A 137,505-nucleotide genomic window follows, 5' to 3' on the forward strand; every position below is an offset into this window, starting at 1 on the left:
AATAAGACTACCTAGAAGCTACTATAAAACCTAATAAACGCTATAGGAAAGGTATAGAAGTATTAAAAGAGAACGGGTTAGGCAATATTAAGGAGGAGCTAAAGATAAAAGAATTAGTTAAAGGTAATAGACGAGCTGGGTTATCTAAGGGATCTACTACTAACGTATAAACTGTTTCCGCCTCTTTATAAGTAGAATCCTTTTTATCCTCCTTAGCCTTAAGCTTAAAAAGACCTTACTCTATTAAACGTAGCTCCTTAAAGCGCACCTTTTTATAAACCTTTACTAAACGGGACAACTAAGTATAAGTATTAAGTTAAGCCTTTAGGGTATAACACGCCTTATTAGAATAACGTTAAACTTTAATAAGGGCCTTAGCTAGCTTACTTTTTAGTCTTTTAGCCGCTACTAATATATAAGACCCTAAGGTAAATTAGATAGGGAACTAAACAGTTATAAAGATTAATAAGACGTGTATATTTAGCGTTAGAGACGGATTTAATATTATAAGATAATTACATATTCGCTTACGTACACTCTATATATAAAGAAGGTTGTAACGGGACTGTCCCGTTACAGTAAGGACGTCTCGGTGAAACACTCGACGATAGTGGAATTCTGTCGAAGCCTCTCGAAGCACGTGCACGTACCACGGCTACCCCTATATCTTGACCACGTCGACCCGAACCTGTTCTGTTCCTTATCCGAACGTCTTATTACTTACAAGGTCTATATAACTTAGCTCTTAATAGAATCTTATTTCCTTTAAAGCTGCCTTAAAGCACCTTGCCCCTTTATAAAGGTTAGCAACTAAATAGAGCCGCGATTATAATATATACTAGCTTTTTCTCTATATAATAGAAATAGAATAGTATAACTTTACTAAATAAGAGAATAAATATTACTAGTTAATTATAATAATTAGATATAGAGGATCTAATAAGAGGTATTAGAAATAATAAAGGTTATTAAATTAAAGAAGGGAATGCTATACCTCTAATAAACAACTTAGAGATAGGAGATATCTTTAAGGATAAAGATAAAAAAGAGGGGGATAGTGTTATGGACCTTATATTAGCAGTAGTAGAACTACTAAAAAGAGATATAAATAGACTAGTAGTAAAAGTATAGGAGGTACTAGAATTAGTTAAACTATAGAATAAGGGGTAACTAAGTTACGTAGCTAGTTACGTTATAAGTTTAGAATATAGAAATATAATATACCGACATACTAATATACTAACGTACTTAGTATATTTCTTAGGCGTAGTATTATATATTTAAAGGACCACAGTCCCTACCTAGATAGTTCTCTTCTTTATAGTAAATCTTAGAATATAATTAGGGTTAATCTATTAGGCAACTACTCTACTAGTTATTATTAAATTATTAACTTCTTATTTACCTATATACCTAGCCTATTAGTAAGTCTACGGTAGTATTTCCTACAAGGCTTTGTTATAAAAGAGGTATATTAAATTATTAATAGAAAAGAAGAAAATCTTAATAATATATTAAAGATACGTCTAAAATTAAATAAAGGTTAGTAATAGGAAGTGAAGTATTAAGGAAAAGAATTAAGCTTAATAAGTAAAGTGTCTTTATACTTTACCTTCTAATACTCTTTTAGTAAATAGCTGTAATCTTACTAATATAACTTTGTTATAATAGCGCTATTTAAAAGGAAGGAAACACGCATATAAGCTATTTAGCTATTACTTCCTTATAAAAACTAAGTACGCAGCTAGGGAAAGGCAATTAAAACGTTAATTAAAGATATATATAGGTTAAAACTATACCTAAATAATATTATAGTATTAAAGATTAACGTTATAGGCGTTTTTAATAATTATATAATAGCTACAGTTATTATTATAAAGTGTCCCTATTTACTAGGTAGTAAAGCTACACTAAATATACGGTACAGGACTACTAAATTTAAAAGTATATACACTAAATCTTAAGAGATAAGTCTCTTTAACTAACTAACTAATACCTTAACCATATTTAATAAGCCTAAGGGTAAATATAGAAGTAATATATTAGTAATACAGGGGATTATAAAAAAAGGATTATAAGAAAAGATTATAGATTATATCTTAATAGTTAAAGATAACGGTAAGCTAAGGCTCTATATATTAAATCCTATACTAAAAGGTTCTATAGAACTATACTATAACACTAAATTACTTATAATACTTATAATTAATTATAGACTAGTATAAAGGCTTAGAAGTAAAGTTGTATAAAAATCTCTATATTAGCCTAGGTAGTTACTAGTATACTTTTAGTAGGCTTCTAATAGGTCTTCTAGTAATCCTTACATTTTTTCTTTAGTTATATTTTTTCCTTATTAAGGTTTTTTAAGAGTTTAAAGTAGGGGTTAGATAGATAGATAATATATAGCGGTATACTAATATTTCTCTAATATCTCTCTAAACCCATTTTGGGATAAGCCCTTATAATCTCCCTACTATAAAGTAATAACAATTAGGGGCTAACTATAAGAAGGGGGGGTAATATAAGGGATATTATTGCGGACACCTTAGGTTGCCCTTAAAATAACCCCTAAACGCCCCTTAAATAGTTACCAGTTACGTGCTAAAGGCATATGCCTGTAGTATATAGTCTCTATAATCTTAAAGGCCTTACCTCCTTAAGGATTCGTCTCTCTTACCAATTTATCCTATTCCTACAATCGTGCCTTATAGCCCCCTATCTATAAAGTCCTCTTATAGTATATTAGCAGCTATAATTTCTTTATATTATAGTTAAAATTTTATATATACCATACTTAAAGCTACTTATAATAACTACTACTTATAAATCTGCCGATTTATAAATTAAAAATTATATATAGTTAGAGCTGTTAATAGGGGTTATTAATTACGCTCTCTATAATAAAGTTTTAGATTTTAGTAATCTAAAGTCTAAATTATTAAATATTTAAGGCGTCTCTACTATTATAGTAGCTACTATAGTAATAGAGATACCCTGTATTTTAGTAAGTAATTAAGCCTATCTTATATAAGAATCTTATGCTATTAGTATTTATAAGGCCTTACCTTATCTATAAATACTCCCTCCTTTATACCTTCCTTTTTTTTAATAAGAGCTAGAGGTACTTTAATAATCCACGATTAGCTGTGAGGAGAAAGGAGCTCTTGCTGCACCTGGCCTAAAAAGACTAAAACCAATTAAAAGAACCCTAAAAAACACCTAGAGAATCCCCCTAAGATGCATGCATCGTAGGGGAGGCATATGTTAAACGACGGTGGCTTATACTTGCGCGCGACCGCTAGAACTACGCCTAGTAATGGCCCTTTATAATAAAGACGGGCGAATACTATACTATAAAGCGGAAATACCTTTATTAAGAAGGCATCTGATAAAATATAAAGCCTATTAGACGTGTCTAGTATCTAAAATTGTGGGGGAGTAACCGTTAGCTATAACGAACTAATGCAGCTAGTAGAATGGCTCCGCCAGTTTAGTAAACCTTAGGCGCCCCTCTAGTAAACCCTTAATTAAATCCTCTAATGGCTAAGCAAAATTAAAAATAAGTATAACCCCCCCTTACCGGCGAACCGCACCTAGGCCGCCGTAGCTGCGCTTTTATAGCATAGGGAACCTACCCCCCTTAAGTTAATAACTGGGTATATAATTATAATATAACTAAATATAGAATAAGTAGAGGGGCTTAGGGGATAATTAGAAATAGAAGTNCTTATANAGATNNGNAAAGAGGTNNANNACGNNGTTATAGTCNNANACCTTANGAGCGGAGANATTAGAGTTACCCTAAAGGACTAATAGGCAAAGGAACGAGCCGTAAGGGTAGGGGATAGGCTAGGAGAACGTATTGGCATAAAAGTACTTCGCGAGGATTACCTAGTTAAAGTCCCAGCGGTTTTTATAAGCCTTAGGGTAGAAAAGGGACGCTAGGCGGATAATACAGCAATTATATAGGAGATAGTAAGACAAACGGAACGCCTTATACTAGGACTCGAAATCACCCGAATCTAATGGCTTTAATAGGAAAATGCAAACTAAGTATATAACGAAAACAATAAGAGGACATGAGGGTCGCTAAAGACTCGCTAGGGAGGCGCCGGACGAACGCATGGCTCCCTTATCATTAGTATATATACACCAGGAATGCAAAAACTCCTTATCTAAAAAGGAATAATTATAAATGGCCTTATATACAATATAAGGCTCTATAACTACAGACTACGCCTAGAATAATGCTATCGCTATATATAATAGGGACACACCTAATCTATATGCGCAGTATAGGTATGCTGCGGCCACTGTGCAGGCCCCCATAATACAAGACATTGCTTAAATTAAAACTAAATAAAATGCGTAAACTGCCACCGAAGCACACATAAGGCGTAGGAGAGAGAAGACTGCATTAAATATAGGAGATAGAAGGTAAGGGCTTAACAGCTGCGGGAATAACTGTACGCTAGGTTATATAAATAGAAACAATAGGCAATAAGCTAGGGGGACGTAGGCGCCTTCTTAGCGTTTCCTACCTTTAATACTAGAGGGCTAGGCTAGCTATCCTAAGCCTTAACGGGCCAGAAGCGACGCTATACGATATTATTAGACCGATTAGGGATATAAGGGTCATAGGGGACATAAGAGAGAAGACGCCCCGTAGGAAGACCCCTATAGATAGCAATAGTAGGCTTAAAACTAGGACAATTAAGAATTAGACTTAATGCGGCAAATATAATATTTATAGCCGACCTATAAAGGGTATATAGCCGACTAGTAAAAATAGGGGAAGAACTGGTAATAATAATAGATTTAGATATAGAAGCGCTAATAGGAACATAAGATACGGGAATGGAAAGCTTTATATAAAATAAGTAGTAACTAGGGTGTAGATATAAGAGATAGAAGCTCTAAATATTCTAGAGAAAGTAGAAATAGAAGAAGTGAGGAACAAAGAAGAGTTAAAGGACCCTCGCTGGGGGTCCGCTACCTATCTATTATATAGTATAACTGCGGTAATACAAACCACCGCCTTATAAGGCCCCTACTAGACAGTCTAAACCTAGAGAAACATTATATCCTTGCTATACAAGAACCGTATTATAATACCTTTATATAATTAATATACTGCCCTTAAGGATTCTAGCTCCTATATAAACCAAAAGCAGCTATATGCGTATACTTTATAATTAGTAAGGCTATTAGCCTGTCCTTATAGTTATAGCAGGTAGTTAACCCAAATACTATAGTTATAACAATCCAAACATATAGGGGACCGGTATAAATTATTAATGTATATAACCCTAGGGTTAAAGGGGTCCCATAAACAGAGAATATTATATCGGTAATAAGCTTACTAGAAACCAAAGGTATAGAGTTTATTTTACTAGGAGATATAAACCTCTACTACCCGCGGTAGGGGGGTATCTATATTGCTGTAGATTAACAGTTAGAGTGCCTACTAAGAGCTATAGATATCTGGGGCCTTAAGCTAGCTACCCCCCTAGGAGCAATTATATGGCAATAAGGTACCGCTAGAAGTATAATTAACCTTACATTTATAGACGAAGGCCTATACTAGAGACTTAAAAGGTATAACCCTAAAGAAGAATAGGCACTTACCCTAGACTATATCCCTATTTAGATATAGCTAGACCTAGATACTAAAGCGTAACTAAATAGAAAAAGATACGCAATAAGGAAGCTTAAGATAGACAGTTTCCTTAATATAGTTAAATAATAACTTTAAGACCTAGAAGAAATCCACCTAATACTAAATAAGCGAGGCTTATTAGCTACCCCTAAGGAAATTAACTAAAGACTAGAAAGGATTTAGGTAGTAATTAAAAATAGGCTAGAAAAGTACTACCCGATTTTAAAACCGGGCCCTTATATATAACACGCATAGTCTATATAATGCGCAGTTCTAGTTACTAGCTAATAATAAGCAAGAAGGAAATATATAAGTAGCTATAACCCTAAAGATGAGAGATAATATAAAGATATAAGAAACTAGCTAAAGAATACCCTAAAAAAAGAAGTAAGGAATAACTAGAGATGGTTTATAAATAAGCATACTTCTAACCCAAGCCTCCCCTATAATAAAGGCCTTTAGGCTATAGCAAAATGGGTAAAAAAAAAAAGGTAGGGCGCCTAGTAGAAGACCTATACCTACTACCCCTATAAAGAGTAGGAGAATTATAGGCTATAAATAACAATGATAAGAAGGTAAAGATTCTTATAGAAAGGTTCTTCCCCTAACCGGCTTTAGTAGACCTTAGTAATATTATAGGCGAAATACTAGTAACTTGCCTGCGGGTTAATAGCGATATAATAATAGAGGAAATGGCTAGGACTATTAGCCGCCTTTTAAATAATATAGTACTAGGACTAGATGGGATTCCAAATAAGGCCCTAAAAACCTGTGGGCCATTTATAGCACTTTGGCTTGTAGATGTAGCTAGAGTATGCTTTGCTATAGGCTACTACCTATAACTTGGAAGATCTATAATAACGGTTGTTTTATAAAAAGAAGGTAAAGTAGATTACTTAATCCTAGGAAGCTACCGCCCTATTGCCTTAGAAAACACCCTTAGTAAGATCTTAAAAAGGGTAATAGCGGAACACATAACAGATATAGTAGAGGAATATACCCTACTACTATAAAGCTAAATAGGGGCAAGAAAGAACCGCTTAACACTATTAGCACTTACGCTACTCGCTACTACTATTAAATCTGTATAGGCGATGCGAAAGGACTTTATAGTATTAATGCTTAGCCTAGATATTAGTAGTGCCTATAATAATATACCCTATAAGCGTCTCCTGTATATCCTTAGGGCAAAGGGCTTCCTAAAATAAATTATATAATTTATCTAAGGGTTTATAGGCTAGAAAAAAACATCACTGGTCTTTAGCGGATACTAGAGCCCCCCTATTACAGTTGCAATAGAAATACTATAAGAATTACCCCTCTTGCTTATACTCTTCCTTTTCTTTATAAGCAACCTACTTGACTTCTTTAAGGAAGGGGCGACTTAGGGGATAGGCTTTATTAATAATATAAACCTAATTATATACGGGCTAATAGCCACAAAGAATTACAGAATACTAGAGAAAGCCTATAATACTTATATAAAATGGGTAAAACGTTATAGAGTTTAATTCTTACTAGAGAAATACTAGCTAATTTATTTTATAAGAAAACGTAACTAATCTATAGATCTCTAGTATATAATTCGCATCTAAGGCTTTAGGGGTTAACTAGTTTAGGGCCTAAGGGTATTAGGAGTATGGGTAGATAGTAAGCTCTGGTGGAGCATATATACAGTGTAAGCGGCCTGTAAAGGCTAAGTATAGTTTATTACTTTATCTAGAATTATTAATTCTATATAGGGTCTATACTTTTAGAGGTCACGCCTATTATATATAGTAGTCGTCCGGCCAACCATGATATATAGATCTAGTATTTGGGCCATTGGAGAAACTAAGAAGGGCCCCCCTAAATTACTCCTTAAACCACTTTAAAAGGTCTAGCCTACCTTTAGAGTATTATAGGCGGGTATAAACAAACGGCTATAGTACTGCTTAAGAAGGAATCTAATATTCCCCCCCTATAGTTATATATTAAAGCCGCTATAATATAAAGGACGCAAAATAAACGTAACTCTAATGTTATAAAGTATATTAAGACACGCCTAAGTAAACTATAGAGGGACCCTAGGGTGCCCNNTAGGAGAANAAACNAANAACCCNAAAGTAGGGAAGAGATATTAGAGAAANAGNTAAANAAAGNANAAGAANAATGGTGCCGCTTTAGGGCCTAGGCCTATATAGAGGAGGAAGGGAGACGTGTAAGAGGTTAGTAAAGATAATAGTAAAATAGAGAAAGGAGTTAAAGTAGAATATATAAGAACGCCGGGAAACCATCTACCGTAATGTAATACTGGTTGGACTAATGCTAGAGAGGTAAATAGGAGTTAAAGGTATAGAGGCTAACTTAGGTAAGATGAACCTAAGCTATAGTATAGTTAACGCCATAGGGGGTAAATACCTAAGGGCTCTAAGACGGCCTAATAAAGGCAGAAAATATAATAGTAACACTCTTAAGAACAGGAATAATAGGACTAAAAGATTAGCTTTACTGGGTAGGTATCCTAGTAGGTAGCCTAAAATATAAATGTAGCTGGCCAAAACAGACACTAAAATACGTAATACTGCTATGCCCCCTACGCACTAATTAAGAAATAATGCTCTTAGTAGCTAGTATAGAGAACTATAATATACTACTCTTAATATAAAAAGGCCTTAAGGCGGTTACCTAGTGGCTTATTAGTTAAAATGTGCTAAATTAGTTCTAGGTTGTAAGGGAAATAGTAATAGAAGGCAAGGGGGTAAGTAATAGGTGCCCCCTAGTAACTCTATAGTAGTAGAGTAATAGTTTATAATACTAGCGCGTCTATAGGCTTATTATGGCAGCAGTGGTTCCTAAGGAGGTTAAATAGTAAGGTAGTAGAGCACTATAGGCGACTTATAGGCGCTAAGTAGGCGAGTCCTAAAAGGCGGGGAGATGGATCACGGGGTTTTCTTATTTTTCTTAAATAGAGTTTTCTCCCTATATGTAAATAAGGAGTAGTCCGCGTAGGCCCAATAGGGATCTGAATCGGACGTTAAGTAATGAATTATTATTACTTTAATAATCCTTAATCCCTATTAAGGGATCTATTAGTTAATATAGTAATATAGATAGTATTAGATAAGGAGATAGGTAAGAAAGAAGATAAAAAGGACGGAGGAACCTCTGGTAGGTGTTAGTGTTGGTATATATGCTTTAATCAACGTGCACAAATATCACTGTATTGCGATACGTATGCGGTATTGGTTGTTAGATAATTTTCTTGTTTTCTAATGCAGTGTTGATAGTACATATACGCGTCTTGCGTAGATCACGTGCTCTATATACGTGATATAAATATATATACTAATACTAGAGCAACTCTAAAAAGAAACCAAATCGTGCTATTCCCGTTGTTTGTAGCATATACGCAATAACTAGCTCTTCCGTCTATAACACGCAATAGCTGTGACGGCGCTAGGGCCCATTATATACTATATTCCGCCGACTTCTGCCATGCTACTAAATTCTGCCATATTGCCGGATTCTGCTAAATTCTGCCGTGTTGCCGGATTCTGCCAAATTCTGCTGTGTTGTTGAATTCTGCTAAATTCTGCCGTGTTATTAAATTCTGCCAAATTCTGCCGAGTTGCCGAATTCTGCTAAATTCTGCCGTGTTGTTGAATTCTGCCAAATTCTGCCGTGTTGTCGAATTCTGCCAAATTCTGCCGTGTTGTTGAATTCTGCCAAATTCTGCTATATTGCTGGATTCTGCCAAATTCTGCCATGTTGCTGGCCCTGACTTCACTAGCGCCTTAGCAGCCCCTGCGTCTACCTTTAGTGATACTAAACTAAAGTTAAATCCGTTTGCTTAACCTACTTTATAGCCCATAATTTAACTTAATTCGTGTTAATAAGTTGTGACAGTGCCGTATAAGGCTTACCCTTTATTATAGCGTCCGTAGGGTTGGTGTCTCCATTAATCTACTTAACTTTAGTAATCTATCTCCGCTTATAAGCTTGGCGGAGGCACATTATATTAATTATTAAGCGTTTTTCTTGCGTAGTTTCTAGTTGGACAAGACAGTTGTATAAAGATTTTGAATCGGTGTAGAGAATAAGTGGTAGGTTGACCTGTAAGATCTTGTCTAGCGTAGATTTAATTACAGCGCCTATATCGAAACCATGCGCTATACCGTATAATTCTAAGGCTAATACGCTCCTAGTGACTCTTTTGTACTTAGTTGAGGACCAATAAATAATATTTGCCTTATTTAAGGCGTCTGCTAGTATAAGTACGTAGCTAATTTACGAAGATAGGTCCTTATTGTTGGTAAAGAAAGCGTCTATAAATACTAGGAGTTATAAGGTGTTAATATCTAGCTTAACAAACTTTAAGCCTCTATTTGCGTTCTTAATCTGCCAACTTAATTGCTTATTAAGACTCTTTATATTATCTTTAACTGGGTTAATTACCTAGGTAGTAAAGGATAGATTGAATAAGGCCTCTAGTTAACAAACAGACGCAATATATACACCTCTGGCACGTTGGGCGATATACTGGTCTTTTAGTGTTAAAGTACGAGTAGCTCCTTTTAAGCTAGTACTCGTGGCCAGTTTGGTGCTAATTGGGCTAAGGTTTTTGTATTACTACTTTTAAGTAAGGGTAATTCTATCCGGAATAAGTTAAATAAGGCCACCATTAAATTTAAGGGGTGTATTAACCGTAAGTTGCTTACGCTCCTTAGCTATAAACTTTGCCTTATATAGCTTATTCTGCTCCGCCTTTATAAAGGTCTTATCTGCCAAGAATAGGGTGTTATTGGTTTATAGGCCCATAATACCAAAGGGTTTATTACTTTAGAGAAGGCAAGGGTTATACGTAGATTGGTCTATATATAGCTGCTATATATAATGCGAATAGTAGGTCTTAAACTAGTGGTTACTAGCTTCTAGTACTCCGTATAGAGGCTTTAGCACCTTTAAGACCGTATCCTTACTAATTCTAAGTTCGTTCTATAGTTTATAAGGTAGGCGTATATAGAATTCACGATTTAGGTTTATAGTGGACTGTATATAGGCTTATAATATATCCCGCAGGTAGAGGCTATATAGCCCTATAGCGGCTATATATAGGATAAGTCACTAGCTGACTCGCTAAATGGTTGGTGATTAAGTTAACACAAGCTCTTTCTCCTGGTTGTTATACGCCTATATAACTAGTTAAGACTTCTTAAAGGCCTTATTAGTACTTAGGTTCTTAATTTCGTCTATAAAGTGTGAGTTAAAGAGTTATATACCTTGGGGTATATTTACAAGCTTTATAATCTTAAATACTCTTTTTTTAAGTAGACCGGTGAGTTCCTTTTACTAGGAGGCGCTAAATTAAGTAATATTATCTTATAAGTAAGTTATGATATCTGCTATAGCTATAAGTAGGGGGTACTTGCGTAGGCGACCTCGGCCTCGTTTTGGTGCTAGTTAAGGGGCAGCTTCCTAAAATAGAGGCGTAGGTTTGTTAATTCGCGTGGGTTCTATATACTCTACAGCGTTATAAATAGGAGGCTCCTCGGTCGGTTCTGGTTATAGGTATAGTTTAATAACCGTAGATCGGAAAGATGTAGGTTTATTTAGTAACTTAACCGTATATATTTCTCCTTTAACTGTAAGTAGGTTATATGGTCCGTCCCAGTGTCCAGCTTAGCCTATATTTCCTTCTCTCTATACTAGAACAGGTAAGTTTAGTAGTAGGTTATGTACCGCGTTAGTTTTAGGTCCGTTGCGTATATTTAGGGCGTCTGCGATTTAATGTCTAGCTTATAGTTTCTGAATTTCTACTATGGCCTTCTTAATTGCGTTTACTCGCTGTATTACTAACGGTAATGGTGCATCTAATTTAACTATTTAAGGGTATGCGCCGAATACTAATAGTATAGGGACTAATCTATCCGGGCCAGCGGTGTTATTAATAGCCTTAAACGCTATTTGTAGTGCCATGTCTTTATTAATATTAGGGATTTTAACGGTAATTATTTAATATGCGCGTCGTAGCGGTCTATAGTATTGTTCTACTATACTAATAGAGTTATAGGCTTTAACTGGAATTCCTTTTGTATTAATACCTATAGTACTTACGTACTGTTTAAATTCCTTGCTAATAAAGTTCTTGCCCGTGTTATATGTGACTAAATCTAGTAGTCCTAGATATATATTAATTTAGTATATCCGTAATATATCCTATATATATTTGGCGTTTATATTCTGTAACTACCTACTAGCTTAAAAGCGTGTTCCCTTATTAACTATATATAATAATGGGCTTCCGCTAATATATATAATGTTGATAATAATATAGTAGTTAAAATTAATGTTATCCTATAAGGTGAAGCGGAACCGTCCTGGTAACTTTCTATGCTTTTAGTAATAGTGATAGTACTTAGTAAGATATTTAAGAGTCTTCTTGTTAGTATTATGGCTAGCTTAGTTTAGTACTTTCTACAGCCTTTTAACTAATGGGTGGCTAAACTAATAGTGTAGTCGTTGTAGTTCCGTGTCTGTTAGGTAGCAAGGGTTTAAATTAAAGGATTCCAAAAGATAAGTTTGTAGAGAAGTATTCTATATAAGGAAGGGGTAGCCGAACCATTGTACTACTAGCACTTCCTTAGTGCGGGTGACGAGGACATTCTTAAGGTTATTATAGTATACCTGTAGCTTATCTATATCTACTAGGTAGAGTAGGAATAGTGTATCGGCTTAAACGATATGAAACTATATCTCGCCTATTAGACTATTAATATGTATGGTTCTGATTAAGGAAGCAGTACCTATTCCGAACTATATATTAACTTAGCCCTTTATTAAGGTATCTAATTTTATAGATAAGTCCGCAGTTTATAATGCCTGAAATTATTTATAACCAGCCGTAGACTTTCTTAAAGCTCCTATGTCTATTATAATGCCTATAAATATAGTTGAGGTATATTATAATTTAGCGTTAGCACTGTATACGAAAGGATTAGTGCTTAGAGCGGTTATGGCGGTTTCTGTTATATCTACCGCTATTAGTGAGTGGGTAAAGGCTTTATTGGCCAGCTCTATGCTTATAAGGGTTGCTTTATTAGGTATAAGGTCTCTAAAGGTTATAAAGTAGGTAGTAGGAGGTTGCTTTAGCTCTTCTAAACTAAGTTTAAATCTAATGTCTGTAATAAGCGTTTTGAAGATCTTGTTAAAGTCCTCTAAATCCTTACTATTATCTCCTTTGCAGTTAATAATATACTGCTTAAAGCGTTCTTTAAAGCGGTTGTTAAACCGTCCTTTGGTTTAATTGCTAAAGCAGCTTTTATATTCCTCCTTAGCCTTATTGCGTTCCTCCTCTATATATCTCTATAAACGGCAATCCTCTTTTTAGTAGATGTAGCAACGTCCCTTAGATCTGCTGTTACTATTAGATTGTCCGTATATTCGGTTATGGCTAAAATTTTAGTCGTTTCGGTTGCGATTTTGGTTGTAGTAGCGGCGATCTGTAAAGAAGGTAGTATACACTTCTTGGCTAGGGTGTTCCTTCTCCTATATAATAATTAAAGACTGTAATTTATTAATTAACTGAGATAAGTCTTCTCTAGGGTTTGAGACGGTAATTCTATAGGTAGGAACTCCCTAGCAAGCTATAACTAGTTTATTAGTAAGAAATAGTGGTGTTTAAAATTCAGAGTTAATTCTATGCTGCTGCTTGCATAGCTTGTTAATTAGTAGCTAAAGACACTAGTATATAGGCTTGTCGGTATTNNCGTNNATAATNCCTTNTAGTGTAATTGCGTTCNATTCCGCGAGGTTCTTTCTATAAAACTTAGGTCCTTTAAAGAAGTTCCGCATATAGGTGCATGCTTCTAGGTATGTTCTGGCTGAAAGGGTACGGTTATAGTAATGATCTTATGCGAGTCCCTTTAGTATAGTAGGGAATGCAATTATATAATCGTCTGGTTGTAGGCCAGCTCTTCTACAGATGTCTTTAAAGATAGTTAATTTGAAATTAAAGCTTTCGCTAACTCTATTGTATTTCTGGCTATCTATGTATATCTTTGCCACTATAGTAGCCTCTTTACTATATAAGGCTGTTCCTCCTACTCCCGGGTCTAGTTGCTGCTGTAGGGTAGATTGTAATAGGGTATGCTGCTATTAGCCAGGTTGCTAAGGGTTATACTAAAGGTGATACTGCTATTAGGTAGCAGTTGGCGTAGTTTGCCGGGGTATAGGTATTATAGGGGTAGGTGTTATAGGGGTAGGTGTCTGTGTTCCAGGCAGTGTTAAAGCTATAGCTATAGGCTGAGCTGATTCTAGGCTAGTAGCTAAACCTATAGCTAGACCGTCGCGGGTGGGATTAAGTTAATCTTGTAAGCTTCCAGTGTTTAGCGGTCCCTTTATCTTATTAATAGCTGCTATAAGGTTCTCGTTCGTCTATTCGCGTTATTCTTCTTCTTAAATAATATTAAATAATATATTAGAGAGGGTAATTTTGGCATTATGCTTGGCAACACACACTCCTCTTTTAAGTAGGTGTTTTTATAGCTTAGCTCTGGTATCCGAACGTATTTTTTAAAAGTCTTCTAGGGTGAATTCCTTAAATTCTTCTTAAAATATAGTCCACAGGGTATTATCTAAGAAGTCCTCCTTCTTGTGTATATAAATCTTTGTTTCTATAAACTCCGCTAGTTCGTCCTTTGTAGTCTCGCCTAAATTAATTCCGCTGCCGTGTTTCCTAACCTTTACAGCCTATTCTTGTTCCTCCACTAATGCTATAGTTATAGGTGTAAGGGTAGGTGTAAGAGTTAAGGTTAAAGTTGAGGTCGGGGTTAAGGGTTGTGTGTACGTTCTCTACAGCCGTTGGGCCTGTAAAGTGTTCTTAGTAAGACTACTATTCTCTTAGCGATCTGTTGTATTGGCTATAAGGCCAGTACAAATTCTCTTAAGCTTAAGGGAGGTTATAATCTTCTCTAAGTAAAGATATAATTCTTTAGGCGATCTAACGCGTTAGCAGTTAAGCTAATACGTGGTCTTGAGCTTTGAGGGTAATATAGCTTTCTCCTTTAACTGAAATAGGGTAATAACTCTGCGATCTAACGCGTTAGCAGTTAAGCTAATGCGTGGTTTTGAGCTTTGCTATTGCGTATTTCCTAATCTATACGTCTACTAATCAGTGTTAGTATACATGCTTTAATTAACGTGCATAAATATCACTGTATTGCGATACGTATGCGGTGTTGGTTATTGGATGATTTTCTTGTTTTCTAATGCAGTGTTGATAGTACATATACGCGTCTCGCGTAGATTACGTGCTCTATACACGTGATATAAATATACATACCAACAGTTAGTTAAGTAATATTAATAGCTAGTTTTTGTTACCTAAAAATTGCGTAATATAATAATATTTAGGAATATAAATATATACCCCCGTCCTATACTTATACCACTACTAACTATTTTAAATTTTATACTTAGAGCTATTTATAATAGGTATTCCTAAAAAGTCTACTAGTTTAAGGCTCTATAATTAAATGTTATTAATATTTTATATATATGTTATTAATTAAGCTCCTAGAATATAATTTTTAAAGTTTAATACTATACCACTATTATAACCTTCTTGCAGTGGCTAAGCCACCCCTAATCTCCTTCCCCTTTTTCCCTTCCTCCTATTACTTAGTGCTAAGCTATTACGTTATCGCCAAGCTATTGCGTTATTATACGTCCGAACTAGGTAAGCAATAGTATAGTTAATTAATTATATTAGATGTCGCTACTTAGTATATAAAGCTTTAAATTAGAATTATAATCTACTATATTAAATCCTACGTAGAGGGCTCTATATTAAAGCTCTATAATCTAAATATATACTAGATCCGTGACTAATATAATCTTTAAGCCCAGTTTAAGTAGGGCGCTTTGGTTACTGCAGTAGATCCTTACCTAGTAGTAACTAAGGCGCCTTAGTTACTGTAGTAGATCCTTACTTAGCGGTGACCAAGGCGCCTTAATTTTATTACTACTTCTAAATTAAGCAAAAGCTCTATATAGGGGGGTCCCAGGACGTCTCCCCCCGGCAAACCTTATCTCTATATATATTAATTAAAGTCTATATAATAAAGCTCTAAATTAAAGCTTTGAGTTAATTAATTGGCTTATTACTTATAAACTCGGGTCAAATTTTTCGTTGGGGGGTACTAACGATCCGCATGTTAAAGTTAATTTAGGAAGATTTAATTAAGTCGCGATTTAAGGGGGTGTAAATCTATTAGTAGTAAAAGCTAATAACTACTCCTCTTTTAAAAGCCTCCAATTCCTTATAATAAGGAATATTCCCGCCAATTGGAGCTAACGGACGACGTGGCATGGGTGAAAGGTAGAGTCAAAAAATTTATTGAATTGGGCACGGACACTTTTTGGCATTCCTTACATACTCCTATCGTCATTCCCCTCGCGTTTTAAAATTGAAGTCCAGATCATCTTGACAATAACGGTACGTAATTCAGCCTTGTCGGTTTTATCTTCTCAAAAACACTATCATGCAGTAATATGAAAATGTCACTCTCCGCCTTCGTTTGGCTGACCCGTTTCCGGATGAGATGTGGGCACAGGCACTTTGAGGCAATTTCATTTCTTTGGAAACGCACAGAGCTTACTTCCATAAGCCATTGTCGAGCCCTCTCTTATATTTTATGTGGATGTCCTTGAGCAATCACGCCAGAAATGAAAAATGTCTTTTTTCTCTTTTTCTTGAGTTACTACCTAGGTTCTATTGACAAACAGCTGCGTTAAGAATCCCTGTTCTGCAAGCCATCCAGCCTTGGGCAAGTGATTCAATTTTTTGGTTCTGTCTTCAATCACACCGCCAAATCCTAATTAATCTATACCCTAGGAAAAAAATTCCTTGGTTGGGATAGCTACGCACGATTTTCGTGGGGGTGCATTAATGGTCTGCTGACAGCACGTCCACACGACATCTTATAACACAAACGAAAGCTCTGTAACCGTTGAAACCTTCCCTGATCTAAAACATGGAACCTCCGCATTGTTATCTACCACATTGCCTATGATCTGTTGTGAATCCACAGCATTGTCCATTTTGAGTATATGTAGAGCGTCTCGACTAATTCTCTACTCTATGAATGCTCTAGATGCTTAATTCCCCAATACACAGCATTCTCATAATGCAAGCACAACCATATAGTAAGAGCATTGAGATTTTTCTGTCGCTCCATTAAAACGTTAGGAGGATGAAGTCTCAAAGATTCCTGAAACACCGGAACGAGTCAAATGTAAACCCACAATCAGAGCTGCACGGTCAGCGCGATTGAACTCTATCCTGTGTCCGAATCTTCCAACAATGGATGTCCCTTGCGACCGAACCAATATTAACTCAACACCCCTCCAAATCTTTTGATTACACGAAACACTCTCCCTGCCTCAGCTACACAAGTTCCTTAGCTTCTCCGCCAACTTTCCAAAGAACATCCCTTGCGTACTCCCCTGCCACAAACACGACTCAAGCACATCAAACCCACCCAATGGGTTATGTAGGATATGATCCTAATCTGGCCCAGGGGTCTTAAATACCCGCGTTCGAACGTCCCAGCCCCGAAAAGTGACCACAGCGTCGCAGTAAACTGCGAGGCCTGCTCAGCGCTAACGAACAAGTTCGGCTGTTGCAGACGTTGTTGATCCACAGTTGGCCGCGTTTCAGTGTGGAATGTCGTATTCGCAAGCCGAGGAGGCGGAAGACTGTCACCATTTTCGAAAGGCGTAGCTGCGGTTTGTTGAGTAGCACCTTTTTCCCCAGCGCTTAGCAGGCTTGCACTTCAATGCCTAATTCAGTGCGATTAAACAAGCTCGGTGTGCGCAGGGCTTAATCTAGGTATAGGTGTATGCAGCTAGGAAAGAGGTTCGGTGAAGGGTATCCGGCGGGTCCGAAGAAGAGGCTTAGGAGGGTAAGTTCGATTGTTGTGAGGGCGGGAAAGAGGCAAAAGGTGCGGAGGGTGGATAAGATGTTGTATGTGCCGATTGTAAGGTTTATCAGGAGGTGATTAGGGCTTAGAGAAGAGTGTCCCAAGCTGTAAATATGGGTATAGTTGGAGAACGTGGATTCGTATGTCGTAGTATAGTCGCGGTGGCTGGCGGGTCTTTGTGGAGGTTCTCGCAGTGAAGGTTGGATGAACTATTTCTGACGTTGTTCTCATATACTTGGTTGTACTGGTGTACGTCGTGATAATGTTTTTGTGGGAGCCAGACAGGACTGTCCACGTGTGGTTAAGATAGGTGTTTGTGAGCAAAGCACCCTTGAGATAGATATAGGTATAAGGCGCTGCTGATCCAATTAGGGTGGTATTAAATTCCTGTGATACCGATGGAGGAGTTGATGCGACAATTGTAATTGAAGTTGAGAGATGAAGGAAGTCTTCAATCTGCTGCCAGAGCGATTGAATTTTTCCCAGTCAAGCGTTTTTAGCATTGCTCCAAGTCTTGCGAAAGATACTACACATAATCTATTACCTGCATCTCAAATGGCGTCGATGAAGGGACAACAAGAGTAAAGGAAGACGTGGAAGCAGCTTCATGGCGGTCATGATATTGATGGTGGTGCTAACAGAAGCAGGACTACTACCAAACAGCAATACTATGAGAGTATGTAAGGTGTTCTTGCTTGTTACAGGAACCATCATTGGATCTTAAGATTGTTTAGGTTTCGATAGATGACTGTCGAAGCTATTGCAAACGAACGGATTGATATACATGATGCGACGAAGGTCCGGGGGCAATAGAATGGAGGCATAACGATGTTAAAATTCTAGGTTGCGTCGGGCTACAGTAATTCAAGTGCATGAGAGGAAAATGGGAGAGATTTAACGAGTGGCTGAGCCTGATCATCGGAGGCGCCCGCCCTGCTCAGCGATTGTTACCAGAAACACTTTTATATCCAGTTTTTGCTCTAATGCTCTAATGAATGCACAAAAGAATGGCAAAAAATGTAAAATTTGTGAGCGGTTGATCGGTTGAGTCAGCCACGTGTGTTGGTGTACAAAGGACGGAGCAAAAATAGATTTCCCCTTCCTTTTTGGGACTAGCGGTTTTTCCCCTATAAGTTGCTGAGGTTTGGGGCCTTTTGGGGGCCTTTCGGGGGTCTTCGGGATATAGACCGCAGGAGATAGAGCCCCCATAACTTTGGCGACCTTATGGGGGTATCTACTAGTCCCAAAAAGGAAAGGGAAATCCACTTCTGCGCCGTCCTCCGTAGGTCTCGGCCCATGCTTCCGGGGAATTCGGCACATATTAGGCTAGCGGTCTTGTTTACAGAACTGCCGCTCACTGCGCACACACGCACTGCCCTGTCCTTTCACATAAAATCACTTCCAACAAAAGCCTTCCGGCTACCCCAGCTGGTCGTCGCTATTTTTGCTAATAGACTATTTCAGGGGTAAGTTCTTTGGTCATGTTTCCTCTCACAGCCATATTCATCACAGGCGGTAAAAGCAATCATTTTCAAAGTCCATATATGCAAATTTTTCTGCATGTTCGGCGACCTCTAGTCTTTTAGAGGTCAGCCCTACGCGTATTTGGACTACATCTCTGTTACGATTTTTGGAACTTGACCTAATGCGCCAAAACAAGTTCATCCTTCTTCATCTCTTTCATTTATATTCCACCCTTCCGTACTGATATTTCTTATGGCCCTCTGTCTCCTTCAGCCTTTCGATTTCCTATTGATTTGCTAATCTAACGAGTCGGTAAAAAATCACTAACACAAGAGCAGACTTGTGAATTGTAGATAAGAAGATGGTATAAAATACGTCGAGAGATAGTCAACCTACGTAGTTGTATCCAAGGACATCTGCCACTTTTGTGTAGAAAAAATTTCATGTTAGCAATGCATATTGCGCCTCATCTTGTTTCTCTACAGCTTACATGAACATGGCTAACGCAGAGTGGAGAACCAAAATTACACCAGGTAGCATCCTAAACAGTATCAGATGGCTAATGATACGTATGAATAGATTCTGTCTACTCAAGTTTTCATGCTTATCTGGTACTTGTCCCCTGTTTCTATACTGAGAGCTGATGGAGAACTGGGTAGTACAAGGCAAACATTTTAAGGCTTAGCTTGCATGAGTATCACGGCGAATGCATGCGTCGTATGATAAATATGCGATGAAAGGACTGGCTCCAACTGCTTAATGCTAGAGCTTCAGTCTACGTGGAATGCTACGAGAGCAGAACGAGACGAGGCAGTTTTTTCGAGTGCTGTTAAACAGGGCGATCGTCAGCCTTCTTGTCGACGTTCCCGATTGCAACGCCTTGCTGCCCGACGGATGGTGTAGAAATCCATCGTTTGCTCCGTGATTGGGTACCGAAAACGCCTGTGTAACCAACTCTCCCCCATGCGGAGGACCATCGAGGTGATCAGATCTCCATCGTGACTATTTGGTCATTGGTGTGCTGTCGCGCGGCTGTGCTTGCGCAGATGGATCGTTTATTTAGATGCCTCGTTTTTAATATTAAATACGCGACCAGGTACTTCAACTATTTGTTCACGAACTACTTGCTTTAATTGCCCTTTAGGACTCTCCTGGTTTCGTGCGCACCTTTGGTTCAGAAGCCTATGATATATATACTTTCTTGTAAACTTTCTACTGTATACAATTCTGTAAAATGTCTGGCTATGCTCAAGCTCCAGTTGGGTCCGCTTCGCCGGTACATTCCAATCAATTCGTCTAGATTCAATCTTAGACTCATCTTGCTGACTTGATCAGCTTCACTTCACGACTGTCCCGCCAAAGGATCCAAAGGGGGAAGTACGACCTAGAGAAAACTGACGTCTTCGCAAAGACTATTGCTAACGATGAGATGTAGTGGCCAAAACCGAAGCCAAAGCCGCCACAAAACCCTCCTCAGAACCCTCCAGCGAATCCTCCCTCGCAAACGCGATCGCAAGTTCAATCGTACAATGCGCCCCAATATCCAACTTACTCCCCTCATGCTGCTGGATTACAACCGACGCAGTATCCTAACTATGACGCCCCTAAAAGCGCCTCTCATCCTACGGGATTGGAAAAAAAAGGGCAAAACTCAGATCGCTCACAGACAACGTAAGTCTTGTTGGTCGTGGTGAAGATCAAAATACGCCAGTTCTCAGGTTATTTCTACTAAGATCCTTTCGCAGATCCTCCTACGCTGATCACAAGGACTCGCAACAGTGGAACTGATATCTGCAACAAAGTTGGCCAGGGAATAGCTCTGATTAAATTTGGAAATTTGTCCTGAGCACATCTAAACATTGGCTCTATTTAGCTCTTACATTGCTCACATGTACATCGCGGTATGGAGGGAATAGTTGGATTATTTATTGCTCTGCGATCGTCGGTTTTGCTTCAAGTTCCTTTCCCGGGTCTCTAGCCTTGTTACATCGAGATTGAATTTTCAGAAAAGTACACTCATTTGGTCATACAACAAGTGCACGAATTGAAACATATATAGATTACGCTCACCGATCAGCCCGCAGACGTTGCATTGCACAGATAGGAAGCTCGCCAAGATCCCGTGCGAACCACTGGGTCGCGTCAGCACCCCCGCTTCACTTTCACCCGCAGCTGGTATTCGGCTTTCAAAATAGCCACCCCAGCTCACTACGCCCCGACGCACACTGTAGCCCGAGGTGCTAAAATTCTCATTCACTCACAATGACGGGGCGATCAGTAAGGTTGTCAAGGCAAATTCTCTTAGGAGGCTCTTCGTCCTATCTCAAACAGAGCTTCCCATGATTTGTTACACCCACACTCTTCTCAAACATTAAGTGCAACCTTAAAACTGCATCGGGTCTCCACGACGAAGGCGCCTGACAAACCCGTACGTCTTTTGATCTGTCTTTTGATAGGTTGAAGAAGTTATCTAACCATGACCTCCGACACTAAAGGGACCGCATGCCACGGAGAAACACCTTGCTCTTGTATTTCAACTCTGCAAACTGGAGACATAGTTATTGAAATGACAACCTCTATCGCTGACGCGTCAAGCGAGAAATCTCATTCAGGCGAAACATCGGACCCTATACAACCTTCCCAAGCTTCTCTCGAACGCAGTAGGGCAAACTTTCCATTTTCTAACATGTCACCACTTGAACAAGGACTGAGGTTATACAAGAAGGTTCCTTTGTTCGGCTACGAGAACGTCTCCATAGCATCACGGCTCGCTTTCGGCTATGGGCTAGTGAAGAATCCGGGCAGAATCGCAATAACCGGCTCGCTGATATACGGATAGAGAAAAGTAGGCCCTGCCATATTCCACGGTAACGAAGCACTGAATTGATTTCCATAATAGTTGAGGATAAAAGAGAGGGTTATCCTAGACTGTCGGCTGTAATGAACAGCGATATTAACTTTGCTCTATACCGAGAAATCGGATACCTTCGAAACAGGCTCTTACTGCACAAACAAGCTAAGCTGGCTAAATTGATGAGCCGTTTGGACGAACTCGACGATAAAGATGCTGAAGATGATCCATTCATTTTACAGACAATTGAGGACTCTAGCGAGAGAGGTCCAGAAAAGCAAGAATTGTTAAAAGAGATTGATAAAGAACTCAAAGATTATGGTAAAAATGACCTCATCGTGACCAAAATAACAGTATGTTGATATTCTGAAAGACGAACTTCTGCTACGTGCGCAAGAGATGAAGGCCATTAAACGCCCGACAACCCGAAATTATCAAAGTTTGTTTAATTACGTCTGGCAGGAGAGGGCGCTCGCCCACGACGAAGCACAAACATTTTTCTATAAAGATGATTTCGTGTCTCTCGCAGGTGGCCAAGAGAGCACCTTGTTAGACGCAATGATAGAGGATGTGCTGAATTTGATTCCTGGGACAACTGCACAGGTGCGAAGCCCGATTTTACCATGCTTGTAACCGTGCTGATCCAATTTCTCCCAGAAACTTTTTACCAACCCCGAGAAGAGAATGAAGTCTTCGACAGGCGATATTCGATACTATTCCCAAGAGCGTATCAGCATTCTATCAAAGTCTATTACTGTCCTTGTCACCATTGCTCTTTTGATGATTCCAGTTTGTCTACTATTTGCGGTAAATTGCACTCAAACCATGAAGATAGTTATTGTACTTCTGTTTGTCCTCGTATTCCCTGGTGCGATAACCACGTGCACTAGGGCAAAGCATCAGGAGATATTTGCGGCTACTGCAGCGTACGTATTACTCTCATTCTCGTTGTGCTACCTTTCCGGTCCCACCCAAGCCCGGTAACTAGCTGATAAGTTTCATTTGACTGGTAAACCTTGATATATTCCAATATCCTGACTCAAGCTGGACACAGGTACTGCGCTGTTCTTGTTGTCTTCCTGGGAAATTTCAACGTGGTTAACTCAAACGGCCCAAATCCTGGTGGCGGACAGCTAAATCGAGCAAATTGAGAGGAAGAGGTTCGGTCTCAGCTCGATTTTTGCCAGAACTTCTAGGCATATGGGATACAGACTAAAATATGGTAGACCCAAAGAGTCTGCGCTCTGGCCCTATTATGGATAGTAGTGTTTTAGTTTTAGAATCTCGGTTCTTTTTCCTGGTCGTATCCTATGTTTTCACACATGATTAAGTATTTTCACATCTGCGGGCTTTCCAATTCCCTCATATTAACAAAGATATTGAGCAAGCAAACGATGTTGGGCGCTTCTAAGTTAAATCAAAGTGGATTGGATGTAGGTTTATAAGAATAGCGAGTGGTGGAGAGATTGCCTCATTTCTTTTATTACAGTTCGGTGTAGACAGTGCTTTATCAATATTCAATACTTATCGATAAGGATTCAGTATTTTTCAACAACACCATAATAAATTAAAAAGGGTTTAAATATCTCTATTATTATTCAATAATATGTTATTATGGTGTTATTAAAAAAATACTGAATCCTTATGGATAATAATTGAATATTGATAAAAGCACTAAGTGTAGAATATCACAAACACCAATATTCCAAATACCGAAAGTTCTCACTAATATCAATTTCAGTCGTCTCGGTGTGGAGATGAGGAAGAGCGATGCACTCGTTAACACGTCTCCTGCATCATCCTAAATGCAACGTTACCAATCATAACCCCTGTAGGACCCGCGACTAATTTCAGTAAGCAAGACGAGACAACGAGCACTTGACAAATAACTCAGACCCACATGCCGCCGAAACCTCTCAATGCTGAAATTTCGCTTCACAGCAACATGCAGCGCGGCTCCACCACTAAACTTCGAAAACAGGCCGGGCGACACGTTCATTCAATTAAAGTCTCCAGCATAATGGGGGCTGCAAGATGGGTGGCCCTCGATGCTCCAGTACTTTTTTAATAAGAATATACCCCTTGGTTGCGCTTTGGCCTTGGCATTGGACGACCTTAATAATAAGGGTCGAAGGGAACGAATGATCAGATTACACGCTATGATAGCTCAAAGCGTTGTTAGTCTAGAGCGGCGGCGCATGCAGCTTTCTCAGTCCCCAAGCTAAAGCATCGGTAATTACAAGCTCCATATTCCAGCATTTTGCCCACAGTCTACGCCGCCTGCCACTGCATCGACAACTTGAGCTCCCTTTGCAACCATGGGCTATGTATAAGCAAAGGTTTCCAAAAATCAGGCAGCAATCTCCTAAACCTCTTCCCCACGGGACGATTTAGTCTTAACACCACTTTCAGTGGCCAGAAGAAGAACCGCCCAGAGAAGAATCGACCATAAAAGGACCGCCTAGAGAAGAACGGCCCCAGAAGATCCACCCAAGGAAGACCCGCCTGGAGAAAACCGGTCTAAGGAGGATGTGCCCAAAGAAGATCCGTCCATAGAAGATCCGTCCATAGAAGATCTACCTAGAGAAGATCCACCTAGAGAAGATCCACCTAGAGAAGATCCGCCTAAAGAAAACTGGCGTGAAGACCCGCTGAAAGAAAATCTATCTAGGGATCTCGATAATCTCAAGTCAGCTTCCAGTGTATCACCATACGGAAAGAGCAAGCTCAAAAAAGCGAAGCGGGAGCCAACGAATCTCCGCGGCGTCTTCGAGCTTATCTGCCCGCTGAAGGGGGGAGAAGTAGAGAGATACTAGGCTGGGGGACTGGAAGGGAGCCAAAGGGCGGGGATAGCATTGCATGTGCGCACAAGATGGGTTGGGCAGACATGCGTGCTCGGATCTCTACAGTTGTATACTGTCTAGTTTGATAGTCATTGGGTTCTTCACATGCTAATAAATACACATTTCCATGAATCGCTTAATTTCAGACTTTCACTATACAAATTTGTGACTCCCTTCGAGACCGAAGAAGTAAACGCAGTCGCTGGTGAAAATCGACGGAAAATGTAGTAGCTGGGGTCTCCAGTGAGCAGTGTCGCAAAACGAGGGTAGCCAGGGCGGAAATCATCCACTGATCGGGGTTCGAACTTGTCAGCAGTGGCTTTATTACGACTACTGAAATAGGTCGTGCTTACGCTGCAATGATTCTACATCGCCGATTCCATTTTTAGGGGCCATATTCCCGTCCTTGACAGCACACGAGGCTGAGATTTTTCCTCCGCGACAACGCCAATCCAAGGTGCGTGAGACTATTTGACCTAGACATAGTCATGCGCCCGGTCCCCGTACGCAGAATCAGCCTATTGGCACGTTATCCTGCTGAATGAGCCTCATTACTCACCCATGCGCCCGGTCCCCGTACGCAGAATCAGCCTATTGGCACGTTATCCTGCTGAATGAGCCTCATTACTCACCGGTTTCGAGGGACTGTACATATATGCACAATAGCGATATAGCGGTGTAAGTGATTTGATGAAGAACTCACAGAACGGGCTATATCTGGATGACAATGCAATGCTCCTTTAAGAACTCGCTTCTGATTGGCCGACCGAAAAACAAGGCGGACTTCTATTTGGACTAGGCGAACAGCCAGGCTGGGTGAGTTGTGGGTATCGCTTATAGGGTGGTCACTGTGGTGCGCATATGCAAGCCAACCATTCTTTGTTGTCTCGCAGCCTTCCAAGCCTTCCAATCAGCTTGTCTCGGGTGATGCGGCTGTGACTCGAAATGTGCGTGGTGTTCGAGATTGAAGCCACAGAGATTGGACTCTTCAGGAGATTAGTAATATACATAAATTCTGATAGATATGATCATCTGGCCTTATCATCCCACGCGGGTTCTGTTATTGGCAGTTAGTACAAATCCGTGAGAGAAAGAGACGATCACGATATACTTGCTTTTTTAAGTTTCAAGAATATGGGTTCTCCGTCATTCTCTATTGAAGTTCGTAGCGCCACTGTTTCGAAACGTAATCCAGATTGACCTGAAACTTCACGCACAGTCAGACTATCAGAATGGCATTAAATGGTTTCCTAGGAGGGCAAAGGATTACGATATTCAAGCAAAAGATTTTTTTTTGGAACCGCTAAGACAGCGTCGGGGGCAAATTTTTGGGTCATTGAGAAAGTCTACCTCACAGAGAATGTCATCCTAAAGTGACCTTTTCTGATCGAAAGTTTCAATGAAAATCATCGTACCTATACTCTCACTAAGGATGAAATAACACAATGGGGAGGTGGCAAGAGAGTAACAGAAGAGAATCTTCGACATGNAAAGAAATGATTGGAGGGGTTCGCAGACTTCGAAAGACTGAGGTCGCGCTTTCGAATCTTAGTGTAAACCAACAGTGGAGAGTCATCTGTCTGTTGAGAATGTTTTTGCTTTCACCAGTTTCGCAGGCTATGCCTCTCGCGTGATCGGGGTGTCCTCAATCATTTGAATGTTCAGGTTAAATCGCAGTCCGCGTAAACTTCGGCAAGAGCACTCAGCTGAACGGAATACGGTCAAAGAAGCCTCCTGGCTTAAAAAGACTTTAAGAAACATTTGTGGATGGACTGTTAACATATACCTTTTGATAGATTATGTAAGAAAGTTAGCTATGGATGAGACGACCTCCCCAGTCAGCCCGTTTTTCTGACGAACTTAGTCCTATAAGGAACTTCCAGCACACCCATCCAAAGTCCAATTAGGTATGATGTTCCCCTTTCTTTGATTGATCAGTTTTGAGCCCACTCAGGAAAGAAGACAGAAACGGCTCAAATCTGCTCGGAAAGCATAAAGACTGAGAGCACTATTCACAGTGGCATCTTCCTCAAGGTCGACTATGATTCCTAGTAACGATAATCAGCTAGCCCCTGCGTTCTCTACAGCTAGAAGATGCAGTTACAATTTCGGTCATCCGGCTAAGAACAAACATAACCTAAGGTTGCGAAGAGTGATGTATTAAATTGTTACCAAAAGAAACTTAATTGGTAACAGTAAGTCTATAAAGAGTTGGCAAACTCGTGAACCTTGATCGACTTAAGGAGAATCCATTTTCGTGGAGATGATAGAAATGATTTCAGGGTCTCGCTGCGGCGGGCATCCGGGAAACGGGACTTATGAAAAATAATTGTGTTACTCGGACATCACAATTCCTCAAGCACTCGCTGTTCCCGATCGATACGGCTTTTGGAAAATTTGCCCAGTTTCCCTCCTTTCACCTTGAAACGCTGGTACGTGCGGTTCTGCAGGCCTTGGGATATTTTCTTTCGTGGACTCCTCTGCATCGGATGCCATGGATCCTTTCAGACCATTAGCCTTTAATCTTCCGATAGATAATGAGGTATATTAGAATTAACCAGCGTGGCCACTGCTCGAGTAGAGGGCGCCGAGGGGCAGGTGCGGACAGCTTAGGCCAAGCAATGGCGAGGAGTTTCCCCGGGGTAATGACGGAGATATTTGCAACCCAAGGCCGGAGAAAACAAGTGGGGGTTCGACTGAGCACTGGAGATTTCAGTAGAGAAGCGGCGAACTGCTGGCGAACCGTTCCGACGGAATAGAAGGCGAGATAAAGTGCTAGAGGCGTAGAGAAACCAGGGAGGGGTTTCCTGCTAAGAGAAAGTATTTGCTGCCCCAAGAAGCGTTCTGAAATGGATGCACCCAAATGAATACAATGATAACAGTCTGGATGCTCCAGCAAATCTCTAATAGCAGCAACAGTATCCTAACACAGATCGACCCCAGTAAAGCCGAGACAGAAATATTCGCAGGCAGAGTGAGGTCAAATTTGACGTGGTCAAACTGACGTCTTGGCATGGTTTAGCGCGATCCTCGTGCCTTGTCAAAGCTATTTCTTTATTCTTGATCCAGCTCAAGTGAAACTAGTTCTTCCAGTCTCTAAACAACGTTCAGTCTTAGTGTCAAGAGTATTCAGCAGGGCTCGAAAGATAATTGAGGCAATCAGCTCGCTTGTATAGCTAGAGAACAGGATATTGGTGTCGAGAACGTTCAGAGAGATTTGCGCTGCGACTTTCGCGAAAATGAAATTCAAGTAATCCATAGAGATACTCAAATCGAAAGTTTTAGACGAGCAGATTGACTACGACGTATAACACTGAAGCAAGTGTTAGCCTTTCCATTACCATACTAAGTCTCTTGTTTTGCTTGAAATGAAAATATCTACCAACCGATACAAAGAGACCAAGAATGATTTCGAAGTTGATGAGGGAAGTTGTGAGGCAACCCAACCTGTTTACCGCTTATGGTATCATACACCAATGTCGATGTCCAGCCTTATACAAGCTTTCAAGAATCCAGCTCACACAAGGCGGCAAGCACAATAAGTGAGTAAAGAGGAATTGCTCGAACTACACCGTCACGTTTTACGGGTCTCATATCCGGTGGCCTGTACGGAAAGACCAGTTAGCGACGGTTCGGATCTTTTTAGAGTGAACATACAGAATCCTCACACTCATTTTCCTCCTCGATTTGCATATCCATTTGCATGAGATATGGCTGCTTTCTTGTAGTCATCATTCATGGCAGGGAGAGATCTTTCTAACCAAGAAAATTTCTTATGTTAGGGAGAACTTGAATTCTCTGAGCTTTGAAGAGAGCTACGGTAAGCCAATTGATGTAGGGGCCGTGAAGTCTGATCTGGTCAACGGTCATCGCATTGAGCAGTTAGCGAAGCATAGGGTCGTTCGGATCAGTAATAGTTGGTTTCGCAGCAAACATATAAGTGTGAAATGTTATTAAAGCAGTTGGTTTCAGTTTGTTTGTCTCTAGAAAGGAATGTCGTAAAGAATGAATGAGGGGAAAGATGAAGTTGGATGTCGACAAACGGAGACGAAGATCGCAACAGCAAGGTCCATGGTTTAGCGCGACCAGCCCTTACTTTAGTCTTTTCATTTGCGTTCAGCTAGGTCCCTACAAGCACAAAATGGGACCACTTCGACGCATTGCTGCCCTTAGTCAAATAATACTAAGCCTCCACAGGGAAGTAGAACTTCATACGTGTCCATAAACAAGAATATCCTAATGCCGGCTGTAACGACTGTGAGAGAGTATGCCGTTTGTCGCTTCCGACAAATAGTATGAACACACAGCTTGGACATCCAGGACTACGCATTCGGCGCTTATGCATTCACAAGCACGTTTGATTTTGCTGACTAAAATTCGGACCAGCAGACCACCTTCGGGCTATCAACCCGTAAAATAATCCCACATCATCAAATACACTTACCCAATCAGAATGTCAAGGCTAAGTGCGGACGCCTGGAGACTGAAACTCAAATGGGAACATGACATGACCAAGAAACTGTATGCAACTGCTTATTGGAATATGCATAATACGAACAAATATTTGGCAAAACGAGAGCGTCTAACATCAGTCAATTCCCCCCCGATATCGTACCACGATGGAAAGAGGGATTCACAAGCAAAATGCGCCACGTTGCAGTAAGAAAACAAAATATCAATACACGCATCATGCACCTTGCACAGCACAGGGTTTATGACTTAGAGTTAAAACGCTCATTCGGTGCTAGATGAAATATTAAACCTTACTTGCAGTCAATGTTTTAACCTTGGTTAACCGAAGATCACTGGATTGATTGGAATAGGATTATAGTTCTAAAACTTTTGTGTTTCTATCCCAATAATTGAATGCCTCAATCATTTCAAATCTTTTTTTTTTTTGAAATCATACACTGTTTTAGGTGCCCAAAAAGCGCAATGCCGGGTCTTCTATTATATAGAGAGCTTGCCTACAAACAACAGCTCAACCAAATAAACAAAAGAGACCCAAGCCGTTCCCCCTGTTATATTCCACCTCCTAAGGGGACTTCTACCGTATCCCTTAACCCGTTGATTTAGGTTCTACAGTTATCGATAAGGGGCCAGCCAATCGGAGAACCCTGTTCAATGCAAGTGCCCAGTCAAATCCAGTAGCGAATTCTCTAAGGACCCCAACGGGTTGAGGGATAGCGTATCCAAAGCCACATGCACTATATACACCGTCTCGGCGCATCCGGTTGAAAGCGTGTATTGATCACGCTAACTAAAATGCGTACATTCCTACCCAAAAGCAGGTAAAATAACGTTAAAATGGCCGTGCTTATTACTTCAAAAGGTATAAATTCTATCGTTTAATCACCAAGATCGACACGCGCTTTCAACCGGATGCGCCAAGACGGTGAAATCAGGAGGCCATACGCTAATCTATGCACGGCTCCTAATGAAATCCTATCCTCCCGCTAACCAACCGATCCGTCGGGTACCTTGGTAGGATTCCCCGCCTTGGCTAGGCGTTTTAGTTTTTTACTCAGTGAACTGCATAACTTTTTGGATGAGGGAATCTTCTCTTGTAAGCAGACTAGACAAGAATCAGAAGACTACCACTGTAATTGATTTATTTTCTTATCTGGTAGCACGGCTTCATTTTTCTCATCCCTCACAATGGCTGAGTGGCGTACATCTTCAGTGGATTGATCAAGACGCTTGAGAACACTCTTTCCCAGCCCTTGATTTTGTGGAGATTAGAAAAACTAACCTCAGCTGAAAAGTTTATTGACATACCTACTGATCGCTGTACGGGCACCAACCTTTGGACTGTTGAATGCTCTAGAGATTCTAATTGGGGTTTGTGGCATCGAGGGGTTGACTTTCTGCGGTGGGATACTTTTGTTGAGCATTTTGGATAGAATATTTTCTTGGTTTATAGAGATCCGTATTAAGTATTTAGGCGCTGCCCTATAGAAAATGCGGTAAGTATAGTTGTATTTACATACGAAATCGACTGCCTGCCTAGGCTGCTCAATGTTCATACATGTACAGTATGTCTGCTCCTGCAGTCCTGTGGTGTTATCTAAAAACACTACCAGGGACGCAGCTTCCCCTGGCAGTTTGTCTTCGAAGTGACTAAGTATTGAATTGTATCATTATGTTTTATAGCAAAATCAAGTCATCCCTTTTTGTTGCTCTGTTTATGCCTTCTGTTTTGAGTAGTACTGTCCGTTGTGCACAGTCCTCATACTATTTGTTCTGTGGAGGACTTCTTCACCCCTGGCATTCTCTCACAGAGTTTCTTCACATATGTTATGGCAGTAGCTTTTGGCCAGCTAAACACTCCTTTAGTAGCCATTAAACTTTTTATTTCAATAGCCTGCAGCTCTGCACAGGTTGCTTGCCCTATTCTCTGCATACTGGAGGCGCCAATCATTAGAACGCCTCTGTAACATTAGGAACATATGGAACCCATACAACCCCTTCGTGAATTCTATAGCCGGCAGCAGCCATTGTACCTCAAGAATGGGGTGAAATACGGTGGCAGAGTCGGCCGATTAAAGTAAAATGTGCTAGTCGTAGAAAGTGGACTTGTTAGAAGGAAAGCCTCCTGCACGCTAACCATATGATGCATAAAGGGGCTATGGGCATGTGAAGAACAAAAATACACGCTATTTACTCAACAGAGACGTTGAGGTTTCGGAACGTTTCTTTCGTTGTCCTTATCATTGTTGATTGAATAAAGCGAGATTTAATGTCTGGCGGTGAAATACCGACCTCAACCAGTGGAACGCGAACCCTTGTTTCATTAGTGATTACGGGACATCGGCTTTACGACAAGGTTGTCATTGTTTTCAGACGAAATTGTATTGGTCTATCTGTTTACGACTACTGTTGCTCACGCCACGTCTGCTAGCAACGCCCTTCACGACTTTCTCGTAACAGGTGTATTTGACGATTCCGACCAGTCATACAACTAAATCTTCGAACCCCATAGTTCTCACCCAGTCAGCTTCCACACTTACGAATCCGATGACGCCAACTCTCAGCAGCACTCAAGCGCTCACCTTATCCTTCTCCAAATCTGCAATCTGCAAAACCGCCTTCCCGAAATTCTCGCCCTTCAGCATACCCAAGAACCCGTCGATAGCATTGTCAATGCCGACAGTGACGCTCTGTTGGACCTTAAAACTACCATCCGCGATCCACTTCTGCAGATTCTCCTGATGCTCGGCATGGTACTTCGGGCCCATGTTTGCATCGCTAACAATGAAACCTTGCATCTTGATACGCTTGCCCACAATTTGGATAAGGTTGCGGATCGGATACTGCTCTTCGGGTCGGAGGTTATACTGGGAGACCATGCCACAGGCGACTGTTTTAAATCGTCAGCACTTCTCTTGCATATTCTCGAGACTCTGCACCCCTAAGACTCTGCAACCCCAGGGTACCCCTTTCTCCCCTAATTGCGATGTCGAAATGATCGAAAGCTAACGTACTTATCTTGCCAAACTGATTCATATGGTTCAGCGCCGCCTCCAGCTGCTCACCACCGACGTTCTCATAATAGATATCGAGCCCCTGCGGCGCAATCCTCTTCAACGCATCCGCAGGATTCTCCTTCTTATAGTTAAACCCGCCATCAAAGCCCAGCTCTTTGATGATGAAGTCAAGCTTCTTATCATCTCCAACGCTGCCGTACACCTTCAATCCCTCGTGCTTCGCCAACTGCCCAACAATCTGTCCTACCGCACCGCTCGCCGCAGATATGAATATCGTCTCGCCCTTCTTTGGTTGCCCGATCTCGTAGAATGATGAGTAGGCCGTTAGGCCCGGCATGCCCAGCGCGCCAGTGAACACTTTCGGGTCAAGATTATACGGGTTATCGAGCTTGCGCGCCTTCTCGACGAATGACGCGTCGAGCACCGAGTATTCCTCCGTGGGCGTGACATCTTGCGAAATGATGACATCACCGGGTGAAAATTTGGGTGTAGAGGATTTAAGGACTTTGGAAACGGTGCGGTTCGTGATGGGCTTGCCGAGCTCGAAGGGTGCAGAGTAGGACTTTATCTCAGAAGAGCGCATTCGGCCGCGCTGGTAGGGATCGAAGGAGACATAATAGTTTTTGGTGGTTATGCCGCCTTCCGGTGGATTGGTCTCGAGGTCGAAGGGACGGTCTTCAATGATGAGATCTTGTCCCGGTACGGGCCAGCCGCTTGGGACTTTCTTGAAGATAACACCTTTGTTTTGAACCATTGCGATAGAGGAGTCAGTGGACCTGTGAAGTGTCCAATGGCGAAATATTGGGGCTCTCGAATGGATTTAAGCTAAATACACGGATGAGGCGGAAAACTGCTAGTACTATAGCAAACAGAATTTTCTTAGTAGCACGGAGCTGGGAGCTGGCGCCGGTGAGCTCTTCCAAGATATGGAGACTGCTTAGAAATATCAAGGACGATGCCTAGGTATACCGCTCATTGCATCATTAAAATATGGCAGGCCAGACCTGCCACTTACAGGGTTTGCACCGTGGAGGGAAATCTTTGGAATGGCTGTTCTAGCTTTCCAGCATCTTAGATACATGGTTGGCTTCCTGTTAAGTCTCGAGACTCGGTGTATGTTTCCTGTTTAGCTCGTACTCCGTTCTCAAAGCATGGTTGTTGAAGGTGTAACAAGTGGGTGTAAGCTTGAAGAGTGGACAGCCCCGCGATGGCAACTGACATTATGCCTCGGTGAATCTCATCTGTTGTCCTACCAGCTACCAAAATTTTAGTAATCTAATCCCCGTAGCAAATCCACCAGGCCACACCAGAAAACCTTTTAGTAATCGGGAGAGCCACTGATTCTCCGCATTCATGCAGTTGATCGTAGAACGGCTTCAGCACGCGGCTTGCGGAGCATGAAAAGCGCCGACGCCACGGACGAAAACGTTATGAAACTCGGAACGGGATCGGAGCATCTGCTTTCGCGTCACGGTAATTGGAGCTTGAGGATGATAGTAGCAGTTATATGGTTATTATCTGATTACACAATGGTTATGATGCGTTGTGCTGTACTTCTAAACCAGGGGATGCAATGTTGCCGATAAAGTAGCCCACGCGCTGGAATACGTCGCCATCCTTTCGTGAAGAGGCCAGGCCCCATACGGTTTCTGCAAGCTCAGCATCAGCATCTAAAGAAGCATGGGGCAAGCATCTCGCAAACATGAGACACCAAAAAATGCCATGTTTGGCGGACGCCGCAGGACTACTGTCACTATTATCCGGTGACCTTTCAGCATCTAGCAGGATTTACCTAGAATAAGAAATAATTTGGGCGGGCGAAAACTAATCTGCGGTCTATCCTAGGTACATCTGATTTTAGATATCCGAGCATATATAACGAGCCGCTCACAACGCGTTAGAAAGGTGCAGAGGGAATGGCAGGAATGACTTCACAGCTTAATATCTTCATGGCTGGTTCAAACCATCCACACTGGCCTGCTTGAAAAGAAACGGCTCTATTAAGGCACACCTAGGACCACGAGGGAGAGTGCCACATTTCGGGTCGGCTCGTAGTTTCTGGCGCCATCCAAGACAGCTCATGCAGCAATTGCTTCTTCCATAGGCCAGTAAGATAGCTGCCCTGCATTGCATCCCAGAAGTATGACACAATTCCCGAAAGTGCAGGCAGTTCATCCATAGGATTCGTAAGTCGTCTACTCGAATAGTCCTTCGCGACCAACTCCCAAGTCCGGAAGTGCTACGGGAGTCACTCCGCTCGTTGAGAGTCGTAAGTCGAAAGCATATCGGCGGATTGCACGCTAAGGATAGAACGAATAATCCTTCCGTCAGGAGTAAGACGGATCGTTCATAGGGCTTAAATCGACGTCTTCGCCGCTGACGCATTTCCAAATACACACTTTCGGCCGTAGACAAGAAGGCGAGGAGCTAGGACGGTTTCCGGGAGCGTCCAGGCCCTCTCATGGGGTGGTTCCCGGTCGAGTTCTGTTCCTTTCTGAGAAAGTAGAATATTCCCAATGCGACCGTCCTCAAGGCGCAAAGGAAGGCTGATAACCGTTGATTGGTTGTCGTAGACTTCCAGAAAGCCTTGTTCTGAACTACTAGCGCTTGCGGTAACGATCGTGAGATATGAGTTTTGAAAGACTTGGTGCATATGTGCCATTTCTCTCTCTTTGCCTTCAACAGAATCTTAAACTATGCAAAGCGCATCAATCCAGAGATATAGTAGGCCCAAGTTCCTGGTTGTTTTTACAGCATCCCGTAAAGTTCGAGGTAAATCAAAGAACAGAATATTACGGATGTGTTTCACAACTGTTCTCGAAGTTGTAACAACTGGCTGTGATTTGCCCTAGCAATAACTCAACACTGCGTAAGGAGCAGTGGCCATTAGAAATGAAAAGATGCAGTGATTTTGGTGCAGCTGAGACATCCAAACTCTTGTAGGAAGCCTTGAATTGGAGACTGCATAAGTTTTGTGCGCTTCGTTACAATGATTTATCCACCCTCGAGCCAGAGAGAAAGAATTAGAGGTGCCCCCCTATCAAGTACGAGTCTCCGGCTTTAGATGAACTCTGCTAAAGGATCACCTAAAATTCTTGTAAGCCATTAACTTCATAGTACCTATGTTACTCTCACCAATGCAAATTCACCTTTGTCAGCCGCAACATAAAATTCCAACGTCCCTGCGAACAGATTGCTTGATCTAGTCACACTTAAGGTCCTATAAGAGTCTCTGAGCTGGAAAGAAACAGTACTTCGGTCTCCGGCCTCAGCTTTAGATGTTCTAGATATGTTATTTTGTCCATTCGTCCCTCCTAAAGTGATTTCGCCTGCTAAGCTTTGATATTAAACTCCAACAGCATCTGACATAGCGGACATCCATCATTAGATGTCTGCGCAAGGGAGCTGCGATGGCGCCTGTGCTTTACCCCAGAGGCATCAGACAGCGGAGGGAATGGAGGGTGAAGAAGGCATTAATTGCGGTGAATAACCTGACGCATGCTGTCTGGAGGAAGTCATTGCCGATACCAACAGAGCAGGTTGCACCAAATAAAGAAGGTAATAGGAAGAAAAGCATTGTATATTGGAATTTCAGAAAACCAAGCACGTCCCAGGCTGTTCAAGGTGGAATGAGGATTAAGCGAAAAGATGGAAGTAAAGAAATCAGGAAGGCTGGGGCAAGGCGTGCAAGGCTCCAAGGCGCGCAAGGCTCTAAGGCGTGCAAGGCTCTAAGGCGTGCAAGGCTCTAAGGCGTCTAAGGCGTGAAAGGCTGTAAGGCGTGTAAGGCAAGGTTGGACTTCCGAATTCGTCTTGTTTCTTGGCATTAACCAAACACTTCCCAGTTGAGTCGCAGCTGCGTACTGATGTTTGAAGGCCGTACGCACCTCGCTGAACGCCACACATTCTACTACGAATCTTGCACACTTTGCTGATACCTTTTTATTCATTTTGCCCAAGCCTTTTCAGCAATTGGAACATCGCAATGTCAAATGCCCAATACCAATCAACTCCGACGGACCCTCCACCCTCATATGAGGACGTCTCGCAGCCAGGGTCCAGTCCTGCGGGTGCATTAGGCCCACCTCCATCCCCACGGGGACCAGTGCCACGGCGGACATTTGCTCTGGATCTTCCTGCCCTGAATATGGTCAGAGGAAAAAGAGTTATACTAGCATCTAAGTCACCGCGTCGGAAAGCCCTCTTAGCACAGGTAGCTATACGAGACATTTTCCGGATACCAAGTTATAAATCGGTTGCTGATATATGCACCTCAGATTGGCCTAAGAGATGCTGAGGTCATTCCTTCAACGTTCCCTGAAGACCTTCCAAAATCCCTCTCTCCCTTCGAATATGTATTGCAGACAGCAACGAACAAATCTTTAGAGGTGTACCGTCGTGAAATCAACTCTGACAAGGGTGAACCAGCCCTCATAATAGCTGCGGATACGATTGTTGTTAACCACAGCGGAGAAATCTTGGAGAAGCCAAAATCAGAGGTCGACCACATCAACATGTTGACTACACTAAGGGATACGGGAATTCATAAAGTCTATACGGCTGTAGCAGTAATGACACCACTAGAAAGCGCCAAGGATCCAGGATATGCACTGGAAACGCACGTGGAAGAGACTGCTGTCAAGTTTGATTCAGCTGGTGTGTTCATCGATTTTCAATCCATTACTCTAGACCCATGCTAACGTTCACAGTTACCGACGCCTTGATACTTGCCTACGTTAAGACTCGCGAAGGTGCGGATAAAGCAGGAGGATACGGTATTCAGGGCACCGGGTCCATTCTGGTCGAGCGAATAGAGGGTACATTTGATAACGTCGTCGGTCTACCGCTACGAGCGACGCTGCAGCTCATCGAGAAGGTTATGCAGCCAGATGAGGGAGAGGAAGATCAGTTTGAGCATAGCGATGAAGAATGAGCATGTGGAAGGATTATAGACTCGAACACAATGGCTGATTCATTGCACTGCATATCCTCGCTCCCAAATTAAGCCATATTTCGGTCTCGTATTGACACCAATCGGAGAGATACGAGTAGTCCTTCAAAGGAGCCCAAAGATATATAACACGATTGAAGAGACTCGACTGGCATGGACGCTACAAAATTAAGATTTTTCCCCCGTCTTCAGCGTTCGTTTCCCTAACATCATCTCGAAATTGCAATGGCATCGGTCCAGTGCTGTTGATAGCCGGCGCCTCTTTTAACGAGGATTCGCTCACTGCAGGTTTTTCCTGTGCCTCCAGTGCCGCGCTCATCAGTGCTAACTTCCTCTGCCACAAGCGTTTTGATCACTTTCCTGGCGTTTTCAACTCTTCTGGAGACTCGCCACCACAAATGAGCTCAATTACTAGACTGAATGTTAGACTACTATCGACCTTGCTTATGGCCGCGGGATCTGTCTGGAAAGTATGCAAGGACCTAGAAGCTGGCGCTGAGGTTAGTTTACGTTGCTAGTGGGAAAACCGGGGTTAGAAGTACTGCTTGGGGAAGGAGAAATAGGATTTGGGCGTGTATTGTACATGTTTCCGAGGCGATTGAAGAAGCATTCGCATAAGCCACTTTGCTCTACTATTTCTCGAGAAGCTGCGATAACAGTCATGGTGTAATTTTCGATGGTCCTAAATAATGTTCGCGGATTGTCAAATCTTACGGTTGGTAAAATGCTTCTCTCTTCTGCTGAGTCACTATTAGAGCCCTTTTTGGTTGAGTACTTGCGTGGAAGGATGTCCTTTTTCGTAGTTCTGTCCTTTAGTACTGGGTAAGGTGTTGAGTCCACAGAATTGCATGCAGCTAAAATCCTTGAGTTCAATTCCTTCATTTACCTCTGCCCGAAGCTACTTTCTTGGGGCTTTCTTCTCTTTGCTATCGTCTCCTACAAGAGCTCAATCGATTTCCCTCCAGAAGCCAGATTCTTTGGAATCTTCAGTCTTTTATCACTCCCCCCGATAGCCCTTCTCGAAGCATACTTTCGGCGGGGTTCAGCTCTCTAAAAGTTGCGAAAGGTGAAGCGCACGTAATCACGTTCATTTTCGCCACCTCATATATCATCCGAGAAACCGTCGTTGAATGGTGCTGTTTTCAAAGTGAATTGTCTTCTTTCTACATCTCTTGCACCTCATTACTACAATTTGGCTTTCCTTTAGCCGTACTGCATCACAAACTGAAAGACGCAGTACCTAGGGTTACCAAGTTTCCGGACGGCACTGGCTTCATCTCGGCCTGAGGCAAGTGAGTAGACAGCTTGATCAAGCCTTGTGTCGGAAGCTTCGGCCTCACCAAAATCTCCTCAGTCAAGAGAACTTCCTATTCAAACTGAAGATACGGCATCACCGGCTGTTGCTACAACTCCCTCCCTCTATTCTCAGGCTATTTTGCCACCATATTCCCTCAGCGCAATGTCGACAGCGACCACATCACCACCCCAGTTAGCTACGACTCTTACCGGCATGAGCACTCTTGCCCTCTCGAGTCCTAAAGTGAGTTCCGCTAAACCTGTCGAGCGTGACTTGAGGGCGTTCCGGAAGCTACCCTCCAAGACTGTCGTCCAGACGGCAAATCAAATAGACCGGAGAGAAGCATTTCAGCCGATCATTAAACGCAATCTTCGGATTGAGGTTGCTTCGGAACGCACAGAGGATGTCCACACTCTCAGGCTGGATTTCGCACAAGCGCAGAATGGCTACTATGTCTTTGCAAATTACTTCAAAGTGAATCTTCCGGAGACCGATCTATTCTAGTATTCCATTAGAGGCATGGACATGAGCTATTCACACAGCAAGCGAGAGCTCTTCTCTAGGTTTATCGAGATGTGTCCGATGAGAGTAACAAGCTTGAACAATAAACGCTCTACCACGACTGGCAGCCTGCGTGGTAGTAAAGGTGTGTCGACCTATAGTCGCCACTCTCTGGGCAGCAATTTTATTTTGAAAGGCACTATAAGAATCCAGTCACCCACTGCTCACCCAGGGAACCCTCCATACCCCTCTCCCCCTAAGAGGGTGTACCGGAAAACCCACGCTTCAATTTAATATGCTTTGATTTTAAGCACGCTTCAACACATCTTAAAGCGAATGACAATGATGATAACGAAAATCATGCACGCCGAGCTTAGGTATTAAGTGAAACCTCGTCTAGTATCCAACCACGCCGTGTTCACCGCCTGCTTGCATATCCTATCTTTCTCCTTCTCGGAAGCCATGCTGTTGACTAGGAAGGAATAGAGGCTGTTTATTGATCTTAGGAATTTACAATTATGAAATTAGTATCCGTTGAATAACGGAGGCCTGCACATGTGACTTACCATCTTCCTATGTCGGGGGTTAGGCGTGGTTCCAACATAACCTTACGTTTCCGCATGTCTTGCAGTATTTCTTTGAGGCACACCCTGTCCGTATGCAACCCAAGCAATAATCAGGATAGGTAGCACCAGCACGGTGTGTACGCTGACGACGACCGCAGCACATGTAGTACATTGCCGATCTTAAAGCGTGCTTTTTTTCTTGCAAAAGGCTCTTGAGATAAAACCTGGCCTGGCAAATAGACGCTGGGTCGTGAGGTTGTGAGTGCGGATGGAAAAGACAAGTTGGACAGGTAGGCTGATAAGCAGCGAATGAGTATGCATTTGTATTCTATCTTTTCGCTACGTCAAGAAAGTAATAGATGTATGCCTCGAGTTACACAGCATAATGCTGTAGCCTGTTCATTGAGCCACGTCGTTATGCTACGTCGCTGCCATGTCATCAGATCAGAGTGGCATCGCGCAGATAGGGTCGGAGGCTGGCGACCTTGCCCGACGAGACTCGAGAAATGTCTCTCCTTACTTTTCAACGCTTTGCTGCCCCTCGTTAATATCTCCAGCGGATGCGAAATTCGCGCAGTTTCAAAGCACGGTATCCTTACGGTTGCAGTACTAGAAAGCTTACGAAAGTCAGCTGAGGCTTGTACGGCGAAATTGGATTAATAGGGGCGTACGCGGTGCTATATTTGCTTGGAGCGTAACGCTCGCTGGGCAAGCTGGTTCTGGGCAGACTTGCTTGTTAATTGCTTGCCAAGACAGTCTAGAATTTAAAGTTCTATAGAAAGTCCGCTATAGCCTCGCCTAGTGGCAGTATATTACCCACTAAGCTCCTCTACTATTAATTAATTATAGTATAAGGTATAAGCTCGTTCGCGCGGCTCGGAGGCAGTTTATAAGGCAAACGCGGTAACAGTGTGTCCAACAGTCAGTCTCCAGCGAGCTTTGAGGCCCTATAGCTGACTGACTGCGGCCAACCAGATCGCTCGCTGTCCGCTGCATCAAAATAAGGTACGCCGACTACTCCGCTGTCAGCTCGCTACTTGCCAGCTCACAAGATGATTTTGCGACGGGTGGTCATTCCCTTATCATTGCTAGGAAATACCTTGATAGTCGCGAGCTAGGCCATGGAAAATAGAGCTCAGTCTAGTCTACGACGGCAAGATTCCTCTTAAAACCTACAAGCAATATCCAGGGTGGCCCGGCCTCTGATTCCATATTCTGCAACACCACACAGGTTGACCGGGCGTTGAACATAACCGTGGCGAAAGCAGCACAGAAAGACGCTCCGAAGGATTTCGGGACGTTTCAGCGTGGTGACAACAGGTATTATCTCAAGGCCGGTGCCGATAACCTTGGGCGTGGCCTAGTCGCAAACCGTGGGTACTTTTTGACAATTAAACCTGCTGTGGGCAGCGCTGTCATCAACGTTAACACCACGATGAGCACTTTCTTTAAGCCAATGCTACTAAGTAATTTCATGGAACCTTTCGGCGCAGAGAATCGCACCAAGTTGGAGTGTATATTGAAAGGCCTCAAGGTTCGTATTGAGTATACTCGAGGTAAGGACAGTGAAGTCGATGTTGACAGCGAAGAACGGCGAATCAAGACGATCTGGGACCTTGGTTGGCCAGTTCAACTACAAACTTTTAAGAAAGAGGAGAACGGAGGAATGAAAGATATCTCAGTAAAATCTTATCTGGAGAAAGTGAGCCGAATAGCTAAAATTTGCTAGGTAATTGCTAACATAGTGGAGCATACAACGTAGTTGTCACAAAACCATATCTTCCATGCGCCAATTTTGGAGGCCCTCAAGGAAAAGAGTCCTAGTTCGCCCCGGAACACCTTTGGGTAATGCCAAATCAGCTCTACTAGGCATTCAAGTTTGGACTTCTGGATGATTTGAGCGCAAAGATGATTGAGAAAACTCGCCACACACCAGGACAAACCCGTGCGGTAATCCTTGAGGAAGGTTTACACTCGCTTAGGGTCTTGTTGCAATCACCTGCAGGTGTTTTATGTCCTTGCGTTTAATGCCAACCGCATATCCGCTAACAAGGGCAATTGTTTAGGCAATATTCGGCCTCAGCATTGATCCACGCATGGCGAGGACGCTTGGCAATCCTACCCTGGAATATCGCCAGGGTCAAAAGGCAATCCCGGGTCGGATGAACGGGCAATGGAATCCGAGTCAGAAAGTTCCTCGAAACGCCGAAAACTGTATTTAAGACCGCCGCAATCTTTTCGGATAGTCTCAGTGATTGCAAGATTTCATACATGGTGGAATTTATGAGGCAAATACCCAAGTATGCTAAAGATCTAAAAATCGAAAGAGGTCCAGCGTATACCATGCCCGACGGATGGCACAAGGGCTACGTTTTAGGGACGCCAGACGGTTACCACAAAACTGAAATCCGGAAGGCCTTCAAGTTTGTGGAGGGGAAAGCTGACTTAGCAGTGCTCATATTAAATGACTAAGGCAAAGATAGATACGCTCTCTTCAAGCAGATCGGGGTTCTTGAATTTGGCATACATTCTAATTGCCTTTCAGCTGCTGCAATGGAAAAGTACTGGAGACCAAATGATCAAGGGGGTCCTATACATGGCCAATGTGGCCATGAAGGTCAATATTAAAACTGGCGGAGTTGATCATTCCGTCAGCAAACCTCACCCGATTCTCAAAGGCACGCTTCTGCTGGTAGTGGATGCTACTCATTCCGGAGGCACAAGTAATCCAGGCACACCGTCGGTAGCGGTGGTGGTGGGCAGTCTAGATGCGAAGTGTGAGATTTCACGGCTCCATGCGCTTGCAAAACAGAGAAAGTTTGGAGGTAACCAAACTTCTAAATTAGTCAATACATCATAAGCTTACCAGACTCCTCAGATGATTGCGGGCTTTCAGTCAATGGTTGAAGAACGCATATTAGCATACCATAAGACTCAAAAATCCTGACCGAAGCGGGTTCTTTACTACTTTCGTCGGCCGAAGTGGCAAAGATTCGCACAGCTTTCGAACATGTCGTTCCGGCGAACCAGCGCAAGGAGCCTCTGCAAACCACAGCCATTGTGGTGAGAAAGCGACACCATACAAGGTTGATGCCTTGCCTGGTTCTGTACACCAGACGAGGAATGGGAATTGCCTCCCAGGCACGGTTGCGGAATCTGGCATCACATCTCCGTATTATCTCGATTGGTTCCAGCAATCGCACAATGCCCTGCAAGGTACAGCAAGGCCGGCGCGTTACTATGTCCTGGGAAGTGGCATCCTAGATACGAATGGGAAGTCACTTCCAAGGACCTTCAGGAAGTTGCAAGCAACGACTCAATGCCTCTTTCATTATTTCTCTACTAATCACTTCGCAGCAGATGCATGCTCTCTACTATACCTATGTAGGAGCTACCATGGGCGCTTCTCACATGCCGCCAGCATATTACGCAGACTTGTTGGCCGAGCGTAGACGCTGCTACATTAAGCGTTTTCTCGATGGCGCGCCAGAATTGCGTGGTCAGTCAAAAGAGGTGGTTAAGGCGGCCATCGAGAGGGAATGGAACTAGCGAGTCGGAACTGGCCATACTAATCCATAGCATCCAAATTTGGATTCAACTATGTTCTGGGTGTGAGGCTACTGCCGAGAGAAGATATGAGGGTGAGGGTGAGATTGGCGGAGATACTTTCTATAGTCTCTTTTTCTTTATAGATCAATTGACACACGAGTTCTGACAAGTAGAGGACACCATCTGAGGCGGTTCTATTTTCCTCTTCCTTGCTTCACATCTAGGGTGGATTATAGAAGTCCCTATTTTCGAAGCTGGATCTTTCACGGATCGAGCCGTTGCTTTTCGATTTCCCAATTTTCCAATTTTGCTTCTACCCTGGCCGTCTCGTATCCTCACGAGATGGTCGCACAGTGCGAGTTTTGGCTATTACTTTCACTTTCTTACTCTTAGCTTGGCTATCCAATCGCTCTTTGCACGGCCTCAGTCTCTTGATGATCCTTCCAGCACTAGATTTTTCTCACGACGTGTTACCCTCAGCTCCGGGCGGCTCATCCCCGAGTAGCCAGCTTGATATCCAAATAATACCATGTGCTAGTAAAAAGAGCACTTATCATCCCGTTGTGATGTCTCAGCCGTTATGGGGTACGCGTACGGTAACGATGCCCTGGCTTTCGAAGACGCGCCCTCACGCTCCCTTTCCGCCCCCCTAATTCCCTCGAACTCCAACACAACCTGCGGCACCCTATCTCGTCCGCTAGTCCCTGACAAACTCCACCGTCATTTCCGCCCTGAACTTTGCCTCCCTTTGTGAAGCTAAGGCGGTAGGCTCCACAACCACTAGACTCGTCTAGATCGCAGAGGAGAGACAGCCTCACCCCTCAACTAGCTGGAAGCCACATCCAACAAGCTAAAACCCGCCTCAACCCCCCACCTCAAAGATGCGGCAACAAATCCGTCCACTCAGGCGTCACATACACCGCCACCGGCACTTCCCTCAAACTCGCAAACGCCTCAACAACCAAATACACGCGCGCCAGCACAAACAGCGCCAACACCACCCTCCCAGCCCCGCGCACCCCGCTCCGCGCCCTCCACCCCACCACCCACGCCTCCAATCGCCCGACCGCCTCCTTCGCCAGAAAGAACAGCCACACCCCAACGCCGGAGGCCGCGATCACCAGCGCGCTGGCAATCCACAGCACGCGCTCGACGCGGGAGGGGAAGAACTCGCGCCAGGCGGCCACGTGCAGGGCGCCGTACGCCGCAGCGGCGAACGCGAGGACGGCTTTGAGTCTGTCCCGCGCGATGTTGACGTGGCCGAGATATGACAGGCCGGCGAAGTTGGGGGTGTGCGAGCCCAGATACCGCGTCTCGCCGACGAAGCGGCCGAGGCTGGAGGAGGTGAAGTAGAAGGGCTCGTAGGAGGGGCGATGCTGGCAGTGGAGCCAGAGGGCGTCGGTGAGAGTGTTTGCGAGGTGCCACCGCGCGAGGGCGGCGGGCGGGAGCGGAGTGTGCGTTGGGCAGTCCGGGTAGCTGCGGCGGCAGTATTGGAGGCTGTGGCGGAGAGGTGTGTCGGGGGTTTGGTGCTCCAGGAAGTAGAGGTGCTCCGGGGCGGTCTGGAGCGGCTTTTCGGAAATCATGTAGCTGACGTGGTGGTCGAGTTGCGAGTGGGTGCGGTCGAGGGCGCTGTGACGGATGTCGTCGACGGGGCCGATGACTGGGGATGGGCGGTTAGGAAGTGGTCTGAGGGGTTTGAATGGAAAGGGCGGAGTGGCTTGGGGAGAGTGAAGAGAATCGCGTACAGCTTGTGGGATCCCTTATAGCCAGTGACCCGATGGAAAAGTGGGTATGATGCGGTCTTGCAGCACGTGAGGCGTCTTCTTCACTATCAGGTGCAGATGGAGCCGGAACAGAGTTTCGTCTTTCTTCGGGAGAGACATAGGTCATACATCTCATTTCTGTAACCCCGTCACTCTCACTGATTGGGCTGCACATCCACATGATTGATAGGAATGGCTGCATCCATTCTTCGTATGAGAGCACAGTAGGATCACTGACCTCCAGAGGCTTGTTCCACCAGAGCAGATAGAGAACTAACGCGCATAGAACGTGGCCGATGGTGTTTATCTCAAGTAACGTGACTGGCAGCTGCTCGATCAGGCGGCCAAGAATCTGGAGAATCATCCAACCAGCTTGGATACAGACGATGGATTTGGCCAGACCATCAGCCTTGCTCTTGTCCCGGATTTGGCCTTCGTGAACGGACGGCCGCCGGCCTAGGAAAGAGAGAAGCCGTACGCCTTCCGCTGTGAGGGTGAGTCGAGGCCGGCCTTCGAAGGCCGGACCGGTGTGCACGACGATGCCGCCCATCACGGCGAAAAAGCATTGGGTAATGCTCCATCCCTCCAATTGGCCTTCGGTTGCTGCAGCCGTAGATGCGAGCTAATAGGGACTAATTAGCAATCTGTCTCCACATTTCTGTATTTTAACTTCATTAAATGACCAAAGACGAACCCCCGATCTATGGAATTCGATGTCTTTTTGTATTTCCCGATACAGCCAGCGCGCAGTCAGGTACTGAGCAAATGCAGTGGACACGACGAGCTCTGGGGCAAAGATGCCCAATAGAATCCATTTGGCCCGCCTTATATTTCGCTGGCGCAGCGTCGAGTCCTGGATTGGCACGTTGAGGTGAAGCGCAGACCACACGCAGATAGTCAAGGTGAGAACACAGCTTGTAAGGAGCTGAAAAGTGCCCCGACCATCAGGCCCAGGTGTCCAAGATGTTGTTTCCACCGGTGCTGCAGAGGCCGTCTTGAAAAAGAAGGCACAAGCGAGCGGGCGAAAGTATAATTGCGCAAACGCCATATTGAGCTTTGTGAGGAACTCGAGTTGCGAAAGGCGGCAGCAGCGGCAGCAGCAGCAGCCTCCTTCGTCGGGGAGGCGTTTTTGAAGCTGGGGCTGAGCTCATCAGCTGAGGTATCTTTCCGCACGAGAGACAGCATGAAATGCTTTGGAGAGAAGCGATCCTGCGCCTGGCCAAAAAGGGTTGTGGCACCTACAACGCTCATTGTGCTGTTCCTGCTCCTCCTAGCCTTTGGGTACGTACTCTGCTGGAGGCTGAGTGAAGCATCGTTGAAGGCGCGTCGGAGTGCTCCGCCAGATATTTCGCAATCTGCGCTAGCTCTTCCCAGGTTGGCTTTCCCCCGGATTTTCTTTTTAATTCCGCTTTCGTATTGCCGCGAGACAAGCAGCCTGTATTGTAATAATACAGCCATAATGACAGTGTTGCGACTGCAGGAGACGTTGGAAACATGCCCAGTGCTCAGCAGCGCTACAGCCCTCACAGCTCTGTGGCATGGCCCAAGCTCCCTGCCCCGGAATTCGCCCACCATTCGGGTCCCGCCTTGCCCCATCACCTGCATACGGGGACACTGCAGGTCCACCGCAGCGCGTCTGGACTTCAATTCTTCGAACACACCACCCGTGGAACATACTTTGAGGGTTTCAGGCACACCCGTTACCGTCGTCGCACCGGCTCACCTCGTTTCCCGTTCGGGGCAGCCCCACAGTCCGAAGCACGGAACTCCCCCTCGCACAGAGGTTGGGGATCCGACGATGCTCCGCACAGCTGGCTATGATGGAAATAAAATATAAGAAGCTTCTTGAGGTGGTTTGTGCATGTTGTCGATCATACTGGAAAGAACTGCATCTTTAAACACACTATCTTATTCACAACTCAAACCGATCTACTGTCAAAATGTCCAAGAACCCCTCCTTTGAAGGTGAGTCCTCCAAGATGCTCAAACACTTGACATATCAGAGTCGCTAACCATCATGTAGATGTTCTCGGCTGCCAAGCTGCCGTCTTCGAGTGGGCTGATAGCTACGACTCCAAGGCATGCATTTCAATGTTTAAGAATTGTCGATTTTGACCTCGACTGACCTGCTTGCTAGGACTGGGACCGTCTACGCAAATGCATTGCTCCTACCTTGAGGGTTAGTGTTTCCTTAGACCCCAACAAACCACCTTCGCCAGCCTGACAGTTGTGCTCCGTACAGATCGACTACCGTTCCTTCCTCGACAAGATCTGGGAGGCGATGCCGGCCGAGGAATTCATAACCATGATTTCCGACCCGAACGTGCTCGGCAACCCTCTCCTCAAGACCCAGCACTTCATCGGCGGCACTAAGTGGGAGAAGGTCTCGGATGACGAGATCATTGGCCACCACCAGCTTCGCGTGCCTCACCAAAAGTACACTGACGCAACCCGCAAGGAGGTCGCTGTTAAGGGACACGCTCACAGCACCAACACCCACTGGTACAAGAAGATCGACGGCGAGTGGAAGTTTGCCGGCCTGAACCCAGAAATCAGATGGTCCGAGTATGACTTCGACAAGGTTTTCGAATCGGGTAGAGATTCCTTTGGCGATGCCAAGTAGGCGGGAGGAATCCCACGGAGGATGATTCTTCGGTGTAGAGGGAAGGGGGAGGGAGGGTTGAAGATTAGGTTTGGTGCTGAGACGGTTATGGCCAGGTTGATGATGATGATGCATCCAGAGGATCTACGGGATTGAAGCTATCATTTGCATAGAGTACGCGGAGTCAATAACCAATATATCACCATCTCATGACACCTATGCAGGCAAGGCACGTGAAGATGACCGGAGGTGATGGACTTTTGTACAAGCAGAGCTGCCTCGCTTCACTAAAGGACGATGAGCATATGATGAGTTAAAATGCCCAGGTCATAGGTAGGTAGCTCAATTGCACCAAGTTGAGAGGAAAGCAGAAGCTCCAGCGTGTAACCCCACTCCTGTGTTTGTTGTTTGTGACTGAAGCGCGGTGAGGTGCTTCATGCAGGCCATAGCTGCTTGCAGAAGCGGAACACGATGCAGAGCTATTGACGTGCTATTAATAAAACCCCGATCGTGCGAGCAGAGAATTCGTCACCGGCGGGCGTCCAGTTCCGTCAGGGGACCACCACAGCAGGCTGGTGCGCGAGAGGGGCAAGCTATGCGGTCGCCAGTGCTCCGGGCAGCCCTGGCATAGTAAGAGTAGCAAGATGGCTATCGTAGCTGGCTGCTGGGTCTTCTTTTCTGGGTGGCGAACGGCTGGCATGCGCCGAATAAATGACTTGATCGAAGATCCCCAAAGCTTGATTCAGCCCCCGCCTCCCCCCAGGCGCATTGCGACCAGCTCCCAGCTCGCAAAAAGCTCCTCATGATGAATTGTTGCGTGTGTGTGCGAGATTTGCACATGACCGGATGCGAGGATTGGAGGATGCTGGGCCCCGGCCTTTCTTCGCTTCTTCCTGGGCCTGCTCGCCGGTCTTGAAGATCGCATCCCCCCGCCTTCTTTCTTACCACCTCTCCACTATTGCCCATCTTCATCAACCAGCATCGTTTTGTGTTGATACCTTCCTCTTGTGTCTTCCTTTGCGTTGCGGGTGTTCGTCATTTCCTGCTCTTCTGGGGTTGCACGTCGATTTACTCTGCATTGCGGCTCTGCTTCGTCATCTTGGTGAGTTCCCATTCCCCTCAGGTTTTTCTTTGCTTCGCTTCAACCCAATGCGACTCCACGCCTCAAGACCTTTCACCCGCCCGGCGCGCTCGGAGATGCTCCGGTCGCAGCTGCGCCGCACCCAAACACCTTCCGCCCGAAGCCCGGCACCTGTTGGGATCGGTTTTGCGACGACCGTGATGCTGCAGTGTCGGCGCAACTGTCGCGTTGCAGTGCAATCCATCAATCCATCAGCCTGCACTACAAGCTGTCTCCAGACAAAGGCCTCGACTATTTTGCGATTCTTGTGGCATAGCTCATGCTAATGCGTGTGATCCATTGGGTGTCACCTACTGACTGCCGTGCAGATTCGCCAGTGACCTGTTCTGCTGCATCAAACGTCCCTTCACAAACCACCTCTCATTCACTAGGATAACGCGCGCACTGGAGTTCGTCTCTACAGCCTTAACTCGGATATTCTCCTTCAAATCATCCATCCAGCTCTGTTTACGATACCCACACGACTGCGGTTCTCCAGTTCTGTTCAAGCGCGCTATATCCGAACATCTACTTTGGCATCCATCAGCAGACTTGTCATCCTTCACCGTAGTGAAGAGAGTTTCTAGTGTTGACAGCGGTACGTATTGCACCATACATCCCAATTCCATTGTGGGGAGCGATGGCTTATCTAGGAATGAGACTAACATCTACTTGTCTTACCTTCGCAGGACCGTCAAAGAATCATTTCGACTGCAATCTTCCATTCCCCAAATCACTGTATCTTTTCCACGGCGATCTTTTCCTTTCGGCGCCTTATCTCAGCCTCATACTTCTACCTCGGTTAAAACAAACAACAAACCGCATTCATCATGAGTTTCCAGAACTACGATTCCTTCCAGGGCCAGCAACCCACCGAAGAAGGCAATGCGCCTGGTGCCGGCGGCGCGCAACAGCAGCAGCCTCAGATGGGCCAGCCTATCGAGAGCGCTGCTGGCCAGTTTCAGGGTCAAAATATGGGCGTGCCAGGTTCCGCTGGAGCAGATCAGCAGGGCGGCGACTCCAAGACCACACTTTGGTATGCTTTTTTTTCGGCAATCCTAGCAGGAACCAGTGATTAGATCGGGGGTACACAGTGGGGGAGGCAGTTATATTTGGATGAGAAGTTTTTATCAATTTGAGAGCTAGGCTAATTGGCGCGTGTTAGGATGGGCGAGCTCGAGCCATGGATCGATGAGAACTTTGTTCGCAGCATTTGGTTCGGCATGGGCGAGCAAGTAAACGTCAAAATGATTCGCGACAAGTTCTCCGGGTAAGCGGACGAATAAAACGCGACCTCAAAAGAGGTAACGAGGTAACTGATTTTGCAACAGGAGTAACGCCGGATATTGCTTCGTCGACTTCCCTACCCCTGCGGCTGCGGCAAAGGCATTGACGCTTAATGGCCAGCTGATCCCCAATTCCAACCGCCCCTTCAAGCTGAATTGGGCTTCTGGTGGTGGTCTTGCCGACCGAAGGTAAGCCTTCCATTTGGTTTGTTGATATTGTCTGTATGGCGTATGTCTGACCCCTCTCGTCCTTAGCCGTGATGACCGTGGCCCTGAGTACTCCATCTTCGTTGGTGATCTTGGCCCAGAGGTAAATGAATATGTTTTGGTCTCGCTGTTCCAAAACAAATTCCCGTCCTGCAAGTCGGCGAAGATCATGTCCGATCCAATCAGCGGCCTGTCCCGTGGGTACGGGTTCGTTCGCTTTGCCGATGAAAGCGACCAACAGCGTGCCTTATCCGAAATGCAAGGTGTCTACTGCGGCAATCGCCCAATGCGCATCTCGACCGCGACGCCAAAAAACAAGAGCGGTGGTCCCGGAGGCCCCCCCGGCATGAACATACAAGCCGGTGGCCCTGTCGGAATGTACTCCATGGGCGCTCCGCCAATGGGTTACTACGGCGCACCTCAACCCATGAACCAGTTTACTGACCCAAACAACACCACCGTCTTCGTCGGTGGCCTCTCTGGATATGTCACTGAAGATGAACTGCGTTCCTTCTTCCAGGGTTTCGGCGAGATTACCTACGTTAAGATTCCTCCAGGCAAGGGGTGCGGTTTCGTTCAGTTTGTGCAGCGACATGCCGCCGAAATGGCTATCAACCAGATGCAGGGCTACCCTATTGGCAACTCACGCGTTCGACTAAGCTGGGGACGGAGCCAGAACAACTCCGGCCCAGCTGGCACTCCTTACCGACCTGCTCCACCACCACCCGTCTACCCCTCGATGGGCATGCCCCCGACGCATCCGTATGGTAACTTCGCTCCTATGAAGGTCAGTGCTCCCAGCCTCCAAATAACATGGTGATCGTACTCTGACTTGACCAAAGTAAGCAATCTCTTTCTCTCACTTTCACGGCGGAACTTCGTACGTCGAGCATTCAAGGTTTCCCTCTGGTTGGCTTTGTTCAATGATTTACTACTTATGAATGCCTACATCACGACCTTTCCCCAAATTTGGTCCCCTATTTTCACCGGGTGGTAATTGCTCTCTAAAAGTTGCCATGTCATGATGCTTTTTCTGCTTTCCGTGTTGGGTGGCCTAGAGAAAATGTGTACAACAGCGGCTCAGCCGGGACGACTGCTGGCTTCTTCGGGGGATTCATTGGTTGTAGCTAGCTAGTTTCTCAGTCATGCGGATGGATCATTTGCTTTCTCTCGATCTTCTGATATGATTGCGGGCAGGCGAAGAGATCAATTTCAGAAACTTTCCATATTTCGTGCTTGACATGTCGAGTCCTTTGGCAATGCATGCCTTCTTACAGCAGCCTTTTTTCCATTTGGTTCGCCTACTGCTTCTAAAATACGCGGTTCGATTTCAGCAACACACCTCCAGTTGTTGAGGCCGGTGTGCTCCTGCGCAAGTTCAAGTTCAATGATTGCTAACTTCAATGGTCTTTCTACAGTCCCTACGCCGCTCACGTACACCCTCCACCGATGCCTCCGATAGTTCCCACCGGGCCGCCTGGAGCTATGCCTCCTGATGCTGGCGGACCAACCGAAGGTATGCTCGTCTCTCGCATGAACGAGTTGAGCATGGCTCAGAAGCAGGCCCGTCATGACCGCTTGGAAGCCGAATCGCGCGGTCATGATAGTGTCTTCTCTCAGTAGCCTTGTTCCTACTACCCAATCCTCCCCCCTCCCCCACCCCCAATAAAAAAAAGGACAAGAAAAAGACGACCGCTGCGAGTTTTTTCTAGGCCCGCGAAATAATCTTACGGCGAAATATCTATGTCCAAAGCTCTGCGCGATAATTTCGGGCTTGCCATTTACTGACTGGTTGCTTTTGTGTGTTAGTAGGTTTCCCGCGGTTTGGATAAGGAGGGTCGTCTTCTGTTAGCATGGCGTCTGGCGCTCCCTGCTTGCCCAGCCTAAAAAGCTTTTGTATTCGCATCTGAGCGCTTATAGAGAGGTTTGTACGGATGATTGGCGTCGTTGGACGCCTTGATTAATCTTCTCGGTCATGTATTATTTTTCTCCTTATGACGGCTTGTCAATATTAGGTGTGGCGTGGAGTGTATGCCGCGCATCGGTATGGGCACCTTCGAAGCCATTGAAGACTGGTCTAGAAAGTCAATGTATATGGCGCTTCATGGGAATGGAAATTTTCTTCCATCGCAACTCATATTTTCTATCCTGCTGGGTTTTCAATGCTGATGTATTGATCTTGATGTCTTTTATGTTGAGGTGAGTCTGGGGCTTGCTTCCTGAAAGACGTCCTTCCAAAATGCGATGTGTGCGACTTCCGTTTTTTCACTTGAGAAGGGACTCGGACTCTATACTTTCGTCTTCCACGGCAAGACTCATGATCCTCAATCAACAACGGAAGGCATACTTGTACTATTCCTTGCCATCATGAGATACGAATACTGGGATGTCATACTCTTCCCGGCCGAGTCTCACATCCCCATCCAAGAGTTCAGGACAGCATGCTATGTTAGTCAAGCCCAAGGTCAGTCCATTCATATTCTTCAAGTCATCTAACTCAACTTCACGGCCCTGGCTATGCTGACTCTTGAGTCGATATCACAGATGGCCGTAGGTTACCCATCTTGACATGCTTCGTTCGGTCCCTCTCTCCTTTATCTCCCTTTCGAATCTCGGTCCACTCTTGGACAAAACCTACCCCATCATCATACGTCGAATCGAAGCGGAAGCCGGAACAGCGCGTCGTGTACACAATAAGAGTGATAATCGATGGGTTTCGAATACTGTAAGCACCCCTGATGTATGGAGTCATATTTGACTTTTAATGTCAGCGCAGGCACAACTACTTCGAGAAGAACACATCCTGGCCGCAGCAAATCCGTGAGAACCGCATGCTCCAGTACAGCTATGCCCTCCACCCCACTAACACAACTGAGGCAACGAAAACCGGCGTGACTGCGAAGGCACAAAGCCGACATTCGGCTTCCTAGACTCCGCCATCCGCGGCTCGTCCCTCCTATTCCCCGCCTTCAACCCTAGCGTACTCTCGCAAAGTTCCTGGGACGCACAAGAGAGCAACGGCCGCATCAAAGTAATCGTAGCCGAAGAGCTGATCAGCGAATCCACATCCGGCATCGCAAAGAGCGGCGCCACCAACGATCTGATCTGCTTCTCCTTCCAGCACGCGCCCAAAGGCATGGCTCCTCCTTCCCCTCCCTCTCCCTTCCCGCATCAGCCCTCCACCAACACCCCAACCCACTAATACCCCCCGCAGACATCCTCTCGCAAGTCGGCCTCTCCTGGCCACTCCCCCCGCCGCTCCACCGCGCCTCCAGCATCCGCACTTCCACGCCCTCCGCCCTCTCCTCCCGCCGAAGCCGCGCCCCGCCACTCGGCCATGCGCACTCCCCGACTCAGAAGCCCCGGCTGCCCGACACTCGGGCCTACGACTCGCCGCTGTTCCCACACCCGCCTCTCGCCGCCGCAGTTGACCCCTTGGCTGACCCCGTCCCCGACATCGCCATGGCGCTGAGGGATGATCTGTTCGAGCAGCTTATCGAGGCGCTGGGTCCGGAGAAGGGAGGGGGGGGGCAGTTGGGGTTGGGGCTGGGGGTAACGAATGGGAATAGGACTGGGAATAGGACTGGGATTGGGGATGGAACTGGGAATGGGAATAGGACTGGAGTTGGGGGTGGGAGAACTGGGAATGGAGCTGGGAAGAGGATTGGGATTGCAACACGCCCCTCAGCAGCAGCCCTCGCCCGCACCGCATCCTACACCACCCATCTGTTCCCAGGCACCAAGCCCGCGCTGAGCGCCCACCGCTCCGTCGTTCCCTTCCTAGCCGCCGCGGACGACACCAGCATGCGCGGCCCCTCCCCTTCGTCTGCGTTCTCGAGCCTCTCGCGGCGCGAGTGCGGCGTCCGCGCGAGGAGCGGTCCTGCGGTGGGGGTCCGGTCGCGGAAGGAGGGGCGGAACATGGAGGTCGCGAGGGCAAAGGCGGAGTTTGGGGGAGGAGGAGGGATTGGAGGGGGTGGAGGGCAAGCGGGGGCTGGGGGNGGGGTTGGGGTGAGGCAGGAGCTCGTGCGCCTGTTTTCGGATGAGGTGTTGGCGGCTTTTGCGGCTATGGGCGCGGAAGGGGAGGCGGAGAGGGAGCGGGGCGAGAAGAGGAGGCGGGTGGTGGAGTCCGATGGGGATGGGGGTGGGGAGGTGTCGCCGTTGAAGAAGGTGCTGAGGGGAGGGAGGGACGAGGGGTTGAAGGTTGTGCATGAGTTGTCGGATTGATTGTGGGTGGGCTGCGGTTGTGCAGTTCTGGGTTCTGGGAGTAGGGTTTACTTTCGGGGAATTGGTGTGGGATGGGTGCGTTGCTTTTGAGACGCTGAGAAGGGGGGTAGGTGTTTTGATGCACTTCAACTTATCTGATATCACTATACACTGGAGAAAAGATCTGTATCTGGCTGCCTTTGACACGCCTTGAGAAGTGAGAAGTCGGGCGCGATGTATATCATTAGAGACTATGTAAAGCCACTCCGAGCAATTAACGCATTACCACTACCCACCGCCAGAAAAGTAGAAGCAGAAGGAATGGCGTGTCTGTACACGTCCCCAAAAACCAAACTGGTATCTCGTATGCCCCTCACTCTGCGCACCCCGCAAAACGCCGTGCCGCACAATGCAGCAAGAAGAGACTACTCCTTCCCAATGCATTTTTATCCACTGCCAACGCCCTTCTGGCACTATTCATATCCGTATGCTCCTGCGCTTTCTCGGCCTGGAATACCACTACGTTTAAGGAAGAGCCTTGAGGCTAGAGGCCTGTCGGAGGTTTTTCGGTTTTTCGGTTTGAGGCGTCATGCGCTGGCTGACCGTTTGGGTTTTCCCTGCGCTAGTTCCGACGCTCGAGTCGAGTTCTACTTGTACGTGTGCCCGGGCGGCGGGCCTTCTCCACCGCCGCCACCACCGCCGCCGTTGTAGTCCTGCATCGGCACGGCGCCCTGCTGGTGCTGCGGGTCGCCGATCTGGGCTTGGACGTCCGGCCGGTACTTGATGTCCTGGTAGAAGTTGCAGATGTGGCAGCCGACTTCCTGCGCTGGGTGTTAGCGACCTTCACTCGTTGGTTTCATGGATTCGTTCGTTCGTTCGTTCGTTCGTTCGTCCGTTTTAACTGCTGGCTAGGGGCTGGAGGGGAATCGCTGGGCTAGCGGACGCGGGATTGTGGGAGAGGAGAGGGGAGGAGAGGACAGCTACTCACGTGCCAGGGCTTCACGGAGAACGGAATGACGGGCACGAAGCAGAAGGTGAACCATTGCCAGCGCTTGTAGACGTGGCCGCTGAGGTTGCCACAGTTCTGGCATTGCACGGTTAGATGCTCGGCGCCTTTGAGGCGGGATTGGAAGGCTGTGAGAGGGGAAAGAAAGACACATATTAGCTTTGTTCCCGGTTCCTGGTTTCTGGCCTCGCGGGGAGGGGGAGAGGGGACGTACTGTGCGAGCCGCAGGTGAAGAGGAAGAACATAATGAATGGGCTGCTGGAGATTGATACTGTGCAGTGAGATAGGTGGTGTAGGTGGTGTAAGTGGTGCAGCTGTGGTAGCGTAATGTGGTGGTGGTTTTAATGGTGCATGGCAATGCGCGGCTTTTGGCTTGGGAGCTTGGGTGCTCAGCGATGACGAATGCGCACCCAGCCACAATTCTGTTCCCTAATTTTGCCGGTTACGGGAGGCGAGATGGACCAAACCGGCAGTGGTCATGCAGCAGGGGCAAGGGCACCCCGCAAAATGAAGGCAACCACGCTGCGGCCACACCGATCGGAACGCTGGTGGGGTTATGATGAGTGAGCTTCGTCGCATCTTAGCAATTCATATGTGAGTTCCTTGAGAGTATTCCTTTTTGGTCTCTTTTTCGGGCAGGTTTTTCTTTGACCTCCGGGATTTCTTTTGCTTGTATGGGCTTAGAATTCTTGAGAGCATGATTCATGTACGCACTGATTGGCGCCGTGTCGCTTGCTGATGTGAATGGGCAACTTCTTCGAGAGATGATATTCAGGAGCGCCTGCGATCATTGCTAATTATGCCCAAGCTCAATTGAAAGGGTTAAGTCACGAGTAGATTTTGTTCGTCTCTAGATTCGAATGGGCAAAAGGTATATTGTCAAGGCTGTACCTACTAATTCTCCCAATTCCGTGGCCGGTCTTTCTGAAAAGCAGTGGCGTGAATGAAGAAATCTGTCCAGAGCATGTCTTCGTTTATACCAATTAGTAGCCCAGAAAACACGTATCCCCTGAGTATATGGTAATGAAAGATCGTTATCGCTATCCTTTCCTCATGATGGTGGCATGTCGTCGTGGAAGTGAGGTCATATACATTAACATGAATCCCGAAAGCCCCAAAAGCCAGAGAATTCCGAACGCTGCATTTCCACTTTTGAACGCCGTGCGCCGTTTACTGCGTTTTGAAGAGCAAAATAGCACAGTGACCTAGGTAAAAGTAGATGAAGTGCTTCGTTTCTGACAACTTTGTTCAGCCCGTGACGGTGATGTTAGAGTGATGGAATACGATGCTCTCTCACCATGGGTCACGAAACTGCCAAAGTTCCTCCCTACAATACAGTGCCAGGTAGCGCCCTTCCTACTGTCAAACTATGACATATTAGCTGGATAGTTTTGTGAAACCATCTGTTACATTCGTGAACTCACCTCCTTCTTGATATACTGTGCAATATCCTACAAAGACGAATTAGGGCTGAAGTCGATGCAATTAGAAACGAAAGATGCCTACTTTCTCAATGTTGTATTTGCTCATGGCCTCCGTAGCTGTCAAGAGCAATAAGCTTCCGTGAAAGGTTTTATCATGCTTTTGTTGGAGCCACTTACCAACTTCGATAGCCTCTTGCTGCATTTCTTCGCTCTATTGGTTCTGTTAGCAAAAGGCAGTAGATCGAGAGGAGGATAATCACACCATGTCCGCAGACTTAATCTGGGCTACGCATGGACGTATTAGCTTGTATGACTTGAAGAGGTTTCAAGGATATTGCAGGTCGTACCCTCGAGCTTCTCTGGCTTTTCGCCCGGCATGGCGAATTGCTTTTCGCTCGACATGGCGAATTGGGGGCTTGGGAAATTGGCTTTAGGTTTTGCTAGTAGATAAAGAGTGAGGATGCTGACTTGGGTGTGTCTGGTCTCTGCAGTCCTTACTCTTTCCTCTCTTGTGGTTGTTGCGAGCTTCCGAATGCTCGAGGGTTCAGGCCGATAATTGACCCTGACGTTGCCGCCTGGTCTGGGCTGAACCCTCGCTTCCTTTGCCGAGAAGTTCACCCAAATTTTTCTGGCGGCCTTTCGAACTTACTCTTACCTTCGCTCTCTTCTTCCCAGGCCACAACTGAGGATTCATTCGCCATGGCATCCTCACGCATATTCGTCAAAGGCCTACCTCCTACTTTCACGGAGGAGGAGTTCAGAAATCACTTTGCGAAGCAGCAATCCATCACAGACGCCAAACTTCTTCCTCACCGTCGAATTGGATATGTGGGGTACAAGACGCCAGAAGGTGCAGTGAAAGCTGTCAAGTACTTCAATAAGTCTTTCATTCGGACGTCAAGAATATTGGTTGAGATTGCCCGTCCTGTAAGTGCACCGCTTGTCTTCAAATCTTTCGAGGAGCTGACTTTTTATCCTTAGGTTTCAGATCAAACTCTTCCCAGGCCACGGCGTCCTACCAAATATGAGCATCAGCCCCAAGATGTAAACTATACCAAGGCCAGCATTACTCTAAGCGAAAATCCGCTAAAGCGCAAGAGGGCTGGCCCGGAAAATGTTGAGTCGGACCCGAAACTTAAGGAATTCTTAGAAGTCATGCAGCCTCCATCGAAAGCGAAGACCTGGAAAAATGAGCAGACACAAGATGTTGATGAGGCTATGCCTTTAGTGGAAGACGTTACACATGGAGCAGAACCACCCGAAGGTGGCAGTGATGACGAATACCAAGTCGTCTCTAAGAAATCAAAGCGCGCTTTGGAACCCTCCAAAAAGCCTGCTAGAGATTCGAGACAACCTGCAGCCAATTCTGGACATGCGCAGCCCCCAGAAGATCAGCAAAAGCCAGAAGAAGACGTCAGGAATGCTGCAGAGGCTACGGAAGAATCTATACCATGTGGAGGGCCCGTTTCGGACGCAGACTGGCTCCGCTCGCGCACGAGCAGGCTCTTGGGGTTGGAAGATGACAAGGATGAATCCGCAAAGCCTCCTGTTGAAGATGAAGACGGACTGTCAAGCGATGATGTACAGCGGAAGGACACACCGAAATCACCTGAGCCACGCGGAGATGAGCACCACGGTCAAGACGTGGATGAAGAAGGGCAAGGCGATACCGATGAAAACGCCGCGCGGGCTACCGGCAGACTATTTTTAAGAAATCTGCCCTATGATGTATCAGAGGATGATCTCCGTAGCCGTTTCCAGTCATTCGGAAGTCTTCAAGAGGTAAGGAAATGCCATTCGTCCCCTTTTTCTTTTTCTTTCCGCTTCCTGTGATGAATAACCTGATAGGGACATCTTATGCTTTTGCAATTGATGTTACCAGGGAGAGTATTTTAGTAGATGCATCTCTTTTCTGAAAGGCTATACGCATCAATGACAGATTGCCATACTTCAATCTGCAAGGCAGCTCGCTGATAACTGTCGACAGGTACATGTCCCAATTATCGCCTCGTCTGGATCTGGAAAAGGTTTTGCCTATTTACAATTTGACGATCCTGAAAGCGCCGTGCAAGCGTTGAAGGAGGTTGATGGCAATATATTCCAAGGCCGCCTCGTCCACATTCTCCCAGCAGCCGCGAAACGGGAAACAAAGCTGGATGAATATGCTCTCTCTAAGCTGCCATTAAAGAAGCAGAAGCAGATCCAAAGAAAGGCGGAGGCGTCATCCTCCACCTTCAATTGGAATGCTCTGTATATGAATGTATGTTTCGAGTATGTCTCTGTCTTTGGAAGGTTACTGACGAATCCAAATTTAGGCCGACGCGGTGATGTCCTCAGTTGCAGATCGGCTGGGTGTTAGCAAAGCAGATCTGCTTGACCCAACATTAGCAGATGCAAGTGTCAAGCAAGCGCACGCCGAAACTCATATCATCTCAGAAACAAAATCGTACTTCGCGCAAAACGGTGTGGACATCGACGCCTTCAAGAAACGCGAAAGGGGAGATACGACTATCCTGGTGAAAAACTTCCCGTACGGCACAAAAGCAGACGAACTCCGGAAGCTTTTTGAGGAGCATGGCCAGATCTCGAAGTTATTGATGCCTCCAAGCGGCACTATTGCAATCGTGGAGTTTACTCAAGCACCTCAGGCACGTTCTGCATTCAAGGCTCTTGCTTATCGGAAGATAAAGGATTCCATCCTCTTCCTTGAAAAGGCTCCGAAGGACTTGTTTAAAGATGGAATCAGTCCTATCGTTATATTACCTCCCTCAACGACCGAGAAGCCAACCAAGCTTTCTGCTTCAGACTTGCTCCAGAAAGACACACCCATAGAGAGTGTCGACACAACAACCCTGTTCGTACGGAATCTCAACTTCTCTACGACGTCTGCCCGTCTCACTGAAGTCTTCAAACCATTGGAAGGCTTCATGTCAGCCAGGGTCAAGACGAGAATTGATTCAAAAAGACCATCCGAACTACTTAGTATGGGCTTTGGTTTCCTTGAGTTCCGTACAAAGGCCCAGGCACAGGCAGCGCTGGCCGCAATGGACGGGTATAGCCTAGACGGTCACAAACTTCTCATCAAAGCATCACACAACGGTCTGGATGCTGCCGAGGAACGTCGCAAGGAGGACAAGGCTAAGAAGGCTGCTGGCAAGAGGACAAAGCTTATCATCAAGAACTTGCCTTTCGAAGCCTCCAAGAAAGATGTTCGTACCCTTTTCGGACCTTACGGCCAACTTCGTTCCGTCCGAGTACCGAAGAAATTTGATAATTCTTCGCGAGGATTCGCCTTTGCGGAATTCACTACTCCTCGAGAGGCAGAGAATGCCCTGGATGCGCTACGCAGTACCCATCTTCTGGGGCGGAAACTGGTTCTGGATTACGCCGCGGAAGATCCCGAAGACGCGGAGGAGGAGCTTGAGAAGATGCAAAAGAAGGTTGGTTCACAGGTCAACAAAGTTGCTCTCCAACGCCTTACTGGCGGTGGAAGAAAGAAATTTAATGTCGCAGGCAATGACGATCTGGACGAGGCTTAACGTAGCAAGGGTGTCTGGTATAATTTACAGCGCGACACAATCGGTTGTTTCCTGGATTCCTCCTTGCTTCCCCCACCGAAGATTTGGACTTCAGACTCGCCTCCCTTTTGGTCCTTTTAAGTTTCCGTCACGCGCTGGGCACGATCCCGCAGATGACCGCCTTAAAGACTGGAGATTCCGTTTCAGTGTGCTAGTAGTTTGAATCACACCCCACCACCACCGCGCGTGTGACGCCTTGCTGCGGATGTCTGAGAAAGACGTTAGTCAGTCATACACATCGACTTATCAAGGAGATTTTGGCGCTTGTAACCTCTGAGGTGTTTGCATTCGCTGGCATTCTTTACTGCTGTAAGAACATTCCCGGGCCTCTCTCATCCCTGGCACACCAACTTAAGATGGCTTGTGGATCATCAATGGAAGAAGACTTGATTAGTCGGCAACTGTTCCGACCCTTGCTCCTTTGGCTAACCAGCGCAGATAGAGGTAGTTTGGCATTCCGTGAATATCATAACTGTGAGAAGTAATTAGAGCGCCGCTCAAGCCAATAAGGCGCTGATGTAATCAGCTCTCTTGTAGACTCTTAGACTAATTTCATGGAGAATTATGCCACGATTTGTGCTTTCTGTATTGACCGTCTTGATGGTAACCCTGCAGTATCTTTTGGGGGCAACTAGTCCCCTCTTGGCTCGGCTTCTAGGCTCGCTATAAACAAGAGCTGATACTCTTGCATTCCCTTCCTCTCATCTCCACATTCTCTATTCTTCAAGTCGTTCTTTAGTTCAGCTCTCTACGTTCCTTTGGCTTTTGATTCGCATCGGCTTCCGAATAGCACATACCTCGGTCCTAGACATTCTTGCTCGTATCAAGGTCTCATTCTTACCTAACATCCCCATACTCAATGGAGTTGCGTCGCCACTCATGCGTACTCCCATCAAATGCACCAGCACTATCGGACAGCACTACTCAAGACCTAAACAGACCACCCGGAGTTTTGCAGGAACGGTCTAGCAATAGTCAACACGATTTCCTGGACACTGGCTTTTCTGCTCGCAGGAAACATGTCCCATCTTCACCCACGGAGAACTTTTATTCCAACGGCCTGGAAGCTTACCTCAATTCACATGGAAACCTGGGCTCACCATTTAAACAGGAAAAAAGCGAAGCTGAGATTGATAGAGAAACAGCAATCCTATGGAGATCTTTGCAACAGTCCGAGGCGTATCGAAAGTATCGAGCCAAGCAGCCCAAGGATTCTAGGAAACAAGAGCAGAAATGGCCGGAGTATATGGAATACGCTTTCTTTAGAGGTTTGTTCCAGACCGAACATGTCGATCGTACATTGTTTGATGTCTCAACTTAGGACTAGTCAGATATGAGCCAATGGGCCGTGGGAAGATTGTACATGATGGAAAGCCACGTGGGAGAAACGAGTTAGTGGCAGACGCTATTCAGAGAGATACTGGTAAAGCTCGGACAAGGAAGCAGATATCTAGCCACATTCAGGTGCTCAAGGCGCTCTTTAAAGATCATCCGAACGGTAAAGATCATCGTTCCCCCTGTCTTCAAGGCTAATTGTCAATATGCAGTTCTAAAATACATGTCAAAAAAGGACGTCAGTTGCCGATCAAGTCGTCATTCTCTATCCGAAGCAAAACATATGGATCAATCGACTGCACTGTCCCCGAAATATGATAACTACACTCAACCAACTCAACTCTCTTGGGAAGACTGTGGCCCTCTCTACATCCCACATATGCTGATGGACTCTGCCTCGAGTCGATGCCCCAACACTTTCAAGCCGTTTGATTTTGAAATGTTTGTTCGGGATCCTCATCAGAAGCCACCTAGGCATCTCCACACTTTTACAAGGCTACCCAAGGATCCTAAGCCGCAGGTCATACAGATTGACAATGTGCGGAAGTGGCATAAGCTTTATCCTGAATTAGCATTCATGTCTATCGAGAGTTATCATGACTGCGAGGTTATTGTCTGCGATGCGCCACTACAACTCATGACAGAACGGATACCTGCCGGCGCTGAACTCGCCATACAACTTGAGTTCACGAGCGAGCAAAACCTCAGCTCATACGACTCGTTCGAATGCCGTACGCGCTTTTACGATAGCGGCAGCCTCGTCCCTCAATCAGACGACAAAGGCAATCCTGTCAACCAAAGCTCCGCCCCCCTTAGCTACGACCCAACTTCCAGGCGTCTGGATACTGTCCCGTTCGGTAGCAACTTCTGGGCATACAGACTCGCCGGACTGGCAAAGATGCTGAGAGAAGCCCGCAACGGCGCATCCTCGACGCCGGATCACGACGCCTCCGTGCCATCCGATAGAGAAAGGACCGAGTACCGCGTACGGCAGAGCCTCCGGCGCCTAACCGCCACGCAAGAGATCTACGCCCGCGCAAAGAGCAGCGCCAACCCGCACCGCATCCTCACCATCCTGTGGCGGTTCCGCCAAACCACGCCCAAAGACGGCGGCGGCGGCGGCCAGACAACCTGGCGCAGCATCCTCCACGCCCCGATCCCGCCCCCACTCCCCAGCCCCCCCGACGACCTCGAAGACCCGACACCCTACCACGAGCACGAGCACGAGCACGACCCGTCCCACGCTCAGAGCAGCTACACCCCGAACCACCTCCCTTTCGACCTGCCCCTGCACCCCTACCCTTCCTTCCCCCCCTTGGACCTCGACGCCCTCTCCACCATCGCCCTCGACTCCGCTTTCCCGACCTACGCCCCCGCGCCCGACTTCCCCGGCCTCGACTCGCCGCTCCACCATGGCCTAGAGCAGGGCCACGACAGCGACAACGATGTCGACTTCACTGGCGGCCACATCAGCATTTGTCTTGAGCCGGCTATCGAGCTCGGCACGTTTGAGGGGTTTGATCCGCATCCGCATCTGCGTACAGCTCACGGCGGCTATGATGGTCAGCACGGTGGCGAGCATGGCGGCGAGCACGGCGCGGGGCTTGCGGATGCAGTGGAGTTCGTGGATGCGCTGGGTGTGGGTGTGGGTGTGGGTGTGGGCATAGGCGTGCATCCGTATGCGCGCGGTGGGTGGGACTACGGGGAGCTGATTGAGGGGATGGAGGGCGTGGGCGGCGGGGCGGCGCATGAGGGATTGGTGGAGGAGGGGAGTGGAGCGGAGTTGTGGCGATTTGGGGATGACGCGGGGGTCGGGGCGGATGGGGAGGTTGGGTTGGTCAAGGGAGAGAGGCAGGGGGAGTTCTTGATGGAGGAAGGGAGGGAGTTTTAGGGGAGGTCTGGGGGAGGTGGTGTTGTGTGGTGTTAATGTTTGTGAGGTGAGGGAGATGGGCGTTGATGCGGAATACTAGTTTTCTTTTGTTTGGAAAGAATAGGAGACTGGAGGAATCACTCGTTTATGCCTCCGGTCCAGCTTGAGCTAAAAGAGGTAATTCAAACTATGAAATTTAGCCTAGGCTGTGACATCATGATGGATAGTAGAGAAAGAATGTGTGATAACGCTGCGATATGATGCGGACACACCTGCTCGAAGCGCGCCGCAAAATATCAAGAAATCGTCAGTCATAATGGCCATATGATTATCATGGATATCCGTCAGTAAGACCGTCTCCAAGATATTATCCGTATGGCGTGCAGGAAAAATCACCCCGTTCCGGTATAGAGAGCATTATTCTCGCTCCCTGCCACCTGGGCGTAGATATCAAGATCGTCCCTAACGCTGTGCTTTCCAGCCCAAGAGACGTATCGCTGACATACCGGTGGCTCACTGCTTGAGACTATTAATGAAGCCCTGGGCATTCTGGCTACGCTTCTGCTCTTCCCCCTTCAGGTAGGCCAGCACGCGCTTAGCGCACTCTTCTTTAGCGGCTTTTTTCCCATGGACTTGTTTCACTTCACCAACTGGGCCCTCGTGGGAGAGACTTTGCGAGAAGTAAGCGGCAACATCCCAGAAGGCAGGGGCGCGAGGATCGGTAGGGGTAAGACGGTATTCTGGGGCCGCCAAACCCAGAGTCCGTGCTATAGCTGTAGTAAAGGGGGTGTGGTGTTAATATGTTTCAGCGGCGTAGTAGAGCATGAGAGGAAGCAGGAGAGAAGATTGGAATATATTGATATGGGAAAGGGAGAGAAGAGGCCGGACTAAGGACGTACCTATAACTTTGTGCACATAACTCTCTGTCTCAGCCGTATCTTCGCCCTTACCCGCAGCACCTTTGGGGCTGCTATTTGGACCACCACTGGGACTATTCGCCTTTGCTTTCTTCTTTCTGACCGGCCCGTCCTCCGAGAGCAAGCCTTCTGCTCGAAGCCATTCGACAGCCTTGCGTGCGGCGCTACTCCGCGCAGCCTTCTTATTCGAATACGGCTCGTTTCGCCCACCGAAAGGCTCTCCAGGACGTTGAGTAAGCTCAACTTCGCACGAGAATAGAGGCCCCGCACTGTACTCGTTGTAGGTCGGCTCCGGCGTTGAGGTTGACCTTGCATATTCTGTTTCAGATGTATCAGCTAGCCGTTAGCTCTCTAATTCCTCCGTAATACATCGTAGTGGTCTCTCCAGACTGTGCCCGGAGTGTCCAGCCCAATATTCACACCTACTCTGTAATACCTTCCTTTCGCAGTCTCCAAATCAGCACACTTTGGGATTAGAGACTCACCAAGCAACAAACCAATACAATTCTCCACTGCTTCCTCCGTGCCGCCCGTCTTTGCATCTCCTGCTCCTCCGGCCTTTCTCTTTACTAGTGAAATCTCGCCCTTCTCCTCCAGCTCTTTCAGGAGCTTCAGACCTGCTCCGCAAATATTATCCTTCGCCTGTTTTTTGTTGGTGTGGGGCCCAGCATCCTCGAGCACCGAACCCGCAAGGTCTAGCCTTACACTCCACCCAACCGAGCCACTACCAGTGTATTCGATATTAGGAGCAACACCTAGAGCTTGACAGCGGGTGTTGAAGGCAGCTGTATTACCGCCAGTGTGGGTGCTCACCATAGTAGGTGTGAAAGCGGGGGGGGAATTGGCATTGGATGTCTTTTTAGGCGTCTTCGGTGAGCCCGTATTAGGGGATCTCTGCCGCTTGTCATTTGCCTGATTGCCTCCGTGCATTCGTTCGTATTCCTCAATGGAAAAGGCGTTTCCAAGCGCTGAGGCAGCATCAGGCTGAGGATAGGCATTTTCAGTGGTTTGCATTACAGCCTGAGAAGCCATGCTGTCTGGCAGAGGTCTAGTGATGAGGCTGGAAAGGAAGGTTGGGGGTGCTGGAGGGGAGGGCGGGCGGTTGTGGTAGTCCCCGCGCTGCGGCACGATGAGATGCTCCAGTAAATCCATGTTGTTTGCCTCCCCAAAGCGGCGGTCGCACAGAACCTGCAGAGAGCGGAAACAGAAAGAATTGTTAGTTGCTGAGATGATTAGTAGGTGTTAAGCAGTATGAGTGATGAAAGCAATGATCCAAGGCTAGCACGACTAATGAGTGGGTCGTCATTATGAGCGGTGTTGTGCTTTGAAGGTGAAGAAGTTGGTGAAATAGTGGAGCTTGGGGAGCATGGACATCAACCCAGACGCAATCCTTGTAGCACTATAACTGCTCTTACCGAAACGAAATCTAGTTAGCTTTTTCTGTGATGAATTTAGTAGAGTTGCTGGCGTAGTTTTGATTCAGAGCCAGATAGGCTTCAAGACAAGGTTCGTCGCATGAACACACCAAGGCAGCAAGGTCCGGATCACATAAAGAAGTGAGAGTTCTACCGTTGGTATAAGATTGATGAAATCTCATGAAGGTAATGAGGCATTTGAAGCTCTCACAAACCACTGCTGATCCGTACACACACTCTCCAGAGTTCTGGGGAGAGGGATAACCATGGTAAAGTCAGATCTCCTAATTATAACAATGTCGTCTCTATCACTATTCACTCTCATGGTAGACTGCAGGCTTGCCAGATTACGTCACGATAGATTCGGTGAAATGGCGGCGAGGACTGAGAACCAAACTGGCAAATTCGTCGCTATCAAACTGCCTATGAGCCAGCATAGCCGATTTCTACAACCGAACTCGAGCAGAACCTACGTGCGGAGCTTAAGAACCAGTAAAGCTTGAAACTTTTCACTATAGTGAAACAAGGGGCCATTAATGATACAATCTGAAGGTTCTGCTGAAGCAATCGGAGCAAGATCAAAACACAAATAATGGAAACCCTCCTCATTCAAAAAATACGCCAATGGTTCCCATTTGCCCTTCATACCCCATATGCTGCTGAGAAAGATCGCCTTTCAAATGGGATATCCGTTATAATGAGGGATGCTGCCCTGATGCCTGCATGGGGCCTCATCAACCTTAAATGTGCTGCAGCGATGGTCGCGTTGCCTCACTTTCGTGTTCGCGGATATCCAATCTGGCTGATCCCCGCACCTCAAGCATCCAGCAGTAAGTAAATTGTAACTTAGAAGATTTTTAAAAGCATCTACCGGGCATAATCTTAGGCATAGTTTTAGAACCTTTCTATTATATATCTCACTAAGCACCCCCAAATCATATATGAAATTAACAATTTTTTCTGGAATATTATGGTGCCTCAGTCGTTTCCAAACTCACATCAGCGCTCTTGCCTAGGGATACTTTCTCTATATCAGTCAGGATATCTCCGTGCTTCAGCTATTTCCTGGCAATGCGTGTTTAAGAATTCGGCCTTCCTGCTGAGTTGGGAATTACATGCTTTAGCATCCCAAGCTGCCCAAATCCCCAAATCAAACATAGACAAGAGCTAGATTTCAAAATGCTTACAGAAAATTTTCAGCATCACAGGAAATAAACAGAGCCAATAAGGAACGCAAGCTGCGGCTACTACTGCATACTAGGATTTAATTTAATTTCTAGAGTTTCTTGATGCGTTAGCGCGTACTTGTGGTGAAGGATGCTAATTATCTTGGGAAGAGGCACTTTTTTTATACCACAGTCCTTTTAATTCTCGTCCTGTTATTGGTTCCATTCAAAGGCTATTCGTTAAGCCTCGCGATGCCATGTGAATTGTGAATAAGCATTTGAAGTACCCCCCAACTTGATGTACAGAAGACTTTGGTATTTCTCTATATTAGCTAAAGCCATTCGTAATGCCACAACTATGCCATCAAAAATCAAGTAGACACCTCAGTAGCGTATGTAATAGAATCATTTTTCCATGCGCGCTGGCTGAGAAGCATCAAAGGAGATACAGATGAGCTTAAACCTAACAAACTGGCAGGTAGAAGTAGTCGATTGCAAAATGGAAAAGCTTTGATTCGAAACGGTGTATTAGAGTATCTAGTTGGTGTATGAAGAGAACATGAGTATCTGCAATGTTAGTACTGCGCTGATAAAAAATGAAAAGTGGGCATAATTCCAGAGATGCACCTAGTATAAAGAAAGAAACAAAGAAACAGTGTTACGAGATGCAAACGAAAACTACCTGCAAGGAGCAAGGAGCCGGCTTCTGTTCATGCTCTCGTAAAGGGCTCTAAGCCGCTCAGCAAAGGCTACTTACTCTACATACTTAGTTATGGATTACTTCACAGCTTATCCTAAGCGTCTATGGTATGGCAACAATCAGAATGATCAGCGTGATACTCAGGCAGGTATGCGGCGAGGCAGCCCATAAGAAAGGGCGTGGTAGACTGATACTTCTGGCGGGGCTCTGGCCCAACTTTGGGCGACCCGCCTGTCTCTGCAGTGTTGCAAGGCGTCACGTCCAAAAATAAAAACTGGACATCTCGCCCAGATAAACAGCGTCCAAGGTCCATGTGGCTAAATTTTAGGCTTTACTGAAAGTCCTGAAGGATTATGAGCGTATAGAAATAAAAGATGAACGGAATCTAAATTGTACGCTGCCAGACACGGCGGGACGGCCAGGACACCCTTTTGGTTGTTTTCCCTGTAGTGCGGTGGGCGGCGTGCGGCTAAACCGGAGCGGAAGCCTGTTAGAGGCCTCTTCAGAGCCCCGACCCCCCAACCTCCTCAACCTCCAGCGCATCGTCGTGGGCCTCACCCGCCCAACTCCCATCGCCACTCGCGGTCCCTCATCTGATTTCATCTCAACAACACAAAAGGTTTCAACTTATAAGCCAACATGGTCAAACAAAAGAAGGAAGAGACAGCTGAGCTTATGATCTCGATTGAGCAATTCACGCGCACGAGAGACTCGGTGAGTGACTGTTTATATTTTGTTGCGACGCGCTTCTCTTCATCGTTATCCGGTGCGCTTTGCGCTCGAGTGTGTCTATATCTACGCAAAGCCATTCATGATACACATCCACCTCCACTCTACGCCTTTGCCTTGCTGTTACCAGTCGCGCCGCTCCCAGCACGTTATCGCTCATCAAAGTTTTTCAATTGGCGCATACTTCCCAGCTCTCAGCATACACACCTGATGCTTACAAGCAATTCCAGGTCGTCGTTAGCTTAACCAACCTCCAAAATGGCCTTCAGCATGTGCAAGCGGGCATCAATGACCTCCTGCGCACCTACATGAACCACACTACCTCCATACTTGCCGGCGGCTCAGGCGCGCTCGACAGTCTTGCTCTAACAAACCCCATGACTACAGTCAGCGGCACCACCACCGAAGGCGGCCCTGTGACACAACCGACTGTAGAGGGCAGCGCGAAACGTAAGAGGAAGCGCGAAAAGAAGGAGCGTGATCCCAATGCGCCCAAACGCCCGCTCACCGCCGCGTTCCTCTACAGTCAGCATGCGCGCCCGATTGTGCGAAGTGATCTTGAGGCTGCGCTTCAACCCGGCGAGAAGCTGGAACCCAATGCTGTTAATCTAGAAGTAAACAAGCGCTGGAACGAGATGCCCGAAGATGCGAAGGAGGTACGTTGCTCCAATCTCTAATCCCCCCCCCTTTGCCTTGTGCATCGCTAAGTAACTTACAGCTTTGGAGACAATCCTACCGCAAGAGCATGGAGGAGTACAAGGAGGCAATGAAGGAGTATGCCGCCGCGCGTGGTGTTGTCACATCACCGCTCGCCGACATCCATGACGATGAGATATCCGACGAAGCGGAAGCTGGCGCAGTTGATACAGATGCCGAAGCTACATTTGGTGAAGAGAGCGAGGAAGACGCGCCTGCAAAAGCGCCGTCCCCACCTCCAAAGGTCCCAAGTCCACCTGCGGCCAAGACACCCAGGGCCAACAAGCGCCAGAAGGTTGGCAAGACCAACGGTATAATAGCACCTACTCCAGCCCCAGCTGCAGCTCCTAGTCCTATCCCTGTGCCAATTCCCTCTATAGCTAAGTCGACATCGATTCTGCCGCCCGGTAGCGGCCCCGCTGTCGAGAATCCGGCGCAACCAAAGGAGAAGGGGAAGAAGGTGAAAGGTTCCAAGGAGCCGAGCCCTGAAGAGTCGAAGAAGAAGCGTACGGCGAGGAAGGTTAAGGGTGATGAGGAGACTGAAGCAGCTCCAGTTGAATCAGCCCCGCCAGTCGAGAAGAAGAAGAGGGATAGAAAGCGAAAGAGCGAGGGTACCGCGGCGTAAGCTGTTTGCTCAAGCGCAATATCCTCCCTTCTAACGGAGCCTATTCGACTTATTGCTTCCTGGGCGGACTATGTGGATTGCATTGTATGGACTGAACCTGGTATACAGGTATTGGGGCGTTGGTAAATGGAGATACCAGACGATTTTAATGTCGGCTTTTGCTATCTGCAAGCTAACACGATTGATTGCTGTACCATTTGGGTGTTTGATGCAAAGTGGACCGAATATTCTTCTCCTTTCGGGCTTTTCTCCTTGGTGCGATTCTGTTTTGTGTAGGTATAGTGGAGCGATTCTACCGACCTGCCTGCATTAGATTGGGCTTCTTTCATGACTGCTTTTTATCAAAATGTCTTGTCACCGAGTATCCCTTAGCCTATCGCACCTAGTTCACGTCTGAGTCCCATCTGCGTACAGAACAACCATGTTATCGTCTCCTGCAAGTACAACCGGGTTACAGGAATTAGAATTAACGGTAGGAATTAGCTTCATCTTTCACTTTCGCATAGCAGGAATTGCTCGAACTAACTTTCGACAGGTACTTCCATCCCACCTTGAGGTCACTTACCCCGCATAGCCAAGATGGCCAGGATCACGAGTCATGCTTCTCACATTCTAACCCAACCACCTGTCTTAGATTCAACGCCCTTACTCTCCAAGTTTGGAGTTTTAAAATATAAAACCGCCTTCCGGATATGAGAGCTGTAGAAAGCCAGAGCATTTCCGATTCACTTAATCCTACAAGCTGTCTCACATCATGACATCCTCAAACATGCACATCTCTTATCCGTTCGATCCGCTTACACCTCTCGAAATTCCGCTGGTAGGCTCTTCAAGTAAGTATTCAGTACTCCTAAACACTGATACGTCTGTCACCAGGCAGCAAGAATAATCCGCGATGCTTTTCCTAAACACAATTGCATCTTCAGAGTCATTACGCTTGCTAAACCATCCAAGGCTCAAATGCTGGACTTCTTGGCCGCAGAGAAACCGGCAAAAGTACTCCTTATCCGGCTCGCATTGCTATGGTACAATTATACCTAGATACTGTAAAGGACCATTGGTAACTCAAAGTAGATTTGAGCGCGAGACATCGTTGACAAGCAAAGTCTGGTAGGAAAGCATTCATATATCGCTGCAGTGGACATGCAAGGCAGTGAAGCTGCCTGCTTAGCGGATCCTCGAGTACAGAAAGAGATTCGTGCACTGCATTTACCTGAGGAGGCCGTTGTGTGCGTTGAGCCGTGGGCATATGGAACGGATGGAATGCATGATATGACGAAACGGATTGTCATGGTTAGTACGATATGCCACGGGATTTCATCGCTAATGGCCACAACCAGTGCTACTTTTACCTCCGTCTAAGCAGCCACAAAGACGCAAATCACTATGCATAATCACCGGACCTATGCGCGGAGATGTGTGATAATAAAGTAATCGATGTATACCGGTTACCGTCCAGTGAAACCGAGCGTATAAGTCGAGACAGCGTCAATGGCAAGAAGTTTGATCGCCGAAAGATCCACAGTACCAGCGAATACTATCCCGAGTTAGTTGGAGGGTCCCGGAGTACGACTAGCCGTATCAAATCACTCAGCCAGAAGGGCCATCCTTCAAGACCCAAGGAAACATCCTTACCTGGGGAAAGTGGCGTATGCATGTGGGTTTCAATTACCGGGAAGTAATAGTCCTCCATGACATCAGTTATGATAGCCGTAGTTTGTTCCATTGCCTATCTCTGTCTGAGCTATTCGTTCCCTATGGTGGCCCTCGGGCGCCTTACAACAGAAAAGCCACATTCAACCTAGAAAATAATGGCAGGCGTGTGTACCAATAACCAGAAGCTAGGTTGCGACTGCTTGGGACATATAAGATATTTCGACGATTGGCATAACACCAGCTCTGGAGACCCACTCAAGCTCCCAAACGTAATCTGCTGCCACGAAATCGACGACGGAATCCTCTAGAAACATACCAACCACCGCGCCGGCAACGCTGCTGTATCAAGATCCCGCGTTCTTATCCTCCAGACCATCATCACCGTTGGAAACTACGAATACATCTTCGCCTCCCAATTCCACCAAGACGCATCCATCAACTGAGGTCCACGCAACCAGCATCCTCTCAACCCACCACATCGAACTCGGTGACTCCGTCCCTTACAGCACCACAGCCGCCCCTGGCGTCCTCGCACCCTACCACCAACACTTCTTCTGTCTACGCGTCGACCCCATGCTCGACGGCCCCACCAACTCCCTCAGAATCACACCCGCTCCCCCTCTCCTCCCCCACCATCCACAACCCGCTCGGCGTCGGCTACACTACCACCTCGCAGATCATCGCCCACGAGACCAGGCTCGACACCAGCGCCGCCACCGCACGCACCTTCAAGCTTATCAACGGTGCGGGGCGGGGGTATCGTGGTGTGGTGCGCGCTTGGCACAACGCATAATCCGCGCGCGGAGGACTAGCTGGTCATGCCATGTGAGAAGATGGTGATGGGGCTGAGGCCGGCGAACTTTTTTGAGCGGAATCCGGGGTTGGATGTGCGGGTTGTGAGGCAGGATGCTGGCAGGAGTGTATCGGTTGTTGGGGATGGGATGAGAAGGGAAGGGGTGGGTTTGTGAAGTCGGTTCTCTGACGTTTTGGATATGGTCAGGGGCTCGAGCGGCGTCAACTTTCTAGAATGGCTTGCAGCGCGGTAGGTTAGAATGAAGCATTAGAGCTTTCTCTACGTCCCATTCTCCCTTCACAATCCTCCATTGGCTTCCCTACTCTATTTTCAACATGATCTACATCAAGTATTGCTTAAAACACCTCGTACGAACTGCACAAAACAACCCTCCATCCATGTCGAAGTAACTCATGATTACTCACTTGCCCGAGTCTACACAGCACCTATTGACGTAGATTAACAGTCTCCTCGCATTTGATGCGAGCAAACAGGACTGGAGTTGTGGAGTCATCAGGCAGACAATGTGTATACGAGGTGGCGCATGCAGAGATCCTGGCCGGAAACCTTAGGCGCGTGACAGCGCGTGTAATTGGCGTGTGCCCCTCCATCACGACTGGCGATATGCGGTCACACAAATAGAGAACAAACTGTAATTAGGCAAGAGCATGGAAATGTTATCGGTGAGTGCAGCAATCGGTGGCCAGATTGTGCCGTCTGAAGGATAGGATGCCGGTTGTCGTTATGGAATCGGAGAGGTATAAAGAGGGCTCTCTCTTCTCTCTTTTCTATCCATTCTCTATCTTTCAATTATCTTCATAGTAGCAGCTTACATTGAGCCATCTTCTTCATTAAATCATAGCACTTTGTCCTCTTCCAAAGCCGAAGCTATTATACAAGGCCGTCATCATGGCAACTGCAGTAAGCAATACACAAGCATCACCTCCTCGACCCCCTTTACCCCAAAGTTAACCCAGCATCCCTAGGTCGTATCACGCCCCGAATGGCTTACCGCACGGCTCTCCCTCCTCGCACAAGAGAAATCCCTCTCCAAAGCCCGCGACGCCGTCGCCGCCGCCCGGCGCTCCCTCCCCATGGTCGAGATCACGAAACCCTACACCCTGCGCACCCTCTCCGGCGCCCCCGTCTCTCTGCCCGACCTCTTCGCCGGCCGCCGCCAGCTGATCGTCTACCACTACATGTTCAACCCGGCGCGCGACGCCGGCTGCTCCAGCTGCTCCGTCGTCGCCGACAACATCGGGCATCTCGCGCACCTCCACTCGCGCGACACGACGCTGGTGCTCGTGTCGCGGGCGCCGGCGGAGAAGATCGCGGCGTTCAAGCAGCGGATGGGCTGGGAGGTGCCGTGGTTCTCGTCGTTCGAGACGGAGTTTAACTACGACTTTGACGTCTTGTTGGACGAGGATGTGAAGCCGTTGTCGTATAATTATATGAGTGAGGAGGCGACGAGGGAGAGGTTGGGGACGGGGCAGGAGTTGCCGGGCGTCAGTGTGTTTTTGATGCGGGATGGGAAGGTCTTTCATACGTATTCGGGGTATGGGAGGCAGGTGGAGATGTTGGTTGGGACGTATCTGGATCTGGATCTGACGCCGTTGGGGAGGCAGGAGGAGGGGATGGAGATGGGGATTAATGGATTCACGTGGCATGACAAGTATGAGGATGCCTGATTGTGTTCAGTTGGTAGTGGTGGGTGGTTTGCGATTGTGGAGGTTTCTGTCCTTTTTGATGTAGTTGCCAATGATTCCCTGATTTTAGTCTCCCCGAGCTGAATTTCTATTTCCTACTGTTTAATTACCGTCGACGTTGTATAGGTCCTCCAAGGCCGCCAAAGACGCGAACCAGTCGGTGAATTGATATATACAATACATGTAGGTCCACACCGTTCTCTTCAAAATTGCGTGCGGTAATGTACACACCTTTATTCGTCTCCATAGGTATCGAGATAATCATAAGATGCTAAAATCTGCTGTGCCGCACAGGTCCTAGCAGATTCCTCAATTAGCTTGCCCACACACATTTTGGCAATGGGATGGCGCTGCAAATATTCCTGCACCCTGCCGTTGTCCAGGGGCTCATCATCACCAAACATGCGCAGAATTTGGTACGCCATTTGTCGGACACGGGCCCGGGACGGAGAAAATCATAGAAGATCTTGCTCGAGGATCCATTCACGGAGAAAGTCTTCTTGCGCGGCTGTCATTCGCTGCTCTGTTCAGGAGCGAGGTGCCTTGCCCTGCACGTTGGTTCACTGGGGCTGAGCGCGGGGTGTTTTGCGCTTTTGCAGCTTGTCCGATCGAGATGTATCTGCGGATTTTGAATTAGCAAGGGCTTGTTGAGAAAGAGATTCGCGTTGATCCATGTTGGGTATTCAATGATGGGGTGATTATGGGCTTGGTATCAACGACCTAGTTGGAATGGAGTTTTAAACTTCTAGATATGGCTGAATTTTCTCAGTAAGCTGTTATACTTGCAGTGTACGGGAAGGAACCTACCTCCTGAAGTCCTAGATTTCTTTTAATGGAGAGGTTTTCTTTGAGAATCGGGCTGATTTCAGCCTTACGGGCATGTATCCCTTCCGCTGGTAGTGTCCGACCGTACGCGAACACCGTATGATCACGGAGCCTTGATCCTATTGATTCTATTGGCCAGCCCTTACCGATAACAGTGGGACGAAATATACCAGCGGAAGGGATATCCATACCAGGCATCGTGCCAGGTTTCGCAATAAGAAATAGCACGGATTTAAAGAACGAGTGTCTAGCAGTATCGCATATTTGCATAGATTTCTAGAGCTGGATCTGCGCAAGTGTAGTGATCCATCCGACTTGAAACATCGGTTTATGACATGCACTCTGCTCCAAGCCCACGGGCCCTGGCACTCAAGCCACCCAAGCGCCCCAGCCTCAGCGCTGAGCGCTTTGCAGACTGTGTGACATGGAAGTCCGACGTACAACTCATCCTAACCCCAGCATTACCACTTTAAGTTCCGAAGTATTATATGACTTAGACTAGGTAAATGGGCACGCAGGCCGAAGCGTGAGCCCGTTCTTGGTATCTCCAAAGTAATGGCGTGTAAGAATCCCAGGCGATAGCCCAAAGGCGATAGCTCAGTGTTCACAGGGGACCCGGTTGACGCTATCAAACAAGCATGACGTTTTCTCTGAAGAAGCTAAATCCCTTCAAAAGGGTTAAACCCCCCAAACCTAAACTAAACTCTTCCAATCCTCCGCCCTCAGCCGAGAACCAACAAGCTAATTCACCGGCTGAGTCCGTGCAACGACGATCAATCCCAGCTTCAACTCCTCCGTCCTCGACAAGCAACTGCCTTGCTGTCACGACGCATACTCTACAACGTAGCAGCGAAGGTTCGGAGCAGCCCGAGGAAGCTGATGCCTCTATTCTGGCTTTAGCAAGCAACAGCAGCTGGAGCACTAATCTAACCTTGAGAGGACAGTCGCCTCAGCATCCTACTGAACCTGTCGTGCCTCAGCCGGGCAACAGTAGCGCTGAGAGGTTTGAGGGGAATGACAGTTATGGGATAAAGCTGCATTATAATCCGCCCTCTGCGGTTGTCGATATCGTTTTTGTACATGGATTGACGGGCAATGCATACACAACATGGTTTCATACTAGGAGTGGCGTACATTGGCCGAGAGATCTCGTTAAAAGAGATCTTGTGGACTCGCGGGTAATGACCTTCGGCTACGATGCCGATGTCGTTAACTTCTGGACACATGCCGCGCAGGACGGAGTATCTGGCTTCGCCAATGACCTCCTAGGAAGTCTGGCAGGTTACAGGACGGGAATGGAGGTACGAGCTTTAACCAACCAACGTCTCTTCTAAGAGTGTATAATAATTCAAGTATATGCTGACATCAAGCAAGGCAAATAGGAAGATTATTTTCGTCGTTCATAGCCTTGGTGGCCTCGTGACACAGCGCGCGCTATCCACTTCTAGAGAATCCCGCTTTCCCCATCTTAGAATGATTGAGACTTGCACCATAGGGATCTGTTTTCTAGGGACCCCACACCACGGCACCGATCTTGCAAAATGGGGCGCTGTTCTTACAGACATTGTTAATATCGTTAAGCCCGCCAACCGCAGCATTGTCAAGCTACTTCGGCGCGGGTCTGAGGCATTGTCTAATGTACAGGACTCTTTTCACAACGTTCTCGAGAAAAGAAAGCAAGAAGGATCAAAAATTGAGATTGTCTGTTTCTACGAGCAACTTGCAGTTGGCAAATCATTCATAGTTCCTAAAGAATCCGCTATCATAACTGGAGAGCTTCACTACCCAATTTACGCAAATCATATGGTGAGCAAGGATGCTTCGAGACGTAAGGCACTCGCTAATATATGTAAAGGACATGACAAAGTTCTCCAATTCACAACAGAAGGCATACAAGGATATAATTCGGGAAATTCGAAGGCTGCAGGGATCGCATCTGGCGATGGATATATCAAGATCGGAGATGCAAGCGAGTCATATCGAGCAAGGTTAGGCTCTACTCACTGTATACTTCAAAATAGCACAGTATGATTCCAGCCATCACAAGCTGACTACGGGCCTTTGTCGAATAGATAGTGACCTCCCGCAAACAATTAAAACTCGGTTTGTACACGATGTGAAAGCACCTCATAAACCCTTTTCATACCTCCCATTGTCAAGAAACGCAAAATTTGTCGGCCGCCTCGAGCAGCTTAATACGCTTAAAGAGAAACTTTTCATCGATAGTTATTGTCAAAAGGTTGCCATTGTCGGCCTTGGAGGCGTTGGGAAGACTCAAATCGCCCTCGAGTTTGCTTATCAAGTGAGAGAGACTCATCCAAATTATTCAGTTCTATGGGTGCCGGCGATCAGTCAAGAGAGTTTCGAGCACGCTTTCCTAGAAATAGCACAGCTACTTCGTATCCGTGAACTGGCAGACGAGAAGGCAGACGTCAAACAAGCCGTCAAAAGATATCTGGGCCAGGAAGAGGCGGGCCAATGGCTGTTCATCCTTGACAACGCTGACAGCCATGATATCTTGTTCGGCTCAAACGCCAACGAAGCCGCCGCGCTAACTGATTATATTCCACAGAGCAGCAAGGGATCGATTGTTTATACAACCAGAAGCCTTGAAGCTGCAATTTCTCTCGCTAGCAACGAGGTAGTTGAGGTTGTTGAGATGGAAGAGGAGGCCGCAACCAAGTTCTTAAGCATCTCGTTGATCAGAGAGGATCTATCGAGTAATACCATGGCAGTTTCGGAGCTTCTCAATGAGCTTACATTCCTCCCATTGGCCATCACCCAAGCAGCTGCGTACATCAACAGAAACAAAATCTCAATTTCGACGTACCTAGAACTACTGAGAGACACTGAAGACAGCATGGTCGCAGTGCTAAGTAGAGACTTTCAAGACAATTATAGGTACAAGGAGTCTAAGAATCCAGTTGCGGCCACTTGGCTTATATCTTTCGCTCAAATCCGGAGTCAGGATCCGTTGGCAGCCGACCTCCTCTCCTTCATGTCATGCATTGAGCCGAAAGCAATTCCTCGGTCGATTCTACCAGACCAAGGCCTAGAGGAAAGCGCAATTCACGCGATCGGAACCTTATCCGGTTATTCTTTCATTACCGAACGGGAAGATGGGAAATCATATGACCTCCACCGGCTTGTACACCTCGCTACGAGAAATTGGGTTCGAGAAGAGGGCCTCACGGCTATATGGACAAAGAAGGTGACACAGCATTTTACGAGCCTGTTACGGCACACGGAGTTTATTAACCCACCGATCTGGAAGGGAATTTTGCCACACGTCCAGAAGATACTTGACAGCAATGCGGCAGCGAAACTCGAGGAGAGATATCAACTTTGTAGAAATGCCGGATGGTGTTTATATGTAGACGGAAGGCCCAGCGACGCCGTCAAACGGCTTTCGGAAGTATGCGAGTGGAACAAGATGATGCTTTCGGAGGGTAACCCAGCTCGACTGGCATCGGAGCACAGGCTTGCTATAGCTTATCAAGCAAATGGGCAGGTTAAAGAGGCCGTTGAGCTACTTCAACATGTTGTTAAGATTGAGGAGACTCTATTAGCGGAGGACCACCCAGATCGACTAGCATCACAACATGAGCTTGCCGGAGCTTATCAAGCAAATGGGCAGGTTAAAGAGGCTGTTGAATTAATTGAACATGTTGTTAAGATTCAGGAGGCTCTATTATCGGAGGACCACCCANNTCGACTAGNATCACAGCATGAGCTTGCCGGAGCTTATCAAGCAAATGGGCAGGTTAAAGAGGCCGTTGAANTANTTGAACATGTTGTTAAGATTGAGGAGGCTCTATTATCAGAGGACCACCCAAGTCGACTAGTATCACAGCATGAGCTTGCCGGAGCTTATCAAGCAAATGGGCAGGTTAAAGAGGCCGTTGAATTAATTGAACATGTTGTTAGGATTCGGGAGGCTCTATTAGCAGAAGACCACCCAAGTCGACTAGCATCACAGCATGGGCTTGCTAGAGCTTATCAAGCAAATGGGCAGGTTAAAGAGGCCGTTGAACTACTTGAACATGTTGTTAAGATTCAGGAGGCTCTATTATCGGAGGACCACCCATATCGACTAGCATCACAGCACCAACTTGCTATAGCTTATCAAGCAAATGGGCAGGTTAAAGAGGCTATAGAGATACTTGAATGCGTCGTTGAAATTCAGAAGGTGCTTGCAGAGGATCATCCAAGTCGATTAGCATCACGACGCTCGCTTGCTATAGCTTACGAAGCAAACGGGCAAGCTAAGGAGGCTATAGAGATACTTGAACGCGTCGTTGAAATTCAGAAGGTGCTTGCAAAGGATCATCCAAGCCTCTTAGCATCACAACACGCGCTTCGAAGGCTCATACAGTGGTTGATAAGTTGCTCCCCCCTGTCGATGCTATTTCTTCTGTATTTAATATGCTTAATTCATGGAATTTATGGAGCTGTTGAAGAGGATTTGAGAAAGCTAGAGGTCTGACCATCAGACCTACCTAAACGACTACTCTAGAAATGGAAACTTTATAGTGGCCCAAGAGTTCTTACATGCTGCCGAAAGGTTCAACTTTTGCGGGGGTTATTTCCGTAGACCGTTATCACAGCCGGGACGCTAATTCCGTAAATGGTTGGACATCATAGAGCTCGTAGAGATGTTGATGAAGGTTCGAGAAAATCCAGGGGAATATTAAAATATCCCTTGATTCGTCTGCGTTAATCCAATATACACGCCTTATACTTCAATTATAAAGATATGTGATAGAGTTCATCTGACCGAAGGCTAGACTTTTCTTTTCGCTCTAGTAACCTCCGTAGTCGGACATTTTATTATACTCTGTTCCTGGTTACTGCTTCATGGATGGGCAAGATGATGCTTTGATCTGAGCAGAGGCTTAGCACGCTTGAGCATTCTTTAAGCGCGATCGACGTTTCGGCCGAGGTTGCTGCCCTGAGCTCAACCACTCCTTTGAGAGCGGACCGATTTTCTAGGATAATAGCGTTGTTTTCATATATGACAACCATCTCGTCGATATTTCAGCTTTTTTATGGACTGTCGTTGGCAGTTTCTGAATCATTCATGTTTACAAATAAGAAATGTTAAGCAACTTCGAGGATGCAAATCTTACTGAAGCAGCCTAGAAGTAATTTTCTGTCAACTCTCATTAGAAATTCTTGAGAATATTAACACAGAAAGGCACTAAGTAAACGCCGTCCATGATGTTAAATACACAAAATATTTTGAATATCCTAATACAATTGACATAAATATTTTACACGCGAGTTCATTTTCATAACAACAATGGCTTGAACCAGCTTTAAAATATCTCTTAAAATTAGGCCAGCGGTAAATTGACACCCCCTAATTGGCATACGGACGCCCCAATTGATACGCGGAGCACCCCCCACTGATTGAGTTTAGTTCCTTCCTGATCAAGTTAGAATATCACGTTTGTTTGACTTGTTTACATCTGCATCGCGAAAATCAAATTATTAAAATGCAACTTTTATAACTGCAACACCACGATCAAGTCTCGATTCTAGTTGTAGTACAAGTAGTAGAGTCCAAATTAGATTTGGAATGCGCCAAAGGAGCCCTCAGCAAAATTCTCCTAAAAGGGCAAGTCACCTAGGCCTCTGTAAACCTGTTGAATATTGCCGCCGACATCTTGTAAGTTATTCGTAGTAGTATTTTAACTTCCACCACTACCCCTATTACCCAAAATATTACCCATCTGCTCCTGAGTCAATTAATCGGATTATGTAGTGCTTTGTAAGACATCACGCGAACTAATTTAGGTGCTGCTACCTCCGCGGGCACGCCTGCGCCCACGCATAGTATATCTAGTATTTCGCTCGAATGCTGATGGCTCGCGGCGAGTCAATATATTAACCCAATTAGGAGTTACAGAGCCAGCTGGGCGGCCGCGGCGACGCTCAACAATTAGAGGCTCTTGAATAAGTAGTAGAGGATCAATAGGTGGGCAGGTAGGAGGGTCTGGCTGAGGGCGATCAAACCACCAGTGTTCGTTAATTTTGGTAAGCTCAATTTTAAGTACGGAGGTAGCGCTTCGGTGTAGCTGTTGGTGGAGTACGTGGGAGTAGGGGAGGCCGTATACAGCAGTCCAAGAGCCACTACAATTTGGCTGATAATTAGTAGACTTTGCAAGCTTTAGTTGGACCTTGAGGTGGCGGAGGCCCTGGGGCGTTACTTTGTATAAGATATCTTCGAACTCAGGCTCGCGAACGTCATGCGGTGGACGCGCGACGATTGTTCGCGATGTAAACAAGTCAAACGCACGTGATATTCTAACTTGACCGGGAAGGAACTAAACTCAATTAGTGGGGGGTGTCCGTATACCAATTAGGGGGTGTCAATTTACCGCTGGCCTAAAATTATCGAAGGTATCAGCGATGAGGCCGTAAAACTCTTTAGCTGCGTTGACTTTAGCTGGCGATGCAAAACCCCCACCTGCTCGCCTTCCCCTTTTCTTATCGGGAGAGCTAGCCCCGCAATCACCATAAACCACCACCATGGGAGTCGAAACACGCGGCGGGGCCCAACCTGAACAAAGACATGCCAATGAATTGGCACTGAAACCCCATTCCTAACCATTATCTCCATCCTATATTTTTATAACCCGACGACCATGCAGCTGTGCCCTAAGGAGGTAAACGGCTTCCAGGTACTCGGAGTGCCCCGCTAACGAGCTACAGCTGGACAAGCTCGTCATCTCGCAGCTCGGGCTGCTGGCCCAACGACGGCTGGCGAGAGGTGTCAAGCTGAACCACGCCGAGGCAACTGTAAGAGCCCCCCTCTACACCTCCTATAGTTGGCCTCGCCATGCTAACTAGCTCTCTCGTAGGCCCTAATCGCGAATAACCTCCAAGAAGTACCCCCCCTCCTTACTTGCCCCGTCCTAGAACGAATTGCAAAGGCGTAATGCTGAATACGCAACACAGCTCGTCCGTGATGGCAACCACACAGTCGCGGACCTCATGTCGATCGGCAAAACGATGCTGGGCCGCCGCCACGTGCAGCCGTCCGTTGTGTCCTCCCTCTCGGAGCTCATGATCGAGGGGACCTTCCCGACTGGCACATACCTTGTCACCGTACATCACCCGATCAGCAGCGACGACGGGGATCTCGAGAAAGCGCTGTACGGGTCCTTCCTGCCCGTGCCGTCCAACGACAAGTTCCCGCTGCCGGAAGCGAGCGTGTATGAGAGCTCGAAGCAGCCCGGCGCGGTGGTCGCCGTGAAGGGGGAGAGCGGGAGGATCAAGCTCAACGATGGGCGCAAGAGAATTAAGTTGAAGGTGGTTAGTAAGGGGGACAGGCCGATACAGGTGCGTTGACCCATCCTCCCACCCAAGAGACCCTCTGGCGGCACTCCCACACAGCCCCTCTCAGCCCTGCTGTCTCTATCTCTCTGCAAAGAACCTGGAGCACAAGCGGCGAGCCAATGCTAACACTCCATCCGCAGGTCGGCTCGCACTACCACTTCATCGAAACCAACCCGCAGCTCCTCTTCGACCGCACCCGCGCGCACGGCTACCGCCTCGACATCCCCGCCGGCACCAGCGTGCGCTTCGAGCCCGGCGACACCAAGACCGTCACCCTCGTCCAGATCGCCGGCAACCAGCACATCCGCGGCGGCAACGCGCTGGCCACCGGCGCCATCGGGGACGTCTCCGTCGCCGCCTCCATCGTCGAGAAGCTGCAGGCCGGCGGCTTCCTGCACGAGCCCGAGCCCCTTGGCGACGCGGCGCATATCGACATCTGCACTATGGAGCGCAGCGCCTATATCGGCATGTTTGGCCCGACGACGGGGGATTTGGTGCGGTTGGGCGCGACGGCACTGTGGGTGAAGGTTGAGAGGGATTGTACGCGGTATGGGGATGAGTGCTCGTTTGGTGGGGGGAAGACGCTGCGGGAGGGGATGGGGCAGGCGGGCGGGAGGTCGGATGCGGAGACGTTGGATACGGTCATCACGAATGCGTTGGTGGTGGATTGGAGTGGGATCTACAAGGCGGATATTGGGATTAAGAATGGCATTATTGTGGGCATAGGCAAGGCGGGTAACCCGGACGTTATGGAGGGTGTGGATCCGAAGTTGGTGGTGGGGTCTTGCACTGATGTGATTGCGGGGGAGAAGAGCATTGTGACGGCGGGTGGGTTCGATACGCATATTCATTTTATCTGTCCACAGCAGGCTTATGAGGCAATCGCATCTGGGATCACGACAATGCTTGGAGGTGGGACGGGGCCCAGGTATGTCTTCCCAAAGCTCAATTTTCTAAATGATGGGACGAGATAGTAATGCGTGATATAGTACTGGAACCAACGCCACAACCTGCACGCCCGGTGTAACCCACGTCCGCCAGATGCTGCAAGCCGTCGACGCGCTCCCGCTCAACTTCGGCATCACAGGCAAAGGTAACGATAGCGAGCCAGGCCCGCTCCGCGAGCAGGCTGAAGCCGGCGTGTGCGGTCTCAAGCTCCACGAAGATTGGGGCACTACTCCAGCTGCCATCGATACGTGCTTGAGCGTCTGCGATGAGCACGACATCCAGACGTTGATCCATACCGACACGCTTAACGAGTCTGGCTTCGTCGAGCAGACGATAAAAGCATTTAAGGGTCGCGCGATCCATACGTACCATACTGAGGGTGCGGGCGGTGGACACGCGCCTGATATCATTAGCGTGGTGGAGCACGAGAACGTCTTACCCTCTAGTACGAATCCTACTCGTCCGTATACGAAGAATACGCTGGACGAGCACCTCGACATGCTGATGGTGTGCCATCACCTTTCGAGGAATATCCCTGAGGATGTTGCCTTCGCGGAGAGCCGCATTCGTGCTGAAACAATTGCTGCGGAGGATGTGCTACATGATCTTGGCGCTATTAGCATGATGTCTTCCGACTCACAAGCAATGGGTAGATGTGGTGAGGTTATTCTGAGGACCTGGAATACCGCGCACAAGAATAAGGTCCAGCGGGGTACTTTGAAGGAAGATGAGGGTTCTGATGCGGATAATTTCAGAGTGAAGAGGTATATCAGCAAGTATACGGTCAATCCGGCAATTGCGCAGGGTATGGGGCATATTATTGGTAGTGTGGAAGTAGGCAAGCTGGCCGACTTGGTTGTGTGGGACCCGGCGAGCTTTGGGGTCAAGCCGAAGCTGGTGGTGAAGAGCGGCATGATTTCTTACGCACAGATGGTGAGTTCTGCTGACTCAAAGAAATGAGGTGCTGGCAGCTGACTGGCGTTAGGGTGATCCAAACGCGTCAATCCCAACGGTTGAGCCGGTGGTTATGAGGCCGATGTTCGCGGTATGTTCGCGTCTCTTCTCACTAAGTCTCTAATGATGTTTACTAATGGCTGGGTGTAGCCTTTTGTGCCGCCGACAAGCATCACTTTCGTATCGAAGGCCTCGATTGAGTCTGGGGTCGTCGGGTCTTACAATCTCCGCAAGCGTGTTGAGGCTGTCAAGAACTGCAGGAGTATTGGAAAGAAAGATATGAAGTATAATGATAGCATGCCCAAGATGAAGGTTGATCCTGAGAGATATGTAAGCGAACTGCAAGGATCTGCTAGCGTGCTTATGGTAAAGAAACAGTCGCTAATTTGAAATTATCTAGACCGTTGAAGCGGATGGAATGGTATGTAAGGCGGAGCCGGCGACAGAGCTGCCACTCACGCAGGCGTACTTCGTCTACTGAGAGGATTGAGTTTAGTGATTTAGGGAATTCGATTAGGAAAAAGGATTTGATGTTCTAATGTGGCGATACTGATCCAAGGATATCTTAGATATGAAATTGAATTTACGGTGCATGATACTCCCGTCGAATTGGTTATCAATGGATCGGTTGTCTCGAACTGAAGAGGGCTTAAGCTCTCAGACGGCTCAAAGAGTCTTGTTTAAACCTGCATACACCGTTTCTGAGCTTTGGTTAGATTTCAGAATCTGATGAGCCCCCTGAAACTGATGTGATGACAGAGCGCAGCGCGTGGTACAATGTGAAAGGAAATCACGGCGGCAATATTGTCATTGGATTATAGTTTGAAGGGTAGGCGGTGAAAGATTTAATATCTCATTATCAGACCAAGCTCACTTTTGTTCCTTTGGAACGAGTTCGCAGGCGTCTCGCTGGAATTTACATGGAGGGACAGCGCTTCCGTTGTGTGAGTATACAAGTCGTGAAGCTTTCATCACCGTGCATTCAGCCGCAGTGACAGGTACGCGCGCGGCCTCCGCACGATCGGCCATGCAGTTCATGCGAGATGTTTCTCGAAGGTTGTTGTGGTGTTGACAAGGAGTCGTGATAGATGTCGTCATTTTGCATAACACCCTGCCTGAGAAGGATGCTACGCGCGCGGTCTCGAAAGTGAGAATGGGCCTGTTGATCTTTGTCGTGCATCAAGCTGATGTCGAAATACGCGAGGTGTGACGGCAGGTCGCGCATCCCGACGGCATCATATGGCACTTTCGAGGGACTCTGATACATGATGGAGTTTGTTTGCTAGAGTCAGCCAAGTCTTTCGTCGCTTGGCATGCAGGTACCCTTTCCGCATAATCTCAGCTCGTCGGCTTTGTACGAGGGAAGACCGAACGAAGGCCTGCTAGTCGTGCCAGTGAAGGGTGGTGAGGACCACAAAATATAGGAGTTTGAGTAACGTAATAAAGGGGCCTTATATGATCCTCCTGGGGCTCTTCGGTGGATTAAAGCGGAGCTGAAATGAGACTTTCGCACTCCACCGAAAAACTATCAGACGTGAAAGGGAGGGGCAAGGCTGTGCAAATAGGGGATTGGCTGGAGATGGGGGCAATGGTGGTAAGCTGTTGCAGGCCTTATCGCTACCGGATGACACGCATTAGAGCCCGCTCAGCGCCGCGACTGGCAGTGGGCTGTTTGCTGTGGGTGCACAATTGCGAGGCCTGCTCATGCCTGCTTTGCCAGGTGGCCCGGCGAAGTGACTTTGGTCCCTGCAGGCTTGGAAGCTTGATTGGCTCCACGCTGTGGCAAGCTCGGATGCTGCAGGGGTGTCATCATCAACCATCAACCACCCACCGTGCTCTGTCGACCTCCAGGTCATTTTGTTTGGTGGCCAGCGCTGGGAGTGATGGAGGTGACGGGGAACGTTGTGGTGGGTGCAGGTAGCGTGCTGAGAGGGCGGGCGGGAGTAATATTATGCCCTCGGAGGCGTACATGAGGCCCTTTCGTACTTCCTTCGTTCCCTTCCGCTGCTGCCATTTGTGTTCCTGGTTTCTTGGGACGGCAGCCACTTTGGGAGTAACTACTCTTTTCAATTCTCCTCTGCGGACGCTGCCTCTGTGCCGTCCGCCTTGTAGGTATCCTTCATCTTTAATCCTAATTTCCTTACCTCGCCGCCTGCTGTTCCGCTGTCTCTGAAAAAATGACTTGTTGACGAATCTCACCGACTTCCATTTCCGCACTTGCTGCCTCAATACGAACCTTGAGCCTTGCAAACACCAGCATTCTTGGTTCCAAAACAGAGTTCTCATCACCAAACATACTTGGAAACCTGATTGGAAATGCAACGACAAAAGGAGAATGAAACGAGTGGTAGGCTTTGGTAGAGAGACGGAACTTTTAGGGCTGAAACGGTACGTACCCATAGAAAACCCCCACAGAAACAGGATCGCTGATTGATGCCTACAATTGTATACTCCGCAAGAATTGACCACTCGAGGAGGAGATAGAAGCTAATTTATAGTCATGTGCAGCTTCTAGGCGTATTTCCACTTGGGCTCCTCTCGATATCCCAAACGAGATGCACTCGTTGCGGTCGAGACTTCCTCATGTAAACCGTAAAACAAGCTCTAGGAGGATAGCGAGGCAGCTGCTTGGAGAATACACTCTACTGCTGATCCGGTAGCATTGGATAGCCTGTGCATTGGCTAGTGTGAGTAACATATTGTTACAGTGCTGAAGTCGGGCGCTGATATCGGGCCCAGGAGCAGTAACATGGCTACTCACCAGCCTCCTCTACCGGTTTCAGTTCATTCACTCCACCGAGTCACCACGCCAGTTACCCCGATTCATTCACCTCATCAGTCCCTTAGCTCGACACCGTCACGGACTCCCGTCCACACGCTAACATTACACGAGTATCGCAAGCAGCAAAATACGCCCAGCCCTCAGTCCATCACGCCCGGCAGGCGTTTGAAGAGGAAGGCCGCTGCATCAGGTTTAAATGCAATTGAGCGCATCCCCCCGGCTCCTGGAACCCCGGTACAGCACTTTCCACCTTCGTCACAGGCTAGGCAGCAGTCCGATTGCCGGACGGGAAAGACGGCGCTTCAGCGGTCACCATCCTTCACCTCACTACTCGCGACATCACAACATCAGCCGTTTGGATCTTCCTCATCTGCACCGCAGGATCCCGGCGGCACCAATTCAGATTATCCGTCAACCGACGAAGCTGAGGGTTTCTATCGTTCGGGCGAACACTTTAAAACCTTCAAGAAAAGAACTTTCAAGCCAATCAAGCATTTACCGCGACCACTACCTCTCTCTGCGCGTCCTCCAGTTCCATCTCCACTGCGCTCAGACACCTCAACTGAGAACTTGCTATCTAGCGCGGGTTTGACTACAGGATCAACACTCTCTCTTTCAAGTTTCCCTCAGCCACCTCGATTTGAGGAAGCGGTTCCCTTAACTCAAGCTGGCGAACCCGCTTCTCCACGTGTAAACATTAGCATCACAACAACTGCGCCAGCGACTCCTCCGGAAACTCCTGCTGTTGTGCACTACAGAGGTGCTTCATTTGACCTGGTCAATCCCCACCAATCATTGTATTTGCATAACATTGAGACGCCGGCAGACCGTGATGCCGACTTTGTTGACTACTTCCAAGTGCGACCCTCAAACGAATTACTGAGAGGACCAGATACAGTTCAGCAGTCGATGGCTGGCAGCGATAAGGACTCCCCCTACCTGACAGACAAAATGGCTCCGCAACGCGCTCTTTTCGATGACCTACCATCCGCATATCAGTCAATCACCGGCTCGAATCGCAACTTCCAGACACCGCCCATGCCAAATATTGATCTTCCACTTCCGCCTACACCTGCCGCATTTAGCCCTAAGTCTTCGACGTACTCCACACCTGATCAACCATACATCGGAAAGTTTGCACCTGCGCCTCTTAAAATAAACAAACCTATTACTTCACCGAGTTTCATGCAGCGCTTGTCACGAGCTTTCACCCGCAAGGGTCATCAGGCCAAGCCAAAACCAGCAGCTGTGAGCGAGGAGTTGAGGTATATGTCGAGAGGTACAACACCACGCGTATCTAGGACTTATGCAAGACCGCTGAGTCAAAATAATCAATCTGCTCCAGTTATCTCCATGGAGGAAGAGCGAGGTATTGAAAAGCCTCGGGCTATGGACCCAGCTTCTATGTCAGAAGGAGATCTGGGGTACAGCAGATACTACGATGTTGAATCATTCTATCCGTCCTCTACTGTTGGTGGTGATGAACGCGACCGATCATCCATGTACCCGCCAAGCATCTTCAATCGAAGCAGCGTGCCCTATGGTGTCAGGATGGCGGGGACTGATTACTCGACCGAGGCTGATTTGCACTCCTATACGTATCAATTCGGTGATTCTACCCGCTCTAGTGAGCGTACATCCCGAGGAAGGATAACGCAAGAGTTTTTAAGACACCCTGACATGCCAAATCCTGACAAAACTGACACGATAAGTAAGATCATTGACAATTATGGAGGTATTGACGTCTCGGAGACTTCTCTGCTCGATCTCATGGATGAAGAAGATGCTGAGGACACGATTCGACTTTCAGGTTTCGAAACCCAACACAGCGACACTAGTCAGCAATTTATACGCCCCCACCACTCCTCTAGATGGAGTCTATTCGATTTTGGCCTTCGGAGGGGAAGCAGCAGCGATGGAAGTACTGTTTCTGGACCGAAAACCCCAGAGCAGCCCAACCTTTTCCCGAGGATGCCAGGACTTTTTAGAGGTGCTGTTGGTTCCGCGCCTCAGGCGCCTTTGCCTCTTGAACCGCCGATCGAACTTGAAGGGCCTCGTCGTCCATTTGCCCGTCGAGATATGTCTTCTGAGATGTTCTCTAACTCATCATATGGAGACACTCGAAACCTCCTGCTTCTTTCCCAACCTTTCAGTTCATTCGGCGTGCCAAAAATTCAAGAACCTCTTGGAGAGCCGGCAAGTGCATCATCAGAACTTCTCCCACATTTGAGTAATCGGGAGGCGACTCAAAACGACAGCTACAGCTCTGCCGAATCCAGGCCAAATCAGCCGTCATTTGATCGCATAGTAAACGAGCAGATAAAACGCTTGAGCCAGATTAGTGTAAAGAGCAATCTCAGTGGGGGTATCTTCGCCGTCAGCACACCCGGTACACCCAGGGGAGAGGAAGACCACCGCCCTCCAAGTCCGGTAAGTCCAATTACTCCTGTCGTGCTTGGGCGACCACTCGATCCTTCCTCGTCTTACTCACAAGACGATGGAAACACTGCACCTTCAGAGGCTCTTGGTGAAGTAGAGCGGCTATTCTCAGAGCCTGGCGATAGTCAACAGAGCCCTCCCTCCATTCCTAGAATGTGGAGAAAGATATCTCCAGCTCGTCGCAATGAGCCGCCAGAGCGTGGATCTCCGGAAAAGGATTCTTACACTGGCATGAATGATGAGGAGGATGAGCGGGATTGGGAAACCGTTGCGGAGCAGAGTCGTGCCAACCTTCCACGTGAATCAACTGAGGAGAGTGTTGCGGGTTACTCGAGCTATGGTGGCAGCATGAACACGCTGGGAGATATTTTGGTCCATCCCGGCGACGACAGGTACGCCCACACTTACAAGTTTTCGCATTCAGATACGGGAGAGCCTGTTCTTTTACCTTTGTATAATTTTCAAGGTGCAACTGGGTTTCCGAATCGTAATGCGCTGACGCCTCCAAGAGTGGCATCCAGTCCTTATCGACATCCGAGTCCTTTGTTAGACCATGTACACCCTTTCAAATCCTCGCCTCCGCCGATAGGCGTGAAGTCAAAGTCCAGCTATTCCGCATTCACCCTTGACAATGTTGAACAGATGCCCCCAATGCCGAATATTGATACAGTCCGACAGGCCCAGGGGTCGCTGCAGGCCCGTACACGACTTAGTCCCAGACATCGTCAGGACGCTTACCGACCTGCCGCGCATCCGTACGAGTTAAGCGACAAAGAGACGATGGACTTACTTAGCTCGGGCCCGAATGATACAATTTTATATGAGGAACAGGACCAGATGCTGCACACCCCTCCCACGTCTCGAGGGATGAGGCCCAATGACAGAACTGACGGCTACATCGACTCGATGCAAGGCCAACCGCCAACCACAAGCAGCCCCCTGACAGAACGCGACAATTCATTTTCAAAATTGACAGTTCTTGGTCCAAGAGGGAACTTGACTGGAACGCCTCTGGGCACAGGCATGCATGAGGCTGGCAGTAGTCTTGCGGACTCAAGTAGTCCTGGTGTAGCCTGGGATTCCACTCCGAGTAAAGCTCCGGAGAATTCGTCACCTGGGTATTTCCCTTCTTCTGAAACTCGGTATGCGTCCTCTCCAATGACCCAATTCCCTGCATCTCCATTCACTCCTTTTGCAACTGTTGAGCACGGAACTCCAAGTCACACTCCTCATGGTTCAAAGGCTTCCAACAAGTCACAGGATAGACTTCTTCTCGCACATAGGAGGCAGCGAACACGGGAAGCTCTCCCTCGTTCCGGCCCTCAAGGCCATAGTATCCGCTCGAAACGTGCTTCAGTCCGTGGACAAACGAAGCTGAGGGAGATGGTCCTCACGTCCCCTGATACATCAACCATTCGGACAGAGGACACAAGACTTTCTCGATTCATTAGTAATGATCGGCCAATGTCGGGTGAAACGACTTCGCCTCTGCGAACGTATCACCCTGTTACCAGACTTCCGAGTGAGAATAGCCCACACCTACTTCATCACAGTCCTCCAAGCTCATCAGTATATCATAAGCGAAAGCAACGCCTGTCTTGGATGCTGTTCGTCATACTCGTGTGGTTTCCTCCGTTCCTTGTACTCTACGCTTTCGGAAAGACAGATCGACTGATCTCGTACATGAGCAAGGGCGAAGTTGAAGAATGTGGTCGAACACAAAAGAGGATCGCAATGTGGGCCGGGGTTACTGGATCTATCATCATCCCTGTTGTGATCATCGTTTTGCTGGTGCTAGCGCATCTTTCTGTTATTTGACGTGTGTGCAGATTGCTGTCATACTATCATCGCAAACCTCGGAAGGATTCTCCTGACGGGCTATCTGAGCAACTTGCTGTCCCTATTATTCCCCCATCTGCAGGACGGCAGATATGGATAAGACGCGTGGCGTGGTGGTGGTTTTGTACGTGAGGAATTGTTTTGGAAGGATAAAAAAAATTTAGGTTCTGCATGGCAGGCACAATAGCTCAAAAAGGACAATAATAAGGACAATAGATATGGATGTAATTCATCATCACAGGGGACGTCAGTAGCATTTCTCTTGGCACTACTTTTCACCGCTTCGCCTCTCCACAATCCACGACAACCATTTCTCTTTTTCTTCTGCATTTTGGCCGGTGGAATGGTGTTCACGGTGGTTGGCATAAGGCTTGGGCCTTTCCGATTCAAAGGGTTTTTGGGATGCATACTCAGCGTGGGCAGCATGAGGTCTTTTGTCTGGACAGCAGCTTCATGGTGACACAGCTTTTCTCTTCCTCATGATGTTACGATTTTGTGTTGACGATCGGGCATCGGTAGAAATTACCCATAACCTACTTAATAAAAGAAACCTCGAAAACGATTTTGATGTCAACTTTCAATGGCGCTTTACTGCATTAGGCATTCCGCGATCGGAGTTTGGGAAAACATCCACGCCCCACCATCTCAATACCCTGAAGGGCGCACTCACGAAGCCTCACGGAGCTCTGTTACCCCTCACCGTATCAATTTGCCTTGAACTAATAAACTAAACATGGCCAGACTGCTAAAAACCCCGGTCAAGCTCGCGCTGATCCAGCTCGCGACGACCGCCGACAAAGCGCACAACCTCTCCCACGCCCGTACGAAGGTGCTCGAGGCCGCAAAAGCAGGCGCGCGCATCGTCGTGCTCCCCGAGTGCTTCAACTCACCCTACGGCACCAAGTACTTCCAGCAATACGCCGAAACCCTGCTGCCCTCCCCGCCCTCGGCATCCCAGTCCCCAACCTACCACGCGCTCTCGCAGCTCGCGCGCGACAGCAACGCGTACATCGTCGGCGGCAGCATCCCGGAGCTAGAGGCCTCGAGCAAGAAGCTCTACAACACATCGCTGACCTTTGCGCCGTCGGGGGAGCTGCTCGCGACGCACCGGAAGGTGCATCTGTTCGACATCGACATCCCCGGCAAGATCCGGTTCAAGGAGTCCGAGGTGCTGAGCCCAGGGAACAAGGTCTCGCTGGTCGAGTTGCCCGAGTACGGCAAGGTCGCCGTGGCTATCTGCTACGATGTCCGGTTCCCCGAGCTGGCGACCATCGCGGCGCGCAGGGGCGCGTTTCTGCTGCTGTATCCTGGCGCGTTCAATTTGACGACTGGGGCGCTGCATTGGGAGTTGCAGGCGCGCGCGAGGGCGATGGATAATCAGGTCTATGTGGGGTTGTGCTCGCCGGCGAGGGATATGGAGGCGGAGTATCATGCGTGGGGGCATAGCATGGTAGTGGATCCGAATGCGGAGATTTTGGGGGAGCTGGATGAGAAGGAGGGGGTTGTGATGGCGGAGCTGAGGGCGGAGCGGATTGAGGAGGTTAGGAAGGGAATTCCGTTGGAGACGCAGAGAAGGTTTGATGTGTATCCGGATGTTAGTGAGGGGAAGATTAGGTTCGAGGAGTAAGAGGGGGAGTGGGAGGTCTGTGGATGGTGTGTAGTTCGGTTTGATATACCGGCTTTTATACTGTATATATTCACTTGGTATGAAAAGCAAACACGACCCCGACAGAATCTCGGAACTTTTGGCATGTTTTCCGGCAATCATTGTGCATAAGAGGAGAGCGAATGGCGTACTCATCCAACTTCTAGACCTGTTATTCAAGATCAATATGCGGCCGCTTTCCAACTAAAATTAAGCCCAAATTGTGCATTCAAGTTACCAACTCTCTAGAGAATATTCGGCCTAGTTAGATGATGCATTTAGGGCAGCGAGATTCGAGCTCGGACCTCAAGCTAATCGAGGGAAACGCCTAATTGACTATGGGAAGGTCATCCATCCAATGGAAATATATCATCGCACAGCCTCGTGTAGAACGTTTGAGACGTCCGGTAGACATCTGGAAAGTCTCACCATCCACTGTTCCCTCTAATCAGCAAGGTTCTGCTCCCTATATTTACGAAAAGCCCCGTACTATTTTCTTAACCCATTGGTAACGAAATCTTGTAAGAATTATTAGTATATTGGTAAGGCTGACATTGGACGGTTTCTAGTGGGAGAGTTATTGGGAAGAGAGGGGTTTTTCCTAGTCTTGCTTTACAGCTTAAGTATAAGCTGAGTAGATTCACTCTCTGACCGCATACCTGTTATCTCTATTTATAATACTCCTGATTACAATTTTAGTAATATTACCCGACTTCTCTATTACCTATTTAGCTCTTGAATCAGTTCTATGGAACTCTTGAGAAAGGGAAAACTAAGACGGATAGACTAGGCGAAGTGGAAGAAGTGCATGCAACTTAATTGAACTATTCTAGATAGTTTCCTGCCATAGACGTATCGTTTCGAGCCCTAAGAGCTCGAAATTTATGGCCTCGGCACTGTCGAGGACAATCACACTACTCCGGGACGGCCATGCGTATATCCAGGCATCGTTACCGGAGAACTTAGCCCAGACAGCAGAGTCGTATGGCCAGAGTTTGCCTAAGTAAGTTTGGGCTAAGGGGGGCGAGAATTGACAGACGAATTTGAGATTCGCGAGAAGGGTTCAAAGGGAGTGTCTCCTAGTCCCGTGTAATAGCGGAAGGGGGTGTTCGATATGACGAAAAGTCTGAAGGCTGGTTAATAAAACTTTATTGAGTTGGAAGTAGGACGTAATATAATGCTGGTGAGGAGCGTTGCAAATTCCTAGTGTCGAGCTTCGTTGGCCCAGTCAACGCCTTCAAAGCGGGAAAGAAAGGAATAGTAGAGGCACGCGGCAGCCTCATGAATACATATTGAGTAATCCATTGACGTATAAAGTAAATAATGTTAAATAATCCAGGCTCTACTCCACTGTCACGTGTCGTTGTCGTTGTTGGGTAGTCATTACGTATGAAGCTAGCAACGACGTGTGCATTTGCGCACTATAGAAGCTTTTGCGATCTTGGCCTTAGAAATGAATACTTTAGTAATAACTACATGCTGCAGTGGGGTTGCTGGAAATACGACGAGGTTTCAGCTCGAGTAAAGCTGTCGGGCTTTATTTATCCGGTAGTACTGTACCCCCTCACCCCTTTAACAGTGAAATCTTCAGCTACCCTCAGGCTGCCGAAATACACTTAATATGCATGACAGTCTACGAAATGCGCTGTTCCTCATGCAATGCAATAGCACTGTTAGACTCAAAATCTTTACCAGTTACATTCCCTAATTTCATCAAATGGGAGGAGAGTCTTTACGATAGTTTCGAAGGCCTTGATGCGTCAGCCGCCGAAGGATGCGAACTCTGCCGCCTCTGGCGCAGTTATCTAATATACGGTGCGGCAGCATCTGGAGTGTCTATTGAAGTGTCGGCTACGCGAAACCCAATTATCATTAAGAAGAGCAACACAGGTGGATGGATATCTTGTGGGCAGACCGAAGTGTCTTTTCAAGGACGAAGTACCCATAACGACTCTTCACAAGGTACTCATATTTTGAGACGACGACCATGCCTTGCTCTTAGCTGAACCTTTCAGAAGTGGGCCAAATACACTATAACGCCGCAGTAGAGGAGAACTTCAGTCAGGCTCGGCGATGGCTAAGAAATTGCGTCGATAGCCATCCAAAATGCGGCGCTGGCCAAAGTTCAGTGGATTCCATGGCCATACTCCCGACTCGAGTCATTGATGTAGGTCCGTTAGATGGCTCCCAAGAGCCACGGCTTCTCATCTCGGACGGCAAGCGGGCGCCATACATTTCACTGTCTCACTGCTGGGGAGGAAGCCAGCATACATATAAACTCTCCCACGACACACTCTTAACATGGCAACAAGGGATTCCTCTAGCCAGTCTGCCTCGTACGTTCCGGGATGCTGTGCACGTAACGAGGAAGCTCGAGCAACGCTACCTATGGATTGACTCGCTCTGCATCATTCAACCAACCCCTGACGACGACAGCGACTGGCAGAAAGAAGGAGCCGTTATGGGGGATATATACCGCAATAGCATTTGTAATATTGCCGCTACCGTGGCGAAAAACAGCCACTCTGGATTCCTCACTGAACGCCCAGGAGCAAGATACCTGCTTAGGCCCTGTAAACTTCGGGATATAAACAACAAAGGTATCCACGTTCTGCCTCCTCAACCTAACTTTTCAGAGATAGTAGATAATGCCCCTCTAAATCGCAGAGCTTGGGTGTTACAAGAGCGAATGCTTTCGCCGAGGATCTTGCACTGGGCACCTGAAGGCATGTTCTGGCAATGTACCAAAACGTGGGCGTCTGAGGATGTACCCGATGGCTTGATTTATGAAGATCCAGGTGGTGTGACGGGCGTAGACATCCTTACTCTAACCACCTACAGTGCAACGACGTGGGAGTGGTTCCGCCTCATCGAAAACTACACTAGCCGCGGCATGACTAACGATGCTGATAAGCTGCCAGCTCTCTCCGGTATTTCCAGGATCATTGGCTCTAATACTGGGTCAAGATATTACGCTGGGCTTTGGCTGCACCCTACGGCAAAGCGGCTTAATGATTTTAGACCGGCCCAGGCGTCAGGCGCGCCTGAATTAAGTTTCACAGCGGGGTTGATGTGGCAGAGCGATTCTACTATTTCGAATACCCCGCGCCGGCCGAAATCATACGTTGCGCCGTCCTGGTCCTGGGCCTCTGTCGTCGGCGCCATTCGGTACTCCTCTGCTCGCGGACCAGTCGGGGGTTGGATGGATATCCGATGGGAGATCAAAGCCGACGTCGTTGCGGTCGACACGGCGCCCGTTGTGGATCCTTACGGTCAAGTTTCTGCTGGTAGGCTTGAGATCTGTGGCGTGCTCCTGGACGGTTTCCGAGCTGTTCCAATGCCGGGCCCGGTGATACCGGACTCGCGGAATGGGCTTGATGCGCCAACTGGACCTCAGTATTGTGCCATTTTACATGCTGATAGGCCGAGACTTGAAGGATTGGAGAGGTACTCAGATGGTGCGTTCGATAGTCATGTCTGCTTTGATGTTGTGCCTACGACGCCGTGGGAGGACTTTAGCTGCTTGCTGATCGCTACGTATGTGAATGATATTGTGCAAGGCTCAAACTGGAGGTATAGTGCTATGGCCTTGACACGATCCCAGGATGGGTCAGGGACGTATGAGAGAGTCGGGTGGGCCCGGTTAGGAGATGGATTCAGTGGCTGTTTCGATATATGTAAAATGAGAACCCTTACAGTTGTGTAGAAGAATCTAGAATTAGTCAAGAATTTCAGGGAAAGGTGGCAGTTAGTGTCATATCTTTTCAACAGACGATCTATGGTATCAGATACGTCTCATGAGGCAATTGCTACCGACATACGTGATTAGATAGGTAAACCTTCGCGGTGAAGCATTTGAAGTAGGGAGTGACCATAGGCAATCCGTCCCTCTTACACTTTCTCCGGGAGGACTTGCGGCCTCTCATCCAACGTCTCCTCATTTTCTGCAGCCCTCTTCTTTTCGTCTCTGTGCGTCATGTGCATCATACCCGTCGTCCAGATAGCCAGTGTGATTGAGCAGGCGATCATCGCCCACACACCCCTCTGCGCTACCAATCAGCATTGTCTCCTAATATATCTGCAGGAATCACAAGCCAAAAGAGTTACAACGTACCGTGAATTTAGGCGCCAAGTTGGCCGAATAGAATATGATACTCCACCACGCGTTAACTGCATTGCTTCCCATGTTCATGCTCGCAATCACAACAGCGCGCAGCGAGTCTTCTTCATATCTCAGGACGTCATTCGCCCAAGCAAAAAACGTCGCTTGACACGCATACACGGATCCCGCCCAGTAGTATGCCGCAAAATGCATTGCCGTGGTCGAACCGGGCGCTAGAATCATTGCCGACGTAATAATTCCCGTAATTCCAATCCAATAGCCAACCAAATAGCGCTTCCCGCCCATGAAATCTGTTAGGGTCGCCCAAAACAGTGTCGACACAATACCAACGGCCGGCACACCCGTGGGGTAGTCGTTCAGCTGCGAAACGGTGTATTTGTGAGTCGGGTGCGCTTTCATGTAGAGCGTGAGTAGCGAGTTGGACGAGAAGGACTCGGTTTCACCGGCGATGATCCAGAAAAACACGAAGCCGTACCAGTACCAGGACGTGAAGCAGCGCTTGAGGAAGGGCCAAGAGATCGGGGTACGCTCGTCGACTTCGGGGACGCGCGAGATGGCAAGTGCCCGCTCTTCGGCGGACAGATATGGCGCGGTGGTCGTACTGGGCGTGTTTGGGAAGAGGAAGAAGCCGTAGACGGCCACGGGTAGCGTAATTATACCGTCAATCTGGGAAGTAGTGAGTAGAGGGATAGATATGCAAATGGATGGACCGCACAATGAACAGCCAGCGCCATCCGGCTAGCCCTCTTGTTCCGTTTAAAGAGGAGTGGATACCCGTTTGAATGAAGCCTCCGATCATGGTGCCTGCTAGACCAGAAGAAGTGAAAACACCGCTGCGTTTTCCCAACTCCTTTTCCGTGTACCACGATCCCAGGATGTAATGTGTTCCGACGAATGTACTGGCCTCGGCAATGGCTTGAAAGAATCGGATAGCCATAATGCCTTGGGGGTTATGCACGCCCGCAGTAGCTATGGTCAAGCCAGCCCAGATGACCATCATGGTCGGAAAGAAAATACGAGGCTTGATGTAATATAGAGCAATATTGCAGGGAACTTGACCAATAGTATACCTGCAACGTAATTGGTATTTTGCTCTAGGAGAAGTGGGTATCAAAGATCTGACTTACCCAACTGTGAAGACAGTGTTGATTTGGTTGAACTGGTTTCCTTTGAAATGAAGATCCTCCTTCATCCCACTTACATACGCGTTTGCTAGATTTGAACGGTCCAGCTAGCCAAGAAATCAGCACAGAATTGGATATACAGAAACTGACAACAGTGTAGAACCGACATAATTGAGAAAGTACATCAGACAGCAGAATGTCAAGATAAAGAAGTCGAGCTTCTGAACGAGAGTCTGGTCGCTAGGTTTATCTTGGGTACCACGAAAGTTCTCCATAAATTTTGAAGCCATAGTGCCCACTCGTTGGCTCCACGCAACACGGCGTAATAGAGCCCGAGAAATATATTATATTTTCAACCACTTCTACTGCAGACATGATACCCTGGCTTAGCTATATACCCCCGAGAGAGAACGCTGAGGAACGTTGAGAACCTCGGAGAGAGTATTAGCAAGCAAGGGTTACAGATACGGCGGATTAAGATAGGACAGAAGTGGGACGTGTGCTTCGTTAGTTCCAAAAGTGGAATGAGGATGCGGAGAAGGGCCGGAGAAAAGCCAGATATCGGCAGTTAGTTAGAAGCCGAAGAGCAGCAAGGTTGATAACGGACAGGAAGGCCTAGAAGTGTGCGTTATAAACTATGACCGGTGATTGGCGTCTAGATTGCCTTTACGGCTAACGGCCCACGACTCATTCCAACAGAAGCGATGGCCTTAGACGGCATTGCAGGCCCGCGGTTGGTAGTGGGTGAGGTGGGGAAGGGTCTCTTTATACACGTACATATGGACAACGAGTAGCTCCAGACATCCAAGTCTACAGCGCTGGTACCTAGACAAGAGGAGCACGCACTAATAACTTGAACACCATAGGGTTTTAGCAGAAGACATGACTCTCTCACGGGGCGCTAATGGGAAGCGATGGGCAAAAAATGCCACCGCCAAGCGCGCCGCCCTGTTGACTTCGATTCCGCCTGAATATCGCATCCCTGTCGATGTCTTTCCTCCACCAACCCAGCTCGATGTCACCAAGTTTCCCACAGAGTCGAAATGGTTCACAGAGCAGGAATTGGAGATCACTTCAACGTCTGCTCCATCACTGCTCGATAAGATAGCTAATTCCGTATGGACAGCTGAAGAAGTTACGAAGGCATTTAGTAAGAGGGCTGCCGCCGCTCATCAACTCGTATGCCAAGGTCTCTTTTCATGTATGACAAAGGAGCTTGCTAATAGCATGGCGTCCCCAGACAAATTGCCTTTCGGAGACTTTCTTCCAGGAAGCAATTGACACTGCAAGAGCCCTCGATGTCCATCTTCAGAGAACGGGGAGGACCATCGGTCCTTTCCACGGCCTACCCATTTCTCTCAAAGATAACTTCAATATAGTTGGCAAGGACAGCACAGTTGGCTTCACATCATGGGTGAATAACCCGGCAACGTATAATAGCACGTTGGTGGAGCTTCTTCGGAATGCAGGCGCAGTCCTCTATGTCAAAACCAACGTTCCGACAGCGATGATGATAGCCGAGACAGTTAACAATGTATTTGGACGAACAATGAACCCTCTGAACAGGGCGCTGACCTCCGGTGGTTCTTCTGGAGGCGAATCGGCTTTGATTGCATTTGGTGGAAGCCCTCTCGGTGTTGGAACTGATATTGGTACGTGTGTGAAATATCCTCGTCAAACAGGTGACTGATGGGTCTGCGATAGGTGGCTCTCTCCGAATACCGGCAGCATGTACTGGTATCTTCACCCTTCGCCCGTCATTTGGTCGATTCCCAACTTTAGGAGCACGCTCTGGCCTCGCAGGACAAGAAGCAGTGAATAGTGTTAATGGCCCAATGGGCAAGACACTTGATGACATTTTATTATTCTCGAAAACTGTTGTTGGATTAGAACCCTGGATGCAAGATCCGAAATGCCTACCTATACCATGGCGTTCCGTTAAGATTAAGCAGAAGCTCAAGCTAGCGGTAATGTGGGATGATGGCATGGTCACTCCGACCCCTCCAGTACAACGGGCTTTGAAAGAGACTGTGGATAAATTGAAAAAAGCTGGGCATGAGATCGTTGAATGGCATCCGAGCCTACATGCTCAGGCCCTCAGCATTCTTGTGAGTAATGCCTCAAAGTATGCGACACAAGTTACTAATAACAACATCATAGGGTCGAATGTTCGTGGCAGACGGTGGCAAGTCGGTCAGGGCTATTTTAGAGCCTACCGAAGAGCCTTTTCGGCCAGAAATGCAAGCGTACTCTGAAGCAGAAGAGATGGGTGTGCACGCTATGTGGAAGTTACACCTTGAGCGAACAGAGCTGCAAAAGAAATTTCTAGATCAATGGAACTCTTACGGCGGCCTTGATGCCATTTTATGTATGACCATGTATGAAACGGGAGGGCTCTGAGTTTGCTGATCTTGATAGGCCCAACCACGCCATACAGCTCTGTAGAGCATGGGAAGTTTAAGTATGTGGGCTACACTGGCGTTTTCAACATTGTTGATTATGCTGCGGTCTCATTCCCGTGTGGAGTGATAGTAGGCAAAGAGATAGACCGGCCGAAACCCTGGCACAGGCCACTTAGTGATTTGGACAAGGAAATCCACGCCGAATGTAAATTCTATCTTTTTCTTCAACAGCAGGTTCTAACTTTTATCGTTGTAGACAGTCAACACGTTGTACATGGCATGCCTGTGAGCCTACAACTCGTAGCTAAAAGGCTGGAAGAGGAGAAAGTTCTCGAGATGACAAGGGAGATTGTCGAAGCCTTAAACAAGGCTGAAGACCTCCACACCCGGAGCTTTCCGAGGTTGTGAAGTTCGCTGCCATTACCCTGAACATATGACTTGAAATCTGTTCCTAATGTAGCCCATATCGTGATAGATTGCATCTAGCGGCGCATGGTTGATAGAGTCAAGTGATATTAATACTTCTACTCAAGTTGATGCTGCTTACATGTTAAGTGTGCTAAAATATCCTGAACAGGGCACCACAAAAAACTTCACATGCTCTGAAGTTAGCATGAAAAGTCTCAAGCGGTCATATCTACTTAAATATAATTGCGGAAGCTTTGACGATCACCGACTCCCTGGTGAGTACAATCTACAGGTTTGTGAAACATCACGAGCTATTTAATCTTTCAAGACGAGTATTAATAGCATTAAAGGTTGAACACCGCTTCTTCACTCCGTCAAACTAGCCTTTTAACGGCTTCACTCAAGTTTTAAATAGCATTTTCCTCATCTTTCATATCCTGTTTACACTCACCGTCCTGTTGGGAAGGCACTTCGACACCTCTGCAATTGCTTGTCTCTTCTCAGAGTAAACCCTCTCATCCCGAAAAAATTCCTCTTAGTATCGCACATCCACAACCTCATCTCTTCAACTCCTTTGGTGTGCGCATCTCTTGATCGGTGGCAACGGGTTACGCCTCATTTTTACTCCCTGTCTTCTTTCACTGTACGCAAACAGCTGGTGCTGGCACGACACAGCTTAGATTACGGTACATTAATCGACTCTCACCGATACGCACATTGAAGCGCTTTACTGTTGACTACCATACGCCAGCCCGACGTATACTGGAAACCACAGTGCCCTAAAATTTAGCCTTTCTTACAACTATAGTTTTCCAGACCACAGGTCGATGCTCGAAGTTAACAAAACCCACTCTAAACTAACGTCAATCACAATTCCTATTCAACACTGCATATATTGTAGCCGGTTTCGAGATCTTTTCCCGCTAGACGCGCTTCAATGGCTAGTACTTTCAAGATCGATGCCACCCAGAGGCCCGACGGTCCCGGATAGAATATCCAAAAACTGGATGCGAACACCCGTCGCCACCGTGGAACATAGTAAGGATGAATGGCATTCATGGAAGCGATATTGAGAAGAAAAAAGCACGAAGCAACTCTTTCATTCGTGAGGCGAGCTCAGTCGCAACAGTACAAAGGAAACCACCTCTTGTCCCACCGCAGGTTCCTAGGAAGAGGCTACCATGGCTCGATGGCAAACCTCCATCGATCAAGCAAACAACACGTCCTGCACGTAAGCCAAGCGTCCCGGGGAGCTTCATCTCTGAAGGTGACACTACGCCGGCATCTGAGCGCAGCAATGAACCCTCTCACTCACCTGTACCAAAAATCAACCCAAAGTCTTTTCTCAGCGCAGATCCTAGCATTAGGCCCATTGGTTCAACTCCGATTCTACGACAGAAGTCCGCACAGCCCCAAATCGAAAGACCGGCATCATCATCGGACCCTAACAATTTCTCGCTTATCATTCCAATGAGTCTCCCATTCACAAGTAGATCTACATTGGGAGACAATATTACTGTCCTTCAAGAGTCATCATCTTCAACGCCTTTCTCATCGCCGAGATTTTACCTCCTCTGCGGTTCTTAGCTCTAGAACTTCATCGATAGCCAAAGGCGGAAGTATATCCGCAAAATATCCGAGACACCACGTAGGACATCAAAAATCCCGGCACGGCACCTAATGGCTGTTGGTGGGTCTCTGCAGATTTCTGAATCATCACTAAACTTCTCCGAGGACTTATCAGAAATCTCGGAAAATTTCTCCAGCTCTGATAAGATGTCTAGCAACTTTTCGCAAACAATTTTTACCGGGGGTGTGCTCGAGCGACTGTTTCAAAGCCGTATACGGCACGTGGACGACTCCCTGAAACGAAACGTGGTGATGTCGTAATCGATATCAATGAAACAATGCGTGGCGTCCCCTCTAATTCTGAGGCATTTAATTCTCCAACACCTGTTAGAGTATATCCCAATGAATCGGGAGGCTCAATCGTGATTAACTGGGCATACCTTAATGTGCAGAAAGCTTAGGAACACAGAAAATTGTCACTGTCATCAGAAAGCGCAAATTCGTCTCTCAGAAGGCCGTCGAGAATTACCATTCATGGAAATATGCCTTTTGAACCAGAGCCAGTGAGAACCGGAACACGCAATCATGTTGATTTCGTTTTGCGGCCTTCTATACAGCAACACACAACGTTTGGTCAAATATATCGGCGAGGAACAAATGAATTTAGATTTCCCAGGGAGGCCTCAACAAGTTCCTCGCGGAAAGCTTTATAGGTACTACACTTTAGCCAGTAGCTAAAAATTAACTTAGTAAAGAGCTTATAGCAATTAACGATAGTCGTATTAAGGAGGAAGTGGTAGATAAGTCTCTAGGACTTTAAGTATGTCCTCTACGTATTAAAATAAGACCTTAATTAGTGAGCTTCGTTAACGCCACCTATAAAGTAGTTATACATATCAATAAACTATAGGATTAAGAGTTACTTTATAGCTTAGTTACTAAAGACTTTTTATATTTAGTAGGTACTAGATATAGTAGTAGCAGGGCGTTATTAAGTTTATTAAACTTTAACTCTATTTAGTAATATATAACGTCAGAGCTCGCAGAACCTTATTTTTAGGTGGTAAACTTACCAGAATTAACCGTACTTATAAAAAGTATAATATCAGCGTCTTTTTAAGCAAGCTCTATAACAGTACCGTCTTTTAAGAGTCTTCCGTACAGTTTACCCTATTCAATTTGGCCCAAATACACTAGCTTAAGGTCTGTAAGCGACTAATTAATTTACTTAGTACCTTACTTAATAGGTATAACGGAGCCGTTCCTCCATTTATCTACTACCTTACGTCTTATTTTAGTCGTTTATACTGTTCCTATAGCCCCAATTTCTTCCTTCTAAAGCTAGTTAAGTAGCTTAATACTTATAAAAAGGTTATCTAGCCAGATAATATGCTTATACTTATTAAAATATTATTTACTATTAAGCTCCTATAGGAGAAGATCTAATACTACTGCCTATATCTTTAAAACCCCCTTTTCTTTTATTTAATACTTATCTAATTAATAGGGCCCTTCTTAAGACCTTTTATATACTAAAGCCAGTCTAATATATAGCCCTAATTCGCCATAACCTATATCTTAAAGCCTTTTAGTATAGGTTTAGTTGGAATATTAATAGTTTTAAAAGCTTAGCTGGTAAACTAAGTAATTATCTTATTGACGGCGAGGTGGATGCTAGGCTTCTAATAAAGCCAGAAACGGTCGTATAAGGCGTCGCTAAATATAGTAATCTTATTAAAAAGAGACTCCTTTATCTTATTATTAGGGTAGTTTAGTTATAATATATAAAGCTTTAAATATATTTACTGCTAATAACTCTTATTTATATTTCCCCTAATAGTAAAATTGTCGGGAATGAGGCAAGCGGTCGTCACGTGTCGCCGCGGCACTAGCGTGGCGAGGAGTCTTAAGCTTCTCGCCCTTCCTTATTCTAATGAAATAAGTATATTAACCAACATCACTGTAACCTACTCGAGTAGTCGTTATTGGTGAGTTACCCTGTATAACTAACACTGATCAGTGGTTGAATATATAGTCAACTATAGAGCAGCTAGGTTTTTGAATAGAAGAGATAGTCTCGTATAGGGGTGCTATATGCGCTTATATGGAATAGATCCCGGCGATACTGTGCTACCTTAAACTTGCGGAAAACTAGTAATAGAAGTGTCACTAAGTACTAGGAGATACTAAGTTGTATCCATTATGTAGAATAACCGCGTTTATGAAGATTTGGTTAAGTACTTTAGGTTAGAAGTATTACTAAACCTAGGGTCCTAAGTTAATGTCCGAAACGCGTTAAACAACCTTTATTTCCTTATTCTTTTATTAAAAACGCGTTAAAACAACCATCTTAATACCTTTGGTGTACCTCCGCAGACCGTAGGATTACGATTACTACCTAATTATACGTTGAACAACCTTTAATAACAGCTATTATGGCGTTAACCTACCTAAAGAAGTATAAGGATGACATTAACCCGGAGATATAGAACACCGATATTACTAGCCTTAAAGATGTTAACTAGTAAGACTTAAACGGATTTTTATTATACCATATAGTATACTATAAAGACAGTAAATATAACAATACTATGCTATAGTACTGCGTAAGGGAAGACTTTATTAGATGGATAAAGGGAATATAAACCCCTATAAAAAAGGATATTATATAAGACTTCCGTGACTTCTTATGGGAGTATAGAGTCTTTATACCTATAGATGGGGGTACTATTAGAGATAATATTTAGGAGCAGGTTATTAACGTAAAAGAAGAGCACAAATGGACTTTATAAGAGATTAAGCACCAACTACGCACTATAAGGAAGCTTAACTTACGATAGAATCTAAGTAAGATACCTCTAGAGACAAATCTACCTCTACCTTTAACTCCTCTATATCTAATTTAACCCGTAACTTTAATATTAGATACTATACCCTAACGAGAGCAGGCATAGGATCCTATTACTTTGCGATTTAATAACCTTTAGACTCTACCGACTAGACCTATATCCCTACTATAGCCTATAATGCAACCCCCACCTCCTCTATCTTAATCTTAAATTAGAGGCGGTTTAAAATTGCTTATAAAGCTTATAAAGCTCTATTTAGATTAGGAGAAGAAGTTTAGTAGAGAATTATATAATGTTCTTAATTCAAAACTACGGATCTTTTATAACTGTTGCTAGAAGGTAGGAATAGAGTCTAATTAATACTATAACGCCTATTCCGTTATGCTTAAGGGCCGAACTAGTACCTTCTATTATAATTATTTAGTAGGAAAAGGATATAATTTTAACCGCATAATATATAAGTTAAGATGCCACTTTAAAATAGAAGAGAATAAGTAGTAGTATATATTAGAATAGAGAGAGACTACTTTTTTAAGGATTATTACTATAAACCTAGGTATCCCTCGGCTTAATTATCTTTAAAAGCTCTTTAATTAACTTTAGATAATTTAGCGTAGTTTATCTAAATTATATTAAGAGGATTTTAACCTACACGATTAAGTTATTAGCGTATGCTAAGGCGTTCAAGAATATAACCTTACTCTCTTTAATCCTGTAAATACTTATAAAGGAGTGTATACTTAATTAAGATCTTCTATTAGCACCGCTCTACGCTCTTAAGAAGTATAGTAATTTAACGCCTAACTTTAACCTACTTTAATTAACCCGCCTAACTAATACAATTATAACTAGACTGATTAAATATATAGTGGCCGTAGTAGGTAATATAGTAGAGGGTATAATTAATAACTATAAGGTAAAGGTGGAGGTCCTTATGGAGGTTTATTTCGAAGTAATTGCTAAAAAAAGTATTACGTTTGTAAGAAACCGAATTGCTAGTTAACTAGGCATTTTTTTAATAAGCGAAAGGAGGTATATAATAAGTTTCGCCAGAGTATAAAAAATATTAAAAATTGTAAGGTTACTATAGCTTACTTTTAAAGCTTCCTAGTTTAATATAAAGGTATAGAAGATCTTAAGGGTGAGGTTAATAAGGCCGAATAGCTCTTTATAGATATGGAAATTAAGGACTACTCTCCTAACTAATACTTTACTAAGTATAGTGAGGTAAATGGTATATAAACCGTTACTATTCTTAATAACTAATCTACGCTCCATTCTATTATAAAGTTAGATATCTTTAATAAGCTAAGGGAGAGTGTTTGTATCAACTTAATAATATAATTGAGTCATATCCAGGGGCACAAAATACGTATAGTATCGTATGCTCTTTTGGATGGTGGTGACTATCAATTCTATTGAGGTAGACTACGTGGTCTATATACTGACGCGCCTCCCCCCTGATTAGTCAGCACGCAAGTGGTTGGTGCACTAAACGCGTAACTACGCGTTTGGTATACCACGTGCTATAATTATACACTGGCGGCACTTAAGAGTGACTCAATTGTATATAACCTCCGTAATCGCTTTAACAGAGCTATAAAACACAAAAGAAATATATAGGAAATCCCTCCTAAGGTGCCTTCTGGGCTGCCTTCTAAACGGTGCTCTTAGCTAACCGTAAGTCCTCCTTACGGTCCGTTAGATGAACCGTACGGCCTTCCGACAGGCTATAAATAAACCGTAAGTGCTCCGTTAGTCTCGTTCCACCCATTCTACGACCTTTAGATTAAGCTTATTTATATTAATTAGGGTTTTAAGAGCTTAGTACGGCTTTGCCTTAGTTATAGCGTCCGCTAGGTTATCTCCGCTGCTAATCCATTTAACCTCCGTAATCTCACGTCGTTTATAGGCCTAATGTAAGCACATTAGGTTGACTATAAGCCTCTTCTCTTATGTCGTACCTAGTTTGACTAGGCAATTGTAAAGTAACTTTAAATTAGTGCATAGGACTAGGGGTAATTGCTCCAATTGTAGGATCTTTTAGATTATTAACTTAATTGCGGCTCCTATATTAAAGCTATGGGCTAGTGCGTATAGTTTAGAAGCTAGTATGCTGCGGGTTACTTATTTATATTTAATTAACGACTAATATAGTATATTTGCGTCCTAATTATGGTCCGTAAGTACAATTACAAAGCCAATTTGCGATAATAGGTCCCTATTATTGGCAAAGGAGGCATCCGTAAATACTATTATGCTAAGGGAATTCAGGTCTAGTGGTATAAAAGTAAGTCCTCTTATTGTATTATCAATTTGCCACTAAATACGCTTATTAAGCTGCTTAATATTTTCCTCTTATAGATCTGTTACTTAGGCCGCAAAGGATAAATTATAGGTAGATTTGGGTTGATAAACTATGGTAATATAGGCGCCTCTTGCGCGCTAGGTAACGTATTGGTCCTTTATACTTATAGTCTTACGGGTTTCTTTACGGGAACTGGTAAGGTCCGTAGGCTTTGCTATAACAAGCTTTAGGTTTTAAGCTTAACGTTCCTAAATTAGCTAAATTAGGTTGCCCTTTTATATAATTAAGCCTCTATTAAACTTAATTAGAGTCTACTTAGTTAACTACTCTTACGGCTTTGCTAAGAACTTTACCTCTTATAGTTTAGTCTCTTTAGCATCCACAAAAGTCCGGTCCGCTAAGAAGAGGGTATTATCCGTTTAGAGTCTAATAATACTAAGGCCGTTTAATAGGGTGTATAGGAGGTAGGGGTCGTAGGTCAACTGTTCTATTTTAAGTTTACTAACATAATACTAGTAATACGTTTTAAACTAGTGGTTTCTAGCTTCCGGCACTCTATAAAGGGGTTTTATAACCTATAAAATTGTTCCTAGTTGCAAATTAAGCTTAAGGGGTAATTATATAAAGATGTCTCTACTAAGGTAGGTATTAGACTGCATATAGGCTTGCGAGATGTCCCGTAAGTAGAGGGCTACGGGTTTAGTTTACTATAGTCTAGGCGTAAGTATAAGTATAATCCGTTAACTGACCCGTTAAATTATAGGCGATTGCGTAAGGACTAAGTCCTTTCCCTGGTTGTTATAAGCTTATATAACAAGCCTTAATTTTTCAAAGGCTTTATTAGTACTAGGGTGCTTAATTTTATTAATAAAGCGCGAGTTAAATATACGGACGCCTTACGGAACGTCTCTGTCCGTTATAACCGCAAAGACGCTTTTTTTAAGTAGTCCGTTAATCTCTTTACGTTATAAGTCCGTAAAAGGGGTATCCTATACTAGAACTAATATATATATAGGCGGAGGTTGCCTTATAGATGTGCCTGTAAAGGTTAAGTAATTCTCCATTACGGGGTTCTTTTAGGGGCGTTCTTAACTATGCTTTACAGTAGGTTTAGTAGGTTTAGTGGGTTTATAGGGGACTTCTAGGGTAGGTAAGGGTGCTTTTAGTTTATCTAGTTCGGCGGGTGCTTCTAGTTCGTCTGGTTTAACGTTATAGGTGTATTTAGACCGAAAATAGGGTTTTACAGATGTGCTTCTAAAGCTAGTCGGTTTGCTAGGAAGTTATACGTAGCACGTTTCGTTTTCTACAGCTAGTAAATAATAAGGTCCAGTTTAATTACCGCTCTTACGCTATATAAGGACTTTAGAATTAAGCGGGAGGTTATAAACTAAGGTCGTGTTAGGTCCGTTGCGGTAATATAGGGCGCTATTAACAGCTTGTTTGGCCTGTAATTTAACTATTTCGGCTATTACCTTCCGTATTATAGCTACTCGTTCCGTAATAGACGGGGTAGAAGGGCCTAGGTTGCTTATCCTTGGGTAAGCTCCGTAAACTAAGAGGGTAGGTACTAGTCCGTTAGGGCTAGCGGTGTCGTTAATAGCTTTTACGGCCATCTATAAAGCCAGTTCCTTTTAAATGTCCTTATACTCGTCTATAATAATCTGGTAAGCTCTCTATAGAGCTAGGTAAGCTTATTTAATAAGCCTAATAGACTAGTGCGCCTTAACTAGGATAGCTTTTATTAAAATAGCCATGGCCATAGCATACTGTTAAAATTCCTTACTAATAAAGTTCCTACTAGCGTTATGGGTGATATACTTAGGAGGTCTAAGGTATATATCAATTTAGTAGGTCCGTAAAATATCCTAAGTGTATTTTACGGATATATTTTGCAACTAACGGGTAGCTTAGTAGTGGGTTGCCTTATTAATTATATATAATACTAGGCTGCCGTTAATGTACATAATGTCTATATATACTAAGTGGTTAAAATCAAGGTCCTTATAAAGGGTAAACTTAAATCGGCCTGGGGAACGTCCGTATTTTTAGCAAAAGGAGCAGTATTTAGTTAGGTGGTCGATTGCCTTCTTATTAACATTATTGTGTCCAGAGCATTTAAGGACTCTATACAGCTTTTCGGCTAACAGGTGGCCGAAACGGCGGTATAGGCGGTAGATTTTAGTATTAGTAAGGTAGCACGGGTTATAGTTAAAAGATTCCTAAATGTAGGTCCGTAAGGTCTCTCCCTATATAAGAAATGGGTGTCTAAATCGTCGTGTAATTAGTAGGGTAATATACTTGTTTCCTAGGGTAGTTATAGGGCTAATTAAGGTGTCCGTAACATTGTTGTAGTAAACCTATAACCTGTCTATATCTATAAAACAGAGTAGAAAAGGGGTATCCGCTTTTATTACGTAGAAGTTAACTAGGCTAATTAGGGTCTTAACTGCAACTGATCTAATTAATATAGTTAAGCCAATGCCGAATTGGACGTTTACGGCCCTAGTTTGCATAGTATTAATGTCCGTATTGTTATTTACAGTAGTCTTATATATAAGGTATTGTCTGTAACCTACAGTAGACTTCTTAGAAGTACTTATATTAATTATAACGCTATAGAATTTTTTAGGGGTATAGCGTTCTGTAGTAATATATGTAAATGGGTCCTATTCGCGGTCTATAACGTCTATAGCGGGTCTAATAGGTGTGCTTACGGGCTGGTTTTTGGGTGCAATTAAGTATATAAAGGAGCGGTTGGCTAATACGGTCATAGTATTAAAGGCTTGGCTGTCTATAAAAGGTCTGAAAGTGGTTAGGAACGTCTTTAAGGTCTTCTATACCTAAGTATCTAAGTTAAAGTTAATTATAAGGGCTTCTATTGACTTATTAAGGGACTCCTCTACTTCCTCTCCTTTGTATTCTAAGATAAACTAGTTAATTCGTTTATTAAATCTCTTCTTAGACCTATTACGTTCTTCCTAGGTATGCCTTATAGACTAATATCCTTCCTTACCACATACGAAGTATTTCTGGCTTATTTGTTTATGGGGGTATGCTTTTATATAGGAGTTACTGCGGGGGTTACGGGTGGGGCTTAGTCGGTATGGATACTGCTAGCAGTAGCGGCGGTCCGTAAAGTAGGCATCTAAGTTAGTTTATGGGTTTTGTAGGTCCGTAATAAAGGCTTAAGTACTGCCTAGCAGGTTTAAGACTTCATACGTTGCAATGGAGGACCGTAAATTATTAATAAGGCCGGCTATAGTGTTTATAGGCTTATAATAGGCGTATTTATAGGGTTCTATTTCCTAGTAAGCTATAATAAGCTTATTATGCAGGAAGTCGTCCGTTTAAAGCTTAATATTAAGGCCGTGCTATAGGTGCCGGAGGTCTTTAATAAGAATTTGCAGGCACTCTATAATCGATTTTTTGGTATTCTTATTAATTACGGTCCGTAACTTAATTGTATTCTATTGGGTAAGGATATTACACTTATATTTGGGCCCTTTAAAGTAGTTACGTATAGCCTTATATAGCCTATTAAAGGGAACACTAAGGGGGTTGCTCTTAAGGTTAGTATAGTAGTGGTTAAGTGCTAGGCCGCGTAGTATGGTAGAGTAGGCTTAGCTAAACTCCTATTTAGGAATATTAGCCTTCTAATAGAGGTCCGTAAAGATAGTTAGTTTAAAGTTAAAGTTGTTATTTTTACCGCTATACTTAGATTCGTCGGTGTAGAGCTTAGCTAGGTTGGCTAGTTCCTTACTATAGGTCTTTACTTGGTTAGTTTGCGGATCTATAACTTAAGTAACGGAAGGGTTTTAGTCCGTATTTTAATTTGCGGGGGTATTTTAGTCCATAATTTAGGTTACGGGGGTATTACGGTCCGTAACTTTAGTACTGGGTATACTTTGGCCTATAAGATTAATTCCAAAATCGCTTAGGTTTATAGGACGAATTTGGTTAAGTAGGTTAGGTATAAGGCTAGCAATGCTATTAAGTTTAGGAGAAGTAAAGAGTTTATTAGTGGCTTTAACCTAATCTAGGATTTCCTCTTTAGTCCATTCCGTTTAGTCCTCTTTGTATAATATATTATATAAAGACCGTATAATAGTAACTTGTTTATCCTTCTTAACCTATATACCTTGGTAACGTAAGAGGGTCTATAGGTTGCGGGTAGCTACAAGGTTGTAAGCCTTAAAGATAGCTTCCGTAAAGTCCGTAAAGTCTTCCTTATATTATTCCTATAGATTATTGTTTAGGAGGTTAAAGTGTCCGTATTTAAGGATTTTAAAATTAATATAGTTATTGACGCCGTCCGTAGATGTAAGGTCGACTCCCTAACTCTACTTCTTTTAACCTTCGCTAATTTGCTTACTTAGGTCTGCCATACTATATGTGGTGTAGTATGTAGTAGGTGGAAGAGGTTTTATAGTGGTCCGTAAAGGCGATTAACAGGTCCGTAAAAGTGATTGGCAGGTCCGTAATGGTTTATAGGAGGGCGGGGGGTTTCTATAAGGGGTCTAAAAAGAGGTTGGGGGTATTAAGGGAGGGTGTAGTAGGAATAGGGGTTTAAGGTTTAAGGATAGGGGGTTCTATAAAGGTCTGTATTCGCGTCTATTATACTTCCGGTAAACCGTACTAAGACTTAAATAAGTATACAGAGTTAGTGATAGGTCTGTAATCCCCAACTTCCGACCTTCTAGTAGGTCGTACTAGGATTAAACGGGTGGTCGCTGTTGTGTATCGCTTAGGGGAGGTGTTAAGTAATTGCTGATCTGTGCGCGCTCACTAATTAGTGTTTATATTAACTTAATAATACAATTAAGTTATATCCAGGGGCACGAAATACGTATAGTATCGTATGCTCTTTTGGATGGTGGTGACTGTCGATTTTATTGAGGTAGACTACGTGGTCTATATACTGACGCGCCTCCCCCCTAATTAGTTAGTACGCAAGTGGTTGGTGCACCAAACGCGTAACTACGCGTTTGGTATACCACGTGCTGTAATTATACAGAGAGTTTTACGTTCTCCTTTAATAATAGATACTTGGCGAATGTCTTTTATAGTATTATACTAGATATGGGAGCCGCAGGAGTATCTATAGCAGGAGAACCTTAAGTTTAAGCCCTTTAGCAGCTTAATAGCTTTGTTTAGATTAACTATTTAACGGTAGGCTAATATATAATTCGTTTTAGTAAGGGTACTATAATTTCTTTTAGCATAATTAGGGTTTAAACCCCCTTAGGGTATATTACTTTTTATATTATTCCTATAAATACCTTATTTTTATTTTATATTAGAGATATAGATAAATTAGGCGTTAAGCTTAATAACCTTAAGAATATACTTATTTAGGGAGATAATTAGGTGCCCGTTATGCGCAAGTAGGGTTACCCTTAGTTGCTCCTTTATTAACTAGAAAAGAGTGTTACTTAAAACCACTTAACTAAATTAGAGTTACGCTAACTATACCGTTATTTTAGCCACATATCCATTTATTAATTGCTTAGGGTTCTTTAGTAAGTAGGCTATAAAGTTAAAATTAAGGCAATTAAGTATCTTATAAAGTACTGCTATTACTACTAAATAAACNAGAAGTCCCCTAGNCNATTTAAGTTNACCCTTAAAGATAACTANAACTNTAACTTCTGTATTATTGTTAACGTTATATATCTTAGCGGTAAGCTAGTACTCTAAGTTATTAACTTCTTAACCTTCTTTTAAGCCGTATAATTTTTAAAGGATATATTAGCTAGGAACGTATAGGATACCCTTTAATTATACTAGATTAATATCTACCTAGGACCCCCTAATTAAATTGTTTATAATGTAGGAAAGAACTTCTTATCTATAGAGTTTTAATAATAAATAAAGGCAATGGCAATTAAGGTTAAGGAAGTCCCTATTAAGGTATATAATAATATTAGAAAAGTAAAACGATATTATACGCTATTACGCCGCGTATATAAGATTATCTCTTTAGAACTAGAGGACGTTAGCGAAGAACTTACCTTATAAATGGCTGTTAAAGCCGTTAATAATCCCGCTAGCCCAGATGGACTCGTACCTATATTACTAGTCTTTAGCGCCTACCCTTAAATAACTAATAATTCTTTATTATCTCCCTTTATTATATAATAAGTTAAGGCTATTCGCAAGGCAATAAAGGAGGTATAATGTCTCTACGCTATACGCTAGGTTAATAATATACTAGGAATAAGAAATGGCCTAAATACCTCTACTACGCTTGATTTGCTACTTTAGTTAGAGGTACGCGTATGGCGTGAAAAGGGAGGGTAGTTAGGCCTATATTAACTTATTACAATTAATAGTTAAACTTATACTATTTAGATGCCTTATAGACCCACTTAATTCTATTTAACTGTTATTAAGCCTTACTATAAAGATAATAGTTTTAAGCCTTTATAAGATGCCATAAAAGATGCCTTAGAGGAGAACTATAATTAGCGTGCTCTAGAAGGCGACTATAATTCTAATATAATTGTAGTAAATGTGCTGCAACTATGACGCGGTAAAGGTCGCCTAAAGGGATTATAAAATTGCTAATACCTTATTAATTTTAAAGAGTAATTTGTTACCGCTATTAAGAATAGAGTTAAGTTATTAATGGCCTTTATAACAGCTAAAGAGAAGGCTAACTTTAAGCTCGCGAAATAGCTCTAAAAGAAAGGTCGTATTATAACTTTAGGAGCTCCTTTCTAAGCATCTAATAAGTAGGAGATCGATAGTCTTATTATAAGAGGAGTCTTTAAATTTAAGAAGTATAACCCTACTAAATTTAATGGAGTTCGCATCTTTAAGTTAAGAATAGTTAATGAGATTAAGGGCAAAGCTACTAACGCCCTATTTAAGAAATTAAGGCTTATTATTTAAGGCTATAACGATAATAGTAAGGAGGTAATTCTTACGCAGTTTTCTATAATTTAACGAGCTAGTTAGCGAGTTATTATTGCGCTAGCTCCCTCCTTAATAAAGAATAAAATGGCGGTTTATTTATAAGATATTACTTAGGCCTATACCTAATTAGAAACGCACCTTTAGCGCTTAATACTGGCATACCTTCTAGAGTAAATTCGCTACTAATATCCCGAAGATACGATTATGGTTATACTTAAGCTATTATATAGAATTGCAGAGGTAGGAACTTATTAGTGGGCTATCTATAGCAAGTACTATAAAGAAAAGCTTTTAATAACTACTTCTATATTTAATTTATACTTTTTTATTATAACTATAGGAACCCTATTTAGAATTATTAGTATATAAACTAATAATACAATTATCTTAGGAGACGACTAATTTTTAGCTCTTAAAGAAGATAAGCTAGCGAAGGTAAATCTTATAGTAAAGCTAAAGGAAAAGCTTAATTTAATAATACTATTACTTTTTAATAGATGCATCCTCTCCCTAAATGAGGATTCTATTGCTTTGCGCCAGAAGGGTTAAGGTAAGAAGATTAACGTTATTAACGTTAATTCTCTAAAGTAAGGATACGTGGAGTAACGCGCTTGTAAAGCTTATATTATTTTTATCTGTTAACCTAAGGCTTTATTTAATCTCTCTGTTACTACCTAATACTAGGAACTAACTAAGGATGACGTTTTTGCCCTAAATAAATGTCTTTTTTAGTAAATAAACCATCTTAATTGGGGACTACTCTATATGCCTATTAATCTTCCCACTATTAAGCTCTTTGTATTTATTAATGGATCGTTTATAAATAATAAAGATTTTAGCTCCTAGTTAGGATATAAGATTATTATCGCAAACAAATCTACTAGAGAGAATAACTTTACGATCTATAGTAATCTTATCTATTAGAGCTTAATTAAGAGTAAGTGTGTTACTTAAAGCGTTCTAGCGTTAGAGATATATAGAATAGTTAGCGGAGTTAATATAGTAATCGCAATTGGAACTACCCTAAAAATAATTATAGATTAACTCGAAATTCCTATTATCCCTATAATTATGTGTACTAACTTATACTCCCTTTATAAGTGTTTAGTTAAGCTTAGTACTATAAAGAAGAAGCGCCTTATAATTAATATTATAGTATTTCAGCAGTCCTATAAACGGCAAGAACTCTTTAAGATTTAATAAATTAATAGCTAAAATAACCTAGTAGATATAATAATAAAGGCAAACCTAAACAAGGCTCTAGAAACGTTCGTTAATATAAATACTCTATATATATAAGTTAAAGGTTGGGTTAAAAGGGAGTAGGAGCGAGACTTCGTGACGATGCTTATTATAGTGCTGTAATAAAGTAGACTAAATAACTACGTTGTGGTATAAAGAGGAGAAGAAGGTGGAAAGGGGGTATTATATATAAATAGTAGTGCCGGTTGCTGAGGCACTAGTAGTAGGCTAGCTAATAGTAGGAAATAGTATGAGATAGTATAAAATAGTATGCGTTAGGTTAGTGCCGTAATAGTACTCCTCTCCCTTAGATGGTTTGGTCCCTAAACTAAATAGATAACTCTAAAATAGGCAGTATACGAGGTCGCCGGGTATAGAAAATCCTAATTGGTTAGTTTAGTAAGTAAGGTCGGCAGAACTTTATACTGCCACTCAGATTAATCCGCGTAGCGTTTCTTGGCAAGAATCTAGCTAATTAGACAACTTTAACCGCCAGTTAAAGTTCCGTAATATCTTAACCACTATAAATTTTAATACGGTAGTTGGCTATAACCTTAGCGTAGCTTTTTCTTATCTTGTACCCAGTCTGGGGGTTCTAGCTTTTTAGGGTGTTGCTTATAGAAGCACTATATAGCTTGTTTATAACCCTTTAGGTCTTCTTTTGGCTGCTAGGTTATGTCCTTATAATATTTCTATTTAATTTTATAAGTTAGGCCTTTAGGGTCTTTGTTATATATATTAAGGATTTTCTTAAACTCTTATTTGTCTTCTATGTTACCATTATCGTCTTTCTCTACTACTCGTCCTTGTATATTGCGGCGCTCTATAGTATTAATATTTGCTTAGTTAGGGATCTTTTTAGTAGCCTAGAGGCGGACCTTAGATGTGTAAAAGGATTTGTTTACTTAGATGTGGTCCAGGAGGTCTACTATAACTACCCCTTAGTATACTGTAAGTACGGGGTACAGGCCGTCCTATTTGTTGTCCCATTTCTTCTTAGGTCTATTTGTCTTTATATTTTCTAAGCTAATTATAACTATATCGCCTTTGTAGAATAACGCGCTCTCGTCCCTATGGGTATTGGTATTATTTTTATAGCGTTACTATGAAATTTAGGCTAGGGCCTTAAGCTATATTAATATCCGCTTAAAGCGGTTGGCTATAGAGTCTACGCGGAAGAACTTTTTCTTTACTTATGCTAATAGCGTTAGTAGGCGGGGGCTAGTAGGCTTAATTCCGAGGTGAGGGTTAAAGCTATAGTTTGTAAAAAATGGGGAGATACCTATACTCTTGTTGATTTAGTTATTTATAGTATACTTAGCAAGCGGTAGGTAGTTAACCTAGTTATTCTATATAGAGCTAATAAAAGTACAGAGGTACTTATTTATGGCAGCGTTAATAATTTTGGTTTAGCCATCCGTTTCTGGGTGCTAGGCTAAGCTTAGTCTTAGGGTTGTCTTAAGGTGTTTACTTAGTTGTTACTAGAAGTCGCTAATAAATTATATGCTATAATTGGAGATAATCGTGCTTAGTATACTGTGGAGCTTATATACGTTATTAATAAAGCCGTTAACTAGCTCCTTTATTAAGAGTCCTATTACTAGAATAAGGTGTTATATTTTAGTTAGGCGGTCCATAATAATAAGGATATATTTATATGCCTTACTATAGCGTTGGCATACCGGCAGCGTTGTGATATAGTTAATTAAAATATTGGTTTATAGGCGAGCGGGTAGTTCTAGTGGCTTTAAGAAACTAGGTAGGGTAGAATGGGGGGTTTTAATACAAAAGTATAGAGTACAGTCTTTAATAAAGGTAGCCGTAAATTAGGAGATTCCTAGCCACTAGTATATTTGGTTTAAGAGGTTAAGGGTTCTAACCCGGCTAGGGTGACTAGTGGGGCCGCTGCTATAAGAGTAATAGATAACTTCTAGGTAGAGGTCTAGGGCGTTAGGAATAAAGAGACGTTAGCGGAAGTAGATCTGTTTATTAATAATACTATATTCTAACTTATTATAATAGAGTAATTTCCTAATCTTCTTTGGCTACTAGTAAGCTTTCCGATTACGTAAGGCCGCTACTATATTTTTTATAAGTTTGTTCTCCTGGTATCCTAACTAGATTAACTTATCTAGTGACTTTTCAGCTATTTTAGGGTCTAGAGCAGCTATAAACTCCGCATTATTAAGGTTACGGGACTTATATAGTAATTTTTCTAAGATTATAGGGTTAACCTTCTAGGGCGGTATAATAACTTGGGCTTAGTGGCGGAGGCGTTTATTATTAGCGTCCTTAGGCCTTATTCCTAGTAGCCGGCTTAGGGCGTTAGGGAGCGTAGCTTTGCTGTTAGGTCTGTATATAATTATAAAGTTAAACTATAAAAGGAACTCTGCCTACCGGACTTAGCGCTAATTTAGCTGCTTGGTAGTTATAAACGTCTATAGGTTCTTATAGTTAGTAATAATTTTAAACAGCTTCTTAGTCCCTTGTAGCTTAGGATACTATTCCTCTAAAGCCTTAATAATAGCTAAGAGTTCTTTATTGTAGATTTTATAGTTATACTTTAGCGCAGAGTGCTTTATGGAGAAGAATATAACCGGTTTTAATTTACCGTTATTGTTATATTAGAAAAGGACTCCGCTAGAAGCCTAATTTAATACGTCTGTTTCTGCTACTGTTTTCTTTATATAGTTATAGTATACTAGTACTGGTGCTAAGGTAAAGGCTCCCTTAAGGGCCTTAAATGATTTGGCTTGTTCTAGTCCCTATAGCTATTTAATATCCTTCTTTAGGAGTTTTATTATAGGTGTAGCGACGGTAGAGTAGCCTTGGATAAATTGTTAATAGAAGTTCGCAAAGCTAAGAAATTGTTGTAGTTCTTTAATTAATGTTAGGTCCTTCTATTTCTGTAAGGCCTATACCTTCTTAGGGTCTATAGTTATGTTATTAGTTAAGATAATTAAGCTAAGGTATTTCGTTTTGGTAGAGTAGAACTTAGACTTATTAATATTAATTTAAAGTCCAGCATTACCGAGTCTTTGGATGACTTTATTTATATACTTAGTATGCTTAGCACGTGTTTTAGAAAAAATAAGGACGTTATTAAAGTAGGTAGTGTAGTAGTTGTTAAGGGCGTTGTGTAAAATATAATTAATATAGTTCTGGAATATAGCGGGTGTGTTGTAAAGGCTAAATAGTATAACTAGTATCTTATAGAGTCCGAACTGGGTAATAAATGCTGTAAGCTATTTATGGCCCTTTGTAATCCGGATCTGGTTAAACGCAGTAATTATATTAAGTTTAGTAAAGTACTTAGCACTATAAAGTGCGTTAAGTGTCTCGCGGATTAGTAGTAGTGGGTACCGATTCTTAATAGTAACTGTGTTTAGGCCTTAGTAGTTATGGTAGATTTATACACCGCCGCTAGGCTTAGCAGCGAGGAGGAGTAGTACGGTAGCTAGTAAGGTTGATTTGCGGATAAAACCCTTATCTAGTATCTTATTAATCCATTTCTTTATACACCTAAGTTTAGTAGGTAAGAGTGGTCTATTTTTATAGTATGGGGCCTGGTTTCTAGGGATAATCTTAATTTTATGGTCCTATAGTTAGTAAGGGAGCAGCTTATCTACGTTTTTAGGGAGGAAGTGCTTAATATATTTACGAAACTCCTTTAGTAGGCGTTATAGAATATCTTTATAGGTTAATCCTGGTTTACCTTTTAGGAATTTTTTAATATTAGTGTTAACTATCTTCTGGCGTAGAAGCTCGGGCTTAGTTTTTAAACTTGTTTTAAGAAAGTTGTGGAAATAGGGGGGCAGCACTTTACGGGCTTTTTTTATTATATAGTTGCCTTCTACTAGCCGGCGGAAAGACCTTTTTAATAGGTTTAGTACTTCTATTAGGCCTATAGGCAGCTCCTTAAGTAGCTATTAGTGCTTTTCTTATTTGACCAGTTCTACTAGCTCTGCTATATAAATCCTTATTGCTATTATATCTTTTTATTTATAGAACTGGGTGAAATTAATGGTACGAGTGTATTTAATATTGTCTAGGTTAGGGCGTGTCTAGTTCTCTGGTGCTATGGCTGGGCTAATATAGCTCGGTTGGCCCGGGGGGGCGGAAATAAGGTGGCGGCCCTATATGGTACGCGCGGGAGATGGGTGTAAGGTTAGGTGTTACGGTGGCGCGGTTTCTATAATCCGAGTCTTAGTAGTTCTATGGCCAGTTCTTGCTATAACGCGAGCTGTAGTATGCGTATATAGCATATGGCTTAGTTTTAGGTATTGGGTTGGGCGGTTGGGGTTAGATTCTTAGTAGTAGTAGCGTAAAGTGGACCTTTTTTCTTAGTCTTAGTAGGGCTGGCTGGCCTATTGTTTTGGTCTTAAGTACTAGGGTAGTCTAGTCTTTTACTATCTTATTGCTTTACAGCTATATAGGCTCCCCTTTATTAGGAACGTCTTTTACTATTAGGGCTTTATATATAGTCCTAGGCACTAGGCTTAGTAGTGCTGAGTATTTATATAGGGCGTCCCTACTACCGTTAGTTATCCCCTATGGGAGGTAGTACCTAGAGTAGTAGTCTAAGTTAAAGTGGATTTTAAGCTTCCTAAAGCTAGGGCGGGGCTTATGCTTCTAAAGCTAAGGCATACCTAGGATAATTAGGGTAGTAGGTAAGAGTTTGGTAATAAAAAAGAGTATGGCTTTAGTATAGAGGCTAATTAATATTTAGGTGGTGAAGTAGTCTGTAATAAGCGAAGTTAGAATACTGCCTGCGAGGCGCAGTGGCCTAGGTGCTAGTAGCTTCTTAGTTATAACGTTATACTTTCTTATAATAGACTCTATGTTAGTAAATACTATTATAGTACTACTAGAGTCTACTAGGCTTACTATATTAATATAAACTTAGGGGTATAGGTTACGTAATAAGGAGAGTTGGGTTTAAATAAGGATTAATTTCTTATTACTGTTTACTAATCTAAGATTAATTAGCAGCTTACTAATAGAAAGGACTAATTGATTTAGTAATAGGGACCTAATTCTCTTATTTTCCTCCTTATATAGTTTGGACCCTTAAACGCGACTTAGTTTAAGGGTTTGCCTTTTAATAACTGGGGTATAGGGCTGTCTTGGTGGGGCGGTCTAGTGTCTATCTAGCTGGTGGTGTTGGTTTTAGTTTTGGTTGGGGTATAGGAAGATAATACCTCGCCGATAACGTGGTCGTGTTTGTTTTTTTTTTATTTTATTTTTTTTTTTAGGTCCGTTGTATTATACTACGTACAATACTGCGTATGCAGCCTCTAGGCTATGGCGCTATAGTTCTATATACATAAATCCTTTCTAGGCAGCTTAATATATACTAGTAGCTATGTCCTAGTAGTTTATAAACCCCTAAATTAGGAGTTTATAGTTTCCTAGTAAAATACTAAGATACTACAACTACTAGGGAATGAGAAAATGGTAAGAAAACTATAAGAAATCCTAACCCCTGTCCCTGTCCTTTTGCTCTCTAATATCATTTTAAGAGCCTAGTAGGAGTTGCCTCCTTCTAGAATCCTATCTGTTTTTTTCTTCCATAGATCTTCTTCGCGTACTAGTTTAGCAGCTTTAAGAGTTTTGCAGTCTTTACTATTAGTAAAGTGTTTTTCTTTACAATTAATGCAAAGAGGGGTAGTATGCTGGTAAGGCTTGCCTGTTATTATATAGGTAGAACAGGAATGGTCTTTAGATAAATGTGCAGCCGTATAGTATCTATAGGCCCTAGTAGAGCACCTGTCTCCTATATGGCCAAATTTTTGGCAGCTCGTACACTGCGTAGTAGGAGAGACTTTGAGGTATTTTACTACCTTAGTAGCTGTACCTGCAATTGATATCTCTTTTTGCTTAAGGATTTCTTGTCTTTTTTCTTCGTTTTCTATAGTAAAACTATAGAGCCGAATCTGGTCTGTGGATTGTGTTTTTTTACACTAGATGAGATCCCATCTAGGTAGTCCTTGTATCCTTATAGGATTAAAGGTCTCAATTTCTTCTTTAGAAGCTTAGAGGCCTCCTTCTCCTAGGAAAGGTAGGGGTAGGAACCCTATGGGCTATAATTTGAACCCATGGTTCTAGTTTTTGTTCCTCTTTAAAAAAGTAAAGCAATTATACCAGATTTCCTTGTATTTAACTAGGAAATCCGTATGTATACCCTTCGCGTAGTTAATAAGAAGAATATTTTGGTTTTTCCTTTAGTTCTAGCTATAGAATGCTAAAACAGGTTTTTCTACTTGGCAGTTTTAAATGCAAAATAGTAATTGACTGTTGTTTCGTATAGAGAAGGTATCTAGAGGTTGGTCCTTTTTGGTCTGTAATTAAGGACTAGCTTCCTTTCTTATAGACTGCTTTTTCTTACTTCTAGTAGAAGTTAGAAGGGGTAGGAAGATGGTGTTGGTAAAGGAGGGCAGGGGGGACGAGGAAGGGAGGTTCTTTCTTTAGTCTCTCTGCGTAGGTTTCCTTATAGTAGGAGCTACCTCCTTACGGAGAGCTCTTACTTCTTCGACTAATCCTTGTAAGGATATTCTTGTTGCTTTTCCTTTCCTTTTATAAAGGGATTTTCTCTGCTAGAATACTCTGTGTATAGTCCTCTAGCTGTTTAACTTGTTCTTTTTCTTCCTTTTTTTTTTTCTTCTTCTTTTCTTTTTCTTCTAGCCTTTTATAGGCCTGTATTAGGCTTTCTTAGGCCTTTTATAGGTTGTTGTTTAGGAGAAAGGGGAGGGAAAGATATACTAGGTATACCAGCCGTAAAAGTCATTAATTTGTTGTCTTTTTTGCAGGTTTTTGGTTTCTTTTTCAGTAGAAGACTGAGGATGTCCTCTTTTTTCTCCTGTCCCAAATAGGCCAGGAGAAGGAGAAAGGGCAGAAAAAAGTGAATGTAGTCATAGACTCATTATCACTTATTTCTATAGGAGGTTTTTTTTTTATGCTATTAGACTTTGGCATCTTATAGGGGGGTTTCCTAGTTTTTTTTTCCTACCCTTATACCTTTCTCCTTACTAATCCTACTAGAAGATTTCTGGGGAGATTAGGCTAAAAGGAGTAGAAAGACTACCCTATTGGTATTAGTATTGGTTGGTAGTAGTAGTGGTTTAGTGTTCCTGTCCGTGCCTCGCTTATAAGCTAGGACCACCCCTAGGAGAAAATTTTCTGTTGGGATAAGGGGGTAAAATGACAAAAAATCCACCTCTAGCTCGCTAGGCGGTTTTTGATGGTAAGATGGGTATGCGTAAGTTTTAGAGTGTGGCGCTACCTTTTGGTAAGGTTGCATGTGCGGTGAAGGTCTAGTCGTGTTTGTATTTGCTAGCGTAGAGTCACTAATGCTAGGCGTTGTTAACGGGTTGGGCTCCTATATAGGGTATTATTTGGAGTAACTAAGCTATAGGGTTAAAGGGGGGGGGATTATCCGCCGCGGCCATAATAGGCTCTGTAGTTGCCGCGTCTATAATAGACTCTACGGTTACTATATCCGCGGTTATTAGTTCTTATTGTTTAATGGGGTGGCATTAGGACTAGGTTTACTGTCTTAGTAGGGTTATAGGCGTCCTTCTAGTAGCTAGGCAGGCTATAGGCAAGGTATAATCTATTATTAACGCGGCGCTTACGCTCCGTGTTTAAGATTCTATTAAGGTCTATAGGTTCTCTAGTTGCTGCTAGGGTTGGGGTTAATATAGGGGCAGGGGCTTAAGTAGGTAGGCGGTGGTTAGCGTTCTTCTTAAGGTTGGCTTGGTGTATATAGTTTGCGAGGTTCTTAGCGAATATATCTATTTGCTTATTCTAACCTATATAGTTGCTATTATTAATTTCGTGGGCAAGTTTAAGTACTAGCTCTTCTATTTTCGGAGAGATAAACTTTTAGAGTAGGTCTACCTTCTGTTTATCTGTCTTCTTAATACAGACTATTAGCTTATTAAGCTCTCCCTTCTAGGACTAGTAATTACGCTTGCCCTAGGGGAAATAGTTAAGCTTATTCTTTGCGACCTGGGTTATATTAAGGACCTTATAGTGGGTAGTAAGGTCTTTAAGTATATCTTCTTTAGCGGGCCATTTTTATATAAATGTGTTGTTTAGGTTCTCGTGTATAAGCTCTAGGCCCTATTTAATAAACTTATAGGCCTTATTCTTTAGCATATCCGAGATGTAAAGGATCTAGGACTAAACTGTGTTAAAGTAGTCCTAGTTATAGTTAAAGACTCCCTTAATCTTAATATGCTAAGTCTTAAAATTAGCTTATTGTTCTAGCGGGGTGCCTTTTCCGCTAAATATTGGCGGGTCTTTAGACCTCCGTTTTTTCTATTAGGTTACTACTATTATTGTAAAAGTTAATTGTTTTAGAACGGCGATAGTCTCTGCCTAGGAGTTAATAGTTTCTGTTTAGGAAGCAATAAGGGTACTAAGGTTTTTATTAGCTTTTTTATTGGCGGTGTTTGTGTTATATATATACTATAGTCCTACTTTAATATTGTTAAGGAACTTATTAGTATAGTTAATAAGGGTAAGGTAAGCTTTACTAGGCTTAAAGATCTTAGGGTACGGTAGGGAGCGGTAGATTGTTTACGCGATATTGGGGTATGTCTATATAAAGAGGTCTATAAAAACGTCGTGGGGGTTCTAGGTTTTGGCTATTTTAGTGTCGTTGGTATTGTCTATTTAGGCGCTAGGTAAAAACTAAGGATTGTTTTAGGACTATGCTGGGGACGTGTTGGTTTTAGTAGAGGTGTGTGTAGGTCGCGATTACTCTAGGGTAGAGGTTAATTGGCTAGGGTATGGGGAATTAGTGATTATAATAGGGCGCAAATTAAAGATACCACAAACTGTTATAGTGCTGTAATGAAGTAGACTAAATAACTACGTTGTGGTATGAAGAGGAGAAGAAGGTAAAAAGGGGGTATTGTATACAAATAGTAGTGCCGGCCGCTAAGGCACTAGTGGTGGGCTAGCTAACAGTAGGAAATAGTACGAGACAGTATGAAACAGTATACGTCAGGTCAGTGCTGTGACAATGCTGGAGTACGCCACCTGCGATATTCTGCGGACCCTGACTTTAACTAGCCAATTAGGATTTTCTATCCCCAGGATGGAAAATCGCTATTGGCTTGCTTATAACTAGCGCCCTGGCGGCCCTAATATAATATCCACCTACGACTTCTAAGTAAGAAAGCACTACGTGCTAAGAGGCAAATTTTAGGACAGCGAGACTTATATTATAATAGCAATAGTAAGTAAGGAGGATTAATATTTAGTACGCTAGTTAAGCAGTATTTATATATATAGATGGCAACTATAAAAGAAGAGTTGCTAGTGTCGGGAATGAGGTAAGCGGTCGTCACGTGTCGCCGCCGCACTAGTGTAGCGAGGAGTCTTAAGCTCCTCGCCCTTCCTCATTCCAATGAAATAAGTATATTAACTAACATCACTGTAACCTACTCGAGTAGTCGTTATTGGTAAGTCACCCTATGTGACTAATAAAAATAATTAACTCCTCTTTTATAGGTTGTCTTCTAATAGTCCTTAATATCCGATTCCAGTAATAGCCCTATATAAATTATTACTGCCAAGTATGTAAGAAACTCCCTTATAGTAGTTAGCTTCTATTTATAAGGACTTTAAACTTTCTCCTTTTATCCTTATATTCTTAGTAGGGATAAAGCTTTATATACTCATTTATATAAACTGCTAGCTCTTTAAGTAAATTATCTGTCTATATAAGCTTAAATAAGGCAAGAGGATCGGTAGGATCTATATAAGGTGGTAGATCTAAAGCGCCATTGGTAAGAGAAAGATTAATAGGTAAGGGATTAAATTCTAGCAGTAGCTAGGGCTCTAGCGGTGGAATTTTAGCCCGCTTGTTCTTTAAAATAATATATTTATTAGGTTGCACAAGATCTATATTATTAGAAGTACGTTTACGACCTATTATAGTAATATAATTAAGGTAGGAAGCTATATAGTTTCTATAGTGGAGATATTTGTTAATGTTTTGGTGTTCGCGCACGGACTACATTTTTATTGCGCCTTGACTACGTATGGGATACTAGTCGCGGCGGTGTTTTGCAGACTAATATGATCTATACATAGTACTATTAAGTCAAGAAAGGGTAGAAAAGACTTGTACATAGCTATATAATTTTACGGAGTTACTATGCTACGTTTAGTAGATAGAATAGGAGGTGTGAGTGGGTAGGCGGGAGGAAAGAAATAATAAAAGCCGGCACGCTTCTTACATTTGTATATAAAATATCTTTAATTCAAAAAGAGAAGTACTAGAGTATCAGTGGTTTAGTGGTAAAATGTAAGTTACCAATCACTTTATAGTTACTTAAAGTGGAAAGTTAATTTGATAGCCATCGTTGCCATCGATGGGCCCCGCCTTCGATTCGCGGCTGATGCAAAATTTTTTTTGATCAGGTCTTCAAAGTCGGGCCAAAGTTTTAAAAGGGAAAAGTGGATCTACTCGATCACGAAATGGACGGCGAGGACGAAGACTACAGTTCTTTAGAACTGGCTTAAGGGAGCTCTAGCCGTGCATTGCCAGAGCAGATACAGGTCTCTGGGCGCTTGGTAAGATTATTTAGAAGACTCCTATCGCCGATTATAAACTTACCTCTAACGGAAAATATATATGCCCACCTTGCGGAAGGCTACAGATTTATTCGGGTGGGTAAGATAAAATTAACGATAAAAGTAGACGAGTTTAGCTAAGCAAAAAGTGCAGAATTATAAGAAGTATGTGTTGAGGGAGAGGCAGCACACATAGCTAAACTAGGCGAGAATTTACCAGTATATTTAGATCTACTAATCGCGGAGTATAAGCGGTTCTGGGCATATCGTCTTAAAATTATAATTTAGGATCGTAAGTGTAAGAGAATAGCGAAAGGCAGACCGCCTCTTAGGAGGTATACTGCGTGTCACGGGACGGGGGCAGTGGCTATAAAGCGTATGTATTTAAGGAGTCTACAAGACGTTGCGCGATCAATCGTAAGGGTCGAGGGCGTAAGGAGGTGATATACCTACGCGTAGCTGACATAAGCTGTACGCGAGGTGTATGCAAGAGCACGGGGCTCTCCTATAGAGGCCCCTGCGGTGGGGTTCTATAACACTACCCCCCCTCCTATAGAGGCGGAGCTCCGGCGACGCTGTGGTTACTATATATATATAAAAGGGACACTTAAGGTATAGAAAAGAAGAAAAAGGGGGGTATTGCTAAAGAAAATAATATTATATAATAGGGCTTGGCGTCTAAAAATCTAATTAATTAGATAACTTTAACCGCCGGTTAAAGTTCCTAAATATTTTAATAATATTCCGGTTATATAATCGTACTTTACTATAATCTAACGGTAATTTAATGGTAATTTGCCCTTATATGGTAATATATAACGGTTTAACTCTATAAGGGCTCCTATAGAGGATTAGGTATAAAGTCTTTGCTTAAGCCTAGTTTTTATAAGTTTGCGTAATAAAAGTCGCTAATTAAATCCTTTATATTTTTAAAGTCTTTCTATAGTTGCTATTCTAGCTAATCTATATTAAATCCTATATATATAGCTCTATAGTAAAGCCGTTGTCCTCTGCCTTTGCTAAAGTATTTAGAGTTAATAATTTATTTAATAGTCTACTCCTTGTGGTTCTTATCTTTATTCTTATCTTAAATTAGTACTAATAAGGGTTTAGGCTATATCTACCCTAGTAAGGGGTTAGGCTAATAGAGGTGTAGTAGCTATAGGTAAAATATAGGCTATATTTTATAGGTGGCTAGGGTAGGTAGGAGTTCTAGCTTATATACAGCTCCCCTATTAATAACTTGTTTAATTAGATAGGGGCTAAGGTTCTTATAATTAAGTAACTTTATAGGCCTTTATATAGAGATATTACGTATATCTAGCTATACCTAGTTGCTAATACGCATCTCTAGTAGTAGCGTTTTATAATAATTGGTAAAGTAGGCCTACTGTAACGGAACCTTGTAGCAGGAACTACGATGGGCTCGTTAATGGGCTAGGTGTGTAGGAAATGCAAAGACAGTAGTTAACAACGTAATAACAACTGGTGGAGTGGTTGCCTAATAGATTAACTCTAATTATATTCTGAGAATTACTATAAGGAAGGAACTATCTAGGTAGGGACTAAGGGTCCTTAAATACACAACCGTACTCCTATAAAATCCTTCTTATACGTAATATACGTGCGCTCTATCTACTCTATTACGGATTATATAGATCCTATAGATTATATAGATTATATTATATAACCTTAGTTACTATTCCTTATTATATAGCTTTACCAGATCTATCTTAGACCGTACTCTTATTAACTAGCTAGCTTCTTCTAACTCCTCTTTAAGTAGTTATAATATTGTACTTAAAGCATCCGTAACACTATCTCCCTCCTCTCTATCTTTATCCTTAAAGATTTCTAGTATCTCTAAGTTGTTTACTAGAGGTGTAATATCCGTCTAATTAATTTGGTTAATATTATTACTTATAATACCTAAAGCAATTTCTTCTTCTTTAACCCTTTGTTGTGCGCGTATAGTTGCCTCTATATTATTGCTGGGTAAAATAATACCGTCTCCTTATTCTCGTTGTATAAAAGAGGGGTTAGTTTATATTACGCTAGCAAGTCCTTTATCTTAGCAACCATCCTCTTATTTAGAGTGTACTAAAGCAAATATTTAATTGTCTTACGATGTTTGCTCTGTTTCTAACGCTAAATATACGCGCCCTATAACTCTTAATAGTCTTTAAGTTCCTTAAGTAATCTGTTATAGGGTCTTATATTTAATTTACTACTATGAAGTGTTATGGCACTGGCAGAACTTGGCAGAACTACGCACTGGCAAGTTGCTATAGATTGCCGCATATTGCGGTTATGTGACGCGAAGATCGTATATAGCTTTGAGCGGCGCTCCCCTTCTTCTCCTTTCCTTTCTTTAGCTTTAGATTCTNGTTTATAGACAATCTAATTGTATAGGCTTGCACGTCCCTTATACCGTGCTTATGCCTCAATTGACTAAGTCGCTAATATTATCTAAAGCTTACTCTACTCTTTTTTCCTGAGAAGGAACTTAAATATATCTACGAGAATACAGAATAGGACCCTAAGGACATCACTAGGACTACAAGGATAGGACCTAAAAGAAAAGAACAGAACCCTAAGGAAAGGACCTATAAGACACACACAGACTAGAACCCTTGAAGAAATTACCCGGAATTATCTAATACCCCTACTACTATGCCACGAACTATAGCTGTAGGTAAAGCAGCTGTAGGACCCTTAAATACTTTAGACGAAGAAATAATTAATGTTTTAACCCCCTAGGCGGAGCTTGCGGCTGCTAATGCCGAAATTGAATAATTGCGAGAGCTGCTTGAAGCTAGAGATACCCCTATATCTAATAATGAGTCATTATTAGATAACTAAAGACTTACTATAGTCCTTTAGGCCCTATTTTAGCGCCTTAGTGGATCTACCGAGGCCTATGCAGTACTGAAGCGGTTAGCAAAGGTCACGGACCCCCTACTACTTACAGACGGAACCAACCCTATATTTGATAATTGGAAGCTCTAATTATGGGATAAGCTTGAAGTTAATGCAGACTACTTCCCTAACGCCCGAGCCAGAATGGCCTATGTCTTCGGCCGTACTGGCGGAGACGCCTAGACGCATTTACGCCCGTGATACACTAAAGACTTAGCAGACCCCTTTATCTCTAAAGAAGAAATGATTAAATACTTGTCTTCTATTTATGAGGACCCTTTTAAAGTATAGAATGCCTGCCTTGGCTATAAAAGCCTAAATATGAAAATAACGGAGACCTTTTTGGCCTTTTAAACCCGCTTTCTATACCTGGCCGGACAGGCCTAGATCCCCCAGGAAGACCTACTACTAGACCTCTTTGATAAGCTTACCCTGGACCTACAGCGGGCCGTATTGCTAGCTTATACTATGGCATAGACGTTAAAGGAACTTATGGACTATTGCCTAGCTATTGACTAAGGCCTCCGTCGAATTAAGGCATGCGCTGACTGGCTGAAAACTAGAAACCTTGCAAACCAGGCCGTAAGTACTATAAGTACGGCCCGTAGTGCCCTGGCATAATTGGCAACTCTTACAGCTAACCTGGTAGCTGGCCGCGTAGCTACCCCTGCTGCGGGCCCGGTGTACACCCGGCCTATATATAGCGACCCCTGTATATAGGCCCTTAGCGATTAAGGAGCTTGCTTTTTGTACGGTTAAATAGGCTACCCTGCAAGGAACTGCCTAATAAAGGTAAGGATAAATAAGGTTCTATTAATTTAGGAGGACAGTACGGAGCCAGAAAAAGAGGAACCCTAGAGGAAGACTCCTCTCTAGGGTTAAAAGGGATTGATATGTTATATATCGATCTGGGTCGGCTAGTTGGTAAAAGAAGCTGCACTATCCCTTATACTTTATTTCGCAATGGATATTAAGTTTTAACCTCTGCTTTAGCTGACTTAGGAGTAAATGCCTTTACCTTAATTGATATAAAGTGCGCTGTAAAACTGGCTGACTTTTTAAATGCACCCCTTGAAGAACTGCCTAAACTAATCCCTATTTGCGGTTATAACGGATGGATAGGGCCACCTATTATAACTATCTTGCGGATCTACCTCCGCGTTGACGGATAAAGGTAGTATAACGTCCCCTTTCTTATTACGGACTTAGGAAGCCACGATATAATCTTAGGAAGAAAATGGCTAGCCTATTTAGGCTTGTAGCTTAAAGTACGGAGTAGACGGCTTATCTGGCCCGAAACTCTACCCCTAACCCCTTCCTTTATAAAAGAAATTAGCATTATAATGGAAAACCTTGTACGGCCCTAGATTAATACTATTTACTAGGCCGATGCTATGCGTAGAGACTAGGCCTTTGAGAAGGATGTATAGCTTGACCCGCAACGGATCTGTATACTATGCCGCCCCTAGACTATCTATGTTATGCCACCTGCACTAGAGACCTAGGAAGTTGGTAGTGACCTAGCTAAGTTCCCTATGGAGAACCTTATAAAGCTATAAAGGAAAGCCAGGGATATTGGACGCTATACTGAACTAATAGATAGGAAGGACAACTTACGGAAAATGGAATGTGAGCTGAGGAAGACTATAAACCCTATACCGCAAACCACGGCCTAATAGACGCTAAAGAAACCTACGGACCTTTTACTAGTTGATGTCTGCTGTATTGGCGCTGTAGGATTCTACCGGAACCTGGTTCAGCCTAATACCGTTGCCTTTATGACTAGCCTATACAAAATTAACCGAATGATTGAGGAAAAGGAAAGCGAGCTTAGTGGGTAGGAAAGCGGGCTTACAGATGAAGAACTAGTGGAGCAAAAACTGCTTGATTGACACCGGAAATTTAAGGACGTATTCTCTAAGGCAGCGTCTGATATGCTTTTACCCCACTAACTGTATAACTATAAGATTAAGATCGAGCAAGATAAGGGAAGCACCCTTAGCTTTAGCCCTCTCTACCTATAGTCTATTGCCGAATTATAGGCCATAAAGTAGTACCTTATTAATAACTTAAATAAGGGCTTTATCAAGCCTAGCTAAGCCCCTTTTAACTTACCTATTCTCTTTATTAAAAAGCTAAATGGAGGACTGCGCTTCTGTATTAACTACTGTAAGCTAAATAATATAACCCGCAAGGACCGTTACCCGCTGCCCTTACTTGATGAGACTCTTACCTGAATGAGTAGAGCTAAGGTTTTTATAAAGCTTGATATCCGCCAGGCCTTTTACTGAATTAGGATAGACCCTAGGTCTGAGGATCTTACTATATTTTAGACCCGTTACGGGACGTATAAATGTAAGGTACTTTCTTTTAGACTAACTAATGGACTAGCTATGTACTAGCGGTATATGAATGATGTACTCTTTGACTACCTTGATGACTTCTGTATGGCCTATCTAGATGATATTATGATCTATTCGGAGAATGAACTGGAATACGAGGAGCACGTCTATAAAGTCCTACAATGGCTCTATGAAGCTGGCCTCTAGGCCGATATTAAGAAGTCGGAATTTAGTGTTAAGCGTACAAAGTACCTAGGTTTTATTATCAGCACGGATAGAATTAAGGCCGACCCAGAGAAAACGACTGTAATTAACCAGTGAACGCCCCCTCAGACCGTAAAGGGGGTGCAATTATTTTTAGGTTTCTATAACTTCTACCGACGCTTTATTAAGAACTACAGCAAAATTGCCCAGCCTCTTAACCGCCTTACTAGGAAAAACCAGCCCTTTTACTTTGACGCTATATATATATAGGCCTTTAATAAGCTTAAAAAACGGCTAGTATTAGCCCCCCTACTTGCCTATTTTGACCCGGAACGGCCCTCGATGCTAGAAACTAATACTTTAGACAGCGCGATAGCCGGTGTTTTTTCCTAAAAGCAACCGGACAGAGAATAGCACCCTATCGCATACTATTTAAAGACTATAATAGATGCTAAACTAAACTACCACATCCATAATAAAGAAATGCTGGCTATTATCTCTAGCTTTCAGCACTGGTATATATAGCTAGAGGGGACCCCTAAACCTATTAAAGTAGTATCAAATTATAAGGCCCTAGAATACTTCATAACAACCAAGGCCCTTATGGCCTGGCAGGCACACTAGGCGGACGTCCTATCTCAGTTTAACTTCTTAATTATATATAGACCAGGCGCTACAAACTGTGCGGATACTCTTACTAGGCGTAAATAAGACCTAGGTGACCATACGGCTACAAAGATCTTATTACGGACCCAGACGCTACTACAACCAAAGTACCTTAACCCCTAAATATAGGCAGAACTAAGTACAGACCCCTTAGGCGCCAAGATGTATCCTATTGACCCTTCAGGACTTGACTTAATCAACAAATTGCTGCAGATAAACCGTACGGCCCCTTCTCTACAGGAGTACCATAAAAAGGCAAAGAATATTACCAGCCCATAGTCCTTTGAAAATGGATTACTTAAGCATCAGGAACGGCTGGTAGTGGCAAAGGAATAGAACTTATGGACTTGGCTTATTGCTAAAGCACATACCTAGGTCTCTACGGCCCACCCTAGAAAGAATAAGACCCGCAGGATTATTAGCGACCGCTACTATTGGCCCGGAATGGTTACAAATATCGACCGCTATATACGGAACTGCAACAACTGCCGTAGGTCTACAATCCCACGAGATAAGACCCTAGGACTATTGAAACCCCTCCCAATACCCGACCGCCCCTAGCAATATATCTCTATAGACTTTTATAAGCTACCTCCAGACCGTGACGGATATGATATAGTTATAATCCTGGTTAACCGCTTCGGCAAGCGCCCGTTCTTAATTCCCTGTTATAAGAATATTGATGCTAAAGAGGTAGCCTAACTGTATATCCACTACGTCTACCGAATTTACGGACTACTAGACACTATTATATCTAACCGCGGGCCGTAGTTTATATTAGCCTTTTGGAATGAGTTTACCCAAATCCTAGGCATTAAGCTAAAGCTTTCTATAGCATATCACCCCCAAACAGACGGTTAAACGGAGATTGTGAATTAATACTTAGACCAAAGACTCTAGCCTTTCGTTAACTACTTCTAGGATAACTGGGCTAAACTATTGCCCTTAATAAACTACACCTAAGCGACCCTACCCCACAACTCTACCGGATTTACCCCTATTTAACTAGAAATGGGTTACCTACCCTATATAAGCTTTGACTGGGAAAGACCAAAAGGGCCCCAGACTATACGCGAAAAACTATCTTATAAGGAAGCCTAGTAGTACGCTAAGCGCTTAGAAGAAGCTTAGAAAGTAGCCTGTATAAACCTAGAAAAGGCCCAGAAATTAATGAAATAGTAGGTAAATAAGCATAGGCGCGAGCCTGACTTTACTGTAGGTGATATGGTCTGGGTCACAATAAAGAACTAGAAGATAGAATGGCCTAGCCGTAAGCTGGACTATAAGATGGTAGGACTATATAAGATTCTTAATAAAGTAGGTAATTTGTATAAGGTTAAGCTCCTAGACTCAATTAAAGTCCACCCTATCTTCTTACCGGACAAGCTACGGAAAGCTGTAAATAACCCACTACCCAGACAAAAGAATAAACCTCCCCTGCCAATTTAAGTTAACGACAATAATAAATAAGAAATTAAAGAAATACTAGCCTATAAACTTGTAAAGGGAACGTTAAAGTATTATATTAGTTGGAAAGGATATAACCCGGACCCCACTTAGTACCCTACATAGAACTTTATAGGTAGCCCCTATAAGCTTTAGGAGTTCCACAGCCATTACCCTAACAAACCCAGACCGCCAAAGTACCTAAATAAGTAAATAGAATGCTAGCATAACAAAGACAATAAGCTACCAGAAGAACATAAGGACAAGAACGCCCCAGAAATTTCTTAGTCACGTAAGGTATTAAGATATCCAAGAACTTCAACCAGCAGTCAAAGTTATCTAATTAGTCAGATTCTCTTGCCAAGACTTTTAGCAGCAAAGCCTAAGGGCAGGCTTTTTTAGAGGGGGGGGTAATGTTACGGCACTAGCAGAACTTGGCAGAACTACGCACCGGCAAGTTGCCACAAATTGCCGCATATTACAGTCACGTAACGCGAAGATCGTATATAGCTTCAAGCGGCGCTCCCCTTCTTCTCCTTTCCTTTCTTTAGCTTTAGATTCTCGTTTATAGACAATCTAATTGTATAGGCTTACACGTCCCTCATACCATGCTCATGCCTTAATTGACTAAGTCGCTAACACGAAGCTTAATAATAAGCTCTTAGTTATATTAGTAGAACTTTATTATTCCCGGGACACTAAAAAAGAGGCCGCCGATACTTAGTAACGGGCCCTTAAATCTCATCTTACTGCGTTTACTTAGCTAATTTGTCTTAAGAAAGTGCGTAAGAAGGTTCGTTTTAAGGAGTGGAAACTTATAAAACAAGGTCTTTAGGAACTTAGTGACAAAAGAACTGACTCTCTTTTTGTAAAGGAAACAACTCCAAGTAGTTCGGCAGTCGCTCTTCCTAGGTTCCCCTTAAGTAACTCATTTTTTAGCAATTCTTCTTTATCGATATTACCTAACCTATTTTCTTCTAATACTCCTATACCTTTCCTATAGCGTTCTTTAAATTCTCTAGTAGCTCCTAGGTAGTCTTAGTATAGCCTATCCACTTAGCCTTATACTATATTTTATTGTTAATATCCTCGTAACTAATAATCCTTAAAACTTACTATTTATCCTCTTCCTGTCCTCTATACATGTCTGCTTTATAAACTAGTGGCTTACCATTTCTATATGCTAGCTCTAGCATCGCGATATACTATATAGGGTAGATCTTCATTTTGGCTAGTAGGTTTAACTTAAACATAACTAGTAAAATCCTTTATATAATTTTAAAAGGTCCTAGTCTAACATAGTCTAACTTCTTACTTAGTCGTTAACTTTTGAAATTTTTGTATAGTAGCTATACTTTATCTCCCTCCTTAAGATCTAGTCCCTCAGATCTCTTAGCGTCGTAGTATTTTTTTATTCTCTGCTATACTACCTTAGCTATTTCCGTAAGGTTTGCATAAAGATTTATTAAAGTCTCTATCCTTTACTTAGCTCTACTACTCGTTTTCTTTGCTTAATATAGCAATAATAATGTTCTTGGCTTATATCTATAATTCGCCTTAAATAGTAACGTGCCTATTCCTTCTTATGGTGTTATATTATATATAAATTATATAACTAGTAATAGCAATACCTAATTATTCTATACGTTATTAATATAATGCCTTAGATACTACTCTAGTGTCTAATTTAATCTTTTTGTTTAACCATCTGTCTGCGGGTAATATGCGGTAGAAATTGCTGCTTAAACTCCTTGCTCCGCCAAGAATACCTCCTAGAATGCTGCTATAAATCTTAAATCTCTATCTAATATAATCTTATTTAATGCTCTATGTCTTATAAACACTTTTTTAACATAGATTCTAGCGATATCTTCCGCTAAGATTTCTTCTATATAGGCTATAAAGTATCCCTACTTCGTAAGCTTATCTACTATTACTAAGATTATGTTATAATCTTGTCCGGTAATAGAATCTCTTAACTTTAGTAACTTAATAATAAAGTCCTATAATATAACCTCCTATAGTCTCTCTAGTGTTTTAATAGGTTGTAGCCCTCTATACGGCTTATACCTCATTAGTTTGTTCCTTTAGCAATTTAAACACTCCTTAGTAACCCTTCTAGCTATTCTTTAGATTCCGTTAATAATATACTCCTCCTAGAGTCTTAATACTAAGCCCGTGGCTCCGTTATGTCCTTAAGTTAGTCCCTTATAGAAGTCCTCTACAAACTACTCTGCTATGCTTCTTAGGATGTACTTCGCTTCTCAGTTTTCGTATATATCCGTCTATAGATCTTCTAGCTGTGCTTCTAGAATTCTTTATGCCTAAAAGCTTTCTAGTGTCTCGTAGACCTTTTCTAACTCATTCTCTTAAGTTACTGTAATTTTTGGATAATTATACCTAATTAATCCATCTATATCCTTTTACAGTAAAGCCCCTAATAGCTTTTCGTTATTTTATAGTTTAGCCTAGCCTTTTAACTTAACGTATCGGCTCGCGTGTTATCTATACCCTTAGTATACTAAATCTTAAAATAGTATTCTATAAGCATCTCTACCCATCTAACCTATCTTTAATTAAGTTCCTTTATTATTAGGAATCCTATTAGGTTTTTATAATCTATCTTAACTATAAATGGTTTCTCTATGCCTTATAAGAATGCTCTCTATTTCCTTAGTACTATAACTATACCTAATAACTCCTTATTGTAAATATTATAGTTTAACTCTAGTGGTGTTATTTTCCGACTATAATATACTACTGGATGCTATCCGTCTGGATGATTTTATATAAAATATGCTCCTAGTACAAAGTCTAATATATCTATTTCTATAACCGTTTCTAGTCCTAGTTAATAGATCTTAAGATCTAGCTCCTAGGTGAATAACTCTTTAACTTTTTTAAAGAGTTCTTACTGTTCCTCTCCCTATACCCATAGTTCTTCTTTCTTTATTAATCGCGTAAATGGTTTAATGTCTTTTAACCACTGCGCTATAAACCTTCTACAGTAATTGCAAAACCCTAGGAACGATCTTAACTGCGTAACATTCTCTAGTTCCTACCAATTTACTATAGCCTCGATCTTTTTTAGATCTATACTAAGTTAGCCTAGTTTAATAATAAATTCTACGAAATCGGTCTTCCTAGTAAAGAACTCGCATTTCTTAATTGCTACTGGCATTTATTCTTTTTATAGTCTCTCTAAAACCCATTTAACGTGTCTTCCATGTTCTTCCTTAGTTATTAAGTAGATGATAATATCGTTAAGATATACCATAATAAATTCATCTAAGTGTTCTCCTAATATATTGTTAATACGCTTTTAGAACGTTGCTAGTACGTTTATAAGCCCAAATTGTATAACTAATGGTTTATATAGTCCTTCCTTTGACCTAAAGGCTGCCTTCTATTCGTTGCCTTCCTTAATTCTAATCTAATAGTACGCCTATCTTAGATCTATCTTTATAAAGATTTGCGCATTGCCTATCCTATCTTAGATTTTGCTAATTAAGGGTAAAAGATACCTATCCTTTCTAGTAATACTGTTTAACTGTCTATAGTTAATATACAGCCTTAGTTTGCTATTCTTCTTTAGTATAAACAGTACTAGATAACCCGCTAATAACTATAATGGTCTAATATATCCCTTTTATAAGTTTTCCTAGACAAACTCTTTTAATACTCTACCTTCTTT

At 44.5% G+C, this 137,505-nt stretch overlaps 26 protein-coding genes and 1 non-coding gene across 27 annotated transcripts; 20 read left to right on the forward strand and 7 right to left on the reverse strand.

The window, feature by feature from the left end:
- Positions 1-20,320: 20,320 nt before the first annotated feature.
- K441DRAFT_658684 (uncharacterized protein) lies at positions 20,321-21,102 on the forward strand (the record flags this gene model as incomplete). Its single annotated transcript, XM_067648399.1, has 3 exons — positions 20,321-20,362; positions 20,543-20,757; positions 20,832-21,102. 3 exons carry the CDS (start codon positions 20,321-20,323, stop codon positions 20,872-20,874), a joined length of 300 nt encoding a protein of 99 aa, XP_067504786.1. The 3' UTR covers positions 20,875-21,102.
- A 187-nt stretch (positions 21,103-21,289) lies between these two features.
- K441DRAFT_658685 (uncharacterized protein) lies at positions 21,290-23,513 on the forward strand. The gene is made up of 7 exons (XM_067648400.1): positions 21,290-21,514; positions 21,582-21,746; positions 21,812-21,931; positions 21,986-22,258; positions 22,311-22,540; positions 22,595-22,863; positions 22,992-23,513. Exons 2-7 carry the CDS (start codon positions 21,653-21,655, stop codon positions 23,086-23,088), a joined length of 1,083 nt encoding a protein of 360 aa, XP_067504787.1. The 5' UTR covers positions 21,290-21,514; positions 21,582-21,652; the 3' UTR covers positions 23,089-23,513.
- An 8,101-nt stretch (positions 23,514-31,614) lies between these two features.
- On the reverse strand, positions 31,615-33,269 carry K441DRAFT_658688 (NAD(P)-binding protein). Its single transcript, XM_067648401.1, has 2 exons — positions 32,265-33,269; positions 31,615-32,140 (listed from the first exon to the last, which is right to left on the reverse strand). The coding sequence occupies exons 1-2, from the start codon at positions 33,019-33,021 to the stop codon at positions 31,821-31,823; spliced, it is 1,077 nt and encodes a 358-aa protein (XP_067504788.1). The 5' UTR covers positions 33,022-33,269; the 3' UTR covers positions 31,615-31,820.
- A 2,980-nt stretch (positions 33,270-36,249) lies between these two features.
- On the forward strand, positions 36,250-37,197 carry K441DRAFT_556074 (Maf-domain-containing protein; the record flags this gene model as incomplete). Its single annotated transcript, XM_067643312.1, has 3 exons — positions 36,250-36,477; positions 36,542-36,920; positions 36,974-37,197. The coding sequence occupies 3 exons, from the start codon at positions 36,250-36,252 to the stop codon at positions 37,195-37,197; spliced, it is 831 nt and encodes a 276-aa protein (XP_067504789.1).
- Positions 37,198-38,674: 1,477 nt separating this feature from the next.
- Positions 38,675-39,016, forward strand: K441DRAFT_717256 (uncharacterized protein; the record flags this gene model as incomplete). The annotated part of the gene is made up of 1 exon (XM_067653990.1): positions 38,675-39,016. One exon carries the CDS (start codon positions 38,675-38,677, stop codon positions 39,014-39,016), a length of 342 nt encoding a protein of 113 aa, XP_067504790.1.
- A 2,834-nt stretch (positions 39,017-41,850) lies between these two features.
- K441DRAFT_676778 (uncharacterized protein) lies at positions 41,851-43,128 on the forward strand (the record flags this gene model as incomplete). Its single annotated transcript, XM_067650993.1, has 4 exons — positions 41,851-42,002; positions 42,082-42,334; positions 42,501-42,795; positions 42,968-43,128. 4 exons carry the CDS (start codon positions 41,851-41,853, stop codon positions 43,126-43,128), a joined length of 861 nt encoding a protein of 286 aa, XP_067504791.1.
- Positions 43,129-44,003: 875 nt separating this feature from the next.
- On the reverse strand, positions 44,004-45,939 carry K441DRAFT_557006 (uncharacterized protein; the record flags this gene model as incomplete). Its single annotated transcript, XM_067643354.1, has 3 exons — positions 44,004-44,788; positions 44,874-45,513; positions 45,586-45,939. The coding sequence occupies 3 exons, from the start codon at positions 45,937-45,939 to the stop codon at positions 44,004-44,006; spliced, it is 1,779 nt and encodes a 592-aa protein (XP_067504792.1).
- On the forward strand, positions 45,919-47,023 carry K441DRAFT_78430 (uncharacterized protein). The gene is made up of 2 exons (XM_067654448.1): positions 45,919-46,856; positions 46,915-47,023. The coding sequence occupies exon 1, from the start codon at positions 46,075-46,077 to the stop codon at positions 46,726-46,728; it is 654 nt and encodes a 217-aa protein (XP_067504793.1). The 5' UTR covers positions 45,919-46,074; the 3' UTR covers positions 46,729-46,856; positions 46,915-47,023.
- Positions 46,447-47,875, forward strand: K441DRAFT_658695 (scytalone dehydratase-like protein). The gene is made up of 4 exons (XM_067648402.1): positions 46,447-46,856; positions 46,915-46,970; positions 47,029-47,070; positions 47,134-47,875. The coding sequence occupies exons 1-4, from the start codon at positions 46,832-46,834 to the stop codon at positions 47,512-47,514; spliced, it is 504 nt and encodes a 167-aa protein (XP_067504794.1). The 5' UTR covers positions 46,447-46,831; the 3' UTR covers positions 47,515-47,875.
- A 1,259-nt stretch (positions 47,876-49,134) lies between these two features.
- Positions 49,135-51,253, forward strand: K441DRAFT_78506 (mRNA binding post-transcriptional regulator). The gene is made up of 6 exons (XM_067654449.1): positions 49,135-49,211; positions 49,288-49,649; positions 49,779-49,883; positions 49,945-50,088; positions 50,155-50,893; positions 50,949-51,253. Exons 2-6 carry the CDS (start codon positions 49,444-49,446, stop codon positions 50,949-50,951), a joined length of 1,197 nt encoding a protein of 398 aa, XP_067504795.1. The 5' UTR covers positions 49,135-49,211; positions 49,288-49,443; the 3' UTR covers positions 50,952-51,253.
- A 1,220-nt stretch (positions 51,254-52,473) lies between these two features.
- K441DRAFT_556078 (uncharacterized protein) lies at positions 52,474-53,308 on the forward strand (the record flags this gene model as incomplete). The annotated part of the gene is made up of 4 exons (XM_067643313.1): positions 52,474-52,570; positions 52,651-52,831; positions 52,883-52,926; positions 53,010-53,308. 4 exons carry the CDS (start codon positions 52,474-52,476, stop codon positions 53,306-53,308), a joined length of 621 nt encoding a protein of 206 aa, XP_067504796.1.
- Positions 53,309-54,956: 1,648 nt separating this feature from the next.
- K441DRAFT_556495 (uncharacterized protein) lies at positions 54,957-55,560 on the reverse strand (the record flags this gene model as incomplete). The annotated part of the gene is made up of 3 exons (XM_067643330.1): positions 54,957-55,130; positions 55,298-55,443; positions 55,530-55,560. 3 exons carry the CDS (start codon positions 55,558-55,560, stop codon positions 54,957-54,959), a joined length of 351 nt encoding a protein of 116 aa, XP_067504797.1.
- A 482-nt stretch (positions 55,561-56,042) lies between these two features.
- Positions 56,043-57,179, reverse strand: K441DRAFT_658704 (8 kDa cytoplasmic dynein light chain). The gene is made up of 7 exons (XM_067648403.1): positions 57,087-57,179; positions 57,002-57,024; positions 56,917-56,950; positions 56,822-56,856; positions 56,740-56,766; positions 56,613-56,682; positions 56,043-56,550 (listed from the first exon to the last, which is right to left on the reverse strand). The coding sequence occupies exons 1-7, from the start codon at positions 57,139-57,141 to the stop codon at positions 56,486-56,488; spliced, it is 309 nt and encodes a 102-aa protein (XP_067504798.1). The 5' UTR covers positions 57,142-57,179; the 3' UTR covers positions 56,043-56,485.
- Positions 57,180-57,438: 259 nt separating this feature from the next.
- K441DRAFT_556259 (multiple RNA-binding domain-containing protein 1) lies at positions 57,439-60,278 on the forward strand (the record flags this gene model as incomplete). The annotated part of the gene is made up of 4 exons (XM_067643318.1): positions 57,439-57,666; positions 57,721-58,521; positions 58,727-58,999; positions 59,055-60,278. 4 exons carry the CDS (start codon positions 57,439-57,441, stop codon positions 60,276-60,278), a joined length of 2,526 nt encoding a protein of 841 aa, XP_067504799.1.
- An 898-nt stretch (positions 60,279-61,176) lies between these two features.
- K441DRAFT_676786 (TEA-domain-containing protein) lies at positions 61,177-63,543 on the forward strand (the record flags this gene model as incomplete). Its single annotated transcript, XM_067650994.1, has 3 exons — positions 61,177-61,585; positions 61,639-61,815; positions 61,865-63,543. 3 exons carry the CDS (start codon positions 61,177-61,179, stop codon positions 63,541-63,543), a joined length of 2,265 nt encoding a protein of 754 aa, XP_067504800.1.
- Positions 63,544-63,595: 52 nt separating this feature from the next.
- On the reverse strand, positions 63,596-65,803 carry K441DRAFT_658709 (uncharacterized protein). The gene is made up of 3 exons (XM_067648404.1): positions 64,925-65,803; positions 64,422-64,757; positions 63,596-64,295 (listed from the first exon to the last, which is right to left on the reverse strand). The coding sequence occupies exons 1-3, from the start codon at positions 65,589-65,591 to the stop codon at positions 64,036-64,038; spliced, it is 1,263 nt and encodes a 420-aa protein (XP_067504801.1). The 5' UTR covers positions 65,592-65,803; the 3' UTR covers positions 63,596-64,035.
- A 2,457-nt stretch (positions 65,804-68,260) lies between these two features.
- On the forward strand, positions 68,261-70,239 carry K441DRAFT_658711 (uncharacterized protein). Its single transcript, XM_067648405.1, has 3 exons — positions 68,261-68,434; positions 68,680-69,105; positions 69,168-70,239. Exons 1-3 carry the CDS (start codon positions 68,360-68,362, stop codon positions 69,768-69,770), a joined length of 1,104 nt encoding a protein of 367 aa, XP_067504802.1. The 5' UTR covers positions 68,261-68,359; the 3' UTR covers positions 69,771-70,239.
- A 358-nt stretch (positions 70,240-70,597) lies between these two features.
- K441DRAFT_79060 (uncharacterized protein) lies at positions 70,598-71,236 on the forward strand. Its single transcript, XM_067654450.1, has 3 exons — positions 70,598-70,830; positions 70,877-71,063; positions 71,111-71,236. The coding sequence occupies exons 1-3, from the start codon at positions 70,793-70,795 to the stop codon at positions 71,162-71,164; spliced, it is 279 nt and encodes a 92-aa protein (XP_067504803.1). The 5' UTR covers positions 70,598-70,792; the 3' UTR covers positions 71,165-71,236.
- Positions 71,237-73,205: 1,969 nt separating this feature from the next.
- Positions 73,206-73,844, forward strand: K441DRAFT_528159 (DUF899-domain-containing protein; the record flags this gene model as incomplete). Its single annotated transcript, XM_067642166.1, has 1 exon — positions 73,206-73,844. A coding segment is annotated over one exon (639 nt), but the record flags the coding sequence as incomplete, so codon positions are not given.
- Positions 73,845-81,716: 7,872 nt separating this feature from the next.
- On the forward strand, positions 81,717-84,857 carry K441DRAFT_658715 (Urease, alpha subunit). The gene is made up of 6 exons (XM_067648406.1): positions 81,717-82,097; positions 82,235-83,022; positions 83,084-83,975; positions 84,028-84,087; positions 84,147-84,326; positions 84,397-84,857. Exons 1-6 carry the CDS (start codon positions 81,750-81,752, stop codon positions 84,475-84,477), a joined length of 2,349 nt encoding a protein of 782 aa, XP_067504805.1. The 5' UTR covers positions 81,717-81,749; the 3' UTR covers positions 84,478-84,857.
- Positions 84,858-86,551: 1,694 nt separating this feature from the next.
- K441DRAFT_705124 (uncharacterized protein) lies at positions 86,552-91,300 on the forward strand (the record flags this gene model as incomplete). The annotated part of the gene is made up of 2 exons (XM_067653571.1): positions 86,552-86,581; positions 86,761-91,300. The coding sequence occupies 2 exons, from the start codon at positions 86,552-86,554 to the stop codon at positions 91,033-91,035; spliced, it is 4,305 nt and encodes a 1,434-aa protein (XP_067504806.1). The 3' UTR covers positions 91,036-91,300.
- A 442-nt stretch (positions 91,301-91,742) lies between these two features.
- On the forward strand, positions 91,743-92,895 carry K441DRAFT_658716 (carbon-nitrogen hydrolase). The gene has a single exon (XM_067648407.1). The coding sequence runs from the start codon at positions 91,790-91,792 to the stop codon at positions 92,681-92,683; it is 894 nt and encodes a 297-aa protein (XP_067504807.1). The 5' UTR covers positions 91,743-91,789; the 3' UTR covers positions 92,684-92,895.
- A 790-nt stretch (positions 92,896-93,685) lies between these two features.
- On the forward strand, positions 93,686-95,598 carry K441DRAFT_676795 (HET-domain-containing protein; the record flags this gene model as incomplete). Its single annotated transcript, XM_067650995.1, has 4 exons — positions 93,686-93,704; positions 94,187-94,663; positions 94,720-95,502; positions 95,543-95,598. 4 exons carry the CDS (start codon positions 93,686-93,688, stop codon positions 95,596-95,598), a joined length of 1,335 nt encoding a protein of 444 aa, XP_067504808.1.
- Positions 95,599-96,592: 994 nt separating this feature from the next.
- K441DRAFT_557125 (MFS general substrate transporter) lies at positions 96,593-98,238 on the reverse strand (the record flags this gene model as incomplete). The annotated part of the gene is made up of 5 exons (XM_067643362.1): positions 96,593-96,745; positions 96,816-97,490; positions 97,540-97,894; positions 97,952-98,055; positions 98,116-98,238. 5 exons carry the CDS (start codon positions 98,236-98,238, stop codon positions 96,593-96,595), a joined length of 1,410 nt encoding a protein of 469 aa, XP_067504809.1.
- Positions 98,239-98,830: 592 nt separating this feature from the next.
- On the forward strand, positions 98,831-100,758 carry K441DRAFT_557177 (acetamidase; the record flags this gene model as incomplete). Its single annotated transcript, XM_067643367.1, has 6 exons — positions 98,831-99,127; positions 99,189-99,600; positions 99,653-100,056; positions 100,109-100,316; positions 100,367-100,555; positions 100,607-100,758. 6 exons carry the CDS (start codon positions 98,831-98,833, stop codon positions 100,756-100,758), a joined length of 1,662 nt encoding a protein of 553 aa, XP_067504810.1.
- Positions 100,759-121,169: 20,411 nt separating this feature from the next.
- On the reverse strand, positions 121,170-121,551 carry K441DRAFT_717285 (uncharacterized protein; the record flags this gene model as incomplete). Its single annotated transcript, XM_067653991.1, has 1 exon — positions 121,170-121,551. A coding segment is annotated over one exon (382 nt), but the record flags the coding sequence as incomplete, so codon positions are not given.
- A 4,390-nt stretch (positions 121,552-125,941) lies between these two features.
- On the forward strand, positions 125,942-126,064 carry K441DRAFT_t16. Its single transcript has one exon. It is a non-coding gene; the product is annotated as a tRNA-Gly (tRNA).
- The last annotated feature ends 11,441 nt before the right edge of the window (positions 126,065-137,505 follow it).

Source organism: Cenococcum geophilum (assembly GCF_001692895.1).
Source record: "Cenococcum geophilum 1.58 unplaced genomic scaffold K441scaffold_17, whole genome shotgun sequence".
NCBI classification, from domain to species: Eukaryota; Fungi; Ascomycota; class Dothideomycetes; order Gloniales; family Gloniaceae; genus Cenococcum; species Cenococcum geophilum.

Bases quoted from the DNA above. Each gene is read 5' to 3' on its own strand.
- K441DRAFT_658685 (XM_067648400.1), top strand. From the start codon at position 21,653: ATGACAACCTCTATCGCTGACGCGTCAAGCGAGAAATCTCATTCAGGC. The intron at 21,747-21,811 runs GTAGGGCAAACT...TTATACAAGAAG, and splicing joins CCAAGCTTCTCTCGAACGCA to GTTCCTTTGTTCGGCTACGA. The intron at 21,932-21,985 runs GTAGGCCCTGCC...TTTCCATAATAG, and splicing joins TGATATACGGATAGAGAAAA to TTGAGGATAAAAGAGAGGGT.
- K441DRAFT_658688 (XM_067648401.1), bottom strand. From the start codon at position 33,021: ATGGTTCAAAACAAAGGTGTTATCTTCAAGAAAGTCCCAAGCGGCTGG. The intron at 32,141-32,264 runs GTACGTTAGCTT...GATTTAAAACAG, and splicing joins GAATCAGTTTGGCAAGATAA to TCGCCTGTGGCATGGTCTCC.
- K441DRAFT_78430 (XM_067654448.1), top strand. From the start codon at position 46,075: ATGAAATGCTTTGGAGAGAAGCGATCCTGCGCCTGGCCAAAAAGGGTT.
- K441DRAFT_658695 (XM_067648402.1), top strand. From the start codon at position 46,832: ATGTCCAAGAACCCCTCCTTTGAAG. The intron at 46,857-46,914 runs GTGAGTCCTCCA...ACCATCATGTAG, and splicing joins CAAGAACCCCTCCTTTGAAG to ATGTTCTCGGCTGCCAAGCT. The intron at 47,071-47,133 runs GTTAGTGTTTCC...TGCTCCGTACAG, and splicing joins GCATTGCTCCTACCTTGAGG to ATCGACTACCGTTCCTTCCT.
- K441DRAFT_78506 (XM_067654449.1), top strand. From the start codon at position 49,444: ATGAGTTTCCAGAACTACGATTCCTTCCAGGGCCAGCAACCCACCGAA. The intron at 49,650-49,778 runs GTATGCTTTTTT...GGCGCGTGTTAG, and splicing joins GACTCCAAGACCACACTTTG to GATGGGCGAGCTCGAGCCAT. The intron at 50,089-50,154 runs GTAAGCCTTCCA...TCTCGTCCTTAG, and splicing joins GGTGGTCTTGCCGACCGAAG to CCGTGATGACCGTGGCCCTG.
- K441DRAFT_658704 (XM_067648403.1), bottom strand. From the start codon at position 57,141: ATGTCGAGCGAAAAGCAATTCGCCATGCCGGGCGAAAAGCCAGAGAAG. The intron at 56,951-57,001 runs GTGTGATTATCC...CAGAACCAATAG, and splicing joins AGATTAAGTCTGCGGACATG to AGCGAAGAAATGCAGCAAGA. The intron at 56,857-56,916 runs GTAAGTGGCTCC...TGCTCTTGACAG, and splicing joins GCAAGAGGCTATCGAAGTTG to CTACGGAGGCCATGAGCAAA.
- K441DRAFT_658709 (XM_067648404.1), bottom strand. From the start codon at position 65,591: ATGGATTTACTGGAGCATCTCATCGTGCCGCAGCGCGGGGACTACCAC. The intron at 64,758-64,924 runs GTGAGTCTCTAA...CATCTGAAACAG, and splicing joins TTGTATTGGTTTGTTGCTTG to AATATGCAAGGTCAACCTCA. The intron at 64,296-64,421 runs GTACGTCCTTAG...CCTTTACTACAG, and splicing joins TTATGTGCACAAAGTTATAG to CTATAGCACGGACTCTGGGT.
- K441DRAFT_658711 (XM_067648405.1), top strand. From the start codon at position 68,360: ATGGTCAAACAAAAGAAGGAAGAGACAGCTGAGCTTATGATCTCGATT. The intron at 68,435-68,679 runs GTGAGTGACTGT...AAGCAATTCCAG, and splicing joins TCACGCGCACGAGAGACTCG to GTCGTCGTTAGCTTAACCAA. The intron at 69,106-69,167 runs GTACGTTGCTCC...AGTAACTTACAG, and splicing joins TGCCCGAAGATGCGAAGGAG to CTTTGGAGACAATCCTACCG.
- K441DRAFT_79060 (XM_067654450.1), top strand. From the start codon at position 70,793: ATGGTACAATTATACCTAGATACTGTAAAGGACCATTG. The intron at 70,831-70,876 runs GTAACTCAAAGT...TGACAAGCAAAG, and splicing joins GATACTGTAAAGGACCATTG to TCTGGTAGGAAAGCATTCAT. The intron at 71,064-71,110 runs GTTAGTACGATA...GGCCACAACCAG, and splicing joins TGACGAAACGGATTGTCATG to TGCTACTTTTACCTCCGTCT.
- K441DRAFT_658715 (XM_067648406.1), top strand. From the start codon at position 81,750: ATGTCGATCGGCAAAACGATGCTGGGCCGCCGCCACGTGCAGCCGTCC. The intron at 83,023-83,083 runs GTATGTCTTCCC...TGCGTGATATAG, and splicing joins GGAGGTGGGACGGGGCCCAG to TACTGGAACCAACGCCACAA. The intron at 83,976-84,027 runs GTGAGTTCTGCT...GACTGGCGTTAG, and splicing joins TGATTTCTTACGCACAGATG to GGTGATCCAAACGCGTCAAT.
- K441DRAFT_658716 (XM_067648407.1), top strand. From the start codon at position 91,790: ATGGCCAGACTGCTAAAAACCCCGGTCAAGCTCGCGCTGATCCAGCTC.